The 120,770-nt window shown below is 37.1% G+C and overlaps 3 protein-coding genes and 1 long non-coding RNA gene across 4 annotated transcripts in view; all 4 read left to right on the forward strand.

Moving 5' to 3' along the window:
* The window catches only part of LOC139116161 (sacsin-like), a 13,809-nt gene extending 2,230 nt beyond the window's left edge, over window positions 1-11,579 (forward strand). The window contains exon 2 of the mRNA XM_070678708.1: window positions 1-11,579. This exon is cut by the window's left edge and continues 1,431 nt beyond it. Within this exon, the coding sequence (XP_070534809.1) occupies window positions 1-11,450 (11,450 nt within the window). The 3' untranslated portion in view covers window positions 11,451-11,579.
* A 23,689-nt stretch (window positions 11,580-35,268) lies between these two features.
* On the forward strand, window positions 35,269-62,354 carry LOC139116162 (uncharacterized). The gene is made up of 4 exons (XR_011548250.1): window positions 35,269-35,476; window positions 41,500-41,580; window positions 42,330-42,460; window positions 62,281-62,354. It is a non-coding gene; the product is annotated as an uncharacterized lncRNA (long non-coding RNA).
* Window positions 62,355-69,606: 7,252 nt separating this feature from the next.
* On the forward strand, window positions 69,607-85,277 carry LOC139116412 (sacsin-like). Its single transcript, XM_070679050.1, has 5 exons — window positions 69,607-69,683; window positions 70,063-70,160; window positions 70,631-70,889; window positions 72,303-80,761; window positions 81,309-85,277. Exons 2-5 carry the CDS (start codon window positions 70,065-70,067, stop codon window positions 85,275-85,277), a joined length of 12,783 nt encoding a protein of 4,260 aa, XP_070535151.1. The 5' UTR covers window positions 69,607-69,683; window positions 70,063-70,064.
* Window positions 85,278-93,933: 8,656 nt separating this feature from the next.
* LOC139116163 (nose resistant to fluoxetine protein 6-like) lies at window positions 93,934-118,567 on the forward strand. The gene is made up of 14 exons (XM_070678709.1): window positions 93,934-94,302; window positions 95,350-95,504; window positions 99,324-99,402; window positions 106,679-106,775; window positions 107,108-107,298; window positions 107,970-108,152; window positions 108,334-108,439; window positions 109,260-109,533; window positions 110,097-110,185; window positions 110,640-110,747; window positions 111,810-111,948; window positions 115,420-115,606; window positions 115,900-116,042; window positions 116,474-118,567. Exons 1-14 carry the CDS (start codon window positions 94,086-94,088, stop codon window positions 116,600-116,602), a joined length of 2,097 nt encoding a protein of 698 aa, XP_070534810.1. The 5' UTR covers window positions 93,934-94,085; the 3' UTR covers window positions 116,603-118,567.
* Window positions 118,568-120,770: the final 2,203 nt, after the last annotated feature.

Here is a 120,770-nt window from a genome sequence, read left to right on the forward strand (position 1 = left end):
CCTTCCATTTTGTGCATTCTGATCTCCTCTTTGCTGCAAAGGATAAACTTGAGAAGGTTGCTGCAGCCGATGTAACTCAAGTAAGATTCCTGAGAGATGATGATGTGGTGAAATACTTACGTGAAACACTGCCAAAGGAGTGGTTTATCACTGCTAAAAATGTTGTCGAGTGGACACCTGGCAGAAAAGGTCAACCACAAAGAATTTGGCTTGAAACACTGTGGACGTGGCTGCAGGAAAGTTTTACTGGTGACATAAATCAGTTTAAAGGTTTACCAATCATCCCTATTCAGGAAACTAATGAGAAGGTTCAACTTCTGAAGCTGAATGCAGCAATTCCTTCCATATTTACAACAACAGATATCTCAGATGAAATTGACAGTGTCTGTTCCTGCCTTAGAAGAATGGGGGTGATTGTTATATCGCATCCTGCTAAATATTTGAGGCATTCTCAGTTGAAGAAGTACATAAACTCGATGACTCCTAATGGTGTTTTAGAAGTCCTGATTAAATGTGGTCTTACAAAGTATAGAAATCTAGAGGCAGCATCGTGTATAGAGAAAGTCAGCCTTCGACGTCTTTTAGCTAGATTATCGCCCTCAGAACTGCCTTCTGAAGGAGGGAAATTCATATCACAGTTGCCTATCTTTGACGTACTTTCTAGGAGTGGAAGAAGATCTGACTCCTACACTCCTTTATATTCGACACTGGTAAATCCATTAGCCCCATCTGTTTCTGATGAGCTACCCAAAAATATACCTTTGAAGACATACATGGTTACAACAGATGATCCCGATTCTCAAAAAATCACAAGCTTACTTGGAATCAAGCCTTTGAAATTAATAGAGGTCATCTCCAAATATATACTACCTGACATTCAAAATGGTTTCTACCAGTCTGAAGAGATAGATGAAATCATGGTTTGGATTTTCCAAAATTTGTTCCGCCTAAAAAGTGAAGATGCAATGCTGCCTCACAGCCTACGGCTAATCCCATTTGTAAAGACCAATGATCTCACAAGATTTAAACCTAATGAACTATTTGATCCTGAAGACAGCATTCTCAAGATTTTACTTGACGGACAAAATGTCTTTCCCATTCAGCCATACTGTCGTCCTGAAATTTTAGTGGTTCTTCGAGACCTGGGGCTTAAGCATAACTCTGATTTGACAGCTCTTGATCTTTTATCATCTGCTCTTAAATGTCACGATGAGAATAATACAGGGACTCCCAATATTGAGAGAGCAAAGGCTCTCCTGCAGTGTTTAGATCACAGTCCAGATGTTCTCGTAAATGAAATCGATGGCAAGCCTCTCTATGAACACTTGAAGGCTATAAAGTGGGTCCCCAGATTGCAGCAGAGAACAAAAGACTATCCAGCAATGCTACCATGGTTCCAAGATGTCCCAAGCCTTTACACACCTTCTGATATATATACCATGGACCATGCATCTTGTGTCGGTGGAGTCATGCCAATTATAGGATCAATTTCCGATGATATGATTTGTGATGATATGAAAAAGCATTTGAAATGGGATTGCACACCATCTATTGAAATCCTTGTTAAACAATTGCATGTTGTAATTGATGAATGGCTTGCTTTAAGGAAGTGTAAACCAAAGGGTTTCAACAAGGTAGTTGAAGATGCTGTTTGTAAAATATACTCACGGTTACAAGAGCTACGTGACAAAGAATTGTTGTCTTCCCTTTGTGAAAGTAATGTTGTGGCCAATTTGAAAAAAATGCGATGTCCATGGATATGGAATGGAGATGGATTCAGTAGTCCGCAAAGAATGGCATTCAGGTTAAATTTTACATTTAATATGAAACCTCATCTCTTTGAAATTCCTGCATGTGTCCAGGAGATCACAAGATTTCTTGAAGACTGTGGTGTCCGAAATGAGTTTAGTGATAATGACATGGTTTCTGTGTTAAGCATTATCAAGGATAAAGCTCTCGATAGAAAAAGTGACCCTGATGTTCAACGAGATCTTCAATTATGTGTCAGTATTTTGGATTGGATTACAAGAGGAGATAAACAAATTGATGAATACCTTCAGAAGAAAATGTATATCCCAATTAAAGGTGATAGCATTGGTTTGCATTTTGCAATTTGTAGAGAATGCACATACTGTGATAATAGCAGTCTAATGGAAGAGGTCAGTTTTGAACATGAAAACGAAGATGGTTATGAACCTTTATATATGGTACATGACAGGATCTCTAATAAGACAGCACATCTATTAGGTATTCCTCCCTTAAGTCAAAGACTTGCTCAGCCTGATCCCTTGGGATTCGAATATGAATCTACAGGTCCATATGAACCTCTGACAACACGTTTGAAAAACATCCTAAGTGATTATGTCGACGGTAGCATTTTTAAAGAACTTATTCAGAATGCTGATGATGCAGGAGCTGAAGAGGTGAAGTTTTTGATCGATTGGCGAGCAAATATTGATCATAGAACTACATTATTTTCCAAAGAAATGGAGGCGTGTCAGGGGCCTGCCTTGTGGGCATATAACGATGCTGTCTTTACAGATGAAGATCTTCAAAACATTAACAAATTGGCAGGAGGTACAAAAAAGGAAGATACTAACAAGGTTGGGCGCTTTGGGTTAGGATTCAACTCTGTATACAATTTGACTGATGTACCTAGTTTAATCACACGGAACTTCTTCATTATGTTTGATCCCCACACGACTCACATACCAAATCTTATCAAATGCAAGTCTCAACCTGGCATTAAGCTGAACTTAGAAAAGAATCCCAGGGTCCTTCGAATGTACAAAGACCAATTCCATGTCTACAATGGTATATTTGGGTGTGACCTCAACAAACACACCTCTTTTGATTCAACACTGTTCAGATTTCCATTGCGAACACCAGATGCTGCCAAGACAAGTGAAATATCATTGAAGGTATATGATCAGGAGCAAATGGAGAAACTTGTGAATGCTTTGGAAAAACAGTCACTCTCATTGCTTCTCTTTACCCAACATGTGAAACGAGTAGAAGTGTTTCAATTGAGACCTGAAAGCCAGAATGTTAGGGATGTAGACCTGCTGCTCACATTCACTATTGAGGAGGGGATTGACAGCAAGGTAACCCCTAGTTCAACTGGTTTCAACTCATTTGATGAATGTAGACAACGTTTGAAACATGGAACAGCATATATGAAGATGTCATCTGCCATTGAAGATGACATATCTCCATCGTTACGACCACCAGCACTAGTATCATACACAGTGAAGACTACCTGCAATAAAAACAAGCAAAATGAAGGAAAACATGAGTATGATGAGCAAATGTGGGTCATTTCTTCATGCATTTCAGATGGTGAAGCCAAAACATTAGCCTTGACAGAAGAGGGGAAAAGATGTGGCCTTTTGCCCTGTGGAGGTGTAGCGGTGAAGTTACAGGCTAATGGGACTCTCAAATATACAGTAGCTGAAACAAAGGGAGAACTCTTCTGTTTCCTTCCATTAAACATCCAGAACAACATGCCTGTCCATGTTAATGGTTGTTTCGCTGTGGATTCACATAGACGAAGTATTCGACAACATGTAGATTCTGATCTTGAAAAACCTATAGAAGTCAGATGGAATGAAGTTCTTATGCATGGTGTCATAAGCAGAGCATATGTCCATTTACTAGAAACATTACTGAAAAATGAGATACTTCAAGACAAAGGGGTAGTTTACTCTCTCTGGCCTGTTGCAACACTCAAAAGAGAACTTTATATTGATATTGTAAGGGGATTTTACGATAGTGTAGTCAGAGGCATTGGAACACAGACATTACCTAAGGTATTTCTGCAAGAACCGTACATAGACGGAGATAAGTGTTTGTCTCTGTTGTCAGTAAAAATCATTGACCCTGTCATGAAGGCAGAAAATGAAGATCTGGCGATTAGTGCTCGACAAATTGTCAACATTCAACTTGCCAAAGTGCCACATGAACATCAGAGAACTGCTGACATAGCAGATAGAATTTTTTTGACTTTTGAAGTCTTAGAGCTGCGTTCAGAAGTTCAACACTTGATTGTCTCTGAAAAACAGTTCTACCAACAGTACTTTTTCCCTAATCTTATAAAGTTTGAGAGAGAGGTCCGAGACAAGTTTATTCTTGATGTCCTTACTCGGGATAAATGGAAAAGTAGGGAATACCTAAAACAATTGCTTCAGAATAGTCAGTGCATACCAACATCGCCAAATGGTTGCAAGCTCTCTAAGCCCTCAGATCTTGTGCACCCACGCTCTCTACTTCTTGCAAATCTATTTGATGAAAGGGATGAGAAGTTCCCTCATGGAGAATACAGTCTTGATGATCGCCTTGAAAAACTTAGAGAACTTGGAATGGCAAGAGATTCTTTGCTTTGGTCAGATGTTATTGAACGAACAGAGTCAATACAACCAATGTATACAAGAAATAAATCCAAAGCACTTTGGCGTGTTAAGTACTTGATAGAATACCTGAATGTACATTGGAAAGTGTGTCCAGCAGGCGTCAGGATGAAACTGTGTATGACACAGTTTTTACCTGTGCTAAAAAAACCGAAAGATTTTGATCTTCCATGGCATACGTCTTCATATGACATTCTTTCACCCAATGACGTACATTGCAGACAAAATGAACATCTTGTTTTCACAACAAAACCAGTCTTAAATGATGAAAATCCTGAAGGTTTTGGATGTGGAAAAATTCCATCAGATGTAGAAAATTTACTTGGTTTAAACAAACAACCACCCATAGAAGTTGTTCTTAGACATCTTTCTTATATCATTGATTGCAAAAATACGCTACAATGCTGCGCCGAATTAGAGTCTGTGTGTAACACTGTATATGGATACATGCAACGTCGAATCTTTGGTGTGCAACCAAGTAGTCATTTGGTTTATTCTACCAAAAACATTGACACTACATACCCAACAGAATCAGAGTCAGAACTACAGCAACTAAAGAAGTTCCCAAAACCATTTTTGTTTGTGGATTGTACCTTTGTACATCCTCAACAAATATCATATAACTGGCATACCAATGATGCACCTTATTTATACAGAATGCCAGATTATTTGAAGCAGTTTAACATCCTCCTGAAAGCTTGTGAAGTGAGAGAAAGTTTTGAATTAGAAGATTTTATTAACGCTCTCATGAAGATGGCAAGAACTAAAAGTGGTTGGCCATTAACATATAAAGAGCTGCGAATGGTTTGCCATTGGTTGAACCAAATCGAAAACTGCAATTATATTTCAGAGGACACTGTCAGAGATATTTTCATACCAGATGAAAGAATGATTCTCCGTCATCCAATTCATCTGGCATACAAAGATGTTGACTGGATAACCTCTGATGATGGTGAGGAAGACTACTCTTTTACTCACAAATTGATAAACTGGCCCCTTGCGAGAAAGCTTGGCGTTAAAGTTGTCAGGTCAAGAAAGCTTGACAGCTATTCATCTTCTGAGGGATTCTGCATTGGAGAAGACTTTGGCCAAGAAGAAAAGTTAACAGATAGGATCAAAGGCATTATAAGAGACTATCCTTCTGGCACTGAAATCTTTAAAGAGCTGGTGCAAAATGCTGATGATGCCAAAGCTACAGAACTCCATTTTATATATGACAGACGCTACCACAACACCAACAGAGTTTTCAGTGATAGTTGGAAAGAACTCCAAGGTCCTGCACTATGTGTTTATAATGACAAGCCTTTCACAGAGGATGACATTAAAGGGATACAACGCCTTGGTATTGGTGGCAAAAGAGATAATTCTGAGGCTACTGGTCAATATGGAATTGGTTTCAATGCTGTGTATCGTTTGACTGATTGTCCTTCCTTCATTACTAATGACACTGACCTTCTCGTTTTTGATCCCCATGTACGATATGTCCCCGATGCAACAAGGCAAAAGCCAGGAAGAAGGATTAAGGTTGCAAAGTTACGAAAAGACTTTCCAGACATTGTGTCATCATATCTATCTGACATGTTGAAATTGAGAGGATCAACATTGTTCCGATTTCCTCTACGTAAAATAGGATCCGAAATATCAGAAAAGGTGTACAATGAGGAAGAAATGCAAAAGCTGATTTGTCGTTTTAGAGAAGACGTCCATCATATTCTGCTCTTTTTGAATCATATACAAACTATCAAAATTTCTGAAATAGACAAAGATGGGAAAGTAAAAAATGCAATTACAGCAACAGCAGAAATGTCAACGGAAGATAGTGTACAACGGAGGCAGTTTTCTGAAGACATTATATATCAAGCAAATATCACAAAAAAAGACCCATCGAAAATATGGAAAATACCACCAACTAATGTTAGTTACTTCATGACTGTAAAAGTTTCAGATAGAAGTGAACAACGATGGTTGATTACACGGCAAGTGGGTTTCTCTCCTTTCGCCAAAGATGAACATACTGAATGTGAAATGGAAGACATGGTGAAGTTCATTTTACCGAGGGGTGGAACAGCAATGTCAATTCAAAGTGACACAATTGCAGGTTTTGTGCCAGCCTTTGAGTCTGTAGCATTTTGCTTTCTGCCACTACCTGTACAAACAGGGCTTCCATTTAATGTAAATGGACATTTTGCACTTTCATCAGACAGAAGAAATTTGTGGAGATATGGCAGTAGGAGTAAATGGAATGAATGCATACAGTTACACATTATTGCACCATGTGTGCTTGTTGGTCTTAAAAAGATGAAAGATTCTTTTTACTGGAAGGGAAATTCTCAGAAAACAACAAATGTATATTTGGCTAATTTCCCAATGATTGAAAACGTGCACACTGAATGGAGAAATCTCGCCGACCAAATCTATAAATTGCTGTCTACCACAGAGGAAGAATTGTTCCCTGTGATCATGCCATCCCATCCCCCTAAAACTGAAGGATTATGTGATATTAAGAATGATGAAACAGTCACGTGGTTTGCATTTGTTGACGTATACTTCAACATGAGTCCTTCAAAAAGGGTTTATGACACAACTGATTCATTGGAAAGCATTCTCCTAGAGACAGGATTTCCTCTTACAGTATTGACTTGTGAAATAGCTGAAAATTTCCTTGAAGCTGGTGTAGAGAATATAAAGAAAATGACACCAGAAAATGTTATGAAGTTCCTTAAGAATTGGTCTTCACCGCAGTGTACTATTGGCCCAGTACCATGCAACATCAGTGAAACAAGCTTTGGCAATGCTAAACGTGTTAAAGTTATCTTGAAGTTTTGCCTTAAAGCAAGAGAAATGTATCTTCATGGGATCCCTCTTTGCTTGAGTGCTGATTACATTTTAAGGACTTACGATGCCAACGAGCCCATTTATGTTTCCAAATTTTCAACACTTTTGCCACAGTTACCATACCGTTTTGTTGCTGACGAAATAGTTCATATCCTCAGTTCAGAAATTCATAAGGAGGAAGCACTAAAAAGCTTCAATGAAGAAGATCTATCGGCGAAAATGGATCTTGTTATGCCAACATATTGGAAAGGGTGTGGACACTATGTGCAGTGGAATCCAAGTTGTTGTGAGCATCCATCTGAAGAATGGATGAGGATGTTGTGGTGTTTCTTACATTCTCTCTGCTATCGCAAGAATGATCCAGTAGTATCCCTTCAGCCGTGGCCAATCATCCCAGCGAAAGGATCAAAACTACTGCCCCCCTCACTGTCAAGGACAATACTACACAGTCGGCAGTTTGGAGGAGATACATCTCAAAACAATTTCAGAGATGTGGAAACTGTGTTGTGTAAGCTTAACTGCCCTGAGGTTGATTATGATGTAATAGCTTGTGACTATGATAACCAAAGTCAAATTAAAGTCATGAAAAACACAACAGTGCAGTTGCTATCAAAAATACAAGCACAAGAATTACTCAAGCAACATGTCGCTCATATAACATCCCAGCAGGACATCATATCAGTTCTCTACCATCACTTCAAAACTGGTCAGTGGAACGTGTCTCTGGAGGAATCAGATTGCATACCACTTCTTCAATATATTCAAGAATGCATATATGCAATATGTTCAGACAAAGACATTCTCAGGAAATTGACAAGTCTTCCACTGTTCTTCACAATATTTGGATCACCTGTCAGCATCAACCAATGGCAGAAGTGTCATGTCCTACACAGAGGCATTCCCGATACAGAAAGAGAGTTGTGGATTGGCCCATGTAATTGTGTATTCCTGAAGGAACAGACTAGTTTGAAGATTCTGTATGAGCAAATTGGTGTAGAGAGTATAACTCCTTTAGAAGTATACACTGAATACATCTTTCGGCATTTTTGGAAATTCAGTAACGAAGCTCGTCTTCAGCATCTAACATTTTTAAGAGATTCCTGTGATTACAATGATTCAAGGCTCATTGCTCACTTAAAAACTTTGGCATTTATACCAAACGTTGATGGATCTAATCCCCTACGTTGTGCAAATCAATGTTTTGATCAGTATAATGAGATATTCAGGGAAATGCTTCCGAAACGAACATTCCCAATGGCCCCTTATGATAATGAAGATTGGCATTCATTTCTCAGATCATGTGGTCTGAGGCTGAAGGTCGATGAAGAGTTGTATCTCAAATTTGCCGATGAGATTAAAAACCATTGTAATGATAACTTAAACAACAAGATCAGGAAGGCCAATATGTTGGTTTGCTATCTGTTAGAATATACCCATCTTCATCAGAGCATATCATTTCTTGACAAAATATCTAGAGTAAAGTTTGTACCTGCGCAGAAGCCAAGTGAGGAACAACTGGCTATTTGCTCTAAAACATTTATGAAAGATGAGACGTTCACCAGTTTCCGAGAATCTGTTGCACTTGAGAAAGATAAACTAGTGTGGACAGCATCACCACTGCTACCAAAGTGGGCTGATCCATATCATATGAATTACAACACTAACTGCAAATATTTAAGATGCAGTTTAGGCATACAGGAAGTGCCTTCTCTCGATAGCGTCTTGCAACACTGTGGAAATGTCGCAGAAGCTGTTTCTGCCAGAAATAAAAAAAGGCTTAAGGAAAGATTGGACCAATATAATGCGGCATCAGCTGGGCTTCTGACTAAAGTTATGATAGAGATTTATGAATTCATGATACAGGAGTGTTTACAGTATGGAACAGAAGAGTTAACTTGCTCTGAAAAATGTTCAGACAAAATATGTCGTGTTTGTACTCAAATTCATGCAGCCTTACATGATGTCTCATGTGTAATCGTTGAAGATGGATGCTTGATGGTCAGGGCAAGTCAAGTGTTTCTTCAGCAAAATAAATGCACTTTAGAACCGTTTTTACACTGCATGCCAGTGAAACTAGGGAAATACGTGGGACTTTTTAGACTGCTTGGGGCACAAGAAACAGCAACATCTACACAGTTTGCAATCGTCTTGGAAGAGATGTACAAACTTTATGGGTCACATGAGCTTGATGAAGAATGTCTAAATATAGCAAGAAATGCCATCGGGGGCCTTTTCAATTGCCTACAGAATAAAGAAACACTGGACACAACACATTCAGCAACACTTCCCTGTTGCTTGCCTCCTCTGAAAAGTATATACTTGTTAAATGAGTCAAAACAACTACATCAATCCACCCAATTGGTATTCAATGATTTGTACGATAGGATTGGAAAACCACAAGGATTTACATGTCAATTTCTGGTAGACTTATCATCATACTCTCTACATTCACACCCTCAAAGCCTGATTGAAAGGCTTCCAGAACATCTCAGGCCAAAGTTCCTCAGCAGCATGGTAGAGGAAGAGCTGCAGCCGACACAGCCATGTGAAGAGTCTCAATACTGCACTAATGTAGAAGATTTCACAAGCCTAATGTCATCAGAATATTTTGCTGAGGCCATCCTCAGACTCATTGCAAGGCATTCAAAAATGGCCATCACCAATGAATTGAAAACTTGTCTTACACGACTGAAGACTATTAAGATCCATTGTGTACGTTGTGTAAGAGTTAATGTCGTCAAGATCGCATCTCGAGAAATTGTGTGTTATCGAGCCTCACCCATTTACTTGCAGGAAGATCGTCAAAGATACTCTTTATACATGCAACATTCATCACAAGACGATACCACGACAATAGCACGCCATTTTGCAAGAGAAGTATGTAAATTAATACTAAAAGGAATGGCTGACTCAGTACAACTAGAAATTTTCGAACTCTTGAGACTTAGGTCAATGGAGAGGATTAATTCATATCTTGAGATGGAAGGTTGTGAAACATTATTTGAAATTTCTGATTCACTCGTGCCTCAACTCGGATCGGAAATACCTCAGGATAAAATTCATCTTCTCAAGCAACATCCAAATTATTACTTCCGGAAAGATGAATATGTCGGTTACAGATTAGATAATGATAGCACTGTATCTACGTTTGTGTACGCAAAGATCATCAAAGAGGTGAAAATACTTACTGGGGCATGCGAAGATGATTTTACTTACAATGTGAAACGAATTTATGAAGTTGACATAGGAAAAGATGAATTCATTGTTGTTTCAACATTGGACCTTTACAAAATACGTAGGATTTTGACAAACAAATTTCTCATGTCGTACGAAGAATCACCATCATTTCCAGATAGGGATCAAAAATCCCTGGATAACATACTTGATGAAGTGTCTGATCTTCTTGAACATATTTGGTTTGACACTTCTTTGACAGAAGACGAACGGAGAAAGGCTCTTAAACGGCTTTATCTCCAGTGGCATCCAGACAAGAACTTCGGTAATGAAGAACTCGCTTATGAGGTGTTTAAGCATATCAAGAATGAATTGGATAGGCTGGAACAGGGCCGTCCGGGAAAGAAAAAGGCCAGTGGAAGTAAAACAACTGGTGGACCAAGCAGGACGTCATCTTCATTTAGACCTCGATATCAGGGCCTGGGATATTCTTCATTCTATGAAAGATGGGACAGTGAAGCGAGGATGGATAGTCAAAACAGAAATGAAAGCAATGCAGAAAGTTTACACTATGAACCTAATTCCTCCAAATTCACGAGGCGACCAGACCTTGCAGAAGGTAAGCGGTGGTTCCGGCAGGCAAGGGTAGATCTAAATGCAGCACGTAAGGACTTGGCGGACACAGATGGAAACAGCTATGAATGGGTGTCATTTAAATGTCAGCAGGCAGCCGAGAAGGCTCTGAAAGGTGGTTTGTATGCAACACTGGGCTATTTGCCTCGCTCTCGCAGTCACGTAAATATTTCCCTAGCATCTTCATTATCATATTATGCATCCGAAATAGATGTTGAAGCTGATGCCTTAGCACTCATGAAATTGAAATGTGACAATATTCATCCGAGATACCCGGATGTGCATGCCCGATATCAAATACCGAACGATGTCTACACAAGAGAGAATGCAGAAAAAGCACTTGAACATACAACAAATATTCTAAGATCAGTAGCAACGATTGTGTCTGAACATTTTGGTTAGAGACGTTTTGTATCAAAGTGGGTCTTAATTGGGACTCTGTGTCAATGATAGAGCAATTAAGGTTATGGTCCATGGATACCTGGTGCCAATATATTGATCGTCACGTTTCTCATTGGCTAGTCCGAAGGGGTTTTTGCCGTGATAATATTGTTTTCATCATTACCCAGGCTGTGCGCAACTACTCCTGCAGAACATTCGTGGATTTTTTTATTGATCTGGCACTGTTGAGGGAGACCTCCCAATTATAAGTAAACTTTCCACTGTGAGTCGTTTGGCTGTTTAATGTTGTTCAGCATACCTCTAACATTTTACATTGACATTTGCACACTCCTAGCATGCGCACTACCCCCGTCACTTCCATTACTTGCCAAGACGTTTGCATGGTGCTGTTTTGGGTTGTGTTTTCAGCGATGTGGACCTAAATGGGGATATAGATTTCGGTGCGACCAAGGTCTAAAATGTGGTATGATTTCATCTAGCCAAATTTTGTTAAAGTCAAACATAAGCTTATTTTTTCTTACCAAAAGAATAGATTTTCTAAATCTTTTGAGCAATTTTCTTTTTAGTTTTTTCTGTTCCAGCAAATTATTTCTTAGCCAGGGGCAACGGATTTTGAAAAAAGGCTTATTCATATACTGTATCACTTCATACAATATTATACAATTTTGGGACCAATCCTGACGGGTGTAGCATGCTAGCAGGGTACGCTTACCCATTCCGGACACCTGGTACCACCACTAACTATCAGTGTTTCAGGATGGTCCTACTTAAATTTGTAAATCTCAAATGTCCCATAGACCTGGTAATGTATTACCTTGAATGAAAATGATTATTGGACCAGTTTAATGTCATATTTCCTTGTGCCCCAGCCATACAAGAGCTTAGTTTTGCCCATAAGATGTGAATTTCGACTGAATGGCTCTTTACTTGGTCAAAGGTTATAGAGGTCTACGAAGGTCTAAAATGGGATCCTAAAATAACGAGATGTTTGGCATTAAGTTGGATATCTGGTTTTCATGTGTGACTGCACACCCGTATTCATATCCTTGCAAATATGTTAAATAAAATATTCAAATCATTTTTGGTCTTGTCAGAGATTTAAGGTTGTAAGCTAGTTAGCTGGTCACAGTCAGTCGATATACTGTCGATTGTTTTGGTTGGAAACATAACTCGATAGGAACTAATTCGGGATAGTTGGATCTCCATATTTTTCAAATTTTGTGGAAGCGTTAGGTGTCACATAGCTCAATAATGCACATTACAAATTACTCATAGAAAAAAGTATGTAACTTAAAAAGAAAAGCAGATGAGCATAAATTTGCAGCTTAAAACGACCTTACTTCAACATCTAATTATCCCAAATTAGTTCCAATCGTATTACATGTCCTCAACAAAATAGGAAAGGACATTGTAACCGAGTAGTCAACCTTTTATTGAATTTAATGTATTATTTTAATGTATTATTTTGCATTATATATTACATAAGTCATAGATTTCTCCACATAATATTTGCAGTGTTTATAAGCTGTGTTCATAAGGTTAATATTGGTTTTACTGACAACTTGAGCGGAAATTGAGATAACAGTTCTATCAAAACATAAAGCGAATGAAATTTTCTTTTTGAAGTATGAACAAATAATTTAATCTCAAATGAAAACATTCACGACGTGCTGTAAGCAATCTCTACGTCGGAAAGTTGTGTTGTTCTTCTTTTGATTGTATACCGATGTTTTCTGTTTAATTGGGTATCTCAATATTTATTTAAAGGGACAATGTCGGCCATTTTTCATGAATTTTGTTTGATGCAAGATACTACTTATATTGTTTGACATGTTGAAAGATACTGAAGAAATGGGTGACCATGCATATATTCAACCGCAATTTTAGACACGATACATGGAACCATCGCGAAAATGAATTAATGGTCATGACCATTAATTCGTTTTCATGATGGTTTCATTTAATTTGTCTAAAACCGGGGTCGAAGATATGCTTCGTCACCCATTTATTCAGTATTTTTCAACATGTCAAACAATATAAGAAGTATCTTGCATCAGACAAAATTCATGAATAATGGCAGACTTTGTCCCTTAAATACTTTGTCCTTTGTTAATAGCTGTACTTTCTGAATGTCTAATTTTGACATGCACAGTTTGGTTGATCGACGAAATGAGACGTGTCTTCAAACTACAATTTCACTTTAATGTTTATAAAACATTTATCAGAAAAAAACTATCTATCTATTGCTTTCTTAAGATTTTTCTAAAGAAAGTAATTGCCTGTATTGTGTCTAAATCACTATCTGAGATTTTCCATTAAAATGTGTCAGTTATGCTTATTCATCTTTATCAGAGAATCCTGAATGTAATTATATAATGTCGATTAAATTATGCACCCAACTTTAACATATGAATGTATGTATCCAATGATATTGTTTTAGGTGTAACCTCTGCTTTTATAATTGTTTTGATATCGTAGGATCATACACAGGATCTGTTGAATTGTTGAATAAAGAAATACTTGCTAGAGTTCCTCCAAACCAATGTCAATTTAAGGTAATACTCACCTCGAAAGTGAAAGACTTAAACTTTTGCTCAAACTTTCCTCAGTGAAACTTTCAACCATTCTCTTACCAAGGGGTCACCGTGCAAATTTTGGTACTAGAGAGACAAATAACTTGCGATTTCTCGATATTTGAAATCCAAAATGGCCGCCATCCCTGTGTTAACTCTGTGGGAAAAAATAAAATTGTCGATTTTCGAAACACTAAGACCATGAACACTTTTCTTTCACCGAGAGCTTTAAAATGAGCCCCCACAAGTGGTAGGTCAGAGGAAAATTGATAAAATTTGAAGGCCTGAATTTCTGTCTCCGAGGTGCGTTCTACCTTAAGTCTCGAAATGAAAAACGCTCGATTGAGAAACATAGTTAAGGCTAATTATTCACATCTCAAATATGTCACCTGTAAATGATTCTTGCGTGTAAAACTGTATTATAAGGTGTTCAATTAAAAGGTTATAGCAAAACATATTTTGTGCTATTTTAGAGGAAGTGTCTTCACGATCATTACCTCTTACATTGTATATTTTATTTTGTAGTATGGTAACATTAACAAAAAACATAACGATGACATAGAGTAACAGCAAATTGTTGTGTTTTGAAAATATTTCCGTCGTCAATTATGTATGACATTACAGAAACATTAAGATGTTATAGTTTTTTTCTCTTTATTGTCAGTTCGTCTCCATTATGTTAATAAAGAATACTTGAGTTATAGCATATTGCGATATTGCATAGACGTCAAAGCCATATCGCAACAAACTGCATTTAATTAATATTTCTCGATATGGATTTTGTCCCTCTGAATAGACATGTAGAGAGTTGGTATTGCGATTGAGGGAACCTTTTATTTCATCAAAAATGTACACTCCCATATCAAATGTCATGCGCTTAACTTTTGTTTTCGAATTTTTTTTTCTAATCGTGTTAATTCCTTGCAGTCTTTAAGACTGCTACTTATTATTATGTAACATTTCGATCGTCCCTTTTTACTTTTGAGTGATTACTTTATTATGGATATATCATGACAATTAGTCAGATTAGTGCTTTTAAATTATAATGTGAAAGCTTAAATGACGATTGTAAAACAAAACTACAAGTCTTTAACGTTTTAGCGATTATAATATAAGCTGATATGTAACATTATTGTCGGGGCAGGGTTACTTTATAGCTCTAGAAATACGTTCGATGATTAGCATTAAGTTTGAACGTCGATATGATTCTTGCTGTACATTATCCGAAGAAGCAAACGCGCCATGAGTTACTGTACTTTTCATAACAGCAGCAATATGATGCACAAATGAACAGTTGTGGACGCGGACTTTCGGATACGAATAATGAAATGTTTTTCAAGATGCCTGTAGCTAGATAATCTATCTCTAACTTTAACGACTCCTTAGGTTACTTGTGATTAATGCAAGGTAGACCTTGTGTCCACTAATCTTCAGTCTTGCAAATGATTAAGAATTGGTTAATGTCAACATTAGTTGACCTGTCATTGACCAGTGGTTCTCAAAAGATGGAAAATAGGGTCACCAGATCATACCCGTGACATCGCTATTTGTTCCTGGAATCATTGAATGATTTGATGTCAACTATCCTGTGAACTCTTGTACAGCAAACAATTACTAGATTACACTTTCATATATTTATAATCTTAGTTTTCCATTGTTTATTTTCACGATACTTTATTTTTCACATTGTTGATTGAATTTTTGTGATGAAGACATAGTGATTAAACATTAACCGACAATATACATACAATTTGTCCGTCATTATTTATACACATTGAATACATGGATTGAACCTGAAAAACCCTTCCACCTTCAATTTGATTTTCGCGAGCCTCCCTACCTTTTTTCAGTACCACTGTCCTGCAACCTATCTTTGATTGTGCGAATTGTAAATAATGTCAACATTCAATCGATTGTGTATTCCATAAAATATATCAACTTCTTAGGTTCACTGTTATAGTCTGTGGAAATAATTGTTTCCATATTAGTGAAATATTGGCTTTTCTCCCTATCCTTCTTCATAGGACCAGCGTTGGCAATATTTTTGTTTTGCGTCCTCTCAAAGTGCCACATTCTTGACTGGTAAGCGGTTTTAAAACACATAAAAAATTTAAGAAAACATAAAAATGCTGCTATTGGCAATTTTCTCATACAACTTGCTCATTCATGTATCTAACTATATGCTCCCAGAGAAAACAATTTCACTTCACCATGTGGTTCAATAGTTGTAATATGACTGCAATGTAAAAGTCATTTCTTCTTTTTGAGACAGAATATCGTCAAGACTAGAAAATTCTGAACGACAAAATCGTGCTTTGCTCCTAAAAAACTCCAAACGGTAAAACAAAGAATTTACTTACTCTGGCTAACACAAATATCCTACAGTAAATAGAAAAAATGTTAAGAAATTCCCAGTAAATTTGTGTACAATTGCAGTTTTTAGACAAAATACTGAAGGAAAAAATAACTGCGGCTGGTTCCCTGTAAAGTAAGTAGGATTCAGTAAGCACACCAGGGCTGTAGCCTGAATGGGCAGGGGGCAGCTCCCCCCCGAATTGTCAACACTTTCAATATTTCTGTGTTTAACCAACAAAGGCATTCAATAATTGACGATTTTTTATTCAATAGAACACATGCACAAGGAGTAAAAAAATGGTAACACAGAAGCGTACGCTGAATTAGATACTGTGCGACTTTTAGTTTTCCAAAGTAGCAAATCTTGAGTAATTAACTGTATTCCCGTTTTTACACGTGTGTAACGAGTGTGTAAAGGCATGTGGGCTGCAGGTTGCAGCTGCACATAAAGGTGTTCCACGGTGTCTATAAACGTCATTTAAATCAGGTCTCAAGTATGTCCAAGATCAACATTGTCATGAAACGATTTATCAGGCAATGTATTTTGACTTTTGTCAACAAGCAGACAGAGTAAGGTGTCAGTTTGAAATTCAAAAGAAAACTAGCCAGCAATTGAAACATAGAAAACTCATGTTCCCTGCGCTGAAAATATTGACTCGCAATTTGGCATGCTTTGTTTTAAACGAGATAATTAACTAAACAAATATCAACTTGAGAAAATTATTAAGCTAGGTAGATTTTAAGAAATTTGACTTAGACGTTGTGCTTTTACACTGATATTCAATCTCTTTTGTTATCGACATTTTTATGAGTTCAATCTTGGCTTTTACATTTTATGAGGTGTTCTCCTTTCAACTGTTTTAATGCAAAACATTCACAAGCAACTCAGAGAATTAAAACTGGCGCGAAAAACCAAAATATTGAACAAATCAGTTCAATGTGAGATCACATAACCACTATTGTTTACGGTTCGTACTGTAAAGTATTTACCACGAGTCCTAATCAGAATTGGAAAAAGAAACAAAACTCATATAGAACATGTTTATAATTATGATAGCTTTAGCGAAAACAGCTACTAGATCAAAGTCATTCAAGTAATTCTAATACACCTTTGCCAAAAATATTGAACTAGAAATGATTTTAAAGGTGTTAGGCATTTACTTTTATCACAAACAAAAACCACCTCATTGTTCTGGCATAGTTTTCGCAATGACCAAGACGTATTCAGCAGATACGTGGCGATAATAATTGTACATCCAGTTTCTGCTAATCAAATGCAAATAATATGCAGAATATGTAAACTAAATTTATGTAAATTACTGTACGCCTAGCTATGCTAGGTTCTGCCCCTTGGCAATTTAGCTAGCTTACGGCCCTATACACCTGTAGGCGTCATAATTGTTTTGAATTTTCATGAATTACATGTCTATAGCAATTCCAGAATATACGAGATGATTCCTGCGAGAAAGGATTGTTCAAATGCATCATGCTCAGACTGTGGTTATGTCAGGGTTGTCTCTTTATAAAATTGCAATGACTACTGATAAAGTGATCGAAACATTTGAAATGTGGAGAAATCTTCATTCCTACCATTTTTAAAGATGATGTTTTATGACCGCCGGAGTTGAGTCAGTGACTGAAAATGACAGTGGCATTCGAATTCTATCAAGATCTTCCTGCATGGTCGATTGATATAATGTGCCCATAGTGCTGCTGTTGTATATCATGTAAACTGATGTCTTATATTAACATTAACATCGATTACAAAACAGGCATACACAAAATTACATTCATCGAATGTATACCTTAGGACACAAAGGGACAAAGAAGGTTTTTCTGGCCTTTTGTGTTTTCAAGAAAACTTGAAATACTTGCATAATGTCACTCAGGGTACAAAATGACGATGGTATATTGACTGCAAAACTGGCACTGGAACTGGCGATTATACCGCTTACAATATCAACAGATTAGAACTTTCGGAAGACGAAAATAGCAAGACTTAACTTTTGGTTGTCAAAATATTTTCCCTATAAAATCGACAAATATTATATATTTTACTGTCGATATTAAATTGTCCAACAAGTGTAATTTATGTATGATAGCATTCTCTGATGAGTCTTAACTACGTTTCATTACTGTGATTTAATTACAGCAGACGGTTTTGCGATTTACACTTATACTTATAATTTCTTCAAAATGTAGCTTCTACCCTTCCTCCTGAAAATTTTGACACGACTTTATGTTACTTTGTGTACACAACCTCCATGCCTCGTGAGCTGTACTCGCCTCATATGTATCACAAACATTCCATATGATTGAAAACTACAACAAATTGCACAAATTCGAAAATCAGTAAGCGTAACGAAATGACAGAATGGCAAATCTTAATGTAGCTATGCCGTACATTTGATGTGAAGTTAGAAATCGTATCCTATTTGAATCTTTAATCATTAAGGACTTACATATTTTGCTAATCTGACAAAAATTGCAATAAAAATGTAAATGATACATTGGTATTTAATGAATGTATAAACATAAAGCTATTGAATATGTTTTAACATCTGTCAATTAATCCTAGGAGTTGTAACTAAAATACTAAGAGAGCGTGTCTCACAATATTACTACATGTTTGAATATGTGCCCTGTGAAGTACATTGTAACCAAGTTCATAGCTTGAGAGACCGTGATTTCTTAACTCCCATCATATGCTTCGGTACTCCCCTCTCTGAGTACCGCTGTTGGAAACGTGAATATAGGTCTTGTTACGGAGATAACTCGCATCTACAGAACTTTCGTCGCTTTATCCGGTAAAAAGGTTGATATATTATACGTAAGCTGTCTTTATGATATCGGACAGCTATATGATAATTGGAAACAAACAACACAAACTTGATGGTAAATTAGCACCAAAGTGTAAGCTAATCTACATACAACCTTGAAGTTTACGGGTAGACATTTCTAAAAATATCTGTTGTTTTCAATAGTGGTTGATTAATTGGGTGGAAGTTTTTGTATAGCTGCCTTTTATCATCAGCGGGCTCTTCTGTAAGCACGGTTGTCGATATGTAGCTGCTACATGTAAGAATAAACCGGTGTTAACTATGAAGACTGAGAGTCTCTACTCTGTTCATGTATCCCGACCTCTCGCGTGGTTCAACTTTTTACATACAGTAGCCAATCATAATATACATTTACAGTATACACACACTCATACGCAAAATGCAAACAACCAAGATCTGAACGATGTGTGGAGTTGCTTTCCGTTTAGGGATTGGACAGAATTACACGTAGGGGTGGGCCGCCATTTTTCGCGCAAGTATTTTTGAAGGGTCATTAAATTTTGTGCAAACCTATGCGGGGGGGTCACCTTTTTCATGCATCAAAGCTGAACATGCATATGCACGTATTGAAGAATATGGAATACTGAAAAAAGAGAAAATATTCATAAATTAAAATAATAAAGCATACTTAATAACTCAAGACTCAAGTTTGAAAATAAATATCAATATCTTTTTCTTAACTTTGAAAATAAATAATATCATTTTCTCAAGTTTGAAAATAAATGATACCTTTTTCTTAAATATATAAATACATTGAATATGAATACAGTAAATACAATACAAGTACAATATGATAACAATGAATGTTATACAGAAAATTGACTAAGTCAAATCAAATGTTACCAATGTTTTTGATCAAATTTTAGATAAGTAGTAAACTGACTATTTTAACTTTTGAAGTAGACCAATCTACTGTCATACCACCCAACAGTACTGCATAAATAATAAATAACATCTGTTATGGGCCCTCCAACAGAATAGTTGAATGGATATAAAAAACTGTAAATGCTACTAGGATTACAAGAACAGAACCATAACAATAAAATATTAACTGAATGGGACACTATTTGTATCTATGCTTGGCTATTTCATAAAAGTTTGTTGCTATGAGTCTAATGTACAGTATCTTGCTGTACCTCCTAAAGCATTAATAACGGTATATATCCACTACTCTTGGTGTTAATGTGTCATGGCTATTTCAATTGTCGACAAATGGATATACGTCCAGACTTAAATTCAGTTTTCAGTTGTAACAATGCCGATTGTACATGCCGATACGGACTAAGTGAGGAGATTGACTGAGCATTTCATCAGACTGTGGAGAATGGAATAAAAACTGGTTCACTTTTTAAAACCATTATCTGTACTACCATGATGATGATGACGATGATGATGATGGTGATAATGATCAGCATCATCACCATCATCATCATTATCATCATCATCATCATCGTCGTCGTCGTCGTCATCATCATCATCATCATTATCATCATCATCATCATCATCATCATAATCAACGTCGTCGTCGTCGTCATCATCATTATCATCCTCTTCCTCCTCCTCCTCCTCCTCCTCATCATCATCATCTTCATCATAAATGCTTCAGATTATGATGATGATGATGATGATGATGATGATGATGATGATGATGATGATGATGACAGACACCCCTAATTTTTCAGGGAAATATGCTATTTGATAAGTGAGTATGTAGGTTGTGCAATTTTACCTTTTCTCTTTAACTGAATAATATATTTCACATCATGCTTTTTCATTGCACATATACCCTCATGCACCAGATGACTTTTGGTGATTATGTCGTTGTCAATATCACAACTTGGTGCGATAACCGACTAGACCCTTTTCGTGCCTACATTCATCCTTTCTGCCTTACCTTTCTTTACACGAATCCTCATTTGCTTTTGTTTTATTCTTGTTTTTGTTTTCTTTGTTTTACTTTGTTTTCGGTTTTTTTTCTTGTTTTGAATTAAATGCAACTTTCAACAATAACAATGCTAATTGTGTACACATGTTTAGGCCATGTATATGCTTTAAATTATGTTTCAGGGATTCAAACAAGAAATTTCATTTGGCACTGAGAAAAAAATTAACAATCAAAAACCAAATCTTCAGGCTAATGTAGCTGAAGCGGCCATTGTTGTTGCATCAAATCACATGTCTCTTTACTAAATGCTCTCAGTAACAGGGGAGGGTCATTTACTTTATTGCACGGATAAGGGGGAGGGTGACTAATTTTTGTGCAAGCACTTTTGAATGGTCACTAGTTTTGATGCAGCGGTGTTTCGAAAAACACCGCCCTCGCCAGTGATTCTGCCCAGTTCCTTATTGCAGTAATAATGCACTCCAATACTTCCGGGCCACAGCAAACAGTTCAGCGGAGAAAATACAGTTAAGAGGAAAAACAGTAGACGGATGAACATATCGTAGCAGAGAAACTGTAACAGTAGGGCGAAATTTGAAACAGTAGAGCGGAGAACAAATAGTATAGCGGACAACATATTGTGGCAGAGAAAATCACAGTATAGAGAAGTGTCGCTATCGGGTACGGTCTCCCGACATGAGTTTTTACTTCCCCGTGTGTTTTTATTGTTCACCACAATAAAAGTCCCCGATCTATAAGTTCACCGTCCAGTGACTCTGTTCAATGGATCCCTTTGGGCAATACGTACATACATTATCTGCATTGTTTGTTTCTGTGAACACGAGGCGATATCACCCTCGCGAAGAAGACGTGTTATTAGCAATGTAAGACATTTCGTTTGCAGCAAGCAGGCCTATTTACACCATTTCATTTAAATCTAAATAAATTTATTAAGGTTCAACTTTTTCAGACTGTGGTAATGTCATCAGTATTCTTCTGTGGTGCCCACTTTTGTATTTAAAGAAGTGCTGGTTAACCTTTAATCCTGACGTTCACATATTTAACGCCTGTACATATCTGTACTAGAGGAAGCATGTCAACAAGTACATATATCTTCATACGGTTGTCTTAACAGCGACGAAACATGTGACACAAAACAAGGCACGCGATTGGTCTAATGGCATAGTCGTCGTGACTGCACCTTTTTCCTATAAACTATCATTACAACCATAAAGAGACGACTGGACAGTAGCTCCGCTTTCTAATGGTGAGACAAAGTTTGCATTTTATGTCAGATAGAGATAGCTCACACTAAGCCCAGTTTCACTTTGGTATTCATTGGATAAAAAGATACAGCCAGGAAGTACATGAATGAAGACCAATTTCAATGAATTACAAGAGAAGCCACATGCACCAGTAAGGTAGGACAAATTCGAATCTGTTATTTTTATCCGACGATAGTGAAAGAAATGGTTTAGGTGTAATAGATACGTAGCTTTGCCGTTGAAAATCTGGACAGTTCTACATACAATGTGTTTCAATCTGAACACACAACTGATGTATTAGTACCAGTATTACGTGCGTAAGTTTTTGCAAATGTTTTAATGTTTATTTAAGACCCTGCTATGTTACTTTCACTTTAATGCTATGAAGGATAGAAACCTCATATACAGACCCGATGAGAAAAAGTTCACCAAACACAGATTTAACAATTTCAGTATTCTGTTTAATTTCATGGACTCAAATTTAATGTACTGTACTTGATTTGGCAATTATTAAGAACGCAGGTTTCCTCCCTATCAAGAATTTACAGAATGGTAAGCTTTACTGTAAAGGTTAACAACGGTCACACTTTTATCTTGTTCACTTTATAACTTAATTTCCTACACTAAAACTGGAAGATATATCTATTATTTATCTTGTTCTTCTAATTGAGTATTTGAGAGAAGGGAGTTTCTTATCTTCTTACAAAACTTGATCGTTATTTTTCGATTGCTTTCCCTTGATCCTTGCAAATGTATTTGAACACTATTGATTGGAAATTTTTAGGTCTCTAGTAAATATGTTATTAACACTTTAATGGCTACGCAAATTAACAAGTAGACACCCATTTAGAGGTTTCAAACGGCAAGCGAAGGTTGGTTGCGGATATAAGACCTCTGGGGTGAAAATAATCACCGAGCGAAGAGAAATAATACAGCTCCAATATTTGCCGTCTTATCGAAATCGAAGCAGCAATAAATGATGATATTGCTAATAAGCAAAGCCATAGCTTTCAAACGCGCTTGAGTCGAAGAACATCGAGGTTGAAAATCCTATTTTTACAAGATTGCCTTAAGGTAGTATGCGCCTCGAAAGTGGCTTTTGCTCAAACCTGCCTTGAGTAATTTTTCAACCATTCTCTTTCAAAATCAGGAATATAAACGGGGTCACCGTGCAAAATTTTGAACTAGAGAAACAAATGACCCAAGATTTACCGATATTTAAAATTCAAAATAGCCGCCATCCCAATGTTTACTCTCTGCCAGTCTCTGGAGAAAAATAAAATTTTCTAATTTCGAAAAACTAAGCCAGTGAAAAGTTTTCTTACACAAAAGTTTTAAAATGAACCCCCTCAAGTGCTATATCAGAGAAGAATTGTAAAAGTTTGAGCGTCTGAACATCTGTCCCCGAGGCGCTTTCTACCTTAAAATACTTCAAACGGTCGGATGGTATGTGCAGCTTCTAACTGAAACACAGCACTGATTTTGAATACAGTTATTTACCAATCAAAAATATAAATTCTGATTGGCAGATCAGATAATGTTGTAATATTGCTGACGAATCGCATGACGCAAAAATACATTTGCATGATTGGTCCAGCTTCATACACAAACAACAATTACTGCACCCTTTTCTATGAAATGAGGCTGTAACAAGGTAATACAATACGCAGGAGGTATCCCATTCTTGTGTCTTTGTTCTATGCACAGGCATAATCAATAGACGCCGAACATTTAATACCCTAATGGTTTTTGAGCACTGCAAGGGTAGCTACGGGGTGAGTAGCCCTATTTAACCCCTTTCCGACAGATATGAAAGCACGGTACGTAATAAACAAAATTGGTGACGGTTATCAAATGAAATTCGAACACAGCCCAACTTTTCAGAGTTATACTGATAAAAAAGAATTTCATGTCGAACGGTTCCCGGAGAATGGTTCGTACGTTTCCAAATGAACGCGAAGGATAAAATCAGTCTGTACTTTGGAATTTCTCTTTCACTGTAAATCTACGAAGGCGTATCATTCCTCTCCGGTAAACACAGTCCGTGTTGTGAGGGCGCTCTACAAATTTGAGCGTCATCAGTGCTTTGTATGGTAAGCTTATATATGAGTGCATTCGCAAACACCTTTGGAGAGGGGGGGGCATTAGAATTGACGGGGGATTTGAAAACATCAAGGGTACGTTGGGGGCATTTGAAGGGATTTAGAGACTTAAGAGGGGACCTTGAAACGAAACTGTCTCAGATTCATATGAACTATGTGTTTGGTTGTCCCTTAAATAAATTCACAAATATAAATTGTATGGTAAAAACACATTCTCTGTTGTTTTGTTATTACTAAGAGCACACACTGGAACATACAGGCTTTTTCTCACATCCACATGAATCAACCGAGATCACATGGAACTACTCCAGCCTATTTGTTCAATAGAGCTGTACAAAGATTACAGCCAGCCGCTTGTTCCAGTACACAATATTTAGGGTTTATGATTCAGAAACAACCCATCCACAACTTTTGCAGTATTCTCTAGCCCAAAAAACAAACTTTTGAGCTAGAGTTGTAAGACTAAATGGCAGTTGTTGGTAATTGTACTAAAATGACTGTGAAGAGCCCCTTTTAATACATTGGCCCTGGAACAGTGGAAGCCACACTCGGTCACTTTTAAGAGGAAACGGAACAGGACAAACATTCTGACTGGCCATTTAATAGCAACTCAGATTATGGGTGGGAATAGGCCATTTCAATGAGCTAAGAGTGACCTTATTCCATTATAGCAGTAAGTTATACTAATAATTTGGTGGTTTTGTTTTGCGTACCTACTGAAGTTTTTTGTTCTACCCCTGAAGCACAATGAAAAGTTCACCTTTTAGCTTATCGACACATTCATATCTGTACAGTCAGTATTGTTATTGTTCAAAATTGAAGTCCTTTCCGGACGAGAATTTATTTTCCATCAATAAAGATGATCACAGCCTTTAACCATATGCAATTTTTCCAACCAGAATACTCATTATTCTAGCATGCTTTGGGGTAGAACAAGAAACTGAAATAGATACACAGAACAAACGTACTGAAAAAATTGGCGAAAAGGGATAGGTCCTTTTTATACAATTAATTATGATAATTTTTCCTGACAGGTTAGGGAAGTCATCCTGTTTCCAAAACGTTTTTTAAGGGATTGCTACTTTTCTAACTGCTTTCGGACGAAATCAACTCGATTCCATAATCTTACACTGTTCCGAGTGGCCTGGAGATTTTTTATAATATACAATAAATTGACCTTATCAAAATTACTCTTTTTTACATTGCTTGGATATTGATATTTTTTCTAGACTTTTTGACAATTGATTTGAAGTCTTTTGGTTCTCCATTGGCGGCAGCACATGTACGGTTACAACCGTCATGTGATGAACGGAAAGTGATTGTTTTGAATGGTCACTAGTTTTGATGCAGCGGTGTTTCGAAAAACACCGCCCTCGCCAGTGATTCTGCCCAGTTCCTTATTGCAGTAATAATGCACTCCAATACTTCCGGGCCACAGCAAACAGTTCAGCGGAGAAAATACAGTTAAGAGGAAAAACAATAGACGGATGAACATATCGTAGCAGAGAAACTGTAACAGTAGGGCGAAATTTGAAACAGTAGAGCGGAGAACAAATGTATAGCGGACAACATATTGTGGCAGAGAAAATCACAGTATAGAGAAGTGTCGCTATCGGGTACGGTCTCCCGACATGAGTTTTTACTTCCCCGTGTGTTTTTATTGTTCACCACAATAAAAGTCCCCGATCTATAAGTTCACCGTCCAGTGACTCTGTTCAATGGATCCCTTTGGGCAATACGTACATACATTATCTGCATTGTTTGTTTCTGTGAACACGAGGCGATATCACCCTCGCGAAGAAGACGTGTTATTAGCAATGTAGGACATTTCGTTTGCAGCAAGAAGGCCTATTTACACCATTCATTTAAATCTAAATAAAGTTTATTAAGGTTCAACTTTTTCAGACTGTGGTAATGTCATCAGTATTCTTCTGTGGTGCCCACTTTTGTATTTAAAGAAGTGCTGGTTAACCTTTAATCCTGACGTTCACATATTTAACGCCTGTACATATCTGTACTAGAGGAAGCATGTCAACAAGTACATATATCTTCATACGGTTGTCTTAACAGCGACGAAACATGTGACACAAAACAAGGCACGCGATTGGTCTAATGGCATAGTCGTCGTGACTGCACCTTTTTCCTATAAACTATCATTACAACCATAAAGAGACGACTGGACAGTAGCTCCGCTTTCTAATATGGTGAGACAAAGTTTGCATTTTATGTCAGATAGAGATAGCTCACACTAAGCCCAGTTTCACTTTGGTATTCATTGGATAAAAAGAAACTGCCATACAGCCAGGAAGTACGTGAATGAAGACCAATTTCAATGAATTACAAGAGAAGCCACATGCACCAGTAAGGTAGGACAAATTCGAATCTGTTAATCCGACGATAGTGAAAGAAATGGTTTAGGTGTAATAGATACCTAGTTTTGCCGTTGAAAATCTGGACAGTTCTACATACAATGTGTTTCAATCTGAACACACAACTGATGTATTAGTACCAGCATTACGTGCGTAAGTTTTTGCAAATGTTTTAATGTTTATTTAAGACCCTGCTATGTTACTTTCACTTTAATGCTATGAAGGATAGAAACCTCAATATACAGACCCGATGAGAAAAAGTTCACCAAACACAGATTTAACAATTTCAGTATTCTGTTTAATTTCATGGACTCAAATTTAATGTACTGTACTTGATTTGGCAATTATTAAGAACGCAGGTTTCCTCCCTATCAAGAATTTACAGAATGGTAAAGCTTTACTGTAAAGGTTAACAACGGTCACACTTTTATCTTGTTCACTTTATTTATAACTTAATTTCCTACACTAAAACTGGAAGATATATCTATTATTTATCTTGTTCTTCTAATTGAGTATTTGAGAGAAGGGAGTTTCTTATCTTCTTACAAAACTTGATCGTTATTTTTCGATTGCTTTCCCTTGATCCTTGCAAATGTATTTGAACACTATTGATTGGAAATTTTTAGGTCTCTAGTAAATATGTTATTAACACTTTAATGGCTACGCAAATTAACAAGTAGACACCCATTTAGAGGTTTCAAACGGCAAGCGAAGGTTGGTTGCGGATATAAGACCTCTGGGGTGAAAATAATCACCGAGTGAAGAGAAATAATACAGCTCCAATATTTGCCGTCTTATCGAAATCGAAGGAGCAATAAATGATGATATTGCTAATAAGCAAAGCTATAGCTTTCAAACGCGCTTGAGTCGAAGAACATCGAGGTTGAAAATCCTATTTCTACAAGATTGCCTTAAGGTAGTATGCGCCTCGAAAGTGGCTTTTGCTCAAGCCTGCCTTGAGTAATTTTTCAACCATTCTCTTTCAAAATCAGGAATATAAACGGCTCACCCGTGCAAAATTTTGAACTAGAGAAACAAATGACCCAAGATTTACCGATATTTAAAATTCAACATAGCCGCCATCCCAATGTTTACTCTCTGCCAGTCTCTGGAGAAAAGTAAAATTTTCTAATTTCGAAAAACTAAGCCAGTGAAAAGTTTTCTTATACAAAAGTTTTAAAATGAACCCCCTCAAGTGCTATATCAGAGAAGAATTGTAAAAGTTTGAGCGTCTGAACATCTGTCCCCGAGGCGCTTTCTACCTTAAAATACTTCAAACGGTCGGATGGTATGTGCAGCTTCTAACTGAAACACAGCACTGTTTTGAATACAGGTATATTTACCAATCAAAAATAATAAATTCTGATTGGCAGATCAGATAATGTTGTAATATTGCTGACGAATCGCATGACGCAAAAAATACATTTGCATGATTGGTCCAGCTTCATACACAAACAACAATTACTGCACCCTTTTCTATGAAATGAGGCTGTAACAAGGTAATACAATACGCACGGAGGTATCCCATTCTTGTGTCTTTTGTTCTATGCACAGGCATAATCAATAGACGCCGAACATTTAATACCCTAATGGTTTTTGAGCACTGCAAGGGTAGCTACGGGGTGAGTAGCCCTATTAACCCCTTTCCGACAGATATGAAAGCACGGTACGTAATAAACAAAATTGGTGACGGTTATCAAATGAAATTCGAACACAGCCCAACTTTTCAGAGTTATACTGATAAAAAAGAATTTCATGTCGAACGGTTCCCGGAGAATGGTTCGTACGTTTCCAAATGAACGCGAAGGATAAAATCAGTCTGTACTTTGGAATTTCTCTTTCACTTTAAATTCTACGAAGGCGTATCATTCCTCTCCGGTAAACACAGTCCGTGTTGTGAGGGCGCTCTACAAATTTGAGCATCGTCAGTGCTTTGTATGGTAAGCTTATATATGAGTGCATTCGCAAACACCTTTGGAGAGGGGGAGGGCATTAGAATTGACGGGGGATTTGAAAACATCAAGGGTACGTTGGGGGCATTTGAAGGGATTTAGAGACTTAAGAGGGGACCTTGAAACGAAACTGTCTCAGATTCATATGAACTATGTGTTTGGTTGTCCCTTAAATAATGTCACAAATATAAATTGTATGGTAAAAACACATTCTCTGTTGTTTGTTATTACTAAGAGCACACACTGGAACATACAGGCTTTTTCTCACATCCACATGAATCAACCGAGATCACATGGAACTACTCCAGCCTATTTGTTCAATAGAGCTGTACAAAGATTACAGCCAGCCGCTTGTTCCAGTACACAATATTTAGGGTTTATGATTCAGAAACAACCCATCCACAACTTTTGCAGTATTCTCTAGCCCAAAAAAACAAACTTTTGAGCTAGAGTTGTAAGACTAAATGGCAGCTGTTGGTAATTGTACTAAAATGACTGTGAAGAGCCCCTTTTAATACATTGGCCCTGGAACAGTGGAAGCCACATGTACACTCGGTCACTTTTAAGAGGAAACGGAACAGGATAAACATTCTGACTGGCCATTTAATAGCAACTCAGATTTATGGGTGGGAATAGGCCATTTCAATGAGCTAAGAGTGACCTTATTCCATTTATAGCAGTAAGTTATACTAATAATTTGGTGGTTTTGTTTTGCGTACCTACTGAAGTTTTTTGTTCTTCCCCTGAAGCACGATGAAAAGTTCACCTTTTAGCTTAATAACACATTCATATCTGTACAGTCAGTATTTTTATTGTTCAAAATTGAAGTCCTTTCCGGACGAGAATTTATTTTCCATCAATAAAGATGATCACAGCCTTTAACCATATGCAATTTTTCCAAACAGAATACTCATTATTCTAGCATGCTTTGGGGTAGAACAAGAAACTGAAATAGATACACAGAACAAACGTTACTGAAAAAATTGGCGAAAAGGGATAGGTCCTTTTTATACAATTAATTATGATAATTTTTCCTGACAGGTTAGGGAAGTCATCCTGTTTCCAAAACGTTTTTAAGGGATTGCTACTTTTCTAACTGCTTTCGGACGAAATCAACTCGATTCCATAATCTTACACTGTTCCGAGTGGCCTGGAGATTTTTTATAATATACAATAAATTGACCTTATCAAAATTACTCTTTTTTACATTGCTTGGATATTGATATTTTTTCTAGACTTTTTGACAATTGATTTCAAGTCTTTTGGTTCTCCATTGGCGGCAGCACATGTACGGTTACACCGTCATGTGATGAACGGAAAGTGATTGTTTTGAATGGTCACTAGTTTTGATGCAGCGGTGTTTCGAAAAACACCGCCCTCGCCAGTGATTCTGCCCAGTTCCTTATTGCAGTAATAATGCACTCCAATACTTCCGGGCCACAGCAAACAGTTCAGCGGAGAAAATACAGTTAAGAGGAAAAACAGTAGACGGATGAACATATCGTAGCAGAGAAACTGTAACAGTAGGGCGAAATTTGAAACAGTAGAGCGGAGAACAAATAGTATAGCGGACAACATATTGTGGCAGAGAAAATCACAGTATAGAGAAGTGTCGCTATCGGGTACGGTCTCCCGACATGAGTTTTTACTTCCCCGTGTGTTTTTATTGTTCACCACAATAAAAGTCCCCGATCTATAAGTTCACCGTCCAGTGACTCTGTTCAATGGATCCCTTTGGGCAATACGTACATACATTATCTGCATTGTTTGTTTCTGTGAACACGAGGCGATATCACCCTCGCGAAGAAGACGTGTTATTAGCAATGTAAGACATTTCGTTTGCAGCAAGAAGGCCTATTTACACCATTTCATTTAAATCTAAATAAAGTTTATTAAGGTTCACTTTTTCAGACTGTGGTAATGTCATCAGTATTCTTCTGTGGTGCCCACTTTTGTATTTAAAGAAGTGCTGGTTAACCTTTAATCCTGACGTTCACATATTTAACGCCTGTACATATCTGTACTAGAGGAAGCATGTCAACAAGTACATATACTTCATACGGTTGTCTTAACAGCGACGAAACATGTGACACAAAACAAGGCACGCGATTGGTCTAATGGCATAGTCGTCGTGACTGCACCTTTTTCCTATAAACTATCATTACAACCATAAAGAGACGACTGGACAGTAGCTCCGCTTTCTAATATGGTGAGACAAAGTTTGCATTTTATGTCAGATAGAGATAGCTCACACTAAGCCCAGTTTTACTTTGGTATTCATTGGATAAAAAGATACAGCCAGGAAGTACATGAATGAAGACCAATTTCAATGAATTACAAGAGAAGCCACATGCACCAGTAAGGTAGGACAAATTCGAATCTGTTAATTTTTATCCGACGATAGTGAAAGAAATGGTTTAGGTGTAATAGATACGTAGCTTTGCCGTTGAAAATCTGGACAGTTCTACATACAATGTGTTTCAATCTGAACACACAACTGATGTATTAGTACCAGCATTACGTGCGTAAGTGTTTGCAAATGTTTTAATGTTTATTTAAGACCCTGCTATGTTACTTTCACTTTAATGCTATGAAGGATAGAAACCTCAATATACAGACCCGATGAGAAAAAGTTCACCAAACACAGATTTAACAATTTCAGTATTCTGTTTAATTTCATGGACTCAAATTTAATGTACTGTACTTGATTTGGCAATTATTAAGAACGCAGGTTTCCTCCCTATCAAGAATTTACAGAATGGTAAAGCTTTACTGTAAAGGTTAACAACGGTCACACTTTTATCTTGTTCACTTTATAACTTAATTTCCTACACTAAAACTGGAAGATATATCTATTATTTATCTTGTTCTGCTAATTGAGTATTTGAAAAAAGGGAGTTTCTTATCTTCTTACAAAACTTGATCGTTATTTTTCGATTGCTTTCCCTTGATCCTTGCAAATGTATTTGAACACTATTGATTGGAAATTTTTAGGTCTCTAGTAAATATGTTATTAACACTTTAATGGCTACGCAAATTAACAAGTAGACACCCATTTAGAGGTTTCAAACGGCAAGCGAAGGTTGGTTGCGGATATAAGACCTCTGGGGTGAAAATAATCACCGAGTGAAGAGAAATAATACAGCTCCAATATTTGCCGTCTTATCGAAATCGAAGGAGCAATAAATGATGATATTGCTAATAAGCAAAGCTATAGCTTTCAAACGCGCTTGAGTCGAAGAACATCGAGGTTGAAAATCCTATTTCTACAAGATTGCCTTAAGGTAGTATGCGCCTCGAAAGTGGCTTTTGCTCAAGCCTGCCTTGAGTAATTTTTCAACCATTCTCTTTCAAAATCAGGAATATAAACGGGCTCACCGTGCAAAATTTTGAACTAGAGAAACAAATGACCCAAGATTTACCGATATTTAAAATTCAAAATAGCCGCCATCCCAATGTTTACTCTCTGCCAGTCTCTGGAGAAAAGTAAAATTTTCTAATTTCGAAAAACTAAGCCAGTGAAAAGTTTTCTTATACAAAAGTTTTAAAATGAACCCCCTCAAGTGCTATATCAGAGAAGAATTGTAAACGTTTGAGCGTCTGAACATCTGTCCCCGAGGCGCTTTCTACCTTAAAATACTTCAAACGGTCGGATGGTATGTGCAGCTTCTAACTGAAACACAGCACTGATTTTGAATACAGGTATATTTACCAATCAAAAATAATAAATTCTGATTGGCAGATCAGATAATGTTGTAATATTGCTGACGAATCGCATGACGCAAAAAATACATTTGCATGATTGGTCCAGCTTCATACACAAACAACAATTACTGCACCCTTTTCAATGAAATGAGGCTGTAACAAGGTAATACAATACGCACGGAGGTATCCCATTCTTGTGTCTTTTGTTCTATGCACAGGCATAATCAATAGACGCCGAACATTTAATACCCTAATGGTTTTTGAGCACTGCAAGGGTAGCTACGGGGTGAGTAGCCCTATTTAACCCCTTTCCGACAGATATGAAAGCACGGTACGTAATAAACAAAATTGGTGACGGTTATCAAATGAAATTCGAACACAGCCCAACTTTTCAGAGTTATACTGATAAAAAAGAATTTCATGTCGAACGGTTCCCGGAGAATGGTTCGTACGTTTCCAAATGAACGCGAAGGATAAAATCAGTCTGTACTTTGGAATTTCTCTTTCACTTTAAATTCTACGAAGGCGTATCATTCCTCTCCGGTAAACACAGTCCGTGTTGTGAGGGCGCTCTACAAATTTGAGCGTCATCAGTGCTTTGTATGGTAAGCTTATATATGAGTGCATTCGCAAACACCTTTGGAGAGGGGGAGGGCATTAGAATTGACGGGGGATTTGAAAACATCAAGGGTACGTTGGGGGCATTTGAAGGGATTTAGAGACTTAAAGAGGGGACCTTGAAACGAAACTGTCTCAGATTCATATGAACTATGTGTTTGGTTGTCCCTTAAATAAATGTCACAAATATAAATTGTATGGTAAAAACACATTCTCTGTTGTTTTGTTATTACTAAGAGCACACACAAGAACATACAGGCTTTTTCTCACATCCACATGAATCAACCGAGATCACATGGAACTACTCCAGCCTATTTGTTCAATAGAGCTGTACAAAGATTACAGCCAGCCGCTTGTTCCAGTACACAATATTTAGGGTTTATGATTCAGAAACAACCCATCCACAACTTTTGCAGTATTCTCTAGCCCAAAAAAACAAACTTTTGAGCTAGAGTTGTAAGACTAAATGGCAGCTGTTGGTAATTGTACTAAAATGACTGTGAAGAGCCCCTTTTAATACATTGGCCCTGGAACAGTGGAAGCCACACTCGGTCACTTTTAAGAGGAAACGGAACAGGACAAACATTCTGACTGGCCATTTAATAGCAACTCAGATTTATGGTGGGAATAGGCCATTTCAATGAGCTAAGAGTGACCTTATTCCATTTATAGCAGTAAGTTATACTAATAATTTGGTGGTTTTGTTTTGCGTACCTACTGAAGTTTTTTGTTCTACCCCTGAAGCACAATGAAAAGTTCACCTTTTAGCTTATCGACACATTCATATCTGTACAGTCAGTATTGTTATTGTTCAAAATTGAAGTCCTTTCCGGACGAGAATTTATTTTCCATCAATAAAGATGATCACAGCCTTTAACCATATGCAATTTTTCCAACCAGAATACTCATTATTCTAGCATGCTTTGGGGTAGAACAAGAAACTGAAATAGATACACAGAACAAACGTACTGAAAAAATTGGCGAAAAGGGATAGGTCCTTTTTATACAATTAATTATGATAATTTTTCCTGACAGGTTAGGGAAGTCATCTTGTTTCCAAAACGTTTTTTAAGGGATTGCTACTTTTCTAACTGCTTTCGGACGAAATCAACTCGATTCCATAATCTTACACTGTTCCGAGTGGCCTGGAGATTTTTATAATATACAATAAATTGACCTTATCAAAATTACTCTTTTTTACATTGCTTGGATATTGATATTTTTTCTAGACTTTTTGACAATTGATTTCAAGTCTTTTGGTCTCCATTGGCGGCAGCACATGTACGGTTACAACCGTCATGTGATGAACGGAAAGTGATTGTTTTGAATGGTCACTAGTTTTGATGCAGCGGTGTTTCGAAAAACACCGCCCTCGCCAGTGATTCTGCCCAGTTCCTTATTGCAGTAATAATGCACTCCAATACTTCCGGGCCACAGCAAACAGTTCAGCGGAGAAAATACAGTTAAAGGAAAAACAGTAGACGGATGAACATATCGTAGCAGAGAAACTGTAACAGTAGGGCGAAATTTGAAACAGTAGAGCGGAGAACAAATAGTATAGCGGACAACATATTGTGGCAGAGAAAATCACAGTATAGAGAAGTGTCGCTATCGGGTACGGTCTCCCGACATGAGTTTTTACTTCCCCGTGTGTTTTTATTGTTCACCACAATAAAAGTCCCCGATCTATAAGTTCACCGTCCAGTGACTCTGTTCAATGGATCCCTTTGGGCAATACGTACATACATTATCTGCATTGTTTGTTTCTGTGAACACGAGGCGATATCACCCTCGCGAAGAAGACGTGTTATTAGCAATGTAAGACATTTCGTTTGCAGCAAGAAGGCCTATTTACACCATTTCATTTAAATCTAAATAAAGTTTATTAAGGTTCAACTTTTTCAGACTGTGGTAATGTCATCAGTATTCTTCTGTGGTGCCCACTTTTGTATTTAAAGAAGTGCTGGTTAACCTTTAATCCTGACGTTCACATATTTAACGCCTGTACATATCTGTACTAGAGGAAGCATGTCAACAAGTACATATATCTTCATACGGTTGTCTTAACAGCGACGAAACATGTGACACAAAACAAGGCACGCGATTGGTCTAATGGCATAGTCGTCGTGACTGCACCTTTTCCTATAAACTATCATTACAACCATAAAGAGACGACTGGACAGTAGCTCCGCTTTCTAATATGGTGAGACAAAGTTTGCATTTTATGTCAGATAGAGATAGCTCACACTAAGCCCAGTTTTACTTTGGTATTCATTGGATAAAAAGAAACTGCGATACAGCCAGGAAGTACATGAATGAAGACCAATTTCAATGAATTACAAGAGAAGCCACATGCACCAGTAAGGTAGGACAAATTCGAATCTGTTAATTTTTATCCGACGATAGTGAAAGAAATGGTTTAGGTGTAATAGATACGTAGCTTTGCCGTTGAAAATCTGGACAGTTCTACATACAATGTGTTTCAATCTGAACACACAACTGATGTATTAGTACCAGTATTACGTGCGTAAGTTTTTGCAAATGTTTTAATGTTTATTTAAGACCCTGCTATGTTACTTTCACTTTAATGCTATGAAGGATAGAAACCTCAATATACAGACCCGATGAGAAAAAGTTCACCAAACACAGATTTAACAATTTCAGTATTCTGTTTAATTTCATGGACTCAAATTTAATGTACTGTACTTGATTTGGCAATTATTAAGAACGCAGGTTTCCTCCCTATCAAGAATTTACAGAATGGTAAAGCTTTACTGTAAAGGTTAACAACGGTCACACTTTTATCTTGTTCACTTTATAACTTAATTTCCTACACTAAAACTGGAAGATATATCTATTATTTATCTTGTTCTTCTAATTGAGTATTTGAAAAAAGGGAGTTTCTTATCTTCTTACAAAACTTGATCGTTATTTTTCGATTGCTTTCCCTTGATCCTTGCAAATGTATTTGAACACTATTGATTGGAAATTTTTAGGTCTCTAGTAAATATGTTATTAACACTTTAATGGCTACGCAAATTAACAAGTAGACACCCATTTAGAGGTTTCAAACGGCAAGCGAAGGTTGGTTGCGGATATAAGACCTCTGGGTGAAATAATCACCGAGCGAAGAGAAATAATACAGCTCCAATATTTGCCGTCTTATCGAAATCGAAGCAGCAATAAATGATGATATTGCTAATAAGCAAAGCCATAGCTTTCAAATGCGCTTGAGTCGAAGAACATCGAGGTTGAAAATCCTATTTTTACAAGATTGCCTTAAGGTAGTATGCGCCTCGAAAGTGGCTTTTGCTCAAGCCTGCCTTGAGTAATTTTTCAACCATTCTCTTTCAAATCAGGAATATAAACGGGCTCACCGTGCAAAATTTTGAACTAGAGAAACAAATGACCCAAGATTTACCGATATTTAAAATTCAAATAGCCGCCATCCCAATGTTTACTCTCTGCCAGTCTCTGGAGAAAAGTAAAATTTTCTAATTTCGAAAAACTAAGCCAGTGAAAAGTTTTCTTACACAAAAGTTTTAAAATGAACCCCCTCAAGTGCTATATCAGAGAAGAATTGTAAAAGTTTGAGCGTCTGAACATCTGTCCCCGAGGCGCTTTCTACCTTAAAATACTTCAAACGGTCGGATGGTATGTGCAGCTTCTAACTGAAACACAGCACTGATTTTGAATACAGGTATATTTACCAATCAAAAATAATAAATTCTGATTGGCAGATCAGATAATGTTGTAATATTGCTGACGAATCGCATGACGCAAAAAATACATTTGCATGATTGGTCCAGCTTCATACACAAACAACAATTACTGCACCCTTTTCTATGAAATGAGGCTGTAACAAGGTAATACAATACGCACGGAGGTATCCCATTCTTGTGTCTTTTGTTCTATGCACAGGCATAATCAATAGACGCCGAACATTTAATACCCTAATGTTTTTGAGCACTGCAAGGGTAGCTACGGGGTGAGTAGCCCTATTTAACCCTTTCCGACAGATATGAAAGCACGGTACGTAATAAACAAAATTGGTGACGGTTATCAAATGAAATTCGAACACAGCCCAACTTTTCAGAGTTATCTGATAAAAAAGAATTTCATGTCGAACGGTTCCCGGAGAATGGTTCGTACGTTTCCAAATGAACGCGAAGGATAAAATCAGTCTGTACTTTGGAATTTCTCTTTCACTTTAAATTCTACGAAGGCGTATCATTCCTCTCCGGTAAACACAGTCCGTGTTGTGAGGGCGCTCTACAAATTTGAGCGTCATCAGTGCTTTGTATGGTAAGCTTATATATGAGTGCATTCGCAAACACCTTTGGAGAGGGGGAGGGCATTAGAATTGACGGGGGATTTGAAAACATCAAGGGTACGTTGGGGGCATTTGAAGGGATTTAGAGACTTAAAGAGGGGACCTTGAAACGAAACTGTCTCAGATTCATATGAACTATGTGTTTGGTTGTCCCTTAAATAAATGTCACAAATATAAATTGTATGGTAAAACACATTCTCTGTTGTTTTGTTATTACTAAGAGCACACACAAGAACATACAGGCTTTTTCTCACATCCACATGAATCAACCGAGATCACATGGAACTACTCCAGCCTATTTGTTCAATAGAGCTGTACAAAGATTACAGCCAGCCGCTTGTTCCAGTACACAATATTTAGGGTTTATGATTCAGAAACAACCCATCCACAACTTTGCAGTATTCTCTAGCCCAAAAAAACAAACTTTTGAGCTAGAGTTGTAAGACTAAATGGCAGCTGTTGGTAATTGTACTAAAATGACTGTAAAGAGCCCTTTTAATACATTGGCCCTGGAACAGTGGAAGCCACACTCGGTCACTTTTAAGAGGAAACGGAACAGGACAAACATTCTGACTGGCCATTTAATAGCAACTCAGATTTATGGGTGGGAATAGGCCATTTCAATGAGCTAAGAGTGACCTTATTCCATTTATAGCAGTAAGTTATACTAATAATTTGGTGGTTTTGTTTTGCGTACCTACTGAAGTTTTTTGTTCTACCCCTGAAGCACAATGAAAAGTTCACCTTTTAGCTTATCGACACATTCATATCTGTACAGTCAGTATTGTTATTGTTCAAAATTGAAGTCCTTTCCGGACGAGAATTTATTTTCCATCAATAAAGATGATCACAGCCTTTACCATATGCAATTTTTCCAACCAGAATACTCATTATTCTAGCATGCTTTGGGGTAGAACAAGAAACTGAAATAGATACACAGAACAAACGTACGGAAAAAATTGGCGAAAAGGGATAGGTCCTTTTTATACAATTAATTATGATAATTTTTCCTGACAGGTTAGGGAAGTCATCTTGTTTCCAAAACGTTTTTTAAGGGATTGCTACTTTTCTAACTGCTTTCGGACGAAATCAACTCGATTCCATAATCTTACACTGTTCCGAGTGGCCTGGAGATTTTTTATAATATACAATAAATTGACCTTATCAAAATTACTCTTTTTTACATTGCTTGGATATTGATATTTTTTCTAGACTTTTTGACAATTGGTTTGAAGTCTTTTGGTTCTCCATTGGCGGCAGCACATGTACGGTTACAACCGTCATGTGATGAACGGAAAGTGATTGTAAAGTTGTCGGGAAGTTGTTCAGAAGAAAAATGATTTTGTATTTAGAGGCTGCAGCTCGTGATTTTCCAAGATAGACACCCATTATACATTTCCTACATCTTTGAAACCGGGATTATGGTAATCTTTCATGTGATGAAAATTTTGTGAATGTCTTTGCAATGTGTTCACACGATGAGTGTAAACTGATTCTTTGTTAGTAAAAATTGTCAGAAATGGTTCAGTGACCGTGATAAAATAGACACAGATGTAAAATCATTGCGAGGAAGACAGTAAGAAATTCACATTGCGATTTTTGCTGTCGTATTTCTCAGCAGGAATAACCCATTTTTACACGTGTATACGAAGAACAAGCAGGTGTTCGGCGGTCAATTGCTTCTATCATAATAATCTTGATCGCAGCTATTTGGCGAGAAGACAGCGCGTACTTATAATCTCGCAAAATTATTGATATTATGTCTTTATGTTGGAAATTTTCGATCGGAGGCAGCAGCTCAAATCAACAGCCGTGGTATATTTCGAAATCGTGTTTATCACTGGACACCGAATTACCTTGCTATCAACATTACATTATGTACCAATGTACGCCCCTGAAAGTTATAGAGGAGGCCAGCTGTGGCATTGTCTGTAACACATTCGTCGTAATCTTGTGTAATTCTTCCCGGTCTTTTGTACCGTCCAGAAATTTCAAAGCTAGAATTTTTTACCCTGACATATAATATAGCGATCTTGCACACTAATGATCATTCCACTGTTTCTGTTGGGATTTGTTGGTTTTTTAATTTGTCAGTGTCCCCGGTAAGATTTGTTCAATACGATACACAGTCTGATTTTTTGTCAAGGTAAATTTAGTATATTTCCAGTTTGTGGGGTTAGTTAGTTAGTTTTCTGGAGTGAAAGTTTGAGTTGACACTGATACAGTAGACGCCGAGCCCGGCACAGTTGACCGAGGTCCGGTCGGTTTGGGGTCGTTTAGTCCAGAAACCTGCAGAGTTCTGTATGATACCGTTCGGCATTTGGGTGAAGTTTTTTTTTTGGTCAAAGTAATTCTGAGTTATACGCCAGATTCCTTGTGTTGTTTTGTCACCGTCATACGCCTATACGGACGGTTTTAGATTAAAAACGGTAAAAATATACAGTGCTCGTAAATGCGTGAACAGTTTATTCAGTAACTGTGTTTACGCAGCAGTCGTCAATACGACTAGGATTTGGCTCCACGTAACAACTGTAAACACCGCATCAACAGCCCATACGAAAATTTTGTGCTGAATCGAAGAAGACAACAATTGCGGTAGGAGAGGTCAGTCCACCATCCGTCAAAGTGGTTGATCTGAAAATTCTTCACTGTACACAAACTACATGAGTGGGTGTTCTAGGTCTACACGTCCAACGGACTTTCCACTGTTCCTTGTTACGGGTTATGTTCAAAGTGTGTCAAGCTACGACTATCTTTCATGTACGGAGTTACAGACATTGGTGAAGTACTGATTGTGTTCAAAACCACCACCTGTTTGCTCCTCGTGGTTTTTGTGTCCCTAACGTCGACTGCTCTATTTGCATACACACATAGCTGTCAGGATTGAGATTTCCTGGATAAATAGATACAATCATAGTTTATTCCGCCTCTGACGCAAAGATACACACTGCTTTACATGTGCCACTCCCAAGCCCTGGGATCGATTACCATACCTTTAAATGACTTAAAAAAGTCATATGACAGTATCTTGCTTTGATGAGGTCAATTCAGATATATTCCTGATTACGAAAGTTCATCAAATGTGCAAATTAATAATTCACTGGAGTTAAAATTCTTAATGACTTTCGAAATTGTTATACCAGAGTATCTTCAAAGTACAAAGCAAGTTTTGTCGGTTTTGATCAAGTCAATCTTAATAATATATCCCTATTTAGGAAAATGTATTAAATATGCAAATTTGTAAGGTAAGGAAGTAACATGATGATTGACTTTCAATAATGTTATATCATGGTATGTTTAATGTACATAAAAAGTTCAACTTTGATCAAGTCATTTCAGATATACATAGTCAATCAGGAACGTTCGTTAAATATGTAAATTAAAAAGTAGCTGATCTAAATATGCCAAATGACTTTCACTAATGTTAGATGAAAGAATCTTTGACGTACATAGCAAGTTTTGTAAACTTTTGTCGGGTCAATCCAGATGTTTATCCCTAATTGAGAAATTCATTAAATATGCAAATTAGAAAAACACTTTCATGTCATCCCCCATAATATCTTTCAGAACTGATATGTCCCTGTACAATCAACATTTGTAGCAAATCTGATCATATTGTGTGCAACCTTTCTAAATTTATGCCCTGCCTATTGTTTGCAAGTAGTTAATCATTAATTATGCAAATGAAGAAAAATATGCAAACGCACAGACACTATGTACTAGATTTCATTCCAGCATTAAAAGTCCTTCTTGAGGTATCGCGCCAACGGACAAACAGACAGACAGAAATGGGTGCGACATTAGTGCACGAAATGACATAGTTCTTTTCAAACAGATTGGCTCTAATAGTTGAACTCTAGGTATTTGTGCATGACTTTGGGAGTACAAAGAGAAACCGTAGTTTACAGATAAAACAAAATCATCCTGAAAATGCTACAAATATACAGGTAATGAAGCTTTAGTGTAGAGTTAAACAACTTGACTCTTTTGTGCTTTCATCATTTTCTGTTATACGAAATGGAGGTTTATCATGCTTGTATTATTGTTCATTATAGAACACTACTGGTTAATGTTTTTCGTACTGGTGGAACTGCGACTATCATATCTGACAGAACAATTTGTAAAGCACAATCAGGGTAAGTTTGTACTCTTATAAACTACTCGTACATGTCAGTATTAATGTTCAAAGTGTATTTGCATCCAAATCAATTAATCTATTGATACAAGAGAAGTTACCTGCAGTTCTTTTATAAGGGATCGGGATATTAGCTTACTGATGAATTCAGAACCGGCATTGTTTCAGTTTAAATGGTCATTATCAAGACCAACACGAAGGTAGAACTCTACACAGTAGCTCAGGTTATGTGTGTGCGTGTGTGTGTGTGTGTGTGTGTGTGAGAGAGAGAGAGAGAGAGAGAGAGAGAGAGAGAGAGAGAGAGAGAGAGAGAGTAGTAAAGTCGCTAAGAGTTTGCACTGAACTTAAGAAAACTATTTGCCGTCTTTGGGGTCTCTCCATGCAGTTGTAATATCATCATTGCAGGAGTTCTCTTGGTAGTTCTAAATGACCAATTGTCTAGCAGCCATATGTATTGTAATTCCACTTGCATGCTTAGTGTGGAAAGGGGTTTTCTGCAAAGTCTGTGTGCAAATTGCAGCAGCGTGTCGCAGGTTGTTTAAGACCACCTTCCTCCACTTTATTTCTCCGTAAAAACAAAGTTCATTAAAAAAAAAGAATAATTTCATTTAGAAATTTATTCTCACAACGTGAATGTAGTTATTACCTAATTCATTGGTAAGGCCAAGTGACACAGATTAAGTCTAAAAACGGGTCGGCATTCATTTTTTAAATTTCCATGATAGCATTTTCCTTTTTCCTGTTCCTCAGTATCCGATACCTACCCCTGGTAACATAAACAGCGTTAGGATGACGGGGTATCGTTTAGCGTGGCAGAATAGTCCGTGACAAATTGCGGCCAATCTGTTTATCGAATGAGATTTCGACAAAGCAAATGTAAAGTAGGTGTTTGCTGATTTTCATGTATGCTATACTCAATTTTCAATATACATTTATTTCTGTTTTGTGTTTTCAATAACATTGTATCATTTCAAGATAAACACTGCTCTACTACTGGATAGCAATATCGACGTACTAATATAATAAACATGAATGCGTTTCTGGATACTAGTTAGTCACTAAACGTACTGTCACACCCTCAGTCGGATATCAGATAAGCGCATTATGTTGGCGAGATACAATATATTTGAATGTGAACCCCACTGTGTAGCAGCTACAGTGTATATTTAGAAAATTTTCAAAAGGAGATTTTAGGTACGTTAATGAACAATAATGTGCTGATGTACTATTTATGAAAGACACGATCTATACGGTTAGCAGTTTCTTTACATCGTGATATTGCGCTTAACTCAGTGCTGGTACAAATTTGACTCCTTGACTGCTCCCAGACTGTAACTATAGACCAGTCCGAGGTCGCTTGGCTTATATCGGCAGCATTTACTTTATGGCCAAGAGCGGGACCAACACATTGACTTCACGATCTACGCAACAGCCTTCTGCTAACGCTACAGCCTGCTTAACTTTGGTTCTTCAATTTCTTCTGTTCTAATATTTATATGTCCACATATTTTGAGCAAAAATACTCTGTAACCTGTTTTGTCTTCAAAAACAACTAGTTAGGAAGATTTAACTTAACTGGGACACGATGAGCTCTTATAGTGTCTATGTTATAAAACTATAATTTATTGCTTTCAAGGTCTCCGGCCCATATGCAAAAACAGAGAGCAAAGCAAGCTAATAAATTGAAGATGTTGCAAAAGCTTAATTCAAACGTGATAATTGAAGATCGCAGTTCCATAGCCTTGAAGACATATTTACAGGGATGGGTTAATCGGTCTGTGTCAGACAGAGACATTAATGTTTGAAATTTATTAAGGTTTGGTTCCTCATATGCGAAAATTGGTAAGTACACATTCCTAAGAGAGTTACACAGAACAGATTAAAGAAAATAATAATTCGTCCTCGACTGCTTCTGATTTACATAATTTACACACTCAGAAATGTGAATTTATCCCATCACGGCGTCCTACCTCACTTTGTAGGAGAGACGATGAGCACCGAAAGCTGATGTTGCCCGTGTATGTCTCCCTAACCGGTCTTAATTAAACAACATACAATCTGCCTGACGAGGAAGTCTTTGCAGTGACATACGGAGTAGCTTACCCAATAACTAACACAACGTTTTGCCGTTGTAACAAAAATACATGCCTCATTGTATTTTGACTGTCAGAAAAGTAAACGACGGCACCTTTTTCTCGGTATTTTTTCAATTACGTCGTAGTACTGTGGTCCCCATATTTCGTAGCCATAACATACAATGGGCATAAATAATGAGTCAAAAACTTTAAAATGAGATTTAAATGAAACACTACCTAACCTACAACTTGCACTAAGGAAATGATTGAGAGACTTATTGGCTTGTCCTACAACGTTGACACTGCGCATGAGCAAGTGTTAGGTGATGAAAGGACCAGACCCAGATATTTGTAGTACGGGACGACTCCGATCTCGGAATTGTTGAAAAGCCAATTTTCATGCGTCGTACGGTGACCCGCTTTACGAAGATCACTATCTTTGTTTGTCAAGGTTGACAGACATGCGCCATTTTTTACAGAACTGTGAGAGGACATTAATTAATGGGTATAAATTACGTACAGAATCTGCAAAAATTACAATGTCGTCTGCATACAGTAAACAGAGGTCATAAATATCTTGTGTGAGTTGAATGCCCATTCTCCCGGTATTTATAAACCTGGAATTAGGTTCTTCGGTAAAAAAGAGAGTAGTATAGGACTTAATATATACACACTTGTCTCACACCAGCCAAACATTTAAAATAATCAGAAGTTACATTATAGCTTTAACACAAGCTTTAACATTGCTGTACATTGAGTTTAAGATGCAGTAGATATTTCCATTCACCCCAAGAGACTTCAACATATACATTAGGAGAGAGTGGTTCACTCTCGAAAGCTCTAGAGAAGTCCACAAACAGGCAGTTAAGTTTCCCATTTTTAAAGATTAAATACTTCCGAATAATTGCATAAAGTACAAAAACGTTGTCGACAGACTAGTGCTGTGGGTTTTTCGACATCCGGCCTGGCAGTCAGAGAGGACATTAGTCACCGGTTCAAAATTGACATAAATTTTTCCCAAATGAATTTAGGAGAGAAATTACCCTATAGTTATTGGCGGCACGTTTATGACCTTTTTTAAAACGAGGAATGATGACAGCAGAGGCCCATTCCGAAGGAAAGACGCCAGAATCCAAAATAAAATTAAGCAGCTCCTCTAAGATTAGTATAATTACATCTGATGATAATTTATAAAACTCGTTCGGTATACCATCGGGGCCAGGGGATTACGAATTTTTAAGTTTGGCAAGACTGAAATATTTCTTCCTCAGTAATTCTTGAGTTGATGAGATGGGTGGAATCTCTATCGTAATTATGTAAGTCATTTTGATTATTAGCGAATGCTTTAACTTCCTCTTCTACAGAGTATTATTCGAAAAAGTTATTGTCTGCTTCAAATCGACTAAGTTGTTGAAAACGTTATAAAATGCCAGTACCACTTTTGAATATCATTATTATCAGTCAAGGGAGCTACTCCCTCGTCCGACCATTCTTTTCAAATTAACCAAACATCTTTAGAACTTGTAGAGGAAGCTTCAAATAGCTGATTTCTAATAAGATGTTGATACTCGTGTTTAGCTCTCTTACAAGTGTACTGAAAATCTTTTTTGGTATCCATATATGAGGACAAGGCAGAAGCTGAACTATTTTTTCTGAATATGTTCAATTTCTGATATATGTCCCGCTTAGCATTCTGGCATGTCTTATGAAACCAGGCTGGCTGACTGTCTTTTTTCTTGTTCAAATGCGAGCGGCCATCAGACCCAGCGGACTTTAAAGCTTCCTTCAGGTTTGAAATTACATCACTTGTATTTGGCACGGTATCTTTGGCTGCTTGTCACATAGTTGGACATCAGCTGATGCCAGCTTTTGTCGAAAAGAAACACTACATTGATCTGACCAGCGGTATGATGGAGGATTGTAATCTGCAGCACTGGTATGTTTTTGCAATCTATGAATGGGAATAGTTTGACATTTAAATGACAGGTGAGAGGAAAATGGTCAGATTCTGCCCTAGGTATGACATTGAAATGATTTACATAACAAAAGAGATCAGAGGACATAATGACATAGTCAACTTCACTACAGCCATTTGCGGTCACACATGTTACATTGCCAGCTTTATCGTCACACTTTCTACCATTTAAAATATGCATATGAAAACCTATGCATAGTTGTATGAGTGACCTTCCTGCCTCATTTACAGCTGTGTCTTTAGAATTACGTGGCATGTAAAAGTTGTCAGGTTGATAGTCGACAAAAGCGAGAGGAAGATAATTCATAGAATCATCGACAATGAAATCCTCCTGAGATTCTGTTCTGGCATTAAAATTGCCTCCTAAAGTAATAAATGCATCTGGGTGTAAACTACGAATTTCTATCAATCGCTTCTCTAACAAGTTAAATTTATCTGACGTATCACTTGGTTTGAAGTAGCAGCAACCAAAAATAACATTCCTTTGAAAAGGAAAAAGGATTTATGAAAACTAACAAAGATACACTTATCGATAGTACATCGAACCCTGGTAACTTTGCTTGCAATTCGATTACTGAGATAGACGGCAACACCACCACTAGAGGGCGACCTCTTAGACTATGCCTTGTCGCCGCAACTCTAAATGATATAAAATTTCTAGAAAATTAACGTCATCGTTGTCGGTACAAAATGTTTCTATCAAGCATAATCTTTACAGAGGTTGACGAACCCTGGAATACTTCGTTTAGTTTTTAAACCAGTAATGTTCCAAAGTAGGTAGGAAATGTCTTTCTGTGGGCCTTGACTACACCCCTATTGCGAACGATGGCTGCAACAATTTTTTTTCACCTGTTGTCTCGTCGACCTTATACACGGTCTTCTCTCCGTTTTCTGATGCACATACCAGTTTATCGTAGCGCACGTGTGCTTTTACAGTTTTATCCTCGCCGCATATGGATTTCCGGAACTGGATTAGTTTTGAAAGGATCGAGTGCAGCCTTTTCGAGAAATCTTCCCCAGTTTGAGTTGCGAAGTTGTTTGCGTTTTAATTTTTTTTGAATTCTTTATTCCCATAAAAAATATTATGTAGGTGATTACAACATCCAATACAGTAGGAGTATACAATCAATGGGGAAAGGGGTTGAAAATAGTAGTATATAGAAGTATAAAGTGGCCTGCTACAAAATACTCCTGTTACCTTGCTAATTTTAGACTTGACAATAGAAATTTGCTGTTTCCATGACAGACATTTATCAATAGTAACCCCGACAAAAAAAGAACAGATAACCTCAGAAATTGGTGTATCATTTATGGTGAGTGTTCCACTACACTACTACCCGTTATAATTAAATAATTTGTTTTGGTAAAATTCAATGTTAGTCTATATGCGGTACACCACTTAGAAACCTGTTCTAATTTGATACTGACACTTTTTAAATCTACACAATCTTTCTTTTCAAAAGTGTGAAACAAGTTCGAATCATCGGCATATAACCGAAAGTCAAAGAAATCAGAAGACATACAAAATCGTTAATATACATAAGGAATAACGTAGGTCCTAAGATTGAGCCCTGTGGAACACCACAAGAAATTAACCTTCTAGAAGAGAAGACACCCTTCATATCCACAAATTGATAACGCGAAGATAGATAGCTTGTAAACCATCGGAGAGGCACACCTCTTACACCATAATAAGTACGTCATGGTTGATAGTGTCGAACGTTTTTGAAAAGTCGATAAATAGACCTAAAATCGAGTTTCCTTTATCCATTTAACAAGGCTTATCAGAGAAATTTTAGTACTATGCTGTTTTCGAAATACATATTGATGATGATAAAATATATTATGATTCTCAAAACACTTTATAAGATTTTGTTGTTTACAATTCTTTCAAATATTTTCCTAATCAAAGGCAAAATAAAAATTGGCCTATAGTTTCCTACACGTTCTGTGTCTCCCTTCTTATAGATGGGAACAACACGAGCTATTTTCAAATCGTCAGGAAAAACACCATTTGATAATGATAAATTCAAAATATGACAAAGAAGTTCAGATATTTCACAGACAGAGTCCTGTAAAAGTTTCACACTAATATTATCATGGCCACAGGCCTTCCTGTTATCTAACAAATGAATCATTGAATATATATTCCCGCTTAGTTACGGGCTGCAAAAAGAAAGAATTTGCAAGAGTAGTTCTCAAGTATGACATAAAATTAACATCTGAGTGAGTTACATTCAGCTCACTTGCAAGCTTTCACAAACATGTACAAAGAAATTAATTATTGAAATCATCTGCCATGTCCTGTAATTCAGTGTGGATCACAGTTTCATTTTCAGACACACTCACTGTGTAGTTACGTTTGCGAGAGTCTTGTTTTTGTCTTAAAATTCTGACAACATGGCGGTTATTAGCTTTGCACCTCGTACTGGCTGTGTGTTTTGTAATACGGTGGCGCCGTTCACATTGAATATGGTCTTCAATTCCAAGATTATCGCGAATAATATATAATATAAGAATACATAACTGATTGGTTTGTTTCAATGTCACCTACTTTCTTAGAACATTGGCCCACTTCTTCTCTTATTGCTCTCATTTCATCCTCGATGTTATTCATCCTTGACTGCAGCTGGTCAAGTTTGGTTTTCATTTTGTCAGTGTCACGGAGAACATGGTCTAATTTTAGTAAAATACCTTCTATGTCTTTTCTGGTTGCTGCATTCACACCCTTACTTGTATCGCTGGAATACAACTTTGATGGCCCTTGATTCTTTTCAATGTTGCTGAGAACCAGCAGGCTGGTGAGACATAGTTTTACAGCCAGCGACATCTGTGTGTTCACCAAAGGAATGAGCAGGGTGGCCATCCTTGTCCGCTTTGCATTGCGTGTTGGATCTCCGCCAGCAAAGTTTCCAACTTTGCCACTGTATTGGTCAAGGCTGACACCCATAATTCTAAAGATAAAGTTTGTCCAGTAACTAAACCACCCTGACAATTTCGAGTGCTGTTGGAACCATGTAAGAGAGTGTTTCCCTTCAATCTTGCAGAGCCCCGGTTTGTACGTGTTACCTGCGCAAACACCTCAATTCTGTTGTTTTTTGCCATAACTCTATACAAATCTTTATAAAATTTGACCCCTTCCAATCATTGATTGTAAAATTTGACCCCCCAAATGGTTTTGTAAAGGTCAACTCCCTCTGATTTCCATCGGTACTCCACCCCCCTAAACGAATGCTCCCTAATTTATTAATCAATTAATCCTTAATTAGTCTGGCCATCAATAGTAAGATGCCGTCAATGTGTAATCTCCCTGCGGGAGAATAAGAACACAGGTTTGTCTCCGAATATAAAATATCTGCCTGACCTCTGATCGACATTCCTTACCGATGTTCGAAGGACGCTGTGAACAAAATTAATGGCTAATAAGCATTAAAAGAGCAGTAAACATGCACCTATACCGTGGACAATAAGCGAGAATTCTCCTTACTTTTTACAATTTCTGTGCTACGATTATTTTTCGATCTACTGTATCGACTGTCGCTCTACTGTTTTCAATATCTCCGCTACGATATGTTCTCCGCTCTACTGTTTGTTTTCTGCTCTACTGTTTCCTCTCCGCTGTCCGCTGTTTGCTGTGAGGGGAGTGCATTTTTTACGAACTTACCTGCGCATTTCATATGCAACAATGGGAAAGCAATTCCACACATTGCTAATATCGTTGTTGTTTGTGTTTACTGTCCTTTGTAAGTGTATTTTATGTTTTGCTGTTTTGCGTAAAGAACTGATTAGCCACGGCAAGACACAGCTGTAATATGCTTGTCAGTGCATTTTCTACTCCACAGAGGAGAGACTATGTGTAATAACATTCCGATCCTTTAACGCTATGTTGCAAGGACGATATTGTGACTTTGTTCATCTGGAATGTGTTGCCTCAATAGAAAAGGATACCTGTATGCTTTAACACGCCAAAGCTGAAGCAGTATTATAGTTTATATAAAAGTTGTTCACGATTTAAATAGTTGTTCAATGTTTTCTTAAGGCGTCATCTAAGGGTCGCTAAGGGGGCATGGTATCCTCGCATCCCCGCATGAGTTTTTTCTTCCCTGTGTATTTTTATTATTCACCACAATAAAAGTCCCTTATCTGTAGTTCACCGTCCGGTGACCCTGTACAATGGATTCTTTGGCAATACGCGTACGTATTGTTTGCATTGTGTTGCGTGAACACGAGGCGATATCACCCTCGCGAAAAAGACGTGTTATTAGAAGTTTATTGCCATGTTATTACACAATTTTTTAAAAATCTAAATAAAGTTTATTAAGGTTCAAATGCTCTAGTGGCGGGTCAACCTTTTCAGAAGAATTCTTCTGTTGTGCCCACTTTTGTATTTCAGTATTTGAAGGAATGCTGGTTGACCTTTTCTCCTACGTCCACGTATTCAACGCCTGCTAGGGGAAGCATGTCAACAGATTGTGTTTACATATATAATCATACGGTTGTCTTAACAACGACGAAACATGTGACACAAAACAAGGCACGCAATTGGTCTAACGACATACTCGTAACTGCACCTTTTTTCTATAAACTATCATTACAACCATAGAGAGACGTCTGGACAGTCGCTCCGCTTTCTACTGTAAGACAAAGTTTGCATTTTATGTCAGATAGAGATATCTCACACTAAGCCGCGTTTGATTTTGGTATTCATCGGATAAAAAGAAACTGCAACACAACCAGGAAATATATGAATGAAGACCAATGTCATAGTCAACGTACGATAAATTACAAGAGATTGTACATGCACCAGTAAGGTAGGACAAATTTGTACCTGTTAAATTTTATCCGACGATAGTCAAAGAACTGGTTTAGGCGTAATACATACGTAGCCTTGCCGTTGAAAATCTTGACAGTTCTACGTACAATGCGTTTCAATCTGAACCGGCAACTGATGTATTGGTACCAGCATTACGTGCGTAAGTTTTTGCAAGTGTTTTAATGTTTATTTACATGAGACCCTGCCATGTTCTTTTCACTTTAATGCTATGAACCATGGCAACCTCAATATACAGACCCGATGAGAAAAAGTTCACCAAGCATAGGGCTAACAATTTCGGTGTTCTGTTAATTTCATGCACTCATTTTTATGTACTGTATTTGATAAGGGAATTTTTAAGAACGTAGGTTTCCTCAAAATAAAGAATTTACAGAATGATAAAGCTTTACAGTAAATGTCACTTTATAACTTAAATTCCTCCCTTCAGATAGTAACATATCTCTTTAATTTATCTTGTTCTCCTAATTGAGTATTTGAAAAAAAAGTTTTTCTTACCTTTTAAGAAAAACTTGATCGTTGTTTTTCCATTGCTTTTCCTTGATCCTTTGCAAATGTATTTAAAAACTCATGGCTGAAAATTTTTAGGCCTTTGGTAGATATGTTACTAACACCTTAATGGCTACGTAAATTAACAAGTAGACACCCATTTAGAGGTTATAAACGGCAAGCGAGGGTTGGTTGCGGATATAAGACCTCTAGGGTGAAAATTAGTATATCTGGCAGGAAATAATCACCAAGTGAAGAAAAATACTACACATCCAATATTTGCCGTCTTATTGAAGTCGAAACAGCAATAAATTATGATATTGCTAATAAGCAAAGCCGTAGCATTGAAACGCTTTTGAGTCGAAGAACATTGAAGTTGAAAATCCTATTTTTACAAGATTGCCCGATTTACCTTATGCGCCTTGTAAATAAAAACTTAAACTTTTGTTCAAACCTGCCTTAAGTAATCTTTCAACCATTCTCTTTCAAAATCAAAAATAAAAATGGGATTCATCGTGCAAATTATGGTACAAGAGAAAAACATTACCCAAGATTTACCGATATATAAAATTCCAAACGGCCGCCATGCCTTCGTTAACTGTATGGAGAGAAAAACATAATTTTCGAATTTCGAAAACCTAAGCCGGTGGAAAGTTTCTAACAACAAGAGTTTTAATTGAACTGCCTCAAGTGGTATATCAGAAAAGAACTGTAAAAGTTTGAGTGTCTGAACATCTGTCCCCGAGACGCTTTCAAGCTTAAAATACTTCAAACGGTCGGATGGTCTGTGTAGCTTCTAACTGAAACACAGCACTGATTTTGAATAAATGTATATTTATCAATCAAAATCATAAATTCTCATTGGCAGATCAGATAATGTTGTAATGTTGCTGACGAATCGCATGACACAAACATATTCGCATGATTGGCCCACCTTCATACATAAACTACAGTTACTCCACCCTTTTCTATGAAATGAGGCTGTAAAAAATAGTACAATACGCACGGAGGTGTCCCATTCTTGTGTCTTTTATTCTATGCACAGGCATTATCAATAGACGCCGAACATTACCTGAATGGTTTTTGAGCACTGCAAGGGTAGCTACGGGGTGAGTAGCCCTATTAACCCCTTTCCGACATATATGAAAGCACGGTACGTAATCAAAAAGATTGGTGACGGTTATCAAATGAAATTCGAACACAGCCCAACATTTCAGAGTTATACTGATAAAAGAGATTTTCATGTCGAACGTTTCCCGGCGAATGCTTTGAACGTTTCCAAAAGAACGCGGAGGATAAAATCAGTCTGTACTTTGAAATTTCTCTTTCACTTTAAATTCTACGAAGGCTTATCATTCCTCTCCGGTGAACACAGTCCGTGTTGTGAGGGCGCTCTACAAATTTGAGCATCGTCAGTGCTTTGTATGGTATACATGACTGCATTCGCAAACACCTTTGGAGGGCGGGAGGGCATGAGGAGGGGGGGCGGGGGTTGAAAATATCAAGTGTACGTTGGGGGCATTTGAAAGAATTTAGAAACTTAAAGAGGGGACTTCGAAACGAAAATGTCTCTGATTCATATGAACTATGTGTTTGGTCGTCCCTTAAATAAATGTCACAAAAAAACATATTGTAGGCCTGTGGTAAAAACACATTCTCTGTTGTTAGGTTATTACTAAGAACAAATACACAAACATACAGGTTTTTTTCTCACATCCACATGCATCAACCGAGATCACATGGAACTGCTCCAACCATTTGTTCAATAGAGCTGTACAAAGATTACGGCGAGCGGCTTGTTCAAGTACATAATATTTAGGGTTTATGAAACAACCCATCCACAACTTTTGCAGCATTCTCTAGCCGTGACAAGAAACCAAACGTTTGAGCTTAGAGTTGTAAGACTAAATTGAAGCTGTTGGTAATCGTACTAAAAACGACTGTGAAGAGCTTCTTTCAATACATTGACCCTCGAACAGTGGAAGCCACACCGGGTCACTTTTAAGAGGAAACAAATGGAACAGTATAAACATTCTGACTGGCCTTTAAGTAACAACTCAGATTTATGGGTGAGAAAAGGCCATTTCAATGACCCAAGAGTGACCTTTCTGCAATTATAGCTGTAAGTTAAGCTAATATTTTGGTGGTTTTGTTTTGCGTACCTATTGAAGTTTCTTGTTCTACTCGCTAGAGCACGATGAAAAGTCCACCTTTTAGCTTATCAACACATTCATATCTGTACAGTCAGTATTGTTATTGTTCAAAATTGAATTCCTGTCCGGACCACAATTCATTTTTCATCAATAAAGATGATTACAGCCTTTACCCATATGCATTTTTTCCAGACAGAATACTTGTTATTCTAACATGCTGTGGGGTAGAACAAGAAACTGAAATAGATACACAGAACAAACGTACTGAAAAAATTGGCGAAAAGGGATAGGTCCTTTTTATACGATTACTTATGATGACTTTTCCTGACAGGTTAGGGAAGACATCCTCTTTCCAAACCCTTTTTATGAGATTGCTGATTTTCTGTTTTACAATATAAAGTTTTCCTGCAAGAGAAATACGACAAAACAGCGCCCTCTTTCCCTTGAAGACACACACACACACACACAATCTGCCCATATTCCAAAATTAGGCCAGTTTCATTTTGCGGGGATTAAACAATTTTAGCAAGTCAGAAAGTTGACATTTGAACGCATTTGGGTATGTTAAGGGAGGCATTTACCAACTCTCCTACTTATATCATGTGGAACCATATAATATTGTCTCTGCAAACACATATTATCACGTGCAATAGGCAACAACATGTTATTAGCAAGTACGTGTTAACACATATAATTATGTGCAATATGCGAAAATATCATGGACAAGTAAATGTTAGTTGTGAAGTAAAATTAATTATAAATCAGATATGAATAGAAAATGCTCCCGTGTATCAGAATATGTTACGTCAATTTTAATAGTCTATTCAGATATATATCATTTATAGGAAAGGTTATTGAATATACAAATTAGTATTTAAGTCAACTTAAAATGCTAAACAACTTTAAATAATGTTGTGTCATAGTGTCTTTAAAGTACAAAGCAAGTTTCATTGACTTTGATCAAGTCAATCCAGATACCCCTATTTAGGAAAGTTTATTTAAATTAGTAATTGGCGAAAGTTAAAGTGCTAGAAGACTTTCAAAAATGTTATATCATGGTAGCTTCATGTACATAGCCAGTATCGTCAACTTTGATCAAGTCAATTCAGACATACAAACTAATTAGGAAAGATCGTTAAATATTCAAATTAGCAATAAGGTGATCTGCAAATGCAAACACGTATTTCGTTCATTTCAATGCATATAGAAAGTTTCGTGAACTTTAGTAAAGTAAATTCAGATTTATCTCCTTAATTAGAAAGGTTTCTTAAATATGCAAATTACTAATTAGGTGAAGAAAAAATCTTTAATGACTTAATCTTGCTTTGATTAGGTCAATCCAATTATATTCCTAATTACGAAAGTTCATCAAATGTGCAAATTCACTGAAGTTAAAATGCTAAATGACTTTCGAAAATGTTATATCAGAGTATCTTCAAAGTACAAAACAAGTTTCGTCAATTTTGATCAAGTCAATCTTGATAATATATCCCTATATAGGAAAGTGCATTAAATATGCAAATTTGTAAAAAGTATGTTTCATGTACATGGAGAGTTTCAACTTTAATCGAGTCAATTCAGATATATATTCTTAGTCAGGAACGTTTGTGAAATATGCAAATTAAAAATTAGCTGATCTAAATATGCCAAATGACTTTCACTAATGTAAGATCATAGTATCTTTGATGTACGTAGCAAGTTTTGTCAACTTTGGCAGGTCAATCCACATGTATATGTGGATTTACCCGCCATTGAGAAATTCATTATATATGCAAATTAGAAAAAAATGTCACCCCCTTAATATCTTTCAAAACTGATATATCCTAGTGTGATCAACATTTGTAGCAAATCTCATTATATTGCGTGCAACCTTTCTAACTTTATATTCAGAATTTTTGTTCATAATTAATAAATCATTAATTATGCACTGAGCAAAAATATGCAAACCCACAGAAACTATGTTAAAGATTTCATTCCAACACTGTAAGTCGTTCTTGATGTATCGCGCCAACAGACAAACAGACAGACCGAAATGGGTACTGGGTGCGACATTAGTGCATATGTGTGAACATATGACCTGAAATGACATAGGTCTCTACAAACACATTGGCTCTAATAGTTGAACTCTAGGTATTTGTTCCCTGACTTCGGGAGTACAAACTTAGAGAAACCAACACGATTGGAACTAATTTGGGAAAATTGGATGAGAGTAATTATTAAGAAAATGTAACGAAATCGAAATTTTTACAGCTGAAATTTTACAAAATGATAGAATAGTGTAAAATTTGAAATATTGTTCTCATCGAACAAAACAACGAAAAAAAACCCAATTATTGCATACCTCTTCCATCGGATTCATTTTCATGGGAAAATGTTCAATTTTGTGTAAATGTACTAAAGAAATGAGACAAAACGCTTAAAATTTCTCTCCTTAACGACTTTTGAGTCAGGGCACTTTTGAAATGCCCCTGACTTTTTCGTGAATTTAAGGCTTCATAAACTTTAAATTGAGTCAGGGCACATTGTAAATGACCCTGACTGACTTAACTGTAAATCAATCGAAAAGCTTCATTTTGGTCGAGGAAAAGTGACAAACTGAGGTTATTACTAGTGTTTCAGTAATGAAGAAACTACAGACAAACTCTCATATTTTTCATTCAAATATGGATATTGTTCAAATGTTTTGAACAATATTGCATTAGATACTATCATGCACTGATTCTTACTCATTACATTTAACAGCATTGTAAATTTTGAATAAAATTTTAAAGATGGTAAGCAAATATGGTGTAATATTAGACAAATTTCTAAAATTCTTGAGAAATGTTGCCAATCCAATTATCCCAATTTAGTTCCAATCGTGTTAACCATAGTTCACAGAAAAATCCTGCAAATGCTAAGAATATACAGGTAATGAAACTTTAATGTAGAGTTAAACAATTTGAATCTTTTGTGCTTTCATAATTGTCTGTTATTGGAAATGGAGGTTTAACATGTTTGTATTACTGTTCATTATAGTGTTACGTGCAGAGAAAACGAACAAAAGGGTGAACTCAGCAGTTAACGTTTAAACAAAATTTATTACGAAAATAAAACTAATTGCTAAGTCAGGGATAGAGTACAAGCTTTAAAAGTGTACAGACTACTTATCTCAGCTGGGACGGCAAAGCTCCAGTCTCAGAGTTGTAACAGTCAGTTGGATGAATGAACAGTCCTTGCAGGCTTGAAGCTGCACAAAGTCCACAGTATAAATCCAGCGTTGACAGTGAAGGTCTTGAAAAGTCTTGAGAATGACTACTGCTGGAGTTTAGTAACACACAAGAGACACGATCCCAAAAGTCTGACTGGAAGCTGAGCACGTCCCTTTTATAAAGGCATATAAGAACAATCTAGAACTTTTATTGACATGCTAATTACTGTTCTAAAATTATCTCCCTTACACAACTAATCAACTTTCCAGAACATTCCAAACATGACTAATTGAATTCAAGGTTGTTAGGTCATCAAGGGCAGTGACCTTGAGAATGTTCTAGACTAATTGAACTCAGGTCATGATGAGTGTGGGGTAAATGACCTACATAACACACCCCCTCTTCAAAAAAGAAAATTTTCAAAGAAAAATCTTTCTTTTACAAATGTAATCTTGAAAAAGATTTAAGTACTCAAATTTTTTTTACTCTAAAGTAAAATTTCTTGAAAGTGAACAACAATAAACTCTAAATACGAGAGAGACAGTCTGCAATTAAATTGTCTCTGCCTTTGATATGTCTAATATCAAGATTAAACTCCTGTAACATAAACTCCATCTTAGCAATCTCTGATTTTTGCCTTTAAATTTCTGCAGAAAAACAAGAGGGTTGTGATCAATATAAACCACTATTGGCTGATTTGAAGAAGTAACATAAACTTCAAAATGCTGTAAAGCTAATATCAAAGATAAACACTCTTTTTCAATTGTAGAGTAGTTTCTCTGGGATTTGTTAAATTTGCGTGAAAAATAGCAAACAGGATGATCTATACCATGACTATCCTCTTGCAATAAACAGCACCAGCAGCCGTATCACTAGCATCCACAGCTAATTTGAATGGCAAAGTGAAATCTGGTGCAGACAACACTGGGGCACTTTGCAGTATGGCTTTAAGTGTATCAAATGCCTGTTGGCATTGCTCTGACCAAACAAACTTTACTTTCTTTTTAAGTAAGTTAGTCAAAGGCTCAGTAATTGTGGAGAAATTTGGACAGAATTTTCTGTAGTATCCAGCCATACCGAGAAAGCACATCAGTTGTCGTTTACAGTTTGGTATGGGAAAACTTGAAATGGCACTGATTTTGGCATCAACAGGTTTTTACCTCACCCTGTCCTACAGTATGTCCGAGGTAAGTCACCCTCGCCCAACCAAACTCAGATTTGGCAAGGTTGACAGTCACATTGCTTTACTCAGTCTCTCAAAGAACTTCCGCATGAGCTTAATGTGTTCCTCCCAGGTGTCACTATACAGGATGACGTCGTCAACGTAAGCTGCACACCCGTCTAGCCCGGATATGACGTCGTTGATCATCCGTTGGAACGTTGCCGGAGAGTTCTTCATTCCGAATGGCATCACCTTGTACTGGAACAATCCGTCTGGTGTAACAAAGGCGGATATTTCACGAGCACGATCCGTCAGAGGGACTTGCCAAAATCCCTTCAGTAGGTCAAATTTCGTCACATACTTGGCTTTTCCCACTCGGTCGATGCAGTCATCAATCCTCGGGATTGGGAAAGTGTCTGTCTTTGTTAAAGTGTTGACCTTCCTAAAGTCCGTGCACATACGATAACTGTGATCTGATTTGGAACAAGTATGCACGGCGAACTCCAGTTACTTTTACTGGGTTCAATAAAGTCATTGTCCAGCAGGTATTTGACTTCTTCCTGGAGATATTTCGCTTTTGTTGGATTCAGTCTGTATGGATGTTGTTTTACAGGCTTACTGTCCCCAACATCAACGTCGTGATAGATGACGTTTGTCCTCGTTGGAACATCTTGAAAGAGGTGTTTATATTCATGGAGCAGTTCTTTCACCTGTTGTTGTTGTTCTGGCTGGAGGTGTGCCAACTTTGTAGACTCCAGCTTCTCCAGGATTTCTGAGTTCTGAAGCTTGACCGAGCCCAGCTTTGAGTTTAGAGTATTTTCACTCAGTCAGTTTCAGTATCACTATCTTCATAATGGTTTGAACTGACTGCACTGACAGGCTGAGTTATAGTAGGATTATCCCTATCCAAATATGGCTTAAGCATATTTATGTGACATAGCTGTTTTTGTTTTCGCCTGTCAGGTGTTATTATGATGTAATTTAAATCACTCAATTTCTTATCAATTAGGTATGGCCCAAAGTAACGAGCATGGAGTGGTTTGCCAGGAATTGGAAGTAGAACAAGAACTTTTTGACCTGGTTCAAACTTCCGTTTTGAGGTGTTTTTATCATATTTGGTTTTCATTGACTGCTGAGATGACTCAAGATTTTCTCTGGCTAATTCACATGCTTTTGAGAGCTTTGTACGAAAATCTGAGACATATTGCAAAATATTCAGACAATCATCATCGTCTGATAGGAATTTCTCTTTAACGAGCTTAAGTGGGCCACGGACTGTATGTCCAAAATACAAGCTCAAATGGGCTAAAACCAAGAGACTCTTGAATTGACTCTCTAACAGCAAAGAGCAAAAAATGAATTCCTTCATCCCACTGCTTCTCTGTGTCAAAACAGTAGGTCCTAATCATGTTTTTCAAAGTTTGATGAAATCGCTCAAGAGCACCCTGACTTTCTGGATGATAGGCGGATGACCTATACTGTTTAATGCCTAGCTGATCCATTACTTGTTGAAAAATTCCAGACATAAAGTTGGAGCCTTGATCGGACTGGACACATTTAGGGAGGCCGAATAAAGTGAAAAATTTGACTAAAGCTCTCACTATAGTCTTTGTCTTTATATTTCTCAGTGGTATGGCTTCGGGGAACCGAGTTGATGTACACATAATTGTCAACATGTACTCATTTCCTGATCTTGTTTTTGGTAGGGGCCCAACACAGTCTATTAGGATCCTACTAAATGGTTCTTGAAATGCAGGAATTGGCTGTAAAGGGGCCTTTGGAATGATCTGATTTGGCTTTCCTACCATTTGACATGTGTGACAAGTTTTACAGAAATGTGCTACATCCTGCCTGAGATTAGGCCAATAAAAGTGACTGAGAATTTTATGATAAGTTTTCCTGACTCCTAAGTGACCAGCAGCCCAGGGCGTTTCATGGGCCAGGCGCAATATTTCAGCACGGTAGGGCTTTGGAACCACAATTTGATGTTTTATAGCCCAATCGTCATCAACCAAAACATCTGGAGGTCTCCATTTACGCATGAGAATACCAGATTTTGTATAATAGGAAACAGAGCTATCTGAAGTTTTACCGTCATCATCTACCCTGTCAAACAAAGACAAAATATCTTGGTCTTTGTGTTGTTCTGCAATGAGATTTGATCTAGAAAATGTCTGACTTTGGTCAGCAGAAGTTTTACTGGAAGTTTCAAATCCACGAGGGATAACGGAATGCTCCGTGTCAAACACCTGACTGAGAAAGGTGTCATTTAAGTCAACATCTGTGACATTATTTTTGAGAATAGTTTGATTCTCAGAAGTTTTATTTGACATGGCTCGAGTAACAGTATATGAAGGGGACAAAATCAAGGATTTCTTGCTCAATTGGCTCTGGATCCTGATCTAAACTAGGTTTATCAGTCACAAGTGGATTAGTAATGACCTTGTCCCCAGCAAGGTCGTTTCCAAGGAGAAGGTGAATCCCTTCAAAAGGCAAAAAAGGCCTAATACCCAAAGTCACAGATCCAGAAACAAAGTCCGAAGACAAATAGACATTATGGAGAGGAACAGGAATGTAGTCATTACCATCTACCCATTAATAAGAACTGTAGAACCTGAAAATGACTTTTCAGAAAACGGCAGGGTATCTGCCAAAAATAACTGGGAAGTCTCGGTATCTCTTAAAATTCTGACAGGGGTAGCGGAAGACAGATCACAAGAAAGTGATATAAAACCATCATGAATAAATGGTTCGAAAATACCCATAATGCTATCTTGAGAAGAATTGACCTTGACCTCATTAATTGGGGATAAGAGGGGTTTAACCTCAGAAAATGTGTTGCACACATTATTAGACTCTAATTGAGTTGATGAAGAAATAAAGCCGGTGGGCTTAGATCCACTTTGACCACTTTGACCTTCACGTTTTCTTTTCAATTGAAACACTCTGACATTAAATGGCCGTCTTTCTTACAATAATTACAAGAAAGTGTACCAAACTGTTTGTCAGAAGGAGATTGAGACTTGGGATCTGATGATGTGGAGTGTTACTTGAACTCTGTGAACTGTTGTCATTTGATTTTCTACTCTCCTTTGAGAAATTCTTGGATGAAAAGGAGGAGTTAAATTTACCTGCATTGTTTCTGTATGAAAAGGACTGGGATGGTTTGCTGAGAAAGGAAGATTTGTGGGTCAATGAATAATCATCGGCCAAACGTGCAGCAACCTCCAATGTATCTGCCTTTTGTTCATTGATAAATGTCTTGATGTCACTCCGGATGCACCTTTTAAATTCCTCAATCAAAACAAGCTGTCGTAATTTGTCATAATTCTGACTGACCTTTTCCGAAGAACACCAACGATCAAACAGTTGTTCTTTTGTTCGAGCAAATTCAACATAAGTTTGATCCTTCACCTTCTCACAATCCCTAAATTTCTGACGGTAAGCTTCAGGCACCAACTCATAGCCCTTGAGAATTAATTCCTTCACAGAATCATAATCTGAAGCCTGCTCTACTGACAACTGAATGTAAATTTCTCTGGCTTTACCCACCAAAGCACTCTGCAAAAGCATAGACCAGGACTCCTTAGGCCAATTCAGACTCTGAGCAATTTTCTCAAAATGGAGGAAATATTTATCAACATCCTTTTCTTGGAAAGGGGGAACTAACCTGAAATGCTTAGTGATGTCAAACTTGTCTGAAGGGAAGAATTTTCCTGACTGTCCAAGCTCTAAACGTCTCATTTCTAACTGTAGTCGATGTTCTTCCAATTCTCTCTCTTTTTTCTCTGTCTTTCTTCCATTTGTAATTCTTTGTCTTTCATTTGTAATTTTTCCTGCCTTTCCCTTTCTTCCATTTGCAATTTTTCCTTTTCTAATTCCAATTTCTTAAGCTCCAAATCTGCCTGTATTTCTAATTCTAATTTTTGAGTTCGAAGGAAGACTCAGGCTCATAATCTTTTAAGGCAGACTCTTCAAAATGGCCAGAATTAACTAAATGTTTTGCAATCTTGAACTGAATTTCTCGCTTGCGCATAGATCTTTTGACATCTACTTTAAGGAAATTTGCCAGTGCTATGAGGTTGTCTTTTCTGAGGGAATTAAATGTGTCCTGATCAAGGTCATCCATAATTCGTCTGGCTTAAATTCCGCCATGATTAAATTTCGCTGAGTTCACAGTATATAGTAGTTTTGAAAGGCTGTCAAAATGTTGTCAAACGGCTCAAAATATTCGTATCCCGGACAAGCCCCCAATTTGTTACGTGCAGAGAAAACGAACAAAAGGGTGAACTCAGCAGTTAACGTTTAAACAAAATTTATTACGAAAATAAAACTAATTGCTAAGTCAGGGATAGAGTACAAGCTTTAAAAGTGTACAGACTACTTATCTCAGCTGGGACGGCAAAGCTCCAGTCTCAGAGTTGTAACAGTCAGTTGGATGAATGAACAGTCCTTGCAGGCTTGAAGCTGCACAAAGTCCACAGTATAAATCCAGCGTTGACAGTGAAGGTCTTGAAAAGTCTTGAGAATGACTACTGCTGGAGTTTAGTAACACACAAGAGACACGATCCCAAAAGTCTGACTGGAAGCTGAGCACGTCCCTTTTATAAAGGCATATAAGAACAATCTAGAACTTTTATTGACATGCTAATTACTGTTCTAAAATTATCTCCCTTACACAACTAATCAACTTTCCAGAACATTCCAAACATGACTAATTGAATTCAAGGTTGTTAGGTCATCAAGGGCAGTGACCTTGAGAATGTTCTAGACTAATTGAACTCAGGTCATGATGAGTGTGGGGGAATGACCTACATAACAATAGAACACGACTGGTTAATGTTTTCGTACTGGTGGAACTGCGACTATCATATCTGACAGAACAATTTGTAAAGCACAAACAGGGGAAGTCTGTACTCTTATAAACTACTCGTACATCATTGTTAACGTTCAAAATATATTTGCATCAAAATTAATTAATGTAGTGTTACAAGAGAAGTCACCTGCAGTACTTTTATAAGGGATCGAGATGTTAGCCAACTGATAAATCCAGACCCAGCGTTATTGCAGTTTAAATGGGCATTATCAAGACTTGCACGAAGGTAGAAATCTACAGTGGCCCAGGTTGTGTGTGTGTGTGTGTGTGTGTGTGTGTGTGTGAGAGAGAGAGAGAGAGAGAGAGAGAGAGAGAGAGAGAGAGAGATCGCGAAGAGTTTGCACTGAACTTAAAAAAAAAAACCTATCCATTTGCCGTCTTTTGCGTCTTTCCATGCAGTTGTGATATAATCATTGCAGAAGGAGTTATCTTGGTAGTTCTAAACGATCAACTGTCGAATAGCCATATGTGTTGTAAGTCCACTTGTGTGAATGATTAATGTGAAAAGGGCTTTTCTGCAAAATCTGTGTGCTAATTGCAGCCGCGTGTTGCAGGTTGCTTAATACCACCTTCCTCCACTTTATTTCTTCGTAAAAACTAAGTCAATTAAAAAAATAATAATTTCATGTAATTTATTCTCACAACGTGAACGTAGTTATTAGCTAACTCATTGGTAAGGCCAAAGTGATACAAATTAAGTCTAAAAACGGGTCGGCATTCATTTAAAACTTCCAATGATAGCATTTTCATTTTCCTTTGCCTCAAACACGATTGAAACTAATTTGGGATGATAGATTTTCATATTTTGCAAATTTCTCAAAAGTGTTAGGTGCCGTATAGCTGAATGTTGCAATATTGCAAATTACTCACGAAAACAAGTGTGTAATGTAAAAAGAAAAGCAGATGAGATTACATTTGTAGATTAAATTGGCATCACTTCACCATCCAATTATCCAAATTAGTTCCAATCGTGTTCTCAGTATCTGACACCTACCCCTAGTTGTAAATACACAGCGTTAGGATGGCGGGCTATCGTTAGGCGTGGCAGATTAGTCCGTGACAAATTGCGGCCAATCTGTTTATCGAATGAGATTTCGACAAAGCAAATTTAAGTAGGTGTTTGATGATTTTTATGTATGCTATACTCAATTTTCAATATACATTTACTTCTGTTTTGTGTTTTCAATAACATTGTATCATTTCAAGATAAACACTGCTCTACTACGAGATAGCAATATCGACGTACTAATATAATAGACATGACTGCGTTTCTGGAGAGTAGTCACCAAACCTACTGTTACATCCTCAGTCGGATATCAGAAAAGCGCATTATGTTAGCGAGATAAAATATAGTTGAATGTGAACCCCACTGTAGAGCAGTTACAGTGTATATTTACAAAATTTTCAAAACGAAATTTGAAATGAAGTAACAATAATGTGCTGATGTACTATCTATGAAAGAACACGATCTATACGGTTAGCAGTCTCTTTGCATCTTGATATTGCGCTTAACTCAGTGGTGGTACAAATTTGACTCCTTGACTGCTCTCAGACTGTAAATAGACCGTCCCGCAGTCGCTTGGCTTATCTCGGCAGCATTTACTTGATGGCCAAGTGCGGGGACAAACACGTTGACTTCACAAAACATGGTTACTTAAGGAATGCGTTGACATCTTACTGCCTGTCATCACCTGCATGATCAATCGTTCCCTTCAAAATGGCATATTTCCGGATGTCTGGAAGGAGGCAACCGTAACTACCATTGGTCAAAAAAGTAGCTGGCGGTACCGACCTGTCCAATTACAGACCAGTTAGAAACCTTTCATTCATCTCCAAACTAGTAGAACAGGTTGTTGTCGATCAACTGACCAGTCACATGCAAATCAACACCCCGCTACCAGTTTATCAATCAGCATATAGACAACATCACAGTACAGAGACTGTTTTCAGTAAAGTAATGACAGACATCTTTGAATGTATGGGTCAGAAACAAGTCGCTGTTCTGGTTCTTCTTGATCTCAGCGCAGCCTTTGATACGGTTGACCACACAATCTTATATTATATATTAAGTTATTATTATTATTATTATTATTATTATTATTATTATTATTATTATAACTTTATTTCAGACTTTCAAAAACGTCCATAAGCAATAAAAGATTAAAAAAAAACAGATAAAAAACGTTCATGAACATCACACAGTAAAATAAAGCACAATTAATATAAAATATTTGCCCAGTGGGCTTGAAGTCCATGAAAGCGCATGTCACATGCAAGAAGTCGATAAATCAGAACATTTTTACTTCTTTGCAAACGACCACTAAAGTTGTACGCTGTTCTCCTCCTTAAAACTGAGAAACAGTTTACTGAATGGTGAACGAACACCTTTGAGGTTCTGGTGTATCTTGGATAGCCAAACAGTCTACGAAATGCATTGTTGTGAAATAATCGCAATCATACCAATCCATAATCAAATAACACTAGGTCAAAATTTGTAAGACAATAGCTGTAAACATATACACAAAACAGCACAGAACAGACAGTAAATAGACGGTACACAAACAAAGTCAAATTCATGAAAGAAAGATATATGGACCTCTGGCCAAAAGACCAAAAAGTGATGTCAGGTGTTTCGAAAATAGTAAGCGCATCCTGCCCCACATGTGGCACCCGCCATATATCAATCTGTAAGTCAGATAGGTAGTGGTCACTAACTAAGGCCCCATGTCACCGATGCCATCAGTGATCATTTGTCGAAGAGAGATATTGTATTTATCTACCAGCTTGCGATACCTGCCAAAAAAGCGTTTGAATGTAGAGACAAGTCTTGCTCTGGTGTAACCTTGATTTAACAGTTTGTAAGAGAGATGGCCATGTCTCTCTACAAAATCACCATATGAACTGCATGCTCTTGCATATCGAATAAGCTGGGAAATGTATACCCCATAAGCAGGTGAGAGTGGGATATTACTGATGAGGTGTGGACAATTGATTATACTAAAGTTGAAATCATCTCTCTTGTCATATAGCCTAGTAGAAAGGTGACCATTAGAGTCCAAATTCAAGTAAAATATCCAGATATGAAGCAGAAGAGGCCGTTTCTGTAGTTTCTTTAATCTCCAATTCTGGAGGATAAATCATAGCGAGATATTTACTGAATTCAGAGTTATTCAATGAAATAACATCGTCTATGTATCTAAATGTAAGGTTGAAAGTACGAGCTACAGAGACCTTTTTCTGCTTGATAAGGTTCTGGATAAATTCTGCCTCGTATGAGAACAGAAATAAGTCGGCAAGTAAGGGAGCACAGTTAGTGCCCATGGGAATTCCTATACACTGTTGGAAAATGTGTCCTCCAAATTCAACAAATATGTTGTCAATGAGGAAATCAAGCATACTGATAATGTCTTTCTCGGTATAAAACACTTTAGCGTTGAACAAAATTTTTAACAAAATATGTAGAATTATACCTCAATACCACATATTTGTAACGGCGTGAACCGTTTTTGTAGAAAAATGCTTGGTTGATGATGTTTTTCAAGCGTTCTTTCAATTTATCATGTGGTATTGTGGTATACAATGTGGAAAAATCGAAAGTTTCAATAGATGTTATTTTTGAAACAGATTTCAAATTTCAAATTTCAAATTTTCCAAGAGTTCCTTCGAATTTTTAATATCCACATTGATTTATACCACTCCGAGAAAAGACAACATCACAGTATGCTTGAAGTCCCCGTTTAACAGTACAAAGAACAGAAGTCAGTATCTTCGAATGCAGTATCTTTGAATACGCTTGCATTAAAATCGGACAATATGTAATTACAGTAAATGTTATAACAAAACGCATTAAAAAGACGATATTGAACATCAACCGAACAGGAGTAAAACTTTCTGAGAAGCATATTAGCCCTGCCACACAGAGCTCAACGTTGCCTTAGAATGTCTTTGTCGTCACGTAATTCAGATGTAAAAATATGGCCTAGGTAAACAAACTTTGGAACAAATTCAAGAGAAACATCACACAGCTTCACTGGAGGAACAGTCGAAAGCTTTGTCGACGATTAAAAATGGATACACTTGGATTTTCGTGAAATATATTTAATATCGTGGTCAGAAGCGTAGTTTTCACAAATCTCAATAAGTCTGCGGAGACCTTTGATGGACGACGAGGCAATACACATGTCATCAGCGTAAGAAAGATTGTTCATCGTGATCCCACCTACTTCGCAACCCGCTCCAGCATCAGAAAGCCTTGCATTCAGTGCGTCAATATAGACATTTAAAAGAAAGGGTGAAAAGATCTCTCCTTGGCGTACTCCATTCGCAACATTAAATGAAACTGAGAGAGAATTAGACCAACGGACACAGAATTGTTGAGAGGCGAATCAGTTTGTCAAAAGGCGGACGATATAAGCAGGTACAGATCTGTCAATCAGTTTCTTCAAAAGGGTCCAATGGTTGATTCTATCAAATGCTTTTTCTGCGTCAAGGAGCCAAACAAACACCGAGCTCCCGTTTTGTTTGTAGTATCTGATAGTTTCTTTCAGTTATTGAAAACAATGGAACATGAATTTGACATACAGAATGCAGCTGTCACATGGTTAGCCTGTTACCTTACCAACAGATCACAGAAAGTTCTCATATCTGACAGTTTATGTGATAGTGTTCCTCTTAAGTTTGGCGTTCAACAAGGGTCATGCCTGGGTCCGGTCCGTTCCACTGTCTATTCGAGTACACTGTTTAGCATAATAAGTAACCACATGATTACTTCATATGGCTATGCTGATGACACGCAGCTTTTGAAAGTGTTTAAGATGAATCCGACGCTGTCAAGTGTATAGAGAAGTATGTTCGTGATATATAACCCTTGATGTCAACATATAGACTGAAGTTAAACGAGGACAAAACTGAAGGTATGCTCTTTGGTACAAAACAACAATTAGCAAAATTAACATATAAAAAATAGCATATAAATTAACATGTAAATTATCATAGCATATTGATATCGTAGGTAATCAGATCAAATTAGTTGACCACGTTCGCAATCTTGGAGGCTGGCTTGACTCAAATCTATCGATGTCTTTTCATATTAACCAAGTTTCCAAGAAAGTCAACCATAACTTATATAATCTACATCGTATTCTTTAATATTTGAATCAGAAAGCTTGTGAAACTTTGGTCCATTCTCTCGTCAGTTCTCATCTTGATTATGCAAATCTGATATTGTATGAAATGCCTCAGTACTTGTTCGATCGATTGCAGCGAGTACAGAATAATGTCGCACGACTAGTAAAGGGTTTGAGAAAAAATGACAGAATATCACAATCTCTCATTGAGCTTCATTGGCTGCCTGTAAAGGCGAGAGTTGATTTTAAAGTAATTTTGCTAGTTTTTAGGCCTTGAATGGCAAAACATCTATGTATATTCAGGATTTGTTCACACCTACCAGCAATGCACGTTAAAATTTACGTAACGATGGTAGTCACAATCTTCTTGTACCTCTTTCATTTAATACAGTCAACGACAGAGCGCTCACTATTTGTGGGCCAAAACTATGGACTTCAATTCCCAGACAACTAAAGTTAACCACTGGCATCGATCTTTTTAAGCGTGAACTAAAAACACATTTGTTTTAACAGTACTATAAACGGTAGAGTTCTAATGTAAATTCCTTTTTTACTAACAGTTTTAGCCCACCCTTTTAACATTGTATCAAGTTTTGTTTTTCGTTTTCAGCTGTGATTTTTAACTTGCAGAATTTTTTATGGTTTATTATTAGTGTGTGTAGCGCTTTTGAATATTTCTGAATAGAAAAGGCGCTCTAGAAAATAAATAAACTTGAAACTTTAAACTCAAGTTTTGTACAATTGAGGACGATTAAGTTGACAGCATTCCATGTCAAGCGTGCTTAATATTACACTACTGCATTCATACAGTGTGCACTGACAAGCCGATCAAGGGCTAGTAAGGCACTGCAAATTTCTAAATTTTGACTTCCTTTACTCCCAATTTACAGCTTGTAAGTTTTTCATTTCAAAATACTGACATGGGGTTTAAAAGCGTTTCTCAAAGCTGAAGCGATTAATTTTGATGTGAGTATGGCAGATTTCCATTTATCATATTTTCAACTTCAGAGTCACTCTGAGTCAAGTTTTGTAAGTATAACAAGGTTTTCATGAATAACACTTCTTGAAACATCAAAAGTACAATTCTGGGCATTAGTAATGTATGTATGAGAAAATGATTTTCAAAAAATAATCAAAAATATTTTTCGTCATCAAAAAATGCTTATTCTGTATGCGAATAAATTATTGGAAAGTTACTGGCTAGTCACAACGTTTTGTTTGCATAATCCCCCGCCGGCAAAACGTGTTACCAGACACTTGACTGCCAGTCCCAAGTATTTATGAGCCCGCCTTTAAATCAAAAATAGAAATTTAATTCTTTTTTTCGATTTTAAATTATTTGCAGACATTCTTAGTGGCATGCAGTGCAGCTAACCCCAGAAGAACAGAAAAACGTGTTACACATAGACTAAAATATACTTAGAGTAAAATATTCATCCAATAAGATTAGAGTCCACATAGGCGCAGACCACAATTTATTCAGGCAATTGATCAATCGATTTATTACTACTGTGGTAGTATACACTTAGACTTTCTCAAATTGTTATAAATATTATCGTCAGAAAGATAGTTTGCAGATTTTGATGAGTTACCAAAGTTATTCAAGTGAAAGAGTGGCAAGACACACAGGGATTATTAATCATGATTCCTCCAAGTTGGCAACCTATTTAAGCATTTGTGAAAGTAGAACAATTGTATTGGTGGTATAAACATGAAAAAGAAATAGATCCTTTTTGAAATGCCTTCCTTGCAATCAAAAAGTCAGATAATGAATTGAACCAGAGGATACAAGATTTTTGACAGGCAAACCATGCTAGGGGACAAAGAATTTACGTATATACAGATCCGTCACTTTCTTTGAGAGGGTCAGAAGTCCTTCAGCATAGGAACCTGAGGATAATTGTCCCGAGTGGGACCCAACCATACATGAGAATAGCCGAAAAAGACAAGGGCAAAGTGAACTGATAAACTACCTCTAGCGTACTTAAAATATTCAGCATTTGACCAAATCTGACCCTAGAGATTTACTCACGGACAAGCCAGAGAAATTTTGTCGACTTTATTAACACTAATAGTCAAATATTCTGAATAGGTCAGAATGTCAATAGATTTCATAATAAAACATCTGGCTTGTATTTCCTTTTGTCACAGATTCAAGAGTCGTTTGAAGAGCGTGGCCTAAGTGTCAGTATTTGTTGACCTTGGTGACATTGTTCACGTCTTTAGGTAAGGTACTTTCTTGTGATTTAAATCAGCTACTGCAGCCCAAACTTGGCTATGGCCAATTTTCGGGACATTTGGCACTCGATTGTCACAATTACAATCCTCTTCTTTCCTGCATTCTAGAAATTTGGAACGATGCATGAAATAATAAACGAGTCCAAAACGAGGCCTAGACTTTGATCAGCATACTGCAGAAGAAATACTTGCTAAGTCATATGCTTCCTTGAATATACACATCTGAGACTCAGCACCCTTAGGATCCTCAGGATTTTCACATCACGATTCTGGGTATTTAATTTGTAATGACTGCCATCAACAGTAGTCCTTTACAGAATTACCTAATAAAAATCAATAATGATTGATTTTTTCATTACTAATGCAGAAATGGAAAGTACGACATTCGGACACACCACACCACCGCTCCTCAAGTTTTTGAAAAATATCCTTGATAAGTACCCAGAAGGCGGGCAAATTATAAAGGTATTGTCCTTACTCAAAATAGCTCCTGTTTTCACTCATTGTCTTTTTGTGTGTGTCTGCGTATATGAGTGTGTCTGTCTCTATTTCGAATATCTCGAGATCGGCAGATCAAATGTACTTATACAAAGAGTAATGGCTACTTGAATTTGATGACCACGGCCTTCATGATAGCAATTAAAGGTACAGTAGGTATTTTTAAACAATAGTAGCCTATGACGCAAAATAGTTGGGCTTTCGGTTATAAATGAAGAAACTTCATGAACAGGGTCATTATAAAGAGTCATCTTCGTTGATAACAATGGTCGGATAGCATTCAAATTCGACACGTAGCTTCTTAAAAATACCTTTTGTAAGCTTTTCAGTAAGATAGAAGCATACTATTTGGATTAAGTGTGGATTTTTGCAGTAAACCACGTACACACACAATATGTAACTAAATCTAACAACACCTTCTACTGATATAATGACAGGAATTAGTTCAGAATGCTGATGATGCTGGAGCGACAGAGGTTAAATTTCTGTTAGATACCAGACAACATGGAATAGAAACATTACTTACACCAAGCCTGGCAGACTTTCAAGGAGCATCATTATATTGCTACAACAATGAAGTGTTCACTGAAGATGACTGGATGGGTATCCAGACTGTACAGCAAAGCGTAAAAGAGAAGGATCCGCTAAAAGTTGGAAGATTTGGTCTCGGATTTGTGTCAGTGTATCATTTGACTGGTAAGTCATGACTTTATCACTTGTACAAAAATGTGCGAGAAATTAGCAAGAAATTGACACTTTCCCCCTTTTAAGCTAGAAGTGTGCGAGAATGTTGTTTTCTCACAGTTAGCCAAGGACAACTGTGTTTTCTTGCTTTGCATCTGCGAGAAATGGAATTCTCGCAAGCAATCAACAAAAAACTAGTCAGCAGATTGATTGTGAGAATTCACTTTCTTGCAGATTCGGAGCGAAAAACAGAGTTCTCGCTGGTTGATTGCGAGAAAACAAATTTCTCACAAATTAAGTGCGATATAGTATGTATATATACTTCTTGCTAAAAAGCGAGAAAGTGTCCATTTCTCGCAAGATCTTGCAAATTTCTGTATTTGTGTAAGTTTAAGCTGTTCAGTTTCCATTGTTATTTGGTTATTTTTTGTGATACCAAGAAAATATTCTGAAGTTGAACTTTGAGATTAAAGAAAATCCGAGATGTAACTATAGTTTTCATAGAAACTCTTTTAAAATTCGATAAAAATATGCCAAGCTTTCACGTCTAATATCATTACTATTTAAAATTTGTTTGTGGATATCGTACATCATCTTTTAATTAAATCTAAGACGTTGTCAGGTAAGGAAACAACTGTTTGCACAGAGCTCTTTACTGTTAAACGGAATAATAATTAATAAAGTATTATATGAAATAATAACACGAATAATAATAGGTTCAATTTCTGTGAAATTTCACCATAAGGGTATTTTGGGTCGAAAAGACCAAATATGATATCGATTTCACTGCCTCATGTTTCCATGGTAACCATTTTAGGTGTTGAAAATTTCAGTTTTTCTAATATCCCTTGAAAAGTTACTTTGATTGATATGAAAATTATCTAGTGGGGAAGTTCGGGTCAGAGAACACAAATGTCAGACTTATTTTAATGTTTCGAGTTGCCATAGTAACTATTTTGGGATTGAAAATGTTACTTTTTCCCTACTTCCTATTAAAGAACTATTAATTGATGTAAAAAATTGATAATAAGGGGTTTTCTGCTTAGCACACCAAAAAATCACACTCATTTTAATGTGAGATGTTTCCATGGCAACCATTCAGGAGTAACAACATTTTTTTTTCAGAAGTCCCACAGCTTCAATGAATTGTTTTTTAGATTTCTATATAATACTTATAGCCCCTAAACTTGTAATAATAATAATAATAATAATAATAATAATAATAATAATAATAATAATAATAATAATAATAATAATTGATAGGACTTTGTAGTGAAATTTCTTGACAGACATTCACATATATATGTTGTTATTGACCCCTATTGTTTGGAAGAGTGAATCAAGGCTACGCTTTAGAGGATGCTACACTTATATTTACAGCGAGTGATGTTTTAGTTCTGCTTGTTTGCTGTGTTCTCTTAACAGATATGCCATCGCTGATGAGTTCCAGCCAAATTGCATTCTTTGATCCATTCACACAACATTTTGGAGGTGGAATGACAGGTAAAGCATTCCCGTTGAATGACAAAAGCTTAAAGACTTGTCCTGATCAGTGTTCACCATTTAAAAACATTCTCGGCATAGGTGATGAACATTTTTTCAAGGGAAAGTTTAACGGAACACTATTTCGGTTCCCCTTTCGTAGAGGTCCATCACCTTCCTTGTCTTCCACAATATTTACCCAAGAAAGAGTGAGAGAGCTTTTCCAATCTTTCAAGGAGGATGCTGACAGGGTCCTTTTGTTTCTAAAACATGTTACTTCTGTAAGTCTCTTTGAAGTAGAACCGGGAGGTCAGGAACAACTGATCTTTGAAGTCAGAAACGACACAAGAGACAAAGTTAGTATGTCGAAGTTCATTGGAAACCTGAAAGAAACTCAACTCCCAACTCCCAATTTTAACCATCACAGGATGGCTATAACAGATGCAGACGGAACTACCCAAAAAGAATGGTTGGTTATGAACACAGTGTTTGGAGATGTTTCTGAAAGAATGAAACAGTTAGCAGAACAGTTGCAACTGTTGCCATGGATCGGTTTAGCCATGCAATGCCAGGGTGTAGGCATGCATGTAGTTGATGGTAGAGTATTTTGTTTCCTACCCTTGCCTCCATGTGAAGAAAGCAAAACTGGATTTCCAGTTCACATCCATGGCTATTTTGCATTAAGCGACAACCGCAGAAGTATAAAGTGGCCCGCTACTGATCAACAGCATGATCTAACAGCTGAATGGAACCAGCTTCTTGTACAGACATTGCTGCCGAAGGCATATGCAATGCTTATAAAGCATTCTTTGAGACAATCAATACCACCCTCTGATGTATATGCAGCTTGGCCAACACATAGTAATATTAGAAGCCACTGGAGAGATTTCCTTCAACCATTTATCGACATTATATTCAAAGAAAGAGTTTTCCATACAAAAGCCAATGGTGGACAATGGATTTCTCTGAAGGAAATGCTATTGGATACTCTTGAAAGACAGCCACCTGATGTGGCCAAAGTATCAGAAACTGTAATCAACTACCTTGTTAACGTCTGTAGCCAACCAGTTGTTTCCTTACCTGACAACATCTTAGATTTAATTAAAGATGATGAAAGAGATCCACAAACAATCTCTCCCACCATTCTTCGTCAATGTGTGCGTGAATATGATGTAACTGAATGTACAATTGATGAGAAAACCTCCCTTCTCCAGTTTTGTCTTGATGATGACAACTTTCAAGATCTTAACGATGTACCACTTCTTCGTCTGTCAGATGGATTGTACACAACTTTTTCACAAGACCTCACGAGAACTCCCGTTCTACTGCCTACAAACAAAAATCCACGCTCTCTATTTCCAAGCATAAGTAATTCCTTCCATTTTGTGCATTCTGATCTCCTATCTACTGCAAAGAATAAACTGGAGAAGGTTGCTGAAGCTGATGTAGCTCAAGTAAGATTCCTTACAGATGATGATGTTGTAAAATATTTACGTGAAACACTGCCAAAGGAGTGGTTCATCACCGATGAAAATGTGGTCGAGTGGACACCTGGCATAAAAGATCAACCACAAAGGAATTGGCTTGAAACACTGTGGACGTGGCTGCAGGAAAGTTTTACTGATGACATAAATCAGTTTAAAGGTTTACCAATCATCCCTATTCAGGAAACTAATGAGAAGGTTCAACTTCTGAAACTGAATGCAACAATTCCTTCTATATTTGCAACAACAGATATCTCAGATGACATTGACTGCAGTGTCTGTTCCTGCCTTAGAAGAATGGGAGTGATTGTTATATCGCATCCTGCTAAATATTTAAGACATTCTCAGTTGAAGAAGTATATAAAGTCAATGACTCCTAATGGTGTTTTGGAAGTCCTGATTAAATGTGGTCTTTCAAAGTATACAAATCTAGAGGCAGCATCATGTAAAGAGAAAGTCAGCCTGCGACGTCTTTTAGCTAGATTATCGCCCCCAGAGGTGCCTTACGAAGGAGGAAAATTCATATCACAGTTGCCTATCTTTGAAGTACTTTCTAGGAGTAGAAGAATATCTGACTCCGACACTCCTTTATATTCGACACTAGTAAATCCATTAGCCCCATCTGTTTCTGATGAGCTGCCCAAAAATATCCCTTTAAAGACATACATGGTAACAACAGATGATCCCGATTCTCAAAAAATCACAAGCTTACTTGGAATTAAGCCTTTGAAATTAATTGAGGTCATCTCCAAGTATATACTACCTGACATTCAAAATGGTTTCTACCAGTCTAATGAGATAGACGAAATCATGGTTTGGATTTTCCAAAATTTGTTCCGCCTAAAAAGTGTAGATGCAATGCTGCCTAACAGACTACAGCTTATCCCATTTGTAAAGACCAACGATCTCACAAGATTAAAACCTAATGAATTATTTGATCCTGAAGACAGCGTCCTCAAGATTTTACTGTTCGAACAAAATGTCTTTCCCGTCCAGCCATACTGTCGTCCTGAAATTTTAGTGGTTCTTCGAGACCTAGGGCTTAAGCATAATTCTGATATGACAGCTCTTGATCTTCTATCATCTGCTGTTAAATGTCACGATGAAAATAATACAGGGACTCCCAATATTGAGAGAGCAAAGGCTCTCCTGCAGTGTTTAGATCACAGTCCAGATGTTCTCTTGAATGAAATCGATGGCAAGCCTCTCTATGAACACTTGTTGACTATAAAGTGGGTCCCAAGATTGCAGCATCGAACAAATGACTATCCAGCAATGCTACCATGGTTCCAGGACGACCCGAGCCTTTACACACCTTCTGACATATATACCATGGACCAAGCATCTTGTGTCGGAGGAGTTATGCCAATTATAGGATCAATTTCATGTGATAATATGAAAAAGTATTTGAAATGGGACTGCACACCATCTATTGAAATCCTTATTAAACAATTGCATGTTGTAATTGATGAATGGCTTGCTTTAGGGAAGTGTAAACCAAGGGGTTTCAACAAGGTAGTTGAAGATGCTGTGTGTAATGTTTACTCACGATTACAAGAGCTACATGTCAAAGAACTGTCATCTTCCCCTTGTGAAAGTAAAGTAGTGGCCAATATGAAAAAAATGCAATGTCCATGGGTATGGAATGGAGATGGATTCAGTAATCCACAAAGAATGGCATTCAGGTCAAATTTTACATTTGATATGAAACCTCATCTCTTTGAAATTCCTGCATGTGTCCGGGACATCACAAGCTTTCTTGAAGAATGCGGTGTCCGAAATCAGTTTAGTGATGACGACATGGTTTCTGTATTAAGCATTATTAAGGGTAAAACCCTAGAGAGAAAAAGTGACTCTGATGTCCAACGAGATCTTCAATTATGTGTCAGTATTTTGGATTGGATAACAAGAGGGGATAAACAAATAGGTGAATACCTTCAGAAGAAAATATACATCCCTATTAAATGTGAAAGTATGGGTTTGCATTTTGCAATTTGTACAGAATGCACATACTGTGATAATGACAGTCTAATGGAAGAGCTTACTTTCGAAAATGAACAGGAAGATTGTGGTGAACCTTTACATATGGTACATGACAGAATCTCTAATAAGACAGCATGTCTGTTAGGTATTCCTCCTTTAAGTCGAAGACTTGCAAAGCCTGATCCCTTGGGATTCGAATTTGAAGCTACAGGTCCATATGAACCTCTGACAACACGTTTGAAAAATATCCTGAGTGATTATGTCGAAGGTAGCATTTTTAAAGAACTCATTCAGAATGCTGATGATGCAGGAGCTGAAGAGGTGAAGTTTTTGATTGATTGGCGAGCAAATACTGACCACAGAACTACATTATTTTCCAAAGAAATGGAGATGTGTCAGGGGCCTGCCTTGTGGGCATACAACGATGCTGTCTTTACAGATGAAGATCTTCAAAACATCAACAAATTGGCAGGAGGTACAAAAAAGGAGGATACTAACAAGGTTGGGCGCTTTGGCTTAGGATTCAACTCTGTATACAATTTGACTGATGTACCTAGTTTAATCACACGGAACTTCTTCATTATGTTTGATCCCCACACGACTCACATACCAAATCTTATCAAATGCAAGTCTCAGCCTGGCATTAAGCTGAACTTAGAAAAGAATCCCAGGGTCCTTCGAATGTACAAAGACCAATTCCATGTCTACAATGGTATATTTGGATGTGACCTCAACAAACAAGCCTCTTTCAATTCAACACTCTTCAGATTTCCATTGCGAACAGCAGATGCTGCCAAGACAAGTGAAATATCATTGAAGGTATATGATCAGGAGCAAATGCATGAACTTGTGAATGCTTTGGAAAAACAGTCACTCTCACTTCTGCTCTTTACCCAACATGTGAAACGAGTAGAAGTGTTTCAATTGAGACCTGAAAGCCAGAATGTTAGGGATGTAGACTTGCTGCTCACATTGAGTATTGAAGAGGGAATTGACTGCAAGTTGACCCCGGGTTCATCTAGCTTCAACTCATTTGATGAATGTAGACAACATTTGAAACGTGGAACAGAATATATGAAGATGTCATTCGCATTTGAAAATGATATACCTCCACCATTACATTTGCCTGAACTAGTATCATACATAGTGAAGACCACCTGCAATAAAAACAAGCAAAATGAAGGCAAACTTGAGTATGATGAACAAATGTGGGCAATTTCTTCATGCATTTCTGATGGTGAAGCCAGAACACTAGCCTTGACAGAAGAGGGGAAAAGGTGTGGTCTTTTGCCCTGTGGAGGTGTAGCAGTAAAATTACAGGCTAATGGGGCCCTCAAATACACAGTAGCTGAAACTAAGGGAGAACTCTTCTGTTTTCTTCCATTAAACATCCAGAACAATATGCCCGTCCATATTAATGGCTGTTTTGCTGTTGATTCACATAGAAGAAGTATTCGACAATATGTAGCTTCTGATCTTGAAAAACATATAGAAGTAAGATGGAATGAAGCTCTTATGAAGGACGTCATAAACAAAGCATATGTCCATCTACTAGAAACGTTACTGCAAAATGACATACTTCAAGAAAAAGGAATAGTTTATTCTCTCTGGCCTGTTGCAACACACAAACGAGAACTTTATATTGACATTGTAAGGGGCTTTTACAATAGTGTAGTCAGAGGCATTGGAACAAAGTCATTACCGAAGGTATTTCTGCAAGAACCATACATGGACGGAGATAGATGTTTGTCTTTCTTGTCAGTAAAAATCATTGACCCTGTCATGAAGAATGAAAATGAAGATCTAACAATTGCTGCTCGACAAGTAGTCAACAGTCACCTTTCTAAAGTGCCACATGAACATCAGAGAACTGCCGACATAGAAGATAGAATTCTTCTGACTTTTGAAGTCGTAGAGCTGTGTTCTGAAATTCAACACTTGATTGTCTCTGAAGAGCAGTTCTACCAACAGTACTTTTTCCCTAATCTGAAAACAGTTGAGAGAGAGGTCCGAGACAAGTTTATTCTTGATGCCCTTACCCAGGATAAATGGAAAAGTAGGGAGTACTTAAAACAATTGCTTCAGAATAGTCAGTGCATACCCACATCGCCACATGGTTGCAAGTTATCCAAGCCCTCAGATCTGGTGAACCCACGCTCCCTACTTCTTGCAAATTTATTTAATGAATGCGATGAGAAATTCCCATATGGTGACTACAGTCTTGATGACTGCCTGGGAAAACTCACTGAACTTGGAATGGCAAGGGATTCTTTGCTTTGGACAGATATTATTGAACGAACAGAGTCAATACAACCATTGTATATAAAAGATAAATCCAAAGCACTTTGGCGTGTTAAATACTTAATAGCATACCTGAATGCACATTGGAAAGGGTGTCCAGAAGACGTCAGGATGAAACTGTGTATGATACAGTTTTTACCAGTGCTTAAAAAACCGAAAGATTTTATTCTTCCGTGGCACATGCCTTCAAATGAGATTCTTTCACCTAACAACATATATTGCAGACAAAATGAATTTCTTGTTTTCACAATAGAACCAGTCCTAAATGATGATAATCCAGACAAGTTTGGATGTGGTAAAATCCCATCATATGCAGAAAACTTTCTTGGTTTGATAAAAGAACCCTCCATAGAGGTTGTTCTTAGACAACTTTCTAACATGATTGATTGCAATAATACACTACAATGCTGCACCAAATTAGAGAAAATTTGTAGCACTGTATATGAATACATGCAACGTCGTATCTTTAGTGTGCAACCAAGCAGTCATTTGATTTATTCTACAAAAAATATTGGTTCGTCAATTCGACCACAATCAGAGTCAGAACTTCAGCAACTAAGGAAGTTCCGCAAACCATTTCTGTTTGTGGATGGTACTTTCATACATCCTCAACAAATATCATTTAACTGGCGTTCAAATGATGAACCTTATTTATTCAGAATGCCAGATTATTTGTTGAAGTTTAGAAACCTTTTGAAGGCTTGTGGAGTGAGGGAAAAATTTGGATTACAAGATTTCATTAATGCCCTCATGAAGCTTGAGGGGAAAAAATGTGGTTTGCCATTGACAGATGATGAGCTGAAAATGGTTTGCAATTGGTTGACCCAATTCCATTACGGTAAATATATTTCAGATGACACTCTTAGATATGTTTTCATACCAGATGAAAGAAAGATTCTTCGTCATCCAAATCATCTGGCATACAAAGATGTTGACTGGATAACCTCTGATAATGGTGAGGAAGATTATTCTTTCACTCACGAATTGATAAACTGGCCTCTTGCAGAAAAGCTTGGTGTTAAGGTTTTCAGGTCAAAAAAGCTTGGCAGCTATTCATCTTCAGAAGGATTCTACATTGGAGAAGAGTTTGGTCAAGAAGAGAAGTTAACAGATAGGATCAAGGGGATCATAAGAGACTATCCTTCTGGCACTGAAATCTTGAAAGAGCTGGTGCAAAATGCTGATGACGCAAAAGCTACAGAACTTCATTTTATATATGACAGACGCTACCACAACACCAACAGAGTTTTCAGTGATAGTTGGAAAGAACTCCAAGGTCCTGCGCTATGTGTTTATAATGACAAGCCTTTCACAGAGGATGACATTAAAGGGATACAACGCCTTGGTATTGGTGGCAAACGAGATAATTCTGAGGCTACTGGTCAATATGGAATAGGTTTCAATGCTGTGTACCATTTGACTGATTGTCCTTCCTTCATTACTGATGACACCGACCTTCTTGTTTTTGATCCCTGTGTACAATATGTTCCTGGTGCAACAAGGCAAAGGCCAGGAAGAAGGATTAAGGTTGAAAAGTTGCGAAAAGACTTTCCAGACATTGTTTTGCCATATCTATCTGACATGTTGAAATTGAGAGGATCAACATTGTTCCGATTTCCATTACGTAAAACAAAATCCGAAATTTCTGAAAACGTTTATAATGAGGAAGAAATGAAAAGGCTGATTTCTCATTTTAGAAAAGAAGTCCATCATATTCTGCTCTTTTTGAATCACATCCAAACTATCAAAATTTCTGAAATAGATAAAGATGGGAAAGTAAAAAATACAATTACAGTAACAGCAAAATTGTCAACTGAAGATAGTGTACAACGGAGGCAGTTTTCTGAAGATATTATTTATGAAGCAAAAAGCATAAAGAAGGACGCATGGAAAATATGGGGGATGCCACCAACTAACGTCAGTTACTTCATGACTGTAAAGGTTTCAGACAGAAGTGAACAACAGTGGTTGATTACACGGCAAGTGGGTTTCTCTCCTTTCGCCAAAGACAAACATACTAAATATCAAATGGAAAACATGGTGAAGTTCATTTTACCGAGGGGTGGAACAGCTATGTCACTTCGAAGTGATTCAAGGACAGGTTTTCGGCCTGCTTGTGAGTCTATAGCATTTTGCTTTCTTCCACTACCTATACAAACTGGGCTCCCATTTAATGTAAATGGACAGTTTACACTTACATCAAGCAGAAGAAATTTGTTGACAACTGGCAATATGAGTAAATGGAATGAATCTATACAGTTACACGTTATTGCACCATGTGTGCTTGTTGGTCTTAAAAAGATGAAAGATTCCTTCTACTTGAAGGGAAATACTCAGAAACCGGCAAATGTTTATTCAGCTAATTTCCCAATGATTGAAAAGGTGCACACAGAATGGAGAAATCTCGCTGAACAAATCTACAAATTGCTGTCCACCACAAAGGAAGAACTGTTTCCAGTGATTATACCGTCTCGTCCAAAAAAAACTGAAGAATTATGTGATGTCAAGAATGATGAAACAGTCAAATGGTTTTCATTTGTAGACGTATACTTCAACATGAGTCCCTCAATAAAGGTTTATCACACAACTGATTCATTGGAAAGCGTTCTTCTAGAGACAGGATTTCCCCTTACAGTATTGACTCATGAAATAGCTGAAAACTTCCTTACAGCTGGTGTAGAGAATATAAAGAAAATGACACCAGAAAACGTTGTGATGTTCTTAAAGAATTGGTCTTTGCCGCAATGTATTATAGGCCCAGTACCATGCAAAATTAGTGAGACAAGCTTTGGCAATGCTAAACGTGTTAAAGTGATCTTACAGTATTGCCTGAAAGCAAGACAAATGTGTCTTCATTGGATACCTCTGTGCTTGTGTGCAGATTACATTTTAAGGACTTACAATGCCTTCAAGCCAATTTATGTTACCCCATTTTCTTCACTTTTGCCAAAGTTACAATCAAGCTTTGTTGCTGATGAAATAGTTCATGTTCTCTGTCCGGAAATTCAGTAGGATGATACACTAAAGGAATTCAATGAAATGGATCTATCAGCAAAAATGGATCTTGTTATGCCAACGTATTGGAAAGGGTGTAGACACTATGTGCATGGAATCCAAATTGTTGTGACCAGCCATCCGAGCGATGGATGAAAACGTTATGGTCTTTCTTGCATTCTCTCAGGTACGGAAGAATGACCCACTTGTGTCTCTTCAGCAATGGCCAATCATTCCAGCTAAAGGGTCATTACTACTGACACCATTACTGTCAAGGACAATACTACACAGTCGGCAATTTGGAGAAGATACTTCTCGATATAATTTCAGAGATGTGGAAACTGTATTGTGTAAGCTTAACTGTCAAGAGGTTGATTATGATGTAATAACTTGCGAGTATGGTAACCACATTACAGTAAAAGTCATAGAAAATACAACATTCCAGTTGCTATCAAAAGTACAAGCAAAGGAACTACTTAAGAAACATGTTGCTCATATTACGTCTCAGCACGACATCATATCAGTTCTCTACTATCACTTCAAAACCATTAAGTGCAATGTGTCTCTGGAGGAATCAGATTGCATAACACTTCTTCAATATATTCAAGAATGCACACATGCAATATGCTCAGACAAAGATATTCTCAGGAAATTGAAAAGTCTTCCACTATATTTCACAATATTTGGATCACCAGTCAGCATCAACCAATATGAGAAGTGTTATGTCATACACAAAGGTATTCCCGATAAGCAAAGAGATGTGTGGATCGGCCAATGTAACTGTGCACTCCTAAAGGAACAGACTAGTTTAAAGATTCTGTATCAGCAAATTGGTGTAGAGGATATAACTCCCGAAAATGTATACATTAAACTCATCTTTCCATATTTTGGGAAACTTAGTGATGAAGCTCGCCTTCAGCATCTAGAATTTTTAAGAGATTCACCGACCTGTGATCGCAATGACTCCTTGCTCATTGCTCAGTTGAATACTTTGGCATTTATACCAAATGTTGATGGATCTAACCCCCTGCGTTGTGCAAATCAGTGTTTCGATCAACATAATGTGATCTTCAGGGAAATGCTTCCAAAACGAATATTTCCCATTGCCCCATACGATACTGAAGAATGGCATCTGTTTCTCAAATTATGTGGTCTGAGAATGAATGTTGATGAAGAGTTGTATCTCAAATTTGCCTACGAGATTGAAAATCATAGAAACGAAAACTTAGACAACAAGATCAGGAAGGCCAAGATGTTGGTTTGCTACCTGTTAAAACATACCCATCTTCATCATAGCATGTCATTTCTTTACAAAATATCTATGGTAAAGTTTGTACCCATAGAGAAACCAAGTAAAGAACAACTAGCCATTTGCTCTAAAAGCTTTATGAAAGGCGAGACTTTCTCATGTTTCCGAGAATCTGTTTCACTTGAGAAAGATAAACTAGTATGGACAGCATCACCATTGCTACCAAAGTGGGCTGATCCATACCACATAAAGTACACCAACTACAAACATTTAAGATGCAGTTTAGGCATAAAGGCAGTACCTTCACTCGATAGCGTCTTGCAACATTGTGGAAATATTGGAGAAGCTGTTTCTGCCAGAAATAAATCAGAGCTCGAGGAAAGATTGGACAAATGTAATGTTGCATCAGCTCGGTTCCTTACTAAAGTTATGGAAGAGATTTATGAATTTATGATACAGGAGTGTTTACACTATGCAACAGAAGACTCCACATGCTCCGAAAAATGTTCAGACAACATGTGCAGCGTTTGTATACAAATCCATGCAGCCTTACATGATGTCCCATTCGTAATCGTTGAAGACGGGTGCATGATGGTCAGAGCAAGTCAAGTGTTTCTTCAACAAAATAAATGCACTGTAGAACCGTTTTTACACTGCATGCCACTAAAACTTGGGAAATATGTGGGACTTTTTAGACTGCTTGGGGCACAGGAAACAGCAACAGCTACACAGTTTGCCATTGCCTTGGAGGAGATGTACAAACTTTATGGGTCAAATGATCTTGATGAAAATTGTCTAAATATAGCAAGAAAGGCCATTGAGGGCCTTTTCATTTGCCTACAAAATAAAGAAACACTGGTCACAACACATTCAGCAACACTTCCAGGTTGTTTGCCTCCTCTGAAAAATATGTACTTGTTAAATGAATCAAAACAACTACATCAATCCACCCAATTGGTATTCAATGATTTGTATGATAGGATTGGAAAAACACGAGGATTTAAATGTCAATTTCTGGTAGACTTACCATCATACTCTCTGCATTTACATCCACAAATCCTGGTTGAAAGGATTCCAGAACACCTTCGGCCAAAGTTCCTCAGCAGCATGATAAAGGAAGAGCTGCAGCCGACACAGCCATGTGTAGAATCCCAATACTGCACCAATGAAGAAGATTTCACAAGCCTACTGTCATCAAATTATTTTGGTGAGGCCATTCTCAGACTCATTGCAAGGCGTTCAAAAATGGCCATTAGACATGAATTGAAAACCTGTCTTACACGACTGAAGACTATTAAGATCCATTGTGTACACTCTGTAAGAGTTAATCTCGTCAAGATTGCGACTGGAGAAATTGTGTGTAGTCGACCTTCACCCATTTACCTGGAGGGAAATGAACAAAGACATTCTTTATACATGCAACATTCGTCACAAGAAGATACCATGAAAGTAGTACCACTTTTTGCAAGAGCAGTATGTTTAATACTAAAAGGAATGGCTGACTCAGTACAATTAGACATTTTCCAACTTTTGAGACTTAAGTCAATGGAGAGTATTAATACATATCTTGACCAGGAAGGTTGTGAAACATTATTTGAAATTTCTGATTCACCCTTACCTCAACTTGGGTCGGAAATACCTCAGGATAAAATTTACCTCCTCAAGCAACATCCAAATTATTACTTCCGGGCAGATGAATATGTGGGTTACAGATTAGGTAATGATAGCACTGTATTTACATTCATTTATGCAAAGATCATTAAAGAGCTGAAAATAGTTACTCCGGCATGTGAGGACGATTCAACCTACAACATGAAACGAATTTATGAAGTTGACATAGGAAAGAATGAATTCATTGTTGTGCCAACGTTGGACCTTTACAAAATACGAACGATTGTGAAAAACAAATTTCTCGTGCCATATGAAAATTCACCATCGTTTCCAGATAGGGATCAAAGATCTCTGGATGACATACTTGATGACGTAACTGATCTTCTTGAAAAGATTTGGTTTGATACTTCTTTGACTGAAGATGAACGGAGAAAAGCTATTAAACGGCTTTACCTCGAGTGGCATCCAGACAAGAACCCCGGGAATGAAGAGCTCACTGCTGAGGTGTTTAAACATATCAAGAATGAATTGGATAGGCTGGAACAGGGCCGTCCAAGGAAGAAAAAGGCAAATGAGAGTGCAGGAACTGAAGGATCAAGCAGGACGTCATCTTCATTTAGAGCTCGATATCAGGGCCAGGGATATTCTTCCTTCTATGACAGATGGGACCATGAAGCGAGGATGCACAGAGAATACAGAAATGACAACACTGCAGAAAGTACATACTATGATCATTACGGCCAGGGATATCCTTCATTCTATGAAAGATGGGACAGTAAAGGATGGATGCACAGGGAATATAGAAGTGAAAGCACTGCAGAATGTTCATACTATGATCCTAATTCCTCCAAATTCACAAGGCGATTGGACTTTGCAGAAGGCGAACGGTGGTTCCGGCAAGCAAGGGCAGATCTAAGTGCAGCTCGTAAGGACTTGGCGGACACAGATGGCAAAAGCTTTGAATGGGTGTCATTTAAATGTCAGCAGGCAGTCGAGAAGGCTCTAAAAGGTGGTCTGTACGCGACACTGGGCTATTTGCCAGACCCCCGCAGTCACTCAAATATTATTCTTGCATCTTCATTATCATACCATGCATCAGATGTTGATGTTGTAGCTGATTCCGTAGCACTCATGAATATGAAATGTGACAACATTCATCCACGATACCCGGATGTGCATGCCCGTCCTCAAATACCAAATGATGTCTACACAAGACAGAATGCCGAAAAAGCACTTGAACATACAACAAATATTCTAAGATCAGTGGCAACGATTTTATCTGAACAATTGGGCTAGAGAAGTTTTGCATCGAGATGGAGTTGTGACTATTTGTCCACGATGTTTTAAATCACAAGTTCATAATGTTCGAACAGTATTTATGTATAATAATAATTTAGGTTATGCTCTATTGTTTCTTGGCGCCAAATATTTATCGGCATGTTTCTCATCGGCCATTAATCAGGAATGGAATCAGGAATCAGAAATGACGTTGATGAGGAGTTTCTATGCAAGTGCCAACTCTTTGATTAGGACTTTCTATAAATGTTCTTCTTCAGTTAAAATATGCCTTTTTAAGGCATATTGTTCTGCTCTGTCCTGTTCCCATCTTTGGAGTACTTATACTAAGAAATGTATAATTCGACACAGCAACTCTTGGCGCAAGATTTTCTCAGACTGTTTTTAAACTTTATGTATTTGTGTTCCAAGTGAAGAGTATGTCTAGTTTTGTTTTATTTTCTTGTTGAGTAAGTTTTTTGTTTTTTCCTCTGGTTTTATGAGCACGTTCTCGAATTAAAGAATAAATAACAAATACACATTAAATAGTAATCAGGGATTTTTGCCCTGATAGCACTGTTTTATCGTCACAAAGATGATACCACATTTCTTAAGAACTGATGAGTGATTCAAATTGAAATTCATTGGATATTACACCAAACGTTCATCAAGGTTTGGGAGAAATATTTTCACAACGTAAAACTCCTGCAGAACGTTCCTTGAATGAAATTGATCTGGCACTATTGGGGACATATACCAATGATCAGTAAACTTTCCACTGAGCCTTTTAGGTTTTTAACGTTTTTCAGCATGCTCATAACCTTTTACTATCGCACAATTAATAGGTAACAGGTCGAAAGATGTTCAAAAATGGTGTTTACGTACTCCAAGCATAAGCACTACCGTGGGGGTCACTTCGATTAGTCGCCAATAAGTATACATGCCGCCTTTTGAGGGGGGGGGGGTTGGTGTTCAGCAATGTGGTCTAAAATGGGGGTATACATTTCAGTGCGACGAGGATCTTAAATGGGGTATGGTTTCATCTAATCAAATTTAGTTAAAGTCAAACACATGTTCTCTTACCATTTTTTTATATTTTCCCTATAAATTAAGCAACATTTTAGTTTTTTTCCGTTTCATCAAATCATTACTTAGCCAGAGACCAAGGACTTGCAGTAAGGCTTTGCTTGTTCCCCAGTCGTATTAGAGCTTAGTTTTGCCCATAGGGCTTTATAACTTCGACTGTATGGCTGTTTACTAGGTTAAAATGTATAGAAGTCCACGGAAGTCTAAAACGAGGTCCTAAATAACGAGATGTTTGGACACCCCTACCATTTTTCCAAACAGGTACTGCTCCGATTTTTCTCTACGAAACGTTGTATTACCGTATTTATATCCTTGCTAATATGTTCAATAATATATTTAAATCAGTTGTGGTGTAGTAAGAGATTAAAGGTTCTAAGGTAGTGATCTGTTTACAGTCAGTTGACATAATGTCGATTATTTTGATTGGAAACTTGAACTTCAACAAAGTAGAAAACGACATTGCGACCTAGTACTTAACCTATTGATCACATTTAATGTATTAGTTTGCATCATATATTACATAAGTCACAGATTTCTCCACATAATATTTGCAATCTTTATAAGCTGTGTTCGTAAGGTTAATATTGGTTTTATCGACAGCGTTAGCGGAAATGGAGATGACCATCGCATCAAAGCATAACAAGTGAAATTTTCTTCTCGAAATATGAACAAATAATTCGATCTTGAGGTAGAACGCGCCTCGGAGACAGAAATTCGGGCTTTCAAATTTTCTCAATTCTGTTCTGATCTACCAGTTGTTGGGGCTCATTTTAAAGCTCTAGATGAAAGAAAAGTTTTCAACGTCTTATTTTTCGAAATTCGAAAATTTTATTTTTCTCCCTAGAGTTAACACAGAGTGGAGGCAATTTTGAATTTCAAATATCGGGAAATCTTAGGTAAATTGTCTCTCTAGTACCATTTTTTGCACGGTGGCCCCTGATTTATTCTTTGTTTAGTAAGAAAATGATCGAAAGTTTCATTGAGGAATGTTTGAGCAAAAGATCAAGTTTTTCATAAATGTAAACATTCATGATATGCCATAAGCAGTCTGTACATTGGAAAATTGTGATGTTTTTCTCTTGATGATATTCCACTGTTAATTGTTTTAAGTTTGTGTGCGATGTGTGATAGAGAGTATGTGAGTACGAGCGCCTCGTGAACTCTACGGTGTGTGGAGGGGCAGTAGTAACCACTCATTTTAAGAGTGAGGATTTGGCCGAACGCTTTTGACTGTGGCGTCTTTGCTAGGTGACTGGGTGCCGTACGTTGTGAGCGCGAAACCAATCAAAACTTTACTGCATTTAATAGAATATCCAATTTTTATTTAATACTTTGTCCTTTGTAAATAGCTTTACCGTCTAAATGTCCAATTTTGATATGTACAATTAAGTTGATCGACTTAATAAGAAGTGTCTTCAAACTACAATTTCACTTCGAAGTTTATTAAGCATGTACCAGAAACTCACTATCTATCTATCTATCTTCTGGACTGCTTTCGTAAGATTTGTCTAACCGAAAGCAATTGCCTGTATTGCATCTGAAAACATTATTTGAGAATTTCCACTGAAATGTGCTAGTTGTGCTTAATTCATCTGATTGTTATTAGAGAACCCTGAAATGTAATAATGTCGATTAAACTTTGCACCAGACTTTACTGTAGGCATGAATAGATCCTTTAATATCACTTGAATTGTAACCTCAGCTTTTATATTTTCGTTATTATCATAGGGTCATACGTCAGAGTTATCGAACTGTTGAATATAGATATGTATATTTACTAGATTTCCTCCAAACCAATGTCAATTTAAGTCACTAAATTAAAAATGCGGTCAAATGAGAAACATGGATGAAGCAAATTTTCCCAATTGCTTCGAAATAAAATTATGTCACCTGTCACACATGCCCGTAGCACAAATTCGAAGACTCTTGCGTGTAAAACAGTATTATAAGGTGTTCAATGAAAAGGCCATAGCAAAATGTTTGCTATTCTAAAGGAAGTACTTTCACGATCATAGCCTGTTATATTATATATTATAAATTTTATATTGTAATGATGATAACATTAACGAAATAACATGATGAGATGAAGTAACAGGAAATTCTTGTGAATTGAAAATATGTCCATTTTCAATTATGTATGACATGACAGGAACGTTGCGTTTTTGCTCCATATTGTATGTTTGTCTCAATTATGTTAATATAGAACTTCATTTAATTGATAGTTCTTGGTATGGATTTTGTCCCAATGAATAGATATGCAGAGTGTTTGTATTGCGACTGAGGTAACCATTTATTTCATCAAAAATATGCACTCCCATATCAAGTGTCATTGCATTTATCTTTAGTATTCGAATACTTTTTCTAATCACATTAATTCCTAGCAGTCTATAATACTGCTTCTTATTTCTTTCTAATTTTGAGTGGTTACTTGATTATGGATATATCATATGCTTAAGTCAGTATAGTTCTTTGAAACATTAATGTTAAAGGTCAAGTGACAATTTTAAAACATTTGCAACTCATTAAAGTTTTAGCGATTATAAAGTAAGCTGATATGTAACATTATTGTCGGCGCAGGATTATTTTTATATCTCTAGAAACGAGTTCGATGATTTGCACGGGTTTGAATGTCGATTACGTTCTTCGAAGAAGCAAACACGCCATAAGTGACTGTACTTTTCATAACAGCAGCAATATGATGCACAAATGAAGAGTAGTCGACGCGGACTTTCGGATAAAATAAATGAATTTTTCCTAGATGCCTGTAGCTAGATAATCTATCTCTAACTTTAAGGACTCCTTAGGTTACTTGTGATTAATGCAAGGCAGACCTTGTGTCCACTGGCCTTCAGTCTTTCAAATGATTTACAACAGTTGGTTAATGTCAACAATAGTCGACCTGTAATTGACCAGTGGTTCTCAAAAGATGAATAAAAGGGTCACCAGCATCATACCCGTGGCATCGCTATTTGTTCCTGGAATTATTGAATGGTTTGACGTCGACTATCCTGTGAACTCTTGTAGAGCAAACAATTACTAGATTACACTTTCATATATTTATAATCTTAGTTTTCCATTGTTTATTTTAACACGATACTTCATTTTTTATGTTGTTGATATAACTTTTACGGTGAAAATATGGTGATTAAAAATTAACAAGCTACGTAAATACAATGTGTCCGTCATTAATTTTAAGCATTTAACACATCCACTCTTCCTGACTGCAACATCCAAAGCCCTCCCGCCATGTTTTTTGCTTCCCGTGATATGAGCCTTGCTGACCTTTTCAGTACCGCTATTTTCCAACCTAGCTTCGACAACACCATTACGTAGGATACAATTGTGTGAATTGCAAATGATGTCAACATTTAAAATATTGTGCATTGTCCATAAAATGTATCAACTTGCATTCAATGTTGTAGTCTAAACTGACCATTTTTTCTTCTCTCCACATGAGTGCAATCTTGGCTTGTTCCTATATCAAGTTTCTTCATAGGGCTAGCGTAAGCAAAAGATTTTGTCTTGCGTCCTCTCAAGATGCCAAATTCTAGGCTGGTAAGCGATTTTAAAACATATAAGAGGTGCAAAAAGGTGTTCGTGCGCAGTTTTTCGGCGGGCGGGCAAATTTCAAAACTAATCGGCGGGCGGGGAGAAAAATCAATATTTACTGTGGGCAGGGAAGACGTTTCATAATCTTCAGTGGGCGGGGAGAACATTTTTGACAGTAGGTACCGGAAAATACGTAAAGGGAGGGGAAAGCCGTGGTTGATGATAGAACGTGAGGGGAGATTAAGCGCCCAAGTTAGAGGGGAGCAATGTTCCAAGGTATACTGAAGCTGCTGGCACGGTTTGCGTTGATCTAGGTTGCCCAGTGGGAATCTAGTGGGCAACGGGGAATTTCAGTAGTGGGGAGAGGGCAGTGGGGAGCTTGAATTGTTGTGGGGAGGGGGAGCGGGCATAGATACTAGAGGGCAGTGGGCATCAAAATTCAGTGGGAGGGCACATTTTCCGTGCATGCCAGTGGGAGGGCAGTTACGAACAGCTCTACTTTCCCCTCCAAATGTTAGGTTAAGGTCAAAAATAAGTAAAATCGGTACATCAGCTTTCATAACATGTTTTGGGATGATTTTGCGAAATTGATGAAATTTACCAGTTGGCGGCACCTGATATAAAAATGAAACATATCATCTAAATGCAGTAATGTGGCGTTTTCTAATAAACTTTCCCATTCATGTAACTGTATACTTCTAGAGAATACAATTTTACTTCCCCATATGCTACAATGGTTACAATATGACTACTGTAGGGAAGTATTTTGTTGCAATGTAAAAGTCATGTTTTTGCAACAGAATATCGTCAAAAAGGGAGAATGCTGTACGACAAAATCTCCCTTAAAAACTTCTTATGGTAAACAAATAATTTACTCACTCTGACTGACACAAACACCGTACGGTAAATAGAAGAAAATGTTAAGAAAATCCCTGTAATTTTCTTACAATTTCAGTTTTTAGACAATTTATCGAATACATAATTGCGATTTCCCTTCAAATAAGCCTGATTTAGTAATTTTAAGTACACAGGCGCAGCCTGATGTTGCGGGGCAGCTGCCCTTCCCTCCCGGAATTGTGAACTCTTCAATTTAGCAGCAAAGACATTCACTAATTGACGATTTGTATTCAATCTAAAACAAATGTGCAAAATTAAAATGGTAACATATAAATGTACCCTGACTTAGATACTCTCGACTTTTAGTTTTCCAAAGTAGCAAATCTTGACTAATTACGTGAGTTAGTGTCCAAGCCGTGCACAAACAGCAGAGAGAGTCCTGCTTCCGCTTCACTGAATTCCCGTTTTCTCAAGTGTGACACTAGTTTGTAAAAGCGTGTGGGCTGTAGGTTGCAGCTATTCACAAGTTTGTAGGTGTTCAACGGTGTCCCTAAACTTCACTTAAATCAGATATCAGGTCTCAAGTATGTCCAAGATCAACATTGCCAAGAAACGACGTGTTATCAAGCAATCTGTTTTGATTTTTGTCAACAAGCAGACAGTGTAAGCTGTCAGTTTGAAATTCAAAGGAAAACTATAGCCAGCAATTTAAAACAGGGCAAATTGGAGTTCCCTGCGATGAATATATTGACTCGTAATTAGGCATAACTTTAAAAAAACCGAAATAACGAACATAGCCCCGAGATAGTTAATTAATGAAATATCAACCGGAGAAAATTATGTCTCTTTGTAACATTGCAATGACTAGCGATAAAGTGACTGAAACAGTTGAAATGTGGAGAACATCTCCTTTCCAACCATTTCTAACGATGTTTCATGACCGTTGATTCAATGACGGAAAATGATGATGTCATTGTCGAATAGCATGAATAGAATGACGTAGTACTCCAGTCATGACTTATATGAAGATCTTCCCGCTCGATTAAACATAATGAGTCTATGGTGCTGCTTCTTATTATTATGTAAGCTGATGTTTTATATTAACATTTAAATCGTTTAAAAACAGGCATACAAAATATTAGTGATCCTTGCGCTTTATCGCAAACAGGACATAAGGGACAATGTAGCTCGTTTTTGGCCCTATGTGATTTCAAAAAAAAACTTGAAATACTTGTATGAAATCACTCAGTGTACAAAATGACGACGGTACATTAACTGTAAAAGTTTCAAATTACCCGTTTGCTGAATGTAACTTAGGTGATATTATCATTTGTGACATGTAGACAAAATTGATTTTCCTTGCTCGACTTTCTTTTCTATGACAAAGAAACATTGCCATAAATAAACATTGCCATAAATAAACATTGCCCTCGTGCAAGGAAAAAAGTTGCTATCCTTAACACAGATTTCATTTTACAAAAGCTTGCATGAGGACTAAACTTTTGTAACAGTGTTTTCCAACTATGCATGGTTACAGTTGTGCACCAAATATCATTTTTTCAGTTCAGACTATGAAATGTTTCTCTGAATCTTTATATTGTCTGGCTGCAAACAGATTTGAGATTGTCCACATTTGTCCAGTATTTCAGCATGTTTTAAGAAGTCAAACACGGCAAACTACTTTTTATATGAACCAAATTCAAGAAAAATCTCAAACTGACCTGCGGTCCTGGTTCTCACAGTAGTGCTTGTTGGTATTCACTGTTTGTGTTATTTTAGTCCCTTATTCTTCTATTTTAAAATTGTGTTCAGTTTTAGTAAATTTGCTCAGAGATAAAGCTGATGGAAAACGTGTTCCATTAATTGGTGCAGAGTGGTGCCGTTTAATACCTGGAAAAGGGACAAAATAGTTATCAAAAGATTCTGAGGGTATAATTGGTATTTTATTCATTAACTTCAAATGTAAAGGGCTCACGTCCCTAATGTTTCAGTTTTCCATGTTTACAGTAATTAGCACAACTCATGATATTTCAGGCAAAATGCCATAACTATGTTGACATTGCTTATGTATGACTAGAACAGTTTCACGAAATCGGATGATTTTTAGGGGTCAGGATAACGGCAATTTGTGATGATGACCCGGCTTGTAATGACATTGGCGGACAAAAAATACCCTTCTAAATCTATTTCTGCTTTAAACGTTTTAAAGAAATGTAATGTATGATTTCTGACCATCACCATGTACTTAAAATAATTGTATATAAAGCGTATTCAGACATCAGTTCGCATAGTTACATATTGCGTCCTACAATTATTTTTTTAATTTCTAAACGGTTACTCGTTGAATAGTAGTTCCAGCTTCTGGTATACTAATGAAGAAAGGGAGAAGTTTTCTTTGCGTTTTTTAGGATCTGATTATTTCATCATACCGAAAATTAGTTCATAGCTACGGAAAAGCGACAATCGGAAAACAATATAGGAATGACTGTTTTGGTTGATTGATAAATCTTTCTTCGCCCTATTTTATCCTACAGTTCTAACTATCGTCATTCGTGTGACCGAGTAGTCACCTCCGAGGCGGGTACTTCAACAAAGTCAGTGCTTGGTGACCTGGCGAAATGTTGGTTTTATCTAACATTATCTGACAGGAACTGTTTACCGTTGTGATGTGAGTGGCGGTTTTCTCATAGATAGTTTTATATTCAGATTATGAAAAGTCAACAGACTTGTGAACCTGTACGATTCCCTGAGATAAAGGTCAAAATTTTAGACTTTTTTGCTTACTGTGACTCTATAAATGAGCGTCATATTTATAAATGACTTGGTAAAGTTGAGCTTATCAGTTCAAATAGGAGAGATCTGGTTATCAAAAAACAATTTGAATTTGCTTTATTTTTTTCTTATTTTGTCAATTTTTCGATGAATTACGTTATTCACCAATTTAATACAAGTCAAAGGTTACTGCTCTACCGAGGAGTTACTCGATGAGTACGAGTACGGTCTAGCATGTTCCTCTCCAAAACTTACGATCCTCACCGACAACTTTTCGTCGACCGCGAGGATGGCAAAATGGTTGTTATATAACAATCGTAGGTCCTTTATCGAATACAGCGCCCTCCTGGATTTTAAGCGTGTTTATTGCTGTGTTTTGTTAACGAGTCCTTGATATCTTATTTACGCCATGTCAAGGCTTCTTTTGCGGGTCAATGAACGTTCACGACATTCGGAAGTGGGCTGCTACGGTTGTTGTCTCTGCATTGATCATAAGCTAGTTCTCCAGGTTGCCAATTACACTGTACCGTCAGTGAAATCCAACGTTATCCTTTAAACGCTCTCATACACTATTTGGGTTGTGCCATGTTTGTTATTTGCAATCTCTTCGTACTTATGGCAACTTCGCTCATGGCAAGTGCGCTCAAATCGAATATCATGGATCCTGTATTTGCCGTACTGACAGAGTGGCCAAACCCTAACGCTACAGGGAACCCACTGAAGAACGTCACACTGTCATGTTACCGTAACATGCAGGAGTTTGGTCTGGATCTGCTGATGGCAAAGAACTACGCACGAGAAAGTAAGTCCGCAAGTCCTGTGTCAACATTTTAGTATAAAGTAACTCTACATTAGCCTTAGGCAATTGTTAATTTTATTTTCTCATGCTATCTGATTCAACACCGGGCAGTTAACATTACCCCTATATCGGGCAGTGCATTTGGTTTTCGCATTTTTGAAATCGCTTGTATAAAAGGACGTGAGGCTTTTTTCAATTTATTGACAAACATCTATTTGTCGACTGCTTTTTTTATAACGTAACAATTATTTATAATATGGTTTCTCGCGGGAATAGCAAACATGGGTTGTTTAATGTTTAAGATAAAGACAGATAGCATCTAAGAGTTCGTAAATATATTTTTACATCTAATAATGGACGCCGTCAATTATCCATATAATGTGATGACACATGTCAGAAACACATGTGAAATCATGGAGGCAAACAAGAGACGATTTCATCGGGCGCATGGTATTTCCTTAGCGCATGTACAGTGTGCAGCATCTACTATATATATTTTTTGGCAATATGACGTCACATACGCCAGTCTATTTGGTAAATTTCAAATAATCTCCGTCTGTCCTGTCAAGTAAATCGTGACCAAATCCTAGGTAAGCGACATTAATAAAGGTCGACCACGGAGAACACGTAGCACTGTTTTCAAACTCCATGCACCGGGGGGGGGGGGGGCAGCAGTTGGTAACTGATGCATGCCTTCATTGAAAATATTACAGATACTAAAGGGAGAATGAATAGGACCAATTCCTCCCACGGTTGTTAGTCCTTGCTTCCCCTTTGCTTCATTGTGTAAAGTCCTGGCCGATGTTTATCTGACGGCGTGGGAACCCAATGGGTCAAAGCGGCAAACAGAATACATGTTTGTTCTGAAACGTTTTACTTAGCATACTACTGTCAAAAGCTGAATTACACATTTAGTAAGAAAAGTTTTCTTTGGTTTATTTCTCACACTTCACCTGGATCCATGGTGTCTTTACAAACCGTCGAACTATAGGTATTTCAAAACATCACTGACGCCAGTTCTGTGACCTTCCTTTACTATGTTCTTTACAGTGTACGAATCAAGCGGCTCATTCAGGACAGATTATGACGTGACCTATGATCGGCAAGACCTCGGTCATTATTGGATGTGTCGGCGGGGGAAAGCTGAGAAAACAAATCTTCATTTTGGAGGCCAGTATTGCGTCACGAATACGTTGTTCAGCCAAGTATGTGTCACGTGATGTTTGTACTCTCATCTTTTGCCTCGAGACTGAGATATAGTTTAAGGTAGTATGCGCCTCGAAAAGGAAAGCCTTAAACTTTTGTTCAAACTTTCCCCAAGGAATCTTTCAACCATTCTCTTTCAAAATCAAGAATAAAAGTCGGCGTCACCGTGCAAATTTTGGTACTAGAGAAACAAATTTCCCCAATATCAACCGATATTTGAAAGCCGCCACCCCTGTGTTAACTCTATGGAGAAAAATTACATTTTCGATTTTCGAAAATCTAAGACGGTGAAAACAAGTGGTAGATCAGAAAAGAATTGTAAAGGTTTGAGAGTCTGAATATCCGTCAACGAGGCGCATGTAACCTTAAAAGGACAAAAGCTTCAACTTATGATGATATTTTCATTATTTTGTTCACAAAATATAGTTTTTATTCTTCATCCCATAGTATGTTGAAATACAAACTATCGGCCTTATAAACACGATCCATTGTGTAAAGAAATGCTATTGATGATAAATGAACAGAAAGGATTCAAAGGTTACTCCTAATGAGACTTCAAGAGTGGATGAACAAAAGTTAAGAACAGTGTATTATCGACCACAGTGATTATTGCGAGCTATTTCAGCAAGGACGTGCAACAGACCGATGATTCAATCATTGTGTCCCACCACATACCTGATTCTAATGTCTCTTGTGCCAGCCGTGGTGACTTGGTCATTTAAACTCCTTGACAATTTAACACGAGTGGAACGAGAACATTACGATAATTAATTACGGCATCTTTAGGGATATTCTATAAGGGGCATTCATCAAGGCCAAAATCCAGAAAGTATTCATAGTATAGTCATATGTATAGTGAATCAACATTTCGGTGAAATTTCAAACTCAACTTTCTTGCACACACATAAACATTTTAACCACCCAAGTCTAATCAGGTATAAATGATTTATCAAACGGCTATAAATACATACTTTTAGCTATAGTTTTGTGTTGGAAAAAAGTTTTCATAGTTTCCTCATAGACTACCATATATAGTGAATCAACATTTCGGTGAAATTCAAAAATCAAATTTCTTGCACACATATCCACTTGTAACCATTCTAGTGTAATCAAGAACTATAAAATGAATTATAAAATGTCTATAAATACACAGATTTAGCTAATTTTGTATCTGAAAACAATTATTCATAGTTTTCCTCGTAGACGACCATACACAAACATTTCAGTGTCAAATTTCTTGCACAAACATTCACTTGCAGCAACCCTTGTCTAATGAATTATCGAAAGTCTATAAATACAGAGATTTAGGTTGTTTTTATAGGAAATTATTATTTATAGTTTCCTCATAGACTACCATGTACAGTAATCTACATTTCAGTGAAATTCCAAAATCAAGTTTTTGTACGCATGCGAGTTGTAACAATGCTATTCCAATCAAGTACATTTATGTCAATTATTAGACGTCTATAAATGCATAGATATTGCTAGTTTTCTCATAGACTACCATGTAAAGTGTATCAACATTATCAATTAAATCCAAATATCAAATTTTTGTAAACACACGCACTTTTTACCTGTCACTGCAAGCAAAGTACATTTACATGAATCATCAGAAATGTGTGAATTAATGCACAGATATAGATTGTCTTTTATGGTAAAATATTGTGTGCGCAATACACTCCCATGAAATGTGATGTGATATTTTAGGACAAAGCATTATATCAGCCACCATTTTGCCTTCTAATAGTTTCGCGATAAATTGTGACCCTCCCCAAAAGGCATGCGTGACATTTCATGACCCTTCAAAAATGCTTATGCAAAAAATTACAACCACCTGTAATTTCTGTCAAATCTCTTTTAGGGGACTTCAAGCTTTTAGCAAGTAAGAAAGGGAGATTTGATCGTTAGCGCATTGTGACTTTGTTTGGGGTGTCATATGAAAAAATCTCAGAATATTTTATTGGATTTTATCCCCCCCCCCACCTCAAGAGGTGTTTGTGTGTGCTGCTTTACTCAAGTGATTGGGGAGGGGTCATGGAATTTTTGTAATCTTAAAGGGTGTTCATCCATTTTCTCGTGCAATGGTAAACTTGCTCCAAGTCTGTAGGCATACAACAAATATCAAAACAGAATAAAATTTAAGGAATGAACCTCAGTAGACTGAAAGGCCAGGTGCTTGGCTGGTGCTTAGATCGTGGAGTGAACGCCGCTTGGCAGGACAGTAACTGCTCTGGCGAGACAAGCCAAGCGACAGGGGTGTCAGTCTATCGGGTAGCTGGGTGCAATTTGGTAGCTGGGTTCACTTATTTTGACTGATGTAGCCTACAGGAAGAATTTGCAGGCCCACCCTCGGCCATGATACAGAACGCTCCCTAAGTTACAAGCACCCCTAGGACACTGATTTCGATTTCTTGTCAAATGCGAATGTTCATGAGTTGCATGGATACTGTTGCCGAAAACGACACTGTCCCTCTTCAGAATACAATATCCTAATCTTCAGATTTGCTGATTGTAATTTCTTCGTCAGATTTGATATACATGTGTGCTCTGCAGATTTGAGCTTTGCTCTCCAGATTACGAGCTTAAAGTTGGCATGATCTTCATCACCGGATTGACATGACCTTTTTTGGTGACTCTGAAAATGACGCTACTCAGCGTCGGCTTCAGTGTCATGTCTTTAATAACAAATTTAAGTCAAAGTTACTCGACCAGATGGAGGATAAATAATAAATTTTTAAAACACCTTTTAAAAAACGTACATTCTTTTACAGTGTTCTTTTGCATCGTAAAATTGTTTGGACAGTAATATTTTATCGGCAGAAGATCTAAAGAGGCTCACTTTTCAGTTGTGCTGTTAATTTCAGTCCATGATCCCTTGTGGTATTTGTTGGTGTCTTGGTGTCTCATGTGTGAAGAGTGTTTAAAATGTATAAAATTCACTACCGTGCAAGGGTTATGATACTCCTAATTCGGAGAAAACACTGGGAGCAATGTGCTTGTATCACTTACGACCTGAATTGTCGACGTGATTTCGATTTAAAGAAACAAAGTTAACAGCAAACTTGCGGCATTCAAACTTATGGCTGAGAATATTGTAACCACGTTGTGGTTAATGGACATAAATATGATAAGTTACTCAATATTATAAAAGACAAAGGCTAAAGTGTTTTGATTAATATTTAAAGTGATATACAAGGTAAACTCCGCACATAGTTCATATGGTGATTGTTTGTGTTTTGAGTATAGCAGTGTATGTATTGTAAGTGTATATTATGTTTGGATGATTTATGTAAAGAGTTGATTAGCTATATGGCGTGACGTAGCCGTAATTTGCGTAGGTTCGCAAAGACCCGACACACCTCACACGCAGGCATGAGGAGTGTTCAGTGTAGAATAATGTAAAGACCATTTTTTTGCGTATACCACATTGGCAACTACAATCACCTGTGACCCACAATGGGGTGGAGATGACACAGAAATCCGTCGTTACGCGCCAGACAGAATGCTTTAATTATGCGTGTCACTATGGTTCCTATACCCTCGTCTTCGAATCAAAAGTGTACAGGTGAAAAATGGTATCAGCTTAACTTGTCAAAATGTATGCTATCTTCAAATGAAGTGTTTTGACTCAAAATGAATCTGCTTGTACTCAAAACCAATGTGTTTCAGCTAAAAACGGAAGTGCGATGCTTCAAATGGAAGGCATCCTGACTAAAAATGGTATAATTTCCAGACGACAGTGCTGTAACTCAAACTGATTAATTTCGGCGTTGATTGCGCGACAAAATTCTACTTATCCCTTTTATTATGTCTCGCAGAACGAAACAACGCTCTTCATCGGAACATGTTTCCCAGATTCCTGTACAGAAGATGATGTGGCAATATTCGTCTCAGGAGGTATTTAAACTTATTTAATGGGTATTTTTTCCATGAAATTTACTCTTACATTGATAACGCCATCACCACTACCATGATCATAATAATTTTCATTGTGAAATTATTATTGTTGTACTTGGGCCTCAGCCCAAGTACATTTGTTTTCATTCCGTGGGAAAAAACTCTGTAAGGTATAACCATTTCTGGCTGAGACCAGGGAGGGCAAAATGTCTTGGCTTCATCTTTCTTGGCATAATAAATGGCGTAATGATGCTAACTTAATGGAAGTGCTGCTCTCAGCCAGTCATGAATAAGTGAGATGTGAATATAAATGCTTCTCTATCTGAGTTTTTGCCACAAAATCTTCTGAATATAATCAAAATGTGCATCGAAATGCAACAATTAATGCACCCTCCGTTTCCTAAGCGATGGCACGACCCTTGCTACACCCACTGGACGAGCCAAAGTGGGAGGGGTAATTTCAGTTTGGTCGAACAGGAGGGCTCGAGACCAGAATTTAACATTTAAACTTGAAACATGTTTAATCACTGACAAGATGTGGACTAGTGTTAATCAAACTGAAAGTTTGAAAAGGAAAGGTTTTATATCCCGGACACAATGAAAAACATTACGACTGGAAACTGTACCCCCAGATGAGAATAGTAATGCCCACAGCGATGGAGAACACTTATCCTTGAGCTGAGAAAACCAGATCATCATTTCGAAATAGAGCTGCAGATTCGAGAAGCTCGTTCAAAATAGCTATGTACACCCCATAGGGGTGGTTTCGAGTTTTGTGGGCAAATTTCGACGCCTTCATATAGAAATCGTACGTTTGTTTTTCCAGGAGAACACACCATTTGACACAAAATTTGCATGTAAAGGGGTCGCCAGTAAGTACGTGGTCAAATCTGGCATAAGAAACAATATGAAATGTTGGGTAAAGCCAGTCCAAAATAAACTGATTTGAACTTTTGTGTTTTGTAATTTATACCACTGCAGTAACATTACCTTTTTTGACAACATCACACAATGTAATACGTTTTGAAACTGAATACTCCGACGTATTCTGTGTCTCCTTTGCTAAAAAATACGGTATGCCGATTACCATGTAAGGAATGATGACGTCAAGACAGATTTGTAGTGCGTTTGGTCCTGGATGGTGCACGAAGTTTTGTCGAGGTAGCTTGTGTATTTGTTTCCTAAATGGGAGAGATTAGGGTCGATCTAAACTAAGGCCGAAGAATGTTATGATACTCTAAGCGAGCTGAACTCTAACGCGAATGGTTGGATAATTTGGAGGATGTCTAGAACCGGGGTTTAGAATGATCTCGTCTCATTAAGATTATTGGCGGTCAGTATTGAATTTCAACTGCGTCACAAGTTTGCGAAATGAGTATTCCGTCGAACGGTCAACGAACGATGTTTTAGAAATCTGGAGACATGGCACATCGCATTTTTTTTAGTATTTTATATTTTACAAAAGATTTAAGAAGCAATGATTTTGTCGAAAATTCTGAAAAAAATATAGGAAGATTTGATCGCGAACACATTTTCACTTGGGTCAACTACCCTGCGTACGATGCTGTGTGTTCCGCTACAGCTAATCGCCCCGCTCACCACAGCCCTGCAAAGACCCGTACGTAGGGTCGGTGACTTCAAATCCATTTTGGGACTTCACGTAAAAAGCCAAATTACTGCCGAAATTCAGCGTTCTTGGACCCAAGTCGTATCCCAGCCTACCTCAGCTACTCGATCGCTTCCAAAAATGACAGTCTTTCATTCACTTCTCGTAAATAACCGTCGATGTCGGCAACTCTCTCGCTAGCCCTGCGTACGATGCTGTGTGTTAGCTGTAGCACATAGCATCGTACGCGGGGCTAGGGGTCAACCGGATGCGCTATTTTGCAGGTTGCGGGTTGCGGGCATGAAAAAATGTGTGTTTTTTGATATCATTTTCGCCCTTCTCACACTTCAGATTAGTTCAACCGCCGATAAAAGCACAATTTTCGAAATCGTTTTCAACGCCGTTTCAAATAATTTTATTGTGGTGAACACGATTATAGTCCTAGGAAACTTTTCAAAGTCACGCTGGATCAAATGCTTGAAGTGGGCATACCGGCATGGAGCGTCTATCATACTGCAGGTGCAAGTCATACGTTCATGATATTAGGAGATAAATTATTGAGAGCTGCAGAACACAAACTCATCCAAAAATATTCCTATTAGATCGATTCCTGAAAATAAGGCAACGCACCGGTGTGTTTTTCCCACTGAAATTCTCGCGTAAAATGTTAGCAGAATGTCGTTCTCTGAGGTCGCGACCTCGCTTGAACCGAAACGGCAAAGTAAACTAAGTCCTTTGTTGTACGTCTTTTTCTTTTTAAAGATTTCATGAAAAATACACGGCATTTACAATACACATCACTTCTACGCTTTTTTAAGTCAATCTTTCCTTATGCATTGCATTTACCTAGGCATTGTTTAATTTTCTGTATGAGTTGCCCTGGAACCGAATTCTGAATGGATGCATTACAAAGAATTTACTTCCTATGGCCTGATACTAGAAATGTAACAATTTTCATTCCGCGATAAGTGGCGACATTTCCGAGGCGCGATTTTTTTTTGTCAGTCTGGTATTACGTATATTTCTCACTCACATCCATGGCAAGAAAGAAAAGTGATTCAGATCCCTAATTATTTGTAATGGCCAGGCAGCTCGGAATAAATAAATTGGTCCTCGGAATCGCCGCTTTTAGTTTAGCAGATTTTGATTTTCTTCAGAAACATAAGGACGATTCAGAATTTACTTCCAGGGGGAGGGTGGAGGATTTTCTATTTTTGGGTGATTTTTTTCCACGGCCCCCCTAGTAAATTATAGAAAAAATCTATGGCCCCCCCCTCATCTTTCCTGTTTTTTTTTCCATGGCCCCCCCTATTATATACATGCATGCTTATACATTATAGACATATCCAGTCTAACAAGTTGCAGGAACTGTAGTGGACATATAATCGATGATATAACAAATCATTTCAGGGTTATGTGACTATAAAAAGAATGATTTGCAGGGACTGCAAGTGGCACACTTTTGGAAAGGGTAGCAATAAACATATCTGGTTGTAAATTTCTGAAGAAAAGTTAATTACTAAATATGAATACTTTTTTCGTTATGTCTCACTGATAATATGATGCACACAAAGACAAGCGAAGATGTCAGTTAGAAATAGTGAACAGAAAATCAGAGGAGCAGATAATTGGCACAGTGATATATATCTTGAAGTTTAATGGTACATCATTTGCAGATATCCAGATATTTCTGGAAAGTGAGATGTACATGTACATGCACACGTTCAGCATACATTTTCATTTGATGATGCTGAATATTTGCAGACTCACGGTGAAAGTTTTAAACAGTAGGAATTAAATTGGTGAAAGCCAACTTATTTTTAATTTTCTCTTTTTTTCTAATTTGGTTGTCATAAGACCAAGTAGCTGCCACTGAAAGCAACAATTGCTGAGGAATATTTTAGAACATTTCTTGAACAAAACACCTTATCCAAAACATGAATTCACATGTTATTCTGCTCATTCCATTCACAATCCAATGTTCATATTAAAATGCAGATTACCCTGTGTAAGTCAAAGTTCACATTTTGTCAGCAGTATTTTTCAAAATTGACAGAGCATTCATATTTCAAATTTTTTTAACAAACTTTAATTTAAAATAGTCATGATGCACATGTTTTCAGATGACACGAAACAATACATGTTAATTTGTTTTTTTGCCTTTTCTGCCAGCCGCCACTGTGAAATCTTTGATTATACATATCAGAATGAATGGGACACAAAAGTATTAGCATCAATACACAATGTGTAAGCCTATCCACATTTCTCCTAGCCTCATACACACTGAGATCACTTCTTGGACTACAGCAAATTTCTTGTGTACACAATATTTCAACAATCCGACACCATAGCATTGATGCAGTGCCACATGATCTTCTGGATGCCCATACAGGATTATTGGAAAATCAACCCTTTTGTAAATTTATCACCATATATTTTTGACAGTAATACATAATATTTTTATTTTAAACATTAAAAAACTATTCGCTGAAAAGCAACTTGAAGATGAGATGGCCATAAATTTATTTTCAAAAAAGTTTATAGTAGATGTAAGCACCGTAAAAAGTTATGTAGAACATTTAAAAAATTTAGAAAGGGTAAAATTGATGAGAATGAAACATAGAAAAAAGGAGCAGAAAAGAAGAGAGGATAAAAATACGAGGACTATGACTGGTTAAAGTTGCTCTTGAGTGGGAACCTTCAAAATTTAAACGTAAAAGAATTAAAACAATACCTTGATAAACATAAATTACCAAAACAAAAAAAAATTGAAAGCTGAAAAAGTTCAAATTATAACCGCACATATACATGCACAACCTTCATTCAATTTAAGAAAACTGTCAGGGAAAGATATTGTAACAACTTATGTCACAGATGAGTCAGAGTCAGATAGCAGTGACTCTGAATTGGAAACCTCTGTCAATGGAGTCATTGAGAGTGATGATGATGGTGTTGGTTCTGAATATGATAGTGACACAGACACTGACACTGACAAAATCCCAGAGAACCAACGTGACCATGTTACTTTAAGAAGTGGCAGAGTAGCAAGTTGTTTTGTTTTGAATTAAGGTGGAGCTGCATGTTGCCAATACAGTTTTTTTCAAAGCAATATTTCTCATCAAAGATGACAAGGAAACCCCCTCATACCATATATTTTCAACAAGCAGAGACTCTAAAGTTTAGTATGGTAGCAGTAGTTTACTCAAAGGATGAAGTGGGTGTATATTTGGGGTAAAAAACCTCAATTTTGGTATTAATGATAAAAATTAATTTAAGTCAAAAACTAGACAGTATTTTCTGAAATGTAATATTTCACTTGAAAGGAGAGTATATGTAGAAAAAAACAACTATTTTATTTGGCATTATCCATCCTCATTTTAAAATTGTAGGGGTTTAAAGACTGACACACTAATAATTGATTAAAATCATGATCAGCAAAATTAAAATGCCTCTTATTCAAAATGTCTCTTATTAAAAATGTAAGAGCTTTATTGCCAAACAAAACCATTGATAGTCGTTGTGTTATGTAGCATGTAAAAATATAATGTGAAATTTCAGAAAATTTGACCCACCGGAGTGGAGTAAAATTGTTTGGAAATTTTGAAATTGGGAGGCAAAAGAAGCCAAGAAATCAGGTGATTTGCATACATTTGCATAAATTAACACTTCTTTATCATACAACTTTCAACTGCTTTACAAGCTACAAGGTAAACCCAACCTTAAAAAGACATTTGCTGTAATTTTTAGCATTTGTTCAATGTTCATCTCTGTGTATCAGCATTTGTTTGTTATTCTATCACTACATAGAACACCCAATGCTGTATTTAGCAACATACCAGTGTGAACATAAATGACCATTGTTATTGTTGATAAATGAATTCTAGTCTGGACTTGATCCGAGATCTCTTTTCAACAAAACAACCCTGACTGTTCACTGTATGGTTTGTGTTGACATGCTAAATACTGGACATTTCATGACGCTTCAGGGAGGAGAACAAGATACTGCAGTAGATGCATAAAACAAAACCACTGTGAATATTACCGAATTTGGCAGCTAAAGGAGTTTAACTATGGTTCTCTTTTGTAGAGATCAGAAATTCTGGGCAAATATTGAATTGATGTTTTTTTTCCTTGGCCCCCCCTAAAAGATTGTGGTATTTTTGTCTGGCCCCCCCTAAATTTTCTTGGGAAAAATGGGTGGCCCCCCCCCTGAAAATCCTCCACCCCCCCTGGAAGTAAATTCTGAATCGTCCCTAACGTATTTTCACCCATTTGGTTTGGTCTGTTATTGCATCTTTAGTCCAAAAAATCAAGTTTACAGCATTGATGTTTTCAACAGCCTTCAAATATACAGTATTACGTTAAAATACACCATATAGTAGTGTTTCATTAATTTTAACCATCTTGACCTGATGGTGAAATATGGACTTCGCAGGAAAAGGGATACTGTACGATAGACCTGATCATCATTATTTATAATAGACACATTCTAAAGGTTTTATTTCTTATATACTAAATGCCATATTACATATATTAGAAATCTAGCCATAATTCTAAAAACCCGCAGCCCGTAGCCCGCAACCTGCACTTGTACTTTAGCAGATACCGGGGTCAACATGGGGTCGCAGCCATGTTGCCTCAAAACTTATTTCTGTCTGCACTCAAAACTCAAAAATGTCGGATATGAACCTGAAAAATCGATGCAATTTCGTCAAAATTCGGCGAAATTTCAGCCTATAGACAAAATTTCATCTAGGTAAGGTAAATTTACTGAAATTTGATCGACAAATAATCCTGAGCTTGAACGTGACAGCTCGCCTTCTCCGGGAAGTCAAGTATCCAGCTGCCCATACACAGTTGCCCATATGGCCAGGTTTATGAGATTGTTTTCAAGCGAGCGAGCCAATAGAGCTAGAGGTCTGATTTTTGGTATATAGGAATAACTTAGCAATACAATTATTTTGACAAAATGTCACGTGACCTCAATGACCTTTGACCTCAAATAGATATATTTGTCCACAACTCAGTAACCACAAGTGCTACACCCTTCATATTTGGTATGATGGGACACCTTATGACACCACATATTGTACCTCATTAATTATGCGCATATCTAATTCTGAGCAAGCCAATAGAGCTGGATGTCCGATTTTGGTATATAGGGATAACTATAGGGTAGAAATCTAATATGCCCATCTAAATATTAGACATCTACCATCGAGAACAAAAGAAATTGCTGTAATTTGAATATTTAAGGAGTTTAAGCAATTTTCACTATAAATAAAGAACCCCTGCCTCAAACTCCACAAAAGTTGCTAGACATATTTTGCCGTTGTCATGCGATTGCTTCGTTTAATAACCAGTAAATCAAATGCCTAATTGACAGGAGGAAATTCAAGACCATATTTGAATAGTAGTATATATTGTCCTCAAAATTACTCTATCTCGGCCCAAGTACTCATTGCCTTCAGCAATACTGCCTTGTTATTATTATTATTATTATTATTATTATTATTATTATTATTATTATTATTATTATTGTTGTTGTTGTTGTTGTTGTTGTTGTTGTTGTTGTTGTTGTTGTTGCTGCTGCTGCTGCTACTGCCGCTGATGTTGTTGCTGCTGTTGTTATTGTTATAAATAATACTTGCAATTTCTTATTTTTTTCAGGATTTCGACACCAACAGTCCAGTCCCCATAATGCCTATTCAACGTCCGTTCATTGTGTTCGAGATTATTCTCTACGCACACGAGATATCGTAGCCATGTAAGCTGACAAATACACAAGCATTCAAAGCAGTCTGTGGAATGGAAAAGTTTATGTGCGTTAGTTGTAAACATTGAACATAACCACATGACGTGTACCACAACATGGTGCTCCCTCAGCGGGTCAAATATCTGAATTTGGAACTGTGTAACACCATGACTTTGGAATCGGTTCTTCCTTTGCAAAAACGAAACATTATTGCACTACACACGTGTGTGCGTCCTTCTGTGACATACCGATAATCTCGCAATACAGTGCTAACAAATAGTAGGGTTGTGTTAACAATATTCTTTACCTATTGTGTGTTTTCTTTTCCGTTCATTTGTTTTAAGAGTTGTATGTACGATATTAGTGGCGGTTATAATTGTTGGCACAGCATTTGACGTCACTTGTAAAAGGAAATCAGAAAATCCATCCAAACGTGAAACTGACTATGAATTAGTAGTCCAGACGGAGAGTCAAGACCTTAATCAGCTTAATGAAGACAGTCAATTTTCCATGACCTCCAGCACCAACTATCGAGGTACATAACTGTTTTCCTTTACACATAAATGCAAACACGTACACGTATACATTAACACGATTGGAACTAATTTGGGATAATTGGCTTTTCATATTTTTCAAATTTCTCTAAAGTGTTTGATGCCGTACAGCTGTATGTTGCAATATCGCAAATTACTCATAAAAACAAGTGTGTTATGTAAAAAGAAGAGCATATGAGATTATATTTGTAGATTAAATCAGCATTTCTTCACCATCCAATTGTCCCAAATTAGTTCCAATCGTGTTACTCTAGTATTTAAAGTAATGTTATGTCTATGTCGCCCCAACAGTTTGTGATTGCATCGAGATTTAAGACGCCAAAAACTCTGATAAGTTTACCGTCCTATAATTGCTGTGAATAAGGATATATAAGGAATTTCCACGTAATACTTGCAGTTATTTGAAGGAGTATATCGTCTCTCTGCAACATATACGGATATACGGTAATACATACATACATACATACATACATACATACATACATACATACATACATACATACATACATACATACATACATACATACAGACAGACAGACAGACAGACAGACAGACAGACAGACAGACAGACAGACAAACAAATAGGTCACCAGAAATATATTATGTTTATAATTTCTCTGATTTATTAAAGCATGTTGTTTCACTCCTACAGGCACAATAACTCAATGCCTACGAAATTTCTCCGTTCTTGAATCTGGTCGACAGATAATGCATACTGACGCTGGACAGCTCCAGAGCAATATTTCTTGTTTAAATGGCATCCGTGTAATCAGTATGTTTTGGATCGTCTTGATGCATGTGTACGTCTGGATAGGTCAAACTCCTACTGGCTTCAGTGAGTATTATGTGTTTGCTTTCTCACTGCCATGCTCCTTCTCTTTACAGTGACTAATAAAGATACAAAACAGCAGGACATTTCGTCAGACTTCGTCCTATTTGATATTTGACTTGACATTAAAACTAGAGATTGTTTTTCTTGAAATTATTTACATTATTGATATATTTTATTATGGCAGTACTTGCAGAGAATTATAGCTATATATGGGATGTTCTCAATAAGAGATGGACAGCAACCGTCCTGTGGCAAGGATTTCTCGGCGTCGAGGCATTCTTTGTCCTCAGGTAAACTTCCCACTTTCTAAGAGAGAGAGAGAGAGAGAGAGAGAGAGAGAGAGAGAGAGAGAGAGATTTGCAGGGTATACAGGGTGATGACGTACTATTTGCATGGACATGGTTTAAAAGTTTTGTGCATCTGTTACCTGTCATAATTTCATAATTGCCATATATATATATATATATATATATATATATATATATATATATATATATATATTATATAAGTATATATATATACATATATAGGTATATTTAGGTATATAAAACATAAGTTTGATGTATGTATACATGCATTTATGTATCTATGTATCTACTATGTATTTATCTTTGATCTATGTATGTCTCTATGTATCTATATATCTATTTAAACAGTAAAGTTTTCCAGAAGTTCATTGGGTTCATTGCGTGAATGTACGTCATAAGTATGTTGGCACAATTTATTACAAGCCTAAACAAACTTGTCCAGGCAAAATAATAATAAAACAGATAATTATTGTATGCAGACAATAATGAAATTACTCAAAGAAAATGAAAACACTCTGAGAATCCTCTTTGTTGTCAAGCATAGTTTTTAATATACTAAAACACAGCTTCTCGATCAGTAACGTTTTTACTATAGACCAACCAATCTCCCCATACTTTGTGAAAATAAATAAAACCATGACACCACTGTACAGATTTGCATTTGAAATGACCCAACGCCCTGATTCTGCCGACCCGGATCAGGCCATAACAGCTGAATGTCTCCTAACAATTAGAAGAATAGGTTTGGGAATATTGTTTATCTACCCCGTTCAGAAATAACGCGGTCTTGCTGTCATTGCAGTGGACTGTTGGCCAGTTACTGGACACTCCAGCAGTTTGATAAGTGTGGTGGGCCCGGAAAACACCGCTGGTGGCTGTTCTATTTACATCGCTATTGGAGACTGACACCCGTATATGCGTTTTGCCTGATGATGTACGCCACGCTGACTCTACACATGGGGAATGGTGTATGGTGGTTCTCTTGGTACAGCGCCCAGGAAACTTGTCAAAATATTTGGTGGACAAATTTGCTGTACATCAATAATCTATATCCATTCCCAGGAATACTTCGTGAAGTAAATACATGTTTATTGTCATTTTTGTGTTTGATAGATTATCGGAATCTCTATCGCCCTTGTTTGGTGTTATAATAGTAGAGTTTGATAGTTTATTGCTAGCGAGTGTTACGTGTATGAGATTTCTGCATGGTCAAATATGAAGCAAAATTGCTTAGAACGTGACACTGCTACTGAGCAAGCATGAAAAACAAAACGGCAAAAACTGCTTCAAAATGACTTCTAATCAAGTATACTAAATATTGAAAGGTATATTTGTTGAACTCTTCGACGTCGAAGAAAACAAATCTTCAATATTTGTAATTCGCAAACAACATGGCTTAAAGAATCATCTTTCCCATAAGATAATATTCTCGTTCCTAAGAATGCTTCATCGATACAAAGTTTTATGTTGTCCTTTTGACATCGACTAGTTGCAAGGTGTTAGTTTTTTGTTTCCCTCGATGTTTTATCATGTTAAGAACTTTTGTGTCCAAACAAAATTGTGAATATGATGCAGTTTGATCAACTGTATGTTAGTTATGATTATAAAACGAATACATTTATCATTCTCCTATTTCTAGTATGTTGTGTGTATGGGATGGTCGTGGTATCTTGCAGTTGACATGCAGCTTTATGTCATCAGCCCAGTCTTCATTGTTACTTTTTACAAGTAAGTTTTGCACGGTCGGTCTGTTTGTAAAAACACTTGTAACAGTTTTAACTACTCATGACGTTTACACCATATGCCCGTTAAAATTCACGTTGACTTCAATCGACAGCGTATCACAACATTGGAACCTCAAAACAAGAGTTATTTCGTGGTAGAAAACACTTGGTAATACTTAATTTACGGAATTTTGCTATTTCTCTGTTTAGCCTTTAGCAATTTACACAATTTATAAACTTAAGGACCAACAGCGTTATCTAGTATAAAAGTGAAATGCAGTCAGTGTCCAGTAATCTTCATTATTCTTCTCTCTTTTTCCCTTGCTTATAAATCCTAAATGTTTCAAAACCATATCTTTTCACTGTAATTAACATAAACTAAACTGTAACGTTGTAGAAGCATCTCATGTGCCACCTTTGTACATTTCTCATGTGACGCCCCTTTTGAAATCATCCAGATCCTGGAAAGCTGGGCTGTTTCTGTGCATTGGAACCACTCTATGTTCGTTTGGAATATGTGCCTACCTAGCCACTGTTCAAGGTATGCCCGTTGGCATGGATACAAGGTATGTACGAGAAATACTGCTCACTGCCTGTAAACTAAGTATCTCTGATTGTTTCTGGGAAGCTTCAGCTTTGATTTTATTGTCGAAAATGACGCCACTATTATGGAGCTAATCTTCGACACATACAAAGCAGAACCTGATAAGGAGAACCATTGTGAATGGAATTTCGATGCACTGCCAAAGCTATTCCCGTGGTGCACCATGGAGTACAAAAATCTGATCAAAATCTAACATGAATGCCATAATCAGTATTTATGAGTTTAGCAAAGGAAATCGTTCCAGTTGCGAGTTATAATGTTCTTATTTTAATGCTTCATTGATATGTAGCATATCTATCCATCTGTAGATTTGCATCTTCTCTGTATCATTTCAGGAAAGGTAGAATTAGGCCAAAGTAATTAAATTGTTTGTTTTGCGTCGAAAGCCGCTGAAAAACACACACAAGAAATTTACACAATGTAATTTGATTGCAGCAAATAAAAATTGTACCAAAATTTTAGTTCAAAAAAGCTAAGCGGTTATGTCCTAAAATTTCCTATTCAAATACACCGTGTGTGTTTTTCATGAAAACTTTAAAATTCTAAGCGGGCGGGGACGCAAAACAAAGAATTTAATTACTTCGGCCTTAATTTTCTTCTCTGTTTCTCACCATAACTATATTTTGTAACGTAACAAAACATCAATCGATCTACTATTAAGGTAGTTGGCGCTTCGAAATTAAAAGACACTTCCGCCAATCAAACTTTTTACGAGGAAACATTAAAATATTCCTTTTCGAAATTTACCGGCACTACATAAAAATTCAAAATAGTCGCCATTCCTGTATTAACTCTTTTGAGAAAAATAAGGTGTTTGAATTTTCACAAAAATAAGCCAGTGAAATTTCGCTTTCTCCATGTGCTTCAAAATGAGTCCCGACACGTGGTAGACCAAAATTATGTTGTGAAAATTTGAGTCAGAAAATCTGTCCCCCGAGGCGCATTCTACCTTTATAATAATACAAATAATACGACGATACTAAATCCTAATGATTGTCAAAATCATCATTTTTCTCATGTATAGGCTTTATCGGCAAGCCAAATATGAAACAGGTGAATGGATATATTCCAAACCATATTATAGAATACCTCAGTATCTTGTCGGTGTTGGCCTAGGCTACGTGCTGTTCAAATTAAAGGGGAATACAGTCAGAATCAACAAGGTCAGTCATTGAATGTTTAATGGTATGTAAAATATTCACGTTTTTCTGTGTATGATAATCAATGCGAGTGAAAAACAGCTCTCTTAAAATCACCCAATTTCTATTCAAAGTGTCTGTTTTAGTATGGATACTACTGAAAAATGACGCCTGCTACTCATAGCTTCGAATTATGATACTGTATTTTAATATGAACACCCGTATTCCCGTTTAAATACGTTACAGGAAACATAAGTAAGATCCTCGACATTTACCTGTGATTGGGATCATAACCCTAACCAACGACCCTAAGGCTGTATTCAAAAATTCTGGTAGCTTGAGGAATTGCGGAATTACGATCAAAATCCGCCAATCAATACCTTAAAAACTAAAAAAATTCAAATCCCCTGTACATGATCAACAATTGTCAAGGTCCCTATCTACTATCATTTGGTCAAATATTTATTAGAGATGTACACCCAGAAAAAAGAAACACTTGTTGCACAGTTCTGCACATAGATGTACGACGTACACTATTTTTTTATGACGCACGAATAAATATTATGTAATGATTTAATATAGAATGTCGTCAACAGTTTTAGAGCAATATTCCGAAGACAAGTGCTTACATTTTCACTTTTGTCAATTTGTTAATGCATCGGTGGACATTTTGGATTTGTTTGTCTAAGCCGACTTGAGTTAATCCAAATCTGGCTGGATCATTGTTGGTACCCGCTCTAAAAGCGCCAAAATGACAATCATTAGGGAGTATGCAATTTGTGAATTCCTTGTTTCATTTTGCCAAAAAGTAAACAGCTGAGCACAGTGACATACCATTTTTTTTATTCTTCAAAAGACATGATCTAAACACTACTTATAAAAGTTTTACAAAATTAACAATGTTTGAAGATTGAAATATTCCATCAAACAAAACATTTGACCTCTGAAATTTTGGATGCAATAATTGCAAATTTGGTAAAAATAAATAATTGCATGTATTCATACATTTTTTATATAACTTAAAGTGGCACTCCCACTTGGTAACATTTTTAAAACACATTTTTTTTTAATGCCAACGGTCGATATTTGACGTGGCGACTGCGCGCGGATCGCGAGATATCGATAAAACATGTCCTCAAAAAAGTACAAGTTTGAATTCCGATGGCCCACCTAAATTCAGCTTCCGAACATCGAACGTTCGGCACTGGGGTCATTGTCAACTAAGCTATGGAATATGAGTCTGCGCTAACGCTGCTGTACGCCACAGTACCAGGCTTGCGTCGGTGATCGGCCATTGTTAGTCCCCACGGACACTGTCCGGGGGGACTTATAGGTTTGGTCATGTCCGTGCGTGCGTCCGTGCGTGCGTCCGTCCGTGCGTGCGTGCGTCCGTCCGTCCGTTCACGCAGATATCTCAGAGATGCAAGGAGCGATTTCATTCAAACTTGGTACAAGGATTACTTCATATGTCATACAGATGCACGTTGATTTGTTTTGTGATACGATCCAATATGGCCGCCAGGCGGCCATTTTATTACGATATTTTCATGTACAGAGCCATAACTCAGACATGTTTCAACCGATTTTATTCAAAGTTGGTACAAGGACTTTGACCAATGTCATAGATATGCATGTCGATTTGTTTTGTGATATGATCCAATATGGCCGCCAGGCGGCCATTTTATTACAATTTTTTCATGTACAGAGCCATAACTCAGACATGTTTCAACCGATTTTATTCAAAGTTGGTACAAGGAGATTGACTACTGTCATACATATGCATGTCAATTTGTTATGTGATACGATCCAATATGGCCGCCTGGCGGCCATTTTATTACGATTTTTTCATGTACAGAGCCATAACTCAGACATGTTTGAACCGATTTTATTAAAAGTTGATACAAGGACATTGACCAATGTCATAGATATGCATGTCAATTTGTTTTGTGATACGATCCAGTATGGCCGCCAGGCAGCCATTTTGTTATAATTTTTTCATGTACAGAGCCATAACTCAGACATGTTTCAACCAATTTTATTCAAAGTTGGTACAAGGACATTGACCAATGTCATAGATATGCACGTCGATTTGTTTTGTGATACAATCCAATATGGCCGCCAGGCGGCCATTTTATTACAATTTTTCATGTATAGAGCCAAAACTCAGGCATATCTCAACCGATTTTATTCCAAGTTGGTACAAGGACATTGACCTATGTCATACATATGTACATCTATTTGTTATGTGATACGATCCAATATGGCCGCTAGGCAGCCATTTTATTATGATGTTTTCATGTACAGAGCCATAATACTCAGACATGTATCAAGCGAATTTATTCAAAGTTGGTACAAGGAGATTGACTACTGTCATACATATGCATGTCAATTTGTTTTGTGATACGATCCAATATGGCTGCCGTGCAGCCATTTTGTTACGACTTTTTCATGTACAGAGCCATAATACTCAGGCATATCTCAACCGATTTTATTCAGACTTGGTACAAGGACATTAACCTATAGTCATACATATGTAGGTCTTTCTTGTATGTAGGTCATTCTTGGCCATTGAGCGCTATCTGTATCAAAGTATTTTTATCACAGACCTAATTAATGAGAGGACTCTATCCTCTCTGAGGACATGTAATCAAAGTACCCATTAACAAGTGGGGACTGTGTCATCAACGATGACTTGTTTATTGGTAGATGTAATTATGTCTCCTGGTCTTCCATGTGTTTCTCTCTGGCCTGATTGAAGACCAAAGAATATGTAGGAGTGGAAAATCTGTGACACTATTGTGTCATTTTTCCAGCGCTTCCAGCTTCTGATGAAAAGCTTGAATATAGTATAGTTAGTTATCAAAATGGTCATTGAACTAAAGTCAATTAAAATATGTTTCTGTGATAATAAAGGAGGAATTCACAACAGTTCAGTTTTGTCGGAGATCCTGTGAACAATTTGAGAAATTGATGAGTATAAGGGTACAGCCTGGTGCAATCTGAGAGGTGTTTTCAATTTGTCTTTTACTAGTAAAACCGTTAAAACACACAAAGGGGAGAGCACGAGAGCGGGGTGTACCTCCACTCGCATCGAAAATACAATGGTGCAATTTGAGAGAGGTGTTCAATTTTAATTCGCACAAAAAATTGAGAAACCACCCCTTCTTCCGTTCAACATTTTGAGTAACCCCTTGAAGTTTTTCAATATTTTGAGTGATCCCCTCACATTCCTCCGACCCCGAGGCTGTAATAACGACGGCTCCCTAAAAGCTCCAAAGTTCCGTTCTAGTGCTGTTGGTGAAGTGACTAGGAATTGTGCAACACTGCAACAATTGTCTGCACAAAGAGCTATCTATGTTATCGAACCTGTCGCTCATTTTGTTAGCAGTTTGATAAACATGTAAACATTTATAAATGATTTAACAAACAATATGAAAACAAAACATAAATAGAAGTGGGACAACGCTCTGTAATGGGTATCGTTTATTTCTACAGATTTTGAATGTGTGCCTTTGGTGTGTTTCTGCCGCTGTCGCGTTAGCTGTTGTTTACGGTGTGTATCCAACAGCAACAGGTCATCGCTTACCCCAGTTTGCAGCAGTCATCTACAATGTTTTGCATCGATTTGCGTTCTCCCTGTCGATTGGATGGGTGGTATTCGCCTGTGCTACCGGCAATGGAGGTGAGTCAAAAATACAACTGCAGTCTTCTAATTTTATTTCGATAAAAGAAATACACAAATTCGAAGTGCATTATGATATATATGCATTGCTTCTATTTTCCATCGTTTGATACAACATAGAACGGTAAAATATCACATACTAGAATAATCTGAATCCATGGTACATTGCGGCCAGTCAATATTCTAATTCATTCACTTTGATAGCATATATAACTTGTCTAATACTAAAGTTTTTCATCGTTTTCGTTATGTTAATAAAGTTCTTTATGAATCTTGTCTGTGTACCTCATCAGGTCCCGTCAATGCACTGTTATCATGCAGATTCTGGCTACCGTTAGCCAAAATAAACTACTGTGCATATCTGGTCCATCTCGGAATTATCTTCTCATATACCTATGGATCTGAAAGCCTATGGTACTACACAGATTTTCACTTAGTAAGTATTTATACAACAAATTAACAGATCTTGTGCACTCAAGCTGACAGTATGAAAACTATACTCTAAAGCTGATCTCTAAAGCTAATGAGTGACATTTTCAATACAATTAAGTTACATATTCCTGGATGAAGTGAAATTTACTTTCTTGTTATGACAGTATGGTTCTGCACCGACATTATCCGAATATGACATGTGACTTACCATTAATGTTCTAGACAATTACAGATACTTCCATCATTTTCAATCTGGTTTTTCATCAAGAAGCTTGTAACTATCAAGTCTTCATTTCAAGTCTTCATCAAATCGTTGCTTAAAAGTTAACATGTGAATAGTCAAAATTATGAGATAATTCGTGGATAGTCACGATAACTAGTATTTCGATACAAAATCATACATTAATTGACATGGTTTTCATTCATTCACCGCAGGTTGTTGAATTCATAGGAATCCTGGTCATCAGCTATGGAATTGCCTTCATTGCCACTATGGCTGTCGAGATCCCTTTGGTTGGTCTAGAAACAGTCCTGATACCAAGCGCAGCAAAGAAACATTCGTAGAATTTACAAATTAATGTATCGTGTGTTCCCTTGGCGTTTTTAGCGTATATATATATATAAATATGATAAAATAAGTTAAAGGGTATTAGCTGCCCAGTGTCTATTTTTCAGTCTTCCTGTCTGTCTCTTTGGCTATCTGTCTGTCTGTCAGAATGGCAGTCTGTGTGTCAGTATGTATGTCAGTTGCATGTCAGTCAGTATGTCAGTATGTCAGTATGTATGTCAGTATGTATGTCAGTCAGTATGTCAGTCAGTATGTCAGTCAGTATGTCAGTATGTCAGTATGTATGTCAGTCAGTATGTCAGTCACTATGTCAGTATGTATGTCAGTATGTATGTATGTATGTATGTATGTATGTATGTATGTATGTATGTATGTATGTATGTATGTATGTATGTATGTATGTATGTATGTATGTATGTATGTATGTATGTATGTATGTATGTATGTATGTTTATGTAGAGTTGTCACGTATGCTTTCTTTCGCCTTTTGGATGAGCTTTACAGGAATTTTCTTTCATGCAAGTTACTGATCTAAGTTCCAATACAAGTCTGGAATAAAGGTGTGCATGATTACAAAAATGATCATTATCGAGTCAATTTTACACTCGTACTGTTAGATTGTTTCTGATGTGTTGGACTTGACTCTGCAATGTCGAATTTCATTTATTATCGTCTTTGTTGTCAATTTCATTCTCTTGGTTGCTAACCAATATATAACGATATTCACTCTATACAAACTTTGCAAATATCACTGAAAGGTTAGTAATTCGAATCTTGAATATGGAGCAGCTTCAGCCATGATGCTAGAGGCAAAACCTGAAAACTCTTGCCGAAATTTTATGAAATTTGGAAAACAAAAGATGTTAAAGGTGAAAGTATGACCTTTCTTGTTACGTTGATGGAAAATTGGATTTCCGTTGACAGCAAAGCAAACTTTGAATGCGCAACGTATCACTGTCCGTAAGTTGTCCTTACACGGTCATTACTCGTTGTCATTTTCTTGATATCTATGGTTCTAATCTCCAAAAATGAGTTTTATGTTTTAATAAGATGTGAGAACATAAATCGAACAAATTAGGAAAAAGAGCAGCTGGTGTTTTAGTGAATTCTATAATTTGTATGTATTTGTATAGTGTCCGTGTTTTGTAACGGGCATATAAAACTCCCTTGACAATTAAATAGTCCTGCTCCTTGCAGGACTTAGAATGAAGTGGATCTCCTTCTTTCAAAGATTTCCAACAAACATTTGTTCCCCTGCAAAACCGTCATATTCGGAGAAATGTCACACAAGGATAATTTTGTCTTTGTTTTATTTTGCTATGTTTTGTTTTGCTTTCGGTTTTGCGTCCTGAACGGACTGGGAATTCCATTTGAGACTATGTAGGGTTTGCTAGCACTGGTCCAGTCATTGCAGACATTCATATTCAACTTATAATACTTGGGAGCCAAGTAAGATCTTCGAAATATGTGTCTACGAACTTTCAGTCTACCACATTGACTTGTATAGTTCATATATTGTGGTCGCATTACCGTGGGTTCAAATCGTGATCTCGCCCTGTTATCATGTGTTATTAGTTAATGATCCAATTTTTACAACGAACATTTAGACTACAGATAGTCACACAAACGAGATATATGAAAATTAATATTTAATTCAATATGTGATGAAATAATTAAGAATAACTTTAATGGTTCAATTCACTTATTTTGAAAAAGCATGGATGGCAGAGAGTTTAATAATCTATAATTTGTATCTTTTCTGTCTTTAATGCAACAGCCAATATCCGACAAACCATAGACTGTCTATGGACAAACTAGGAATGAGTGAACTTTTTGTTAATTTTGTAAAGTTAACAATTAACTCATGCATACTTTAGGAATACATGTACTTCTATTTCAATTTGAACTGTTGGAAACCTCACAAGCGTAATAAATCGAAAATTAAAAAGTTTCAATTGCAATTTTGCTGCAACTTCAATTATTTCATTGTTATCTTGAGTTTGGAAAATTTTGGAAATGTTTGATTGGATTACTTTGCGAATGGGAGGAAACGTCCGAGCATCTACTGGTAACACGATTGGAACTTATTTGGGATAATTGGATTTTCATATTTTTCAAATTTCTCAAACGTGTTAGGTGCCATATAGCTGAATGTTGCAATATTAAAAATTACTTATAAAAATAAGTGTGTTATGTAAAAAGAAAAGCAGAAGAGGTTACATTTGTAGATTAAATCGGCATTACTTCACCATCAAATTATCCCAAATCGTGTTTGGTGCTGTCCCTGGAAAAATATGGAAAATTCTGCCGATGGTCATAGCACCTGCGAAAAGAGATACCTCAGCTGATTTTGGGAAACCAATGTTTACAAGTGGTCGAGACTGTTGACCTGAATAATGATTTACAGTTGCAACGGATGAACTCTGGGTGTAGCCATCATTAACAGACACTTGGTCTGTCATGTCAATTGCAGATGTCAACTTTTCCGCCATTCTCTTTGAATCGATGTATCCCTGACATAGGAACTGATGCTTCCTTCGTTTCGATGACGACCGACGCTCATGATGAGCCAATTATTGAAGCATGCTTCACTCAGAAGATTGACGTTGCTCGAATACAATGAATGGTAGGCCTGTAGTGTTGACTCAATTCCGTCTTTTATCTCGAAATTTTCTGCACGGAGATCGTGATGTACCTCGCTACCACGACGACAAAAATACACACCTTTTGCAGAAGTGCTCTCGTGTCCGTCACGGTGATCGAGCGACTTGAATAGTGGTTCAGTGTTTTTGCTAAGGTTTGGGAACACTGGTGAAATTCCGTAAATGGCCAGGTAACATTTCTTCTGTCCCCTAACCTGATTGCATTGATATACTAAGGGAACCCGGGTAAAATGACAGGGGAACCTCGGTAACATTTACTTACTTACCGCCCTTAGCAAAAGCACTGTGGTTTTAGTAAGCTGGTTTGGCTTGTTTACCTTCGCCATGGAGATATAGCACTTCCTCCATACCTTCACGGATTAGGGGAGAACCATTTGATTTCGGGGGGAGGGGGGTATGGAGGATTTTGAGAAAAAAAATTTGTCACCAGGTGAGATAGAAGAAAAAAAAAATTGATCCTGTCATGGCCTGAGGAAAAATAATTGTCATAACAGACAGAAGTGAAAAAAAATTGTCACAATGTACCAGAAATTAGCTGAATTTGGAAACTTTATTCTCATGTACGGTATTCTTTGCCGGCGCGCCGCCATAGGCGGCACAAATATTTTTACCACGCAATTCTTATGTTTTTTTCCCAGCACTTATGATATAAGCATGCACTACATAGGTCTACTTTACACCTCAGTACACCCAATGTTTTCCTTCCCTTTTCTTCTGACCCAAGAAATCATATTTCAGGATTTCTCTTGCAATATCTCAATGGCATAGGCACTATCTAAAGGGGATCATTTGACTGGTGTCTCGCCATGTATTCCACACAAAATAAATGCAATGATCCTTTTATTCACCATATCGTAATATTGAACAAACTTGATAGAGCCGATGTGTGGAGTTGCCTCATATCACTTTCCTTTATATGAACTGTTTTTCACAAATTGTATTGTCATTTTTGGTTGTTAAATATTGTGACTCAAACACTGATCATGCAAAAAATGTAAAACATATCAGTGTTCAATGTCATTTTCAAACAGTTTTACCGAGTGCAAAATAAACTTAAACTCCTCTCAGATTGCACCATTAAACATATCAATTTCTCAAAATTTCCAATACGAGAGGAGGAACCCCCCTCTCGTGCTCTCCCCCTTGGGGTATTCTAACAGTTTCACTAAGTAAAAAAATTGAAAAATACCTCTCAGATTGCACCAGACTGCACCATTGCACATCAATATCTTAAAAATTTCCATGCAAGATAGGGGAAAGCCCCTGTGACACTTTCCCTCTAAGCCTCTCGCGTGTTCTCCTCCTGTACTTTCAAATTCTGCCGGTCAGATATCCTAGTGAAAACCCTGTCATAATACCCATCCAAATTAAACAATATACTTTATGGTTAGATACTGCGTGAGCTTTTATATCTTTATTTTATTGTGACTTTGAATTTCATTTTTTGGGTTCACCTTTTTTGAACCATCATGAGATAACTGATGATAGTCTAGCAGGATAC

This window comes from Ptychodera flava, chromosome 17, assembly GCF_041260155.1.
Source record: "Ptychodera flava strain L36383 chromosome 17, AS_Pfla_20210202, whole genome shotgun sequence".
NCBI classification, from domain to species: domain Eukaryota; kingdom Metazoa; phylum Hemichordata; class Enteropneusta; family Ptychoderidae; genus Ptychodera; species Ptychodera flava.

What these genes read in the sequence shown, in the direction of transcription:
- LOC139116412 (XM_070679050.1), top strand. Translation starts at nt 70,065, where the DNA reads ATGGAAAGTACGACATTCGGACACACCACACCACCGCTCCTCAAGTTT. An exon ending in AAGGCGGGCAAATTATAAAG is followed by an intron (nt 70,161 to 70,630) that starts GTATTGTCCTTA and finishes ATATAATGACAG; the next exon opens with GAATTAGTTCAGAATGCTGA. An exon ending in GTCAGTGTATCATTTGACTG is followed by an intron (nt 70,890 to 72,302) that starts GTAAGTCATGAC and finishes TTCTCTTAACAG; the next exon opens with ATATGCCATCGCTGATGAGT.
- LOC139116163 (XM_070678709.1), top strand. Translation starts at nt 94,086, where the DNA reads ATGTTTGTTATTTGCAATCTCTTCGTACTTATGGCAACTTCGCTCATG. An exon ending in AAAGAACTACGCACGAGAAA is followed by an intron (nt 94,303 to 95,349) that starts GTAAGTCCGCAA and finishes TGTTCTTTACAG; the next exon opens with TGTACGAATCAAGCGGCTCA. An exon ending in TCCCAGGAATACTTCGTGAA is followed by an intron (nt 109,534 to 110,096) that starts GTAAATACATGT and finishes TCCTATTTCTAG; the next exon opens with TATGTTGTGTGTATGGGATG.